General features: G+C 38.8%; 2 protein-coding genes across 2 annotated transcripts; one reads left to right on the top strand and one right to left on the bottom strand.

Moving 5' to 3' along the window:
• Window positions 1-10,949: 10,949 nt before the first annotated feature.
• LOC118224036 (UPF0711 protein C18orf21 homolog) lies at window positions 10,950-14,737 on the bottom strand. The gene is made up of 3 exons (XM_035411193.1): window positions 14,624-14,737; window positions 13,361-13,581; window positions 10,950-13,005 (listed from the first exon to the last, which is right to left on the bottom strand). The coding sequence occupies exons 1-3, from the start codon at window positions 14,639-14,641 to the stop codon at window positions 12,855-12,857; spliced, it is 390 nt and encodes a 129-aa protein (XP_035267084.1). The 5' UTR covers window positions 14,642-14,737; the 3' UTR covers window positions 10,950-12,854.
• Window positions 14,738-25,587: 10,850 nt separating this feature from the next.
• Window positions 25,588-124,863, top strand: LOC118236128 (gamma-aminobutyric acid type B receptor subunit 2-like). The gene is made up of 19 exons (XM_035434258.1): window positions 25,588-25,899; window positions 51,971-52,108; window positions 76,894-77,064; window positions 79,264-79,365; window positions 82,068-82,133; window positions 82,492-82,680; window positions 83,194-83,436; window positions 88,407-88,467; window positions 91,054-91,134; window positions 92,284-92,434; window positions 93,163-93,295; window positions 94,062-94,169; window positions 96,754-96,876; window positions 112,310-112,420; window positions 114,561-114,785; window positions 115,665-115,847; window positions 116,955-117,084; window positions 119,349-119,454; window positions 121,779-124,863. Exons 1-19 carry the CDS (start codon window positions 25,588-25,590, stop codon window positions 121,942-121,944), a joined length of 2,799 nt encoding a protein of 932 aa, XP_035290149.1. The 3' UTR covers window positions 121,945-124,863.
• Window positions 124,864-129,445: the final 4,582 nt, after the last annotated feature.

The following is a 129,445-nucleotide window of genomic DNA, read 5'->3' as shown; positions in this document are numbered from 1 at the left end:
AATGTGGATAATGTTGACGTTACCATCCATTTATATTCACGTAAATTGTTAAATGTTATTTATGCACTTTATAAAGCCATTATTTCAAATACCTCTGTGCTTACCTACACCTTGTAAATGCCTGTTGATCAGATTATTTGCTTGTGCTGCTGTGAGCTCTTTGATAGTTGTGTCTATAAAAAATAACCGTTCACTTTATCACAAGATAAATAATACACTCTACCAGTGTTAAAGGTGTTATGCACATTTTTCAGTGTAGCCAGCAACTGTTTATTTTCACCAACTTAGCTACGCAGTCATTGGGCCAGATAACTCCAGATGCATAGCTGGTGATCTGCAGACATCCAGTTGACCAGAAGCATTATTCTTGTGTGATGAGGTGGGGAATGTGTTTTTTCTTTGTCAAAATCTCTTCTTCCCTGGATCAAACTGGTCAGTTATGCATTTCTCTATAGGACACCCTTAAACAGTTGGCAGTGGCATAGTCAAAGGTCAGTTCTTGATAATGAGGCACATAACTGCATTGAGAACCAGTCTAACACAGAAAGACCTAAGTTTCGACTTTGCCGTAAAGAGAGAGAGAGAGAGAGAGAGAGAGAGAGGAGGAGAGAGAGGGAGAGGGCGGGGAAGAAGCAAGGAGGGAGAGAGATGGAGACAGAGACGAAGTAAGAGAGAAGAGATGAGCAAAGTCACCTTCAAGCCAAAACAGCATGATGAATGCATGCTGAAATGTGTCATGCTAATCATAATTAATGTACAGCCAGCCCTGGATTTATTGCTTGAGTGCAGAAATAAATTGCAGAATGTCAGTGACGCACAGTGCATTGAGCTGGAGTGCTGAGGGGTTTTTCTGTTCTTGTCTGCTCCAATGCTAAGTGTCCTGATCGGATGACTAGAATGAGCTGATTCCCTGTAATGGTAAACACAGAGCGTGCATATCCAACCATTCAACTCGTCTCTGTCTACAGGATCCACCTAGGAGACACATTAAAGTATAATAGAAAGCTCTCATCCCCAGCACAGATCTAGCTTTTCTGCCACCTTAGGGGAGATTGCGGACCGGGGGGTGTTCTAATGGACATACAGTACAGCAGGTGATTGCCAAGTGAAGTCAGGGTTCAATCAATATGTGCTTATTAAACAGCTTAATTTCTGCTTATTAATTAAAGCATTTGGAACCTGAACATACAACCCAGAGGTCTATGGCAGAGAAATAATAATGTAAAACAATTCAAACAGAGATTCATCAGGATACAGGAACTGACAAATAACACTGATGATTGATGACTAACAATCATTCTGTGTCATATTATAAATAAGGGTTAATTACACAAATTCTTGGATGTTTTGGTTTAGATTAAGTGTGAGATATTAAAATAGGTTAAATGATCACTATAGGGGTGAATGCATTAAACTCCAAATGCAGATGCCAAAGTATTAATGTTCTGCCTCTTTAAAAATCAGTCATTCGTAAATATTCCCTGGTGTCACCACTGATGGAAGGAAGACTAGCACTGATTTTAATAAAGCATGTAATCAACATTGCTGGCAAAGCAGGATGGCTCAGTACTCGGTGAGGAAGCAGTTCTTCACGCTTCATTATCGGCTACAGCAACAATAACAGCTATTCTCTTGAGAGAGGAAAACCCCTAGGCTGGCTAGAGAATGTTTTGATATTAAATGCACTCATATGCACCAGGAAGTAATGGTATCCATGTTTTCTTCAGAATAAATCCCACAGTGAACTAGCTTTTCTATATCTTGTTTATGACAATGCAATCAACCTGGTTGGTGGCCTTGCCATCTGTTTGCTGTCTGGGTGGCCCAAAACTTCAAATGACAAGGTCATTTCTGCAGAGAAACTAATGAAATAGTAACAATTCACTTCTCAATACCAAGAACAATACCTCTTCTCTAATACAAAACCCATTTTTCTGACTTGTTGCATTTTGAAATCACGGTTAGGACATCTCTGAGCCTTGTCATACTACTGAGATTTCCTTATGTGTGATTCTTTTAACTTATAATAACCCTTTCTCAGTGGGCCTGCCGATGCTCACCATCAGTCTCATCAGGAGTTTGAAAATAAAGGGTAATATTAACTGAATTTGTCGTTTGAGTTGTCAAGTTTTCAAATCCCATAGTGTGGTATGCTCTTGAATAATGTTCTTGTCTCCTCTGGGTTAAGTGTGTATCTGCAGATTTACACTGAAGAGCACAGCATGGGGAGTGACAGAGTAAAAAGAGAGGAAGCTGGCGGAGCGATATTGTTCCTTTGTAGTGCACTACATTACATGGGCTAATGAAGCTACAAGGAAACAGTATCACTTGTGAAAACGTCCTAAGAAATCAGCAGATAATTCTTTCCATCACACTAGTGGATTTATATGTCAAAGTATACATTAAAAACTTTAATGAAGTATTCAACAACTAATTTTGAATGCCTTTGACATAAAAAGTATAAATGATTTTGTTTCAAAGACATGGTTATAGATATATTTAGAATGTGTGCCCAAATGCACACATTCTAAAAATGAACACACATGCACGCATGCATTCATGCACACACACTCACACTTCCATGACACAATTATGTTCTCAGCCCTGTGCTTAAAAGCACAACATTATTTTTTTATGTAAAAGTATAGTGTGGTGTCCATTTAAAGTTCTCTTGATTCATTTTTGGTGCCTGCTCACTAAAGTGCAAAGATTTAGTTCATTTAAGTGCTCTTGCCTCTCCCATAATTAAGACATGACACGGCATTGTATTATCGACCCTTAAAAGTCATTCCACTTTCATTCTGATAAGTACAGAATACCACTGAATTCTGTTTCAATTGTGGCTTTATGTGGTGTTAATATTTTAGTATTGATTGCAATGGTTGAAATTAAAATTAAGATAATGCGCAATTTATTTAGTTCTTGTCATCACCTCAAGTGAACTCAAAGCACTTTGCAGTTGAAAGTGGTGGTGGGGAGGGGGGGGGGGGTTCTTCCTCCCGCAGTTTTCATGACTGCATTCTGAGTTTTACACAAAGATTCAAAACTGGAAGTGAAAGCCCACTCTCAAACATGTCTGGTTAATTCAGAATATTCATAGTGCTTTCCCAGTCAGTGGAAGAAAAACCACCAAAAGAGGACTTTATTCTAAAGCGATGCTGTCCTAAAGAGAGCAGGTGTGTGTACAGCAGGGTTTGCGTGTCAGAATGTGTCAGTAAGTCAGAATGCAGGTGAGTGTTGAGTGTGTGTGTGTGCTTTCATCAACTCCACATGCACTACAAAGCCTGGGGCATCTATTGCTTTTGCCTGTATAATCAGTAGCACAAATACTCTATTTGCATTTTTATATTGGTTCTTAATATGGCCCTTCACAGGAGGCAACAGGGTTTACATCTCAGGAAGAGACAAACAATTAATTTGCTTGTCAATTCAGGCACATGGTTCTGTATGGTAAATGATCTGAACAAGAGTAAAATGTGTAATGTGGTTATTTGATTTATTTAAGATTCAAATGTTACATTATTTAGTAGGTGGGTAGATGATGTTATACAAAGGGTCATAAACCTTAACATGTGATATATGATTCACTGTATATGTTGCAAAATTGATTCAGATGGTATAAAATTCACACCCAGGAATGATTCTGCAACTTTGGACAAGGACACAATTTTTCTTGTTTAGACTGTGTACTCCAGCACATTGGAATTAAAATGATACATGAGGTTAAAATGTAGACCGTCAGCTTTAATTTGAAGGCATTTATATCCATCTTATAGGACTTGCAGCCCTTTTATGTACATAGTCCCCCCATGCATTTTCATAAAGAGAAAATGTTTAGACCATGCCTTAAACCAAGCTTTTAGCTTGGGGTCTTGATAAATGAATTGTAAGTGCTTCACATTCGAAGTGATTCCTTGTTTTATAAAAGGAAAGGAAATTCTGAAGCAATGACTAATGTGTGGCAAATTGATTTTTTTAAAGTTCAGATCATAACCCCAGCTGAAAAACACTTGAATATGCTCCAGTACAACTGAACACTTCACTTGAACAAAGCCTGTTCAGCCAACAGATCTGAATCATAATCTCAAAAGTCACCTTCAATGGTTGGACCCTCCTGTTACATGGGAGTAAATGTACAGTATATTCCTGAATTGTTTTCTGTTGTCTCACAATGACAGAATAAAATAGAAATGAACATATACTGTAGTGAATCTGATGTGTGTGATTATGGTAGAGCACCCCTGCGTTAACTCTAATGAAGGAGTATAATAAAATAAAATGCTATTTTCATGGAATTGTTTCCCCATAAGTATACCATGTCACTGATAATTCATGATTGACAGGCATATATGTGTATACTAGAATCAGAAAAATAAATCATTTACATTACTTCATTTATATAGGTTTAGTAACATTTTGAAAAGCTGTGTGAGTTAAAACACACTGTAATGACTAAAGTCTAGTAAAAGTGATTATAAATGCAAATGTTAGGTGAGTGAGGTTTCATGAATCCGTATGGAGTGGCGCTATGACCTGCTGGTTTTCATGATTTTGTTCTACATAAGAAGTCACTGTGATTGGTTCAAATGTGGATTACTGACAACACATGCTGCCTACCCATTTTGATATTCAAGAAACCTCAATTTCCCTTTATTAATGAATGCAGCTCATAATCCATAATCCATGTAATTTTAGTTAAAGCCAATGCCTGTGTTATATTAGATTACATTATGGGAATTTAACAGATGTTCTTATTCAGAGCGACTCACACAGCTTTTGTACCTATCTTTTTACATTGTATCCATTTATACAGCTGAATATATGCTGAAGGGTACAATGTGCTCAAGGGTACAATGGTAGTTATGCTACACTGATATTTCTTTCAGTCAGTGTCAATGGCAACAATTATTCAATATGACTGTACTGCTTTAAGAATATCCCCATTGTGCCTTGTTGTACATGTTGCAGTGGAAGCCTATCTTTTAAAATCCAACCAATAATTTGAAGTAGTAAAACTAGAAGTAATCAATCACATAATCATGCAGCTTGCCTATTAAATGCTACACCCCTAACCTACACAGTGTTATGGTCATGTTATGTTATGGAAATTGATTTCACTACATGGTTTATATCATATTAGCTCACTTTGTGGAATATATGAAATTGCCACTACCGTGGTACACCAGCTGTGTGTCAGCATCATCTTTTAAAAAATTTACATGCTCTGTGCATAAGTATAGCTCATGTTTAAATTTTGCATGACCATGGCTGTATGACTACAAACCATGCATGTGACCAGCCTATGCTTAAAATCACTATGCTACTATTCACAGCCACATCTAAAGGTTGAACAAGACATGTTTGACTAGGTATGCTTTAAAAATCAATGAGTACTTTCCAAATGTACACCCCTTTGAAAAGAAAATGGGCCAAGCCCAGAATGGCAAAATATTAAGCTTTTAATATTTTATAATATTTTAATAAGCTTAACAACAAATCATTGGTCAGAAAATGAGCAAGCATTAAACAAATACCTCCTGTGCCACCATTTGCTTGTTTACTTTTGTTGCAGTGAACTGTTTGGGGAAAAGCTAGAAACAGGGAAATTCACTTACAGTAGACAAATTAACATAATGTCAAATGAAAGAGTCATGTTTTGTATTTGGTTGCATATCATTTGCATGCCATGACTTCCTGATGTCTGTGGCCTATCAACATCATCAGAGTCTGGATATCTTATTTTCAGGTTGTCCTACAAGCAATACACAAACTCTTTGCATTTGAATGGATCTCTATGGGAATTGGGGGGTGGGACTAGTTTCAGCAAATGAGCCTCAAACCACTGTGCTGCTGCCAGATATGCAGTAGATAGTACACGCATTGTTTCTCCTGAATATTTTTTCCATTGAGTTCAACAGGAAAATTAATCAGGAGAATCAATGCTTGTAATATCTACTGCATATCTGGCAGCAACACGGTGGTTTGAGGCTCATTGGATACCTTGGACCCTTGATGACTTAAAGCCATTTAGCCAACAAATGTGTTCCATACTGTATCAGCATAATTTACAGCTGAATCAAGTTCCTCTGCAAAGACTTCTGTGAAGTAAGACCTCTGAACTAGCAATAAATATAGAGATGAAAACAAGAGTTGCGGCTGGTGGAAGTGTGTCACTATTTTTTACTACTCAATTTCATGTGAAATAGTGTAATTAAACAGAATCATTAATTCCATTACATAAAATCACATTAAATTCTGAGCAGTGTCAGCAATGCTTTGAACATTTCTATTAATTTATACACCTAATAAATGCAGACAAGGAAATATCTGCTTCCCTGGGGAATAAATATGGTAGTGACAGTCTGTTCAGTTTTTTTTTTTTTTTTTTTTTGTCAGTTTTTAATTTGGGTTATATTTGGTTTCTGTTGGAAAGTACAGCTGGTTTCCTACTTCATTTCCAGGACTCAGCTGATTCTGGGTGAAAGAAAAAATAAAATGAAATGGACAGAACAGCATGTGAACACACACACACACACGAATACCTGGGCCCATGCACAAACACATTGGCACAGATACACATACACATAAATTGTCAAAAATAAATTAACAAAATAAATTAATCTAGCAAGCCAAAATAGGACTTCAATTAAGACTACAGACACACCCAGGAGAAAAGCCAGGAGAAACTCGGTCTTCTGTGTGGACAAGCCTGTTCTCCTGCCCTGGTGTTTAGAGCCTTCTTCCTGACAGCTGAACACAAAAAAATAGATGTTGACAGACTGAATTCATTGCACCACCGTACGTGGTGTTCGGGGTATCGGATCCTCCCGTCATCCACGCATGATTCACTGCAGAACCCCAGGCTGTGCCTTTCACCTGTGATTTGCGTCATAGAGACAGCAACAATAGGAGAGGAGAGTGCCACTAAGTTAACAAAAACACAGGACAAGGACAATGGAGACAAAACACAAAATGCATTAACTATAGAGTTTTACTGATATGATATACTGATAATTTAAGAATCAATGGTGAATACATTAAGCACTGCATCCAGCCAGTAATAAGTAATGTTTTAGAAGAAATTAGCCCAGAAGTAATTTCAGAAAAAGCTTAAAGTATTTCAATTTTTCTGATTAAAAGTAATAAAATGATGATAAAAGAAGACATGTATATATAAAAAAAAAACAATATATCAGGCTTATGTATTGATATAAGCCTGCTAATATATATTAAGCTAAGATTAAAATATTAAAATACACAAACTAAGCAAATAATGTATGGCACTCTTTTCCTCTTCTAGCTTTATCTTAACATCTTTAGTCTGAGGAGGATTGTTGAAGGTGCTACATATGTGCATATGTTGTCTGCATGTCATAGACAAGCATATCATACATGGCGAAATTACCGGTTCCTAATGGCGTACACGCACTTTATTATAATGGACTGAAACCCCCACCACACCCACAGGTAATTTAATCTTAAGCCAATGCCTTTTCTAACACGAAAATCTGAAATTAAATCTTTACTGTGATAATAGTGTCCATGGCAGATTTAATAGCATACACATTTTCATATCGAATAAATGTGGTGTTACATTATTTTCTATCCAAAGAGGGAAAAAAGATCCAAAGAAATCAAACTTTTTTAAAATGAATGCTATGCTGTTACTTGATTAACATGATTTCATGTGAGGTGCACAAAACAGACCTGGTGCATTACTTTTAAGCAATTCAATCAAACGAATCAGCTGCGAATTGGTGGTCCTAATGTCAATCAGAATGCATGTCAATATGTCAAAACAGCTGAAAACAGATACCAGAGAATCATTTTAAAAAGTTCTGTCTTTCCTATGTAGCTTAATGACCTCCACTACCAAGAGCCTAAAGTGTACAGAAGAAAAGTTTTTCAGTATGTTCCCTGCTCCTTCAGCCTTCGGTTCTTTCAGTTCTTTTTCATTCCCCAGAGTTGGCTTTGTGAGTAACAGACCTCAGCTCAGTTGAGAGGTTTTGATGAGCAAGCTCAACCCACTTGTACATGGGCCCACTTGATTCAGCTGCTACCTCCATAATGTTACAGCAAAATAAAAAAATAAAATAAAATAAAAATATTTAAATACCACACAACCAAACACACAGGCATGCGCACACACACACACACACACACACACACACACACACACACACACACGCACACAAACACACACATACGCTAACACATTTAAAATGACACCTGGGAGATTTGGAAACCCTAGGGGATAAACACTTTCTTTTCTACAGTCATGTATTTTTCCAGTTGCTACCGGTTCCATCACTGAAACATTCTTGGTCAGTCACGGGCAGCTCTTGCATCCTCCCAAGCATATAAGTCAGCTGAAAATTCTTTTCCACTCTGTACTCTGCCAGTCAGACTGCTGCAGTTTCTGCACCAGAGGTCCACACAGCTAATACAACACTTGCAAGCACATCTTGCCTATATATATATCCCTTTCTGTCAGAATCCAGATTCATTTTTGGCCATGAGCATCAACATGCACTCAAAATTATGATACAAGTGAAAATTTTTGTATTTTGCCTGTGCTGTAGAAACAACATGCAGCAAAAACTGCTGTCAGGTCAGAGAGCAGTTTAGGCACAACTTCACAGTAAAGTGTCCAGTGTTAATTTAACTCTCAACCAATACTGTAACATTTGGTTCTACTCTGGAATGTGGGAGGAAATGCTATCCGTAAAGAATTGAATTAAAACTGTTAAAGCTTTATTAACACTGGCCATTTTACTGTGCACAATTTTGGCACCCAATAGTGTAATTATTTCAAGATGCCATGATTTTACTATGAAGAGGATTTAATTATTTCATCAGGATACTGTTGTAAAGACTACACAGATGGCTTGAACATAAAGCACAGCACATTAATAATACATCACCAGGATTCACAATAGATTCTGCCGTGCAAAAACAAAAATGGCAAGGACTGCACACAGATGCTCAGTAAAGTTAACTCAAGCGTAAAATGAGCAATGAACAAGACTGTGTGAGCAGCTATCGCACACGATATGCACACATTCTCAAAAGAAGCACAGAATCCCAGAGTGGTGCATTTCTTACTGACGGCAACACCAAATCTGTGTTATACTGCCTCTTAGTGAAATCTATGAGGAATACAGAAATGAAAACGGCATTTTTCCAGATTACATGTTCCTAAATGTGCTCTGTGCCATAGACCTTTTGGTTTACAAATGACAAAAACTTGAATCAGAAATTGAATTGTTTCTTTTATTAGGGAGGGGGACATCCCCTCTGCTCTGATGGGCCTATAAATATATATTTTAAACAGATGACCATCTAACATAACTCAACCTGCCATATTAATTTACACTGATGGCAAGATAACATGCAGCAAGATATATCTTAAATGGTACACATGCAATCCCCAGCTTTTGAGTATCATTTTATGGAACAATCCAAACTAATTACACAATCTGGAAATTTATGACATTATGAGTACAGGTCAGTGTTGCTTTGCACTAGGAGTTTAACATCTTTTAACCACAGTGAGTTCAGCTCATACACATTTGTCTTTAGTGAATCACAGCCCTCTGGTGGCTAATATGTTGCTACTGTATAATGTTTTTTTTTTTTTTTTTAAAGATAAAGCTGGATTCATAGCTCATTATCTTATCATTGGTGAAGGAATGTTAATGACTAATTGATTTGAACCAGTGCATGGAAATTTTGTTGAGTCTATACAAATTGATAATTGAGCGTATTGTAATTTCACTAACAATGAGATTCAATACTCTTTGTACTCAGTCTGTCACACTGTCTTGCTGTTGCTCAAAATCAAACTCCCAACGTTTGTGCTCACCTAGATACAGATCTAAAAAAAAAAAAGCTTCAAGACATCATGTGAGGAATACCTATTTTTATATGTCCTGGTTCCAATTAATGGTGGAAAGACTTGATTAAGAGCAACTGGTATTTTCAGCTTGGACTGTTGTGTTCAACTTTTGCTAGTTGCTGAACAAAGAACGAGATGGTGCATTTGAATTGAATGGCATTACACTGCACTTAAAGCATAACCATGACAAACTGGTTATAAAGACCGCATCAGCATCAGATCATGACTAACGGTGTGTAATAAGGCTTCAAGAACCCGTAATGGCTAGCTATAATTCCACTGAAAAATACTATGATTGCTTCATGTTAGTGAGTCACTAATGATACATGGTTACTCCATGGTACACTAATGATACATGGTTACTCCATGGTACACGGTTCATGAAACCTGCATCCCTGCAGAGTTTCTTCACCACAGCAGGTAGAAAAGTCCAGGATCTTTCCTACCAGAGAAGCTATACATTGCATCAGCCAGGCCTTGCAGTGAGTGCTTTGAATCATTATCATTCTTTTGAGGTGCACTTTGAGCTTATTGGCTTGATAGATTGTGGAAAAGCAGAAAACAATGGCAAACCCTGAGAGTCCAAGTACTTCAATAGTGTAAAGCCAATCACCCTGCATTTTCCTCTACAAATACCTCATTGGTACTGCACATTATTTAATATCCAGAGCAAACTGAATAATGGTAAAGGCATTCACAAGACTTTTAATGTGCAAGGACACCATAAGGTGTCATCAGAGTATTAGATACTGGGCCTGAGAGTCACGGGTTTGAGTCACAGACACTGTACCTTCGAGCAACGCTCATCGTTTATTTTACTAAACCAGCTGTATAACTGCATTGCTAAGCTATCCAAGTTAACCTGGGTGCCTGATAAGTAAATGAATAATATTCAGTTACTAAAGTTAGTAAACTGAAACATGACTGAGCATATACAGAAACAGGATAAAAACCTTTGTCTCCTTTATGCAAGAACTTCTGTATAGTACATAAATACAACAGAAACGGTAATGTTTTAAAGCAGAAAACATTCTAAAAATAAAAACAAAAATTCTCATAAGACACAATAAAGACTCTTTAATTTCAGTATCCAAATGTTAAAACATTCAATTGATATGCTAAGTGATACATTCACTACTTTGCTATACAAATTGCATGTATCAAATAACGAAACAATAAAACTGCAGTTCATTTAAAGCATACTTACTTATTGAAAACTAATAAAACTGATTAAGCAGTCTCATTTCTGTGAAACTGGCTAAATAATATTCACATTCTTGCTCAAATTCTATCTGAACAATGGTCCCTTAATTCATACAGTTTGATTAACAGATTGAAACAATTTGCAAAATCATTATGTTCAAATCATTCAGTGATTAATAGATTTTAAGTGAAAAATAAAATTCTCTGTAATTAAAATGTAATTCTGCATTAGATGATTAATACAGCTTGTTCTCTTTAAATTAAACAATTTCCAAACCATCAAGTTTTGATGGTATGAAATGCAATAAAACTAGAGTAATCACAATTTCCACATTACTTTTGGTACCATAATGAATACATTATGCTCCTTATGAAGCTTATCTTATAAATACTTTAACATTACCATTACTGTGTTATTCAAGTGCCCAAGAGATTCCCTTCTTCAGTGTAACAGAACGAAACCAATTGTTATCTGTTACTGCAGCTGCATATTTACCTGTGAAGTACTTACAAGGACACAAAAGCAGCATACTGCACAAGACTAGAACAACATGCAGCTTTATCTTTACAAGTTCTACAGGTTCTTAATAACTTTAATTTGTCACCGAGGACTATGCTTACATTCATACTTGCAATGGTAGGTTTACTTAGAATTGCAAAAGGTTTACTTATAATTGCTCTGAATAAGTGGCTCTACTAAATAGATAAATAATTATGATAAGTCTGTCAGTTAAGTATAAACCTTATTGTAAACCTTATTAATTCTGTCAGTTAAGAACAATAAGAAACCTTATTGTACGTCGCTTTGGGTGAAAGCGTCTGCCTAATAAACATAATGTAAATGCAATGTAATGTAACTTTTGAAGAATATTTAACAATTTCATTTCGTCAATGTATAATGTATAATTAGAAGGGATATAAATAAATTTGAATTCACATATTTATAACAATGTACTGTGTAGCCTATAATACAAATGACACCACAGTGCATGCACACCTTTATAAACATCATAAACCTTTGAAGCAAAAAGTAATGTTTATAGTATATTTGGATATATAGTATAAATGTATATAGTCTTTTGCACAAAACAGACCTCTAAAGTTAATATACTGTAGTCTGTTAAAATTTGACTCCATTGAGTTTTCTACCCCCAAACCGTTCCAAACGTACATGGTTTTTCTAAAATGACAATGCCTGAATTTCCACCATCAGTACTAAGGTGGTATAAATGGACACAGATCTGGTCCCTGTATAAGGTTACATTACTCTTGTTTCAGTCAGACTAAGATAAAGCAATGACAATGCATTGCTTATTGCTGAAAATGATCTTGTAAAAATCTGAAAGAACACTGAATTTTGGCCTGATAACTTGTGCCACTTTTATTTAAAACTCACAAAAAATGTATGGTAAAATACTTAAATAACCACACAACTGTCTTGTGGTGAGTAGAAACTGCTTGTCACAGTACAACAGGATACTCTCACAATCTTCGCCACTCCCTTATCGCTCAGTGTAGTAACAGGCTGAGGCTTCTTTCTGGAATCTCTCATACAACTGAAGGATCATGACTACACAGCCAGAAAGCGCTATCCTTCCAACACCTTCCCATTAAAGATTAGACCAGCGGCAGTGCACTGGCTTTCAGGCTCACTCGCACTCTTCACAGGCACTGCTCACTTTTCTGAGCATTTGGGAGGGGGCCAAAACATAGGCCAGGCCTGTCGACGCGGTCACCAGTGCCTCTGGGACTCTCAGAGAGCAGGGAGGAAGAACTTCAGCCCGTCTCTTACTCTCTTCTGCTCGTGCCCCAGAAGCAGAAACTTTCTCAGGCGTTCGAGTGCAAGCTTCTTCACACTGCCTGTGCTGGAGGAAGAGGAGCTACTGGACTCAGATGAAGATGACCTGTGAACACAGCCCTCAGTGTGACCCTCAGCCAACAGGAGAGATGGGTATTTTACATAATGGGACAAATCAAGCTTTCTGTTTGGATCTGTATAAGAAAGGACAATGCTATCAGAAGCAAGCTGTTCAGATGGAGTACAGAGATAGAAAGGTGTCATGGTATTTTACTCACACCCCCTTCCTCGATAATTTAGACATTCAGTACATTCAGATGGGTATTATTTAACCAAAACAATTCAAGATTCATATAACTTCACAAATTTTACAAAACCTCTTTTTTGTTACAGTCACATTCCCATCACCACCAAATCACATGTACACCTGAATTCACACATGCAAAATAATTTCTATTTACCTTTTTAGAGTGGAGGGAGATTTCTCAGTGGTTGCAGTCTTGGGGAGGGGGGAGCGCCCTCTATAGGCTGGATGTAGATTTCTGCCAGCTACCCAATGTTTCTTGGCAGCGCTGGGAACACGGTAGTTCCTGGAGAAGCCCATCATATAGTCTCTGCTCATCGCATTGTGTCTTAAGGTGTTGTTGCAGTTTTGGCAAGTGATGTTTTGGCAAGTGACCAGCTGCCGAAGCAAAGAGAAAATTATGTGAATGGTCTTAAGGAGAATCAACAGGCTGCACTTTGAAATAATATCAGTAGTTTACAGTTGTAATTTAATTATTAACTGTTTCTAGTCCAAACCTAACAGTACATTTTATGTTCAGTTAAAGATCTTATAAACGAGTATTGTAAAGCAAAACAGAGGAACAAAATTTTGTTGGATTTAATTACCCCATGCACACTTCAGTGGGTCTTACTAGTCACACAGGACATTATTTAAACAAAATAATACAAACATGTCTTTTTTAAAAATTAATGTTCTTGCTAACATTATTTTTGCCCTGGTTAAAGTCAGACTGCTGCAGGTAGAATGTGAAATAATCAAATGCATCAAAGAGGAGTCTGAGGCACCTGGCCAAGGTTATGGAGCTTCATCCATGCGATCATCACCCTGGCTCAGATACAGAGCTATTATCAGACATGCTCATGTGTCTGTCTAGTACAAACTGCACCTCTCCTGTCAGTCTTGCTAATTGGATGTAAGATTTCAGGACATGTCTCAAGAGAGCCTCACAAACCTAATTTCTCACCACGCTGGAGAAGCTTAGGGATTCAAGCTTCCAACTGAACTAAATTTCAACATTTCAAGACATCACACATGGAATAAGGTTATATGGCATTGTGTGCAAACACTTCTGTGAAAGGAGGAATACAGCTCTGCATGAGCTATAAAATGATGTACAGCCTTAACCTTGATGCAGTAAAGCATTATTTACATTGTGTAGAGATTTTCCTTCACTGCAGCCTTCACAAATGAATAGACCATACGCTTATTAATCTTGAGAGAACAATGATTGTTTTCTAACAATATTGTATAATTGAAAAATATGCAATTATCACACATTACAACCACATGGAATTCATTGCAGACATGACGCAGGCTGTGATATACGGCCACGACATTAATAACCCCAGGCAAAAACATTATGATTTTCCTCCTAAATGCAGCTCCATCCGTGTAGAATATAAATACATAGTAAAAAAAATTTTTTTTTTAAACTCACCGAGACAAAGGTAGCCATTCTGGGTCTGTGAACGGAGGCAAGGAGACAAATTCAGTGGAACCTGGGCAGGCAGTCTTAGTGATCTATTTACTACAGCTGTGAACGTGCTCGCCCCTTTTAAAGCACAGCCACACAGCAGCTCAGCCAATCAATCAGAGAGGGGGGAGGAGCTATGTAAAATTAATTCAGCCCTCTCATACTGACCTTCCCTATGCCAAGCGACACCCCAATCCCCTCCAGCAATGTCATTATCACCACTTCCCCGCCAACAGCTAAAATCTAAATCTCGATTAGCACATGGAAAAAACAATATTACATATACAGTACTGTACCCAATAAGCTTTCTGACAAGATTGCCCTATTTCTTGTGGGAATACCACAGTAAAATGTATGGGCTACAGGACTTGGTAGATGTATGACTAGGGTTTATATTTTGGAAAGAGAGGGGCTGTCACAGAACACTGCTGCAATTATCGACTGCTGGTACTTATGTATATGTATACTGTATTCATATGTATACACACTGGATGGCCCAAACTCTTGATGAATGCTGTGCCTATCTCTCAGTACGTCTCTCATTACTGTGCCCATCATATAAAGCATTTATAATACTGCACCCATCTCCCAAATTTGGACACACCATCTATCAAACCCATCTCAGAGCACCATATCTCTGCCCCCCACAGTATTATCCCCGGCCTCCCCAGAGAGATATCTTTCTCAAAACACAGAACAGAAGGTATTACTGCTTTTGACAAAAGAAACAATAACAATGACACATAAGAATGCATTTAAATGAATAACTGTGTGAATAACTAGTGCATTACTGTGCAATCATGGTCATTCAAGGTTTGGTGTGGAGGAGATTCTATTTCAAGGCTAATGTCTAATGTCTCTGATGTTTCATCAGTAGCACAAATGGAAAGCATTCCTGATTTAGATATTCTTGCCATAGTGATAACAAGTCTATAAAAGTGCAATACACCATATGGCTGGAAAGATTACAATCACGATCAGTAGCCCAGAATAGTTTAGCTTACTATAAACAGTAATACATGTAGCGGCAAAAGAAATAAATAGGCTAACGAAACTTGAGTTGAGTTTAGGGGGATCCCATTTGGAAATAAAGCTGGGGTGACAAGTTGTGTCTAGCTACCAGGGCTATTTATACCATAGCAAACATTATGACTCCAAATAAGAAACAGAATAGAATAGTTTTCTTTATAATACAGCATACATTTTTTGTGATGCAGAGCTAGAGGGCAACATAACCTTTTCCAAAGGAAAATCCAATTAATCCAGAAAATTAAGAGGCAAAAAATTCAGTGTGTAGGGCTGCATCTTATAACCTGTCTGCATGTCAGCAAAATAAACCTTGTGAATGTAATACACTGAAAATGAATTGACTTAGTGGGTGTATAACCTACTGCTTTGGATCGTTTGCATCATCCTTTATCTTGGTTGAGATCATCATTGTTTACTTCGTTGTCTACTACATGAATAGGAACCCAACTACTAATTGACTTCATTCATCTTGTTTAATCCATAAACCCAAATGTAGAAATGACAGCCAATATCAATCTAAGAACCAATATCATTGTCAGTAATTAGCTTTCTTAAAAGCCCCATGTAAGAATTATGATCCTTAAAATGTAACCTCATGCAAGATGTATGAAATCAGTTACCAAGACCTTTCCATTGTCACAAAGGAATATTTTTTGTATATTCTTGCAGACAGTGAGTTTCTCCGGATAATAGCACATCTATATTGAGTCATGTAAAGCTGTAAGACAGGAATGCACATACTTTGAGTTATTTCAAATAATTTCACCCCACTAATATAAGGCCTGGAATCAATCAACATTTGCCATTATCTTTAATCTACAATCAAATGCAAGTTTTATTTTTAAGAATATATAACCGAATTTCACCTCGCCAACCAAACAAATAAATATGCCGTAAAATGCCCAGTGCTACTTCGACTTTAACGGTGTTAATTCAACAATAACAGATAACATTTTGGTCCAATGTTTTCTGATAGTGTTGAATTAACACTGCACTACTGTGTATGACTTCCGTTTATTTGTAAGTCAAAGTTACAAATTTTGTCTGAATCTAGATAGATCTCTGCAGGGAATAAAAATGCAAGAAAAAGTCATCTTCATTACAGATTACATTCTTGCTGTGAATTCATGGAATAATGGCAAAGATATTATAATACTGTTTTTGAAGGTAAATTTTGCCTAAGAAAGGAAGAAAGGGCTCATTTTGAAATAGACAAAGGCTGGATCCAATACAGATGTTTACTTAACTTTGATTTGCAACTAAATTCAACTGTAATAAATATGCGCTTACACACCATTGTCTTAGACTTCCAAACCAAGAGACATGCAGATAACATGAGTCAGTGGTCAGCCCTGTACCAGCAAATAGACAATGCAAACGGCATTTGCTGCTGCACAGCTGTGAGAAGGGGTAGATTAGCCTTTCTTGGCCATCAAGTCTGTATGAAACATAACCCTCCATCAAGACTGAGCTCACAGTCAGATGGTACCAGAGTGACTTTGAGTGTCATTGGAAAGTGGTGGGCACAGATCCTGCCTCGGGTATCCAGGTCTATCCTGGTGGACACTGACTCCATGCAGGCAGACCCAGGAAATTCCAATCTATCGATTCCACTGATGTGGTCTCCATTCTACTATTTATATGTCATGGCCCCCCTCCACCAAACCCATCACCAGTTGTTGAGAGCCAGGGGGGAGAGTGACCTTGCTATTTGCCCTCTGCAGGGTATTCTCTGTCCTTGAATGCAGTGGTGTGGGGAGAGACCCAGTGCTGGAGCTCTGGTTATAGTAGAAATCTGCTCCTGATCTATACATTCCCTTGGGACTGTGTATAATTAGCACAGTGGGAGCCTGTGGAAGAGACAAACTGTCAACCTACAATATTATTTTATTAAGAGCTCCATTAGGGATCTGGGCTCTCATCTACGCTGAAATTAAATAGAATAACTTATCATGCTTTAAATACATATCGGCCTATAAGCATTGGACCTGTTATCTGAATTTCAAATGACATTTTTTTTACAAACATAATTTAGCAAGGTAATTTTAGTGACTGCAGAGTTCGACCTACTGTTTGAAGGAAAGAAGGAGAAAACTTGTATTTCACTGACTGTATGAGTAAACTTTTAGGACCAATGTCCAAATACAAATCATGTGCAAATTACCTGAAATTGTGATCCATCATTCTGCGTGCACATGCCTGACCACCATTGCATTTCTAAATTTCCGTAAATACAACAGGAAGCTTAATTAGGAGAATTCCTGACTTTCCCATGTAGTTTAATATTCACAGATTCAGTAATTCGGTCTCTAATGTCAAAAGCCTTTGGCATTTTGGATGTTCTTAAGTCTAGATACTAGGTTGGGATTATCCAAGTGAAGCCACAAAAAATAAATTGAATGGGAAAGAAACCATATTTTGATCATGTACCTTTCCAAATTGGCAAGACTTGGACATCGTGGAAGTATGACACAGCATCTGAGGTGTGTTCAGAAACCTGATTTTACTTCTTCAGATCGTGGTGCCTATTTTTACAATAGCCCTTTACTCTGCAGAGATTACTATAGTTCTAGAGACAACAACACACCCTGATAAATCCAGACACATGCCGAAATGTCTTCTCCTTGACCTCATCTCAGTTCCAGCCATACAGGACATAAGGAAGACATTGTTTGGTGTTATTGCAACAGATGCCTTAATTGCAATATATAAATGACAATAGGAACACGACCAGGTAATAACCTGTTAAGGATACTTCATCATGTTATTGCATTTTTTTCATTAGATTTTTTTGTTTTGGTGTTATTATCATGGACAAATTGGCACTAGGGTTGGGCCAATATTCAGTAATACCATACACGGGAGACTGGCAATGCAGGGGGGTTGTATCAGCTCAACACACAAAAGGAACTTTACTGCTCCGGTTTTGCAACTGCTCCAAACACATGGAGAAGTATCATGTGTTGCAGCAGGTGGAAACACTAGCCTATTATGGTCTGACAAACTAATTTTAAACATGTATAGTTCTGCCATCTAGTGGTAAAATTAGGTAATTATAGCAAAGGTTCAGACAAAATCCACTTGCTGAGCCCAGAAATTTTGTCTCCAATCTACATATCACTCCACTTAACAGTGCAGGGGCCTCACTTCTGCCTTGTAAGGTTTTATGATGCTGTGTCTATGGTACATATCTTCTGAAACCTGGCAGAAAAAAGTTTAAGCATTCTATTTTTTTTATATGGATGACAAAAAAAACGTTGCAGTGAAAATATGTTCAAAAATTTTTATATTTTTAATTTTTATGTCCTCCACACAGAATGAATGGTTTCAGCTTAGTACAATATATGTTTTCTGAGATACCTTCACTAACAGGATATAGGTATGAATTTAAATATGGATTATTATGTTACTGTTTCAGTCTGCCAGTTTATTCCAAATGTCTTGGTTGTTACACATTTGGCTTCAATGGACTACATTATAGCTACCTTCATGTAACCAGCGCCTCTGGACCACTTGCAGAAAAACAGCCTCAAAGAATCAATGATCCACCACCAAATTTGACAGGAGATATGGGGTGCTTTTCCACGTACAAATCCATCTTTTGATTCAAAACATGCCTACAGTGTACATAGCCAAAATGTTTGTTTGTTGCTCTAACAGTGCTTAAATGTTTTATACCCATTACCTGATTTGTGTAGGTCAACAACAATCTGTCTATTTTTATTTGCCACTTTTTTGGCTTTCCCCGTGGTGAAGACTGACAAAGAGATTTTACATGCAAATTACCTTATTATTTCATACCCTAGTGAAACATGAAGAGATGGAATGCTACAATACAGTTCCTTACGCCGGAGATTAACTGAAATAAGTAGAATTTTATTACATGTTTAACTTTGACTTATTTTATTTATACCATTCTTTAAGGAGTGCCAATATTTCTAACAACAGTGTTTCTGAGTAAAATAATGTGTCATTTAATAACAGGAAAAAAGGAAGTTTTTAAAAAGAATAATAGTATTAGAATAAAGGTAGATTTTCACCATATATGCGTATTTTACATTATATCGCATTTCGCTCTCCTTTTCATCAAGGGTGCAAAGAATTCCGCACCTGACTTTGAGTATATATATATATGACGTCACTGTAGGCAATTTTATATCCAGCGATATAGAACATTGTTTCCATGGGGATACTCTTAAAACAGCTATTAGTTGTGGATGACCATTTTGATGTAGGCCAACCAAGGAGACTTTTTTCTTCAACAAATTCTGAAGTCTTCCTAAATCTTTTCCCTCCCCACATAGCTAACAATAACAAAGGTAAACTACACGACCGATCAAGAATTTTTTTTACAATTTGAAAATGTACGATATGATGTGTAGCCTACATGTTTATGTTTAAAGGTGTTTTTTGTTTGTAGTCCTTTCTGAAAGATGTTTCGTTTTTACGCAGCTATAACCCATGAACGGAAAAATAAGACATATGCCTCAACCAACCTGTAATATGATGTAGCTGGCTGGTATAAACTACAGAACAATAGGTAAATTCTGAGCAAGTGAGAGAAACTCTTTCACTCTCTTCTCCAAGTATAGACAGATGCCATGTGGAAGCCGTCACCACCTCCAATCCTGAGAACAGCAGTGCACCACACTGGCCCTGGCGGGAATGGCACTCCACGTATCCGACTTCTCCCAGCCACTTCAGTGGACGCCAGTTGCGTGGACACCAAAATAGCATCCGACTTCGACTTTCTCTTTCTGAGAGCAACCTCCTCGATGGAGAAGATTGACGGAAAATTGGTATACAAATGCGCCAGCTGCTTGAGGCATTACGCCAGCCTCGGACCACTACAGCGCCACATCGCTCTAGGTTGGAAGGAAGGCTACAGTTGTAGGGTCTTCTACAAGAAATTGAAAGAAATGCGGGTCAGGGCAGAAGAAGAGGGTCTCCAGGACACTTGGCCAGCCTTTCCCAGGGGTAGCCCTGATTTCGCAGAGGCAGACAGGAGGAACTGTGTAATCGTAAAGTGGCTGTCTGGGATTGAAATTCCCGTGGACTGTAAACCGGAATTCACAGAAACAGTCACCTAACTCGCTGGTGCTAGTGTTTCTTTTCGGCGGTGTATCTTTGCGCTTGAAACTATTAAAATGAATCATCTGTTAGATGGTTGCTCTGTTTTTTTTTCGTGGATTGTTGTGCCTAGGCAAAGTTTCGTGCAAGCGTTACGGAAATTCTTTTTTAATGGAACATGTGAACACAGCAGAAGCACAATTACGAAAAGCCAATGTGCTCACCTGCCTTCCCTGTCATTTTAATTTGTAGTTGAATTTATTTAAGTTAAAATGATAACGGAGAGCATGTTTGTAAAACAATGAATCTTACACAAGTCAAATTAAGTCATGCATGGCAGCTAAAGGAACTTTGGGTTAATAACACCACACAGTGTTGTGTTTGATACATTTTGATTTATTTATTTATTTATTTATCTGTTTTTTTCTACTACATACTACTTTTTAAATAGAAAATATTATAAATTAACCGTCCTAAGACATAGGCTATCTAAAGTATGATACACTGGCAAATTACCTCACGTTTGCCAAATTCATGCACCTTTACCTGTATTTGTTATTCTAAAATGTGTTGGGGACACTCTTTTCTGTGTGGTGGGTGTGGCTACAGAGCCTGTGGTTTGGAATCAGGCTTAGCGATGAACCCAGACACAGGGAAGAGAAACGACAAGCCAACAGTGTCTTGCTTTTCCTCAGTAGCATCAGCTGCAGCTGCCAAGGGGATGAAAAGTGATACAGAGTTGGCTTGTTTTCTGTTGGACCTGTAAGTTACGTTACCTGCAGTATGAAGCTAGCAACAATAAGGACTTTCCTGAGGGTCTTACATTTTCTAACAAACGATAAAACCACGATTACATTCAACATAATAGAATTCATTCAGCTATGATCAAATCTGCCTTCTTACTGTCACTCATGGTCATTCATTTCATGGTTCTAATGTACGTTACCTCCAGCTATCCAGCTAGCTATGCTAGGTGGGGTACTCAGGGCAAGTGGTCGGGGTTGTAGATGGAGGAGGAGACTTCTTTGATTGTAAACACAGGGCCACAGCAAGGCTAAACAATCATGCATAGTATGCCTTAAACTCCTGACAACTTGGACTTTCCATATACAGATTTGAGTCATTGTATGATCGTTAAGAAAGCAAGGCATAACTGTTTACTTATTTAACCTTTATTTTACACATTCAGAAGAAATGGTTCCTAAAGGCTCCTCTGTCTCCATACAGGAAGCTGATTTAGTTCAAGGCTTCTTTGTCGGGCAAAATAATTAAATCTGGGATATTTTACTTTTCACAGCTATCTTGAAAGGTTCAGTAACTAAAATGGGTTCCCTGTATGGAGACAAGCTAAAGAACCTTTTCTTTAGCCCTTTTTCCGATAGTGTACCAGTAAACCAAGTTGAAGTAGTAACTGTTGTATAATGGCAAATAATCCATCTCACAACTCAAATAATGCATATGGGGTGGGCTGTTTAGAGGTATGTGCTCATTTTCATTCAATGTGTCATTACAGAAAATATTTGAGAGAGAGCGAGAGAGAGAGATCACATGTAATACCGTATAATTTATGTGCCTCTCTGAACACTGGTGACTTTACAGATGTTTCTTTTTTTTTTTAGAACTGCTAATTGAATTCCTTTTTTCATTATTTTAGTAAATGTTTTAAAACCCAGAATAGTTTGCAACAATGTGGAGAAATATTAGGAATGTCCCTTGAAATAAATAACCACATGTGGATCAGCATTATCAATTGTGCCACTAGGTGGACACAAAGTATTAGAAATCTGTAAAAATATTAAGCATGTAATGATGCAACCAGATATTTTGAAAGATTATTTACAGTTTCACTTATAATTAGGAGAAGCACTTGAATATCAAGATATCACAATACATTTAAAATGTTCTTTTTTTTTAGTGGAATTTATTGTGCCATTGATCTTAACATAAGCCCCTGTGTCTTCTAGTGATGGTTTCAATGATATTTAGAAAAGATCAGATGACTGAATTTATTAGTTGCTGTCAGTACTTTGTCTAACTCTTTGCACAAAGAAAGCCCCTATTGGATTTTATTGGAATTTGCCATTTAATATAACAAGCAGCAGCAATACATCATGAAGCAGCTGTAGTTGAAAACTTTATTTCTCAGTGACTAATCACTGGACATGTAAAATCAGAGAAAACGAACAATATGACATGCTGATATTTTGATGCATTATTATTATATACTGATTATGATGCTATTGCTTAACACATTTTTTTAGCACAGTTTATATTGTTTTTGTTGACTTCAACAAACACGCTCCACTGAGAATGCAAGCCAAATCTTCTGCTTGCATACTTGACTGTCCAACCACTTGGCCACATTGCTTAGTATAAGGTAACCAGGGTCTATTTGTTTTCAGAGAAATATTTAATTTTTTAGACTGTGACCAGTTTTTGTTTTAAATATTATGCACATTTACTAGGCAAAATATTAAGTACTAAATTAGCACTTACCAAATCCTGGGATTGAGAAAATGTCTGTCAGCCTTGCTCATATTTAAACCACATATTTAAATGAGGAAAATGTTCTACTTCAGTAATGGCTTAATAGAAATAACCAAAATAAATCTTTTATAAGACAATACATTTCCAAAATATAAGCGTCACAAATATTCACACACATGTTTTCAGTACTTTCTGCCCACTTGCACACTACTGAGTTGTCTTCTGCAATGTTTTATTAGATTAGAGGACATGCTCCCACGTTTACCATTGTTTCAGTGGTTTTAAACTTCTGAATTATTGACCTAATAATGGAAAGCCTATGGGGATCATTTTTGGTGATGCATGCACTGCCATCATAAATTGTAGGGCTTTTCACCACTACCTAACTAGTGCCTTCCAATGTCTGCCTCTTCCCCAAGGTAATAAAATACAGTATACCAACCTTTCAAAATGCAATCAAACAAAAATATATATGTTTGTGGGATGTGTTTATTGTATGTAGCCAGCAAATAGATGTTTCAATTTCATTTTATTCTTTATACAAGCTTGAAATCAAATCATATATAGTGTGGCATACAAATTGTGAGTTGAAACAAACTGCATCATTCTTGATTATGTTTGACTGCTACTTTACAAATTAATTTTCCGTATTTCCACATTTTACCTATTTTTCACATGAGCTTAGATACCTATGAACGTTTCTTAAAAATTAGTTGGGGGACAAGTTTTGTGTTAGTCAGAGCTGGCTGCTGGCATTGTATGTAGTCATTTAGGGGTTCAACCATGCCAGGGCCAAACAATTAAATTTTTATTTATTTTTATTGTAACACTTAGGGGCCACGACACCATTCATATTTAGGGCCACCAAAACTATAGGGCTGGCTCTGGTGCTAGTGCATACTTGTGTAGACTTGTGTAGCAAATAACATGGGCTTTCATTCAAAATCCTATAGTAGGTAATGTTGAAGTAGCGTTTACTTTACTAGGATAATTGTCACAAATTGGTCTAAATGGTAGGCCTATCAGACCGTTATAGAACTGTTCATGTAAATCTACTGTATGTCAGCAGTCGACTGGGCACTCATTAAAGCATTTTAAATGCATTTAGTAACACACATTTGGCCAGTATAGTTTTTTTATGGTGAGTAGCCTATGCTTCATGCTTTCTGTGTATCACTGAGTGACTGTTTGTTTCTGTCCCCTCAAATACCTTGAACAACACTAGAATATTTTTGTTATGTAATTTATAATGATTTGATACGAACATCCAAATTCAAACGGTTATAGCCATTGATGTCGTTTAAAATTAATGTAAACATTATTCCTTCAATGGCATATGTTTATACGGCCATCATGTGCAACTGATTATCACGATCTGCAATTGTGTTGCCCTCACTGGAGTTTTACATGCCTTGGATATCCATGAAATTAAGTCGACATCAAAAATTCCACAGCCAATGGTATTTATAAGAGGATCGTGGGTATATAAATTATGGAATTATTGTATCAGAAAAAAATGTACATGTAGTGGAATTCCATTTCGTGTTCTTGCTTGTGTTGAAGCAAGGTAGGATTTAATTCCCCGGAGTTTTATCTCGCACACTGTTCCCACTACATGCGCGCGCCCTAGTCGTCAACAGCATTGAAACCTGTTATGCAGCAGCGTCGTCTTGCTGAAGACAGACACGGTCTGATCTGGATGCAGGAACTGCAGCTGCTTTGATTGCTTTCCCCCCGTTATTTCATTAGTTGCTGTTCAGTGCCCCCTTCAAAGGCGTTTAAATAGAGGACACAAGCAGGAACGCACCATAACCCCTGTGATTTGTTCGATGAGAACATTGTGGGATGGCGACACTGTGGTAGTATCCAAGTAACTGCTAACTCAGGTAGCGGAATTTTGATCTATATTTTTTTCTGTCCATTTTTGGTTTCGTGATGATTTTGGATTGTTATGAATTACGGGGTTTGGAGGAATTGAGTTGGAGAAGACTTACATATTAGCACTCGCTTCTGTGCATCACGGACGGCCAGGAACGAGGATGTCCTTTGCCTGATCTCATCAGAAAACCCCTTTTTTGATTAAATCGGCGCTGGTGCATCTTCCCTGCATCTGGAGGGCGCATAGGGGAACCATGGGGAAGCGTCATTCCTGAAGCTACTCCTCACTCTGAAACCCTTACCGAAAAAAACAGGCGACACTGCAGTTCACCTCTGCTTGTAATTTACGCGTAATCCTAATATCATTTTGACAATTTACCTGGGTCAACGGTCCACTACCAAACCAATTCGCCATGCCAACCTACTGAAGGGGTGGATATATTTCGCCGCCTGGTGCAGATAGCATGGCTTCATCCCGGAGTAGATGCAGATCGGAGATGATTGTGGTCTCTGGATGCCTTCTTGTGTTGGTCTTAAGATTTCGACCTGTGTTGGCGCGGGTGTGCAACGATAATGCTGGGCACAACCTGGAGAAAGCCTGGTACACGAAAGACGGCGAAGCATTGCCTATCATGGTCCTGATGCCTATGAATGAATCAGCGCTTAGGAGCAGCATCAGTCAAGGAATCGACCGTGCTGTCCAGCTCGCCATTCAGCACATACGAGAGTCCAAGCTATACTCTTTCTCCCTAATCCCAAAAATCTACGACACTGAGGTAACTCGTGGTGTTGTGTCAATTAACGTGCCGTTTGTCTGGTTTGTGGTTAGGATCAAGTCAACGTGACATGCACAGCAATTGAGTTGCCTATGGCGTAGGCTACATTGCCAGCAGCTCAGGTAGGCTACAGTGCTGCTCATGTGTAAACCATGTATGGATCGGTTCATCAATGCCTTCCTCTGAGACTTCTTTATGCACGAGGCACCTGGAAGCTAACATAATGACAAAAATAATAATAAAGCTTTGTTTAGCCTTAGATGTCAATTAGGTTACCCAGTTCGAAGCAGCATGGCGGAATTGCGTCTGCATAAGTAAATACATATATAAAATAAGAATAACTGAAGAATAGCCGTAGTTGAGATTTTAAGACACCTTATAAAGTTTTTATGTGAACATAAAGACCAAACACTGCTGTAAACCCAAACAAATAAGGAATTCGATCAAAGCTGGCTATGTTGTGCGCACAATCAATTTACTCAAATCCAGAGGCATGTTTTCCTGGTTTCTGAAAGTATCCTTTAACTGTCGTATATTTTTCGACCAAAGGAAGCCTATTTAAAAAATATATTTCGTTTAAAAGCTTATCCTATAAAATAATGAAACACTTCGGTTTAAATTGACTATACATAGCCATTGGAGCCTACACCTAATGCGTGGAAAAAACATTTCTCATCAGTTGAGAAAAAATAATTGACTATTTAACGCGCATATAATTTTATAATAACAATGTCTTGTTCCTATATTTTTCTTAAGGTTTTGCCACAAAATGTCGTATTACGTTCCATACAGGTTATCTTAATTTATGTTAATTCGTTGCTTTTATTTGACAATTACGAAATTAGAAAAATGACACTGGTGTGTCACTGAATTTCTGCGCAAACAATTGTGCGAGATAGAATCTGGTGCTGTGTTTCTGTTTTCCTGAAGATGGCAGTCATTTCTAGCTGTAGGCCTAGCCAACGAAAGTATGGACTGCGTGGCTACAACAGCATGACGTAGCCTATTTATAGTCCAACATGGTTATCAAAATACTACTTTGAAGATTTACTGTTTGTGTCAGATGTTAGTCTTCCAACGAGCTACTCTGTGTCCTAAGTCCAACAATTCAGAGAGATTCTACCCTAACTGTAGGCTTGGTGTCATAAAGTATCTGGAGGTATCCCGCAGTCGCAGAAGTCGATGACACTGTTTTCTGTTGCATTCACGCAGTGGTAGGTGACTATGTAATACTTCTGGTTAGGCCTTTGACATTGTAAATGTAGGCCATGTTGTTATTTGGCTTAGGCCTACTATTACTTATCTTGCAAAACCTCTTGGTGAATTTCCGTGGCCATCGTTTATGTTGCCTTGGTGATCAGAACTTAACAAGAATTGAGTTCCTTCTCCCCTGCTTTACACAACAATGTTTCAGGACGCCTTAATAGTTATCAATGAAGTTTAATACAGTGCCAAATTCAACGTTTAAATATTAAGGTCAATCCAACAATTAAGTAATTGATCACACAATTAGTCCAACTGTAAGACGCGAGTAGTGTTTGTCTCACCCACACATTTTTAGTCAATCCTTCCTGCTGCCAACATTGAATTCTGTACTTGACAGCTGGATAAAAATGATTGAGACACAATGCAATATTTCGCATATATACGACACAATAAATTATCCGGCACAACAACTGCTTGGATATACTCTATTTCCCCAGTATAACTAAAACCTGATTTGTAATAATGTGCCAGTGGCTGGTGGATTAAATTAAATTTGCGCAATGTTTGGCCAGTAAGGTTGGTGTGTATGCTTGTTTACATAGCACTTTCAAGGTCTTGATGGAGACATGTCTTGATACAGATACATTTAACTGAAAACCAGCTATTGTTCTTGCACAATGAAAGGAAACAGAGATTCATTTTTAATGACTAATGTGGGTGTCATATATGCATTTGTATAATATTTTACATATTAAAGTATGTTGTGTTCTTGTTTGTGTGGATTGCCAACTGATAAATATGTACTAGTTAGATACTGTATTGCCCTGAGAATTTTCGCAGATGTTATAAATTCAAATGGGTGGATTATAATGCTCTCATTCTTGGGAGTAAAAAGAAATATTACTTTTAAATTGGAAAGCAGACAAATGTGCAGTATTGCAATTATGGAAATTTTATATGGTATATTATTTAAACATAGAAACACGTTTTTAAATATTTCTTTGGTCAGTTTGAACATATTTGGGGGAATGTATGGAAAGCGTTGGTTGATGTTGAGAATGAAGGACATGCATCTAAATGGAATAAAAATAATCCATTCGATATGCTTTATTTTAACCTAACAATGTTTTATTTAGGTTATTATATCCTTAGAATTTCTTTACCGTGCTATATTAGTTATGTTATGTTATATATCTTGCCATAAGTATGTTGTCTGTTTTAGTCTTGTGCTCCTATTTGAGTACTTCTAGGGTGGGGTATATGTAGTGGGGTCCATGGGATATGGGAGGGGACGGAACCCACACAAAGGGGTGTCTCACTTTTTAAAAAAAAGGGGGTATTGCGTTTTTTTACTACTTAGAAGTATATATATATACATTTTACAGTAGTGTTTAGAATCAAATTGTCATACATCATATTGACAATTTTATTGTAACCACTACTGTAAAAATTAATTATATAAATTCAAAATGTTTTACATGTGAATGACCTAAGAGTTTACTGTAAAGGTTTTTTTTTCTTTTTTAAATTAAAAATTCTGGCACTGCTGCCACCCACTGCTTGAGAGAACAGAATATATATCTGCTAAAATATTTTATTTCCTAAGTGTTATTGAGTGGACTGTTGACCCCACACATTTTTGTAAGCTGTACGATGGCACTTGATGTGAAAACAATATTATTTGTTAAATGGTGGCAATAAAAACGGTAGCACAGCTACGAGGTTGTATAGAAGGTGATCATATTTTGGAGGGTGGGGAAAGGTGAAAGGGTGGCATAACTAAACCTGGTAGAGGTTTGTGAAAATGTGACTTTACACTGGCCAGTCAGGTTATTTTCCAGAGTTTCCTAAACTGGACAGTTGCTTCTTTATCTTCTTGCCTCTGCTGGTGCAGCACATGCTGTCAGACAGTACGGTCACTTATGACTGCCTGTTTTGCGACTCGTTCTACCTAAAGGAACTGGCACGTAAAGTTTTTTTGTTTTTCAAGAAGTAGAGTTTTGTATTTTAGTGTACCTTCCAACGTATGTCTGCTGCAGTTAGGCCTGCCCCTCCTCCTTCGATGCTGTCAACCGTGTCTGTGCCCGCCCACAGTCAGGGAGGCCTACAGAACCATGGACAGCAGCTGCATCTGTTCCCTCCCACAGCCAGGGAGGCCTAGGGCTCATTCCAATCACCTATTTTATCCGTCTTTGTCCCCTCGGTCCTCGCCTGACTCGGAAATAAATCTAACTCTGCCGTCTTTAAGGACATTCTAACCCGTAAAATGCTTCTTGAAGGAGCTAGGAGCTAGGAGACTCCCAAAGAATGCTTGAGCGAGGAAACATGAATGCATCCTTTGCGGAAGTCCCCCCAATATGTTCACCAAAACGTAAAAGACAATAGATGACAATTCTGTTTAGCCTGGTGAGGAATATTCCACTAAAAGTACTTGAAACAGGTTCTTTAAATATATGTTGAATGGGATATAGAAGAGGAGCTGGTCCCAATCTCAACCATCTTTAGTGATTACCTTGTATATCATGCGCATAAGGGTCTGATTAAAATGCCTGACCAGCCCATCCATCTGTGGGCGATAGACCCATGTCCGGAGCTGTTTGATCAGGCAACGCATGTCTGTCATTACCTTCAAAACAAAATGTAGTGCCACAAGCACCACCAGCTGTTCCTGTTTCTCTCTGGTGTGCACCACAGAGTTGTCGATGTGCTCCAGATAGTTGCTTTTATGCACAGAGCAAGCTGTTGCCCATCAAATAATACCCCTGGGGCAGCAGTCCATCAGCCTTCTTGGGGGCCCAAAGTGCCCTTGTGAATGAGCCGGTAGGTCAAAACCAGCAAAGGACAGGGTTAGGATTCTCCGTCAGCCTCCTCAGCCCCATTGGCCACTAGAACTCATTCACTCAGCCAGGCAGCATAAGGCTCTTCAGTTTTCTCCAGCAGTGTCACTTGGCACTGCCTTCTTCCCACACATTCGCAGAGTGATTCGGGAATTGGCAATGGTCCCTGGGTCACCTGATGCAGTTAGGGCAATTGCGACCCAACAAAAGGGGCACGGGAAGATAATGTACCATTCCAGCGGACACTACCCAATGCACCCGCTTGTAGTCTACTTTAAGGGACATCGCTGGAATGGGATGTGGTGCACATAGCCATGCATATATGCGAGGAGTAACTGATGGTGGTGGCAGGTTTCACACTGCGGGACCAGATAGGGCTTGACCAGATTGATAGCACTTCCAGAGTCCAGCAGAGCCTCGCCCACCTGCCCCCACACTGGAACTGGGTAATAATGGGCTGGAGACGAGGTCTCGAGATTGCCAAGGTCAGCGGAGAGGCAGATGGTCCGGCTGTGACTAGGGTGAGCTGATGCTATATTGGGGTTGCTAGACTTCCTACATTGGTCAGGTGGGGAGGGCCTGGTCTGTGTGGTCAGGGGTTATTTAAAAGCGTTGGGGGTGCATGGTCACTTCTTTTTTGCTCAGGGGGTGCTGATTTCTCAAGGAAACTTGATCTGATTCTCTTCAATTCATAATTGTCTGACCTAGCCTTAAATGGCCCTTCTTACAGCAGCTATGGGCTTTAAATGCTGAACCCCACACAATGTTCTTTTTTTGTCATTCAGTAGCCATCCTCCTCTTTCTTCATAAACACCCTCTTACTCCTCTGCTGCTCATAAAAGGCCCATTTTTGAGTATCCTTAGGCAGAAGTGCCAGAAAGTTGACAAAATTCCTGGGCATTTTCACTTAAATGTTTAACTTTCAAGCTAGCTAATAGTAAGTCATTATTGGCTACTACTCTGTGACAGGGTTTTGTATCTTTACTGTGGTGCTCAGACTTGACAGTTATTAAAAAAACTCACCATAACTTTCCAGCCCTACATAGACTATATAAATACTGTATACTGGGTGGTCATATTTTGCTTGCTCAGGGGTGTGGTGTTTGTGGGGTGTGGAAATGCATATATCTTATATCATATATAGTTTATATCAAATATACAGTACTTCCCATGTTGGGGACTGGAGGCCATGTGTTTTGTGTGTGACTCAATAATCGTTGCCAACGTTTTAGTTTTTAAAAATATTGCCGGTACTGAGAATACAACATATGTAAAAAGAGGGATACATTTTATCTGTCAGTGCTCCCATTAAAAGTTAGTGACATGGACTAACATTAACATCAAAAAGATGATTTTGCTAGTAAGATCTTCATCAGTTGAAAATCTCTTCTTCAGAGAGTATTGTTTGTCAGTGTTGAAGTACAATAGAGCTGAAATTGTTTTCATAAAAATCACATATAAAATTTATTTTGTTGTTATCATCTATTGCTTCAATTGATTGAACAGTACTAGGTGAGAGTACACTAAGCCCTTTTGGGCTTTTTTTCTCACCTGCACAATCAGCATGTAGCTGCTGTTGCCTCTGTCTGTTTGTATGTTTTTCATGTGCAAATAAATAAAACTAAATAAAACAATAAAGCAAAACTCTATTCCAGCGCAACCAATAAGACACTCCCTTGTAATTTTTGTTTGAACTATGGACTTTGATTTAGCACAGCATCAAATAGACCATAGTAGTAGAAGTTACATGATTATTTTGACAGTTATTTCACTTCCTGTTCAGTCAACAGAAACGTAACTGCAGACCTGAGTGCAGAAGGTTTACTGATGTGGGTAATCAGCACAACTCTTTATCCCTTTATCCCTCTCAGTCGATTCCCCTGCAGACTGCAGCTCTCATTGGGGCAAGTGGCCCAGCTGGAGCAGATCAGGATTAAGGGGAGGGTCTTAAGGACCAGTACTCCGTAGTCCCAAGCACAAACTAAGAAAGAGAGGGGGGGACTGAGAGGGAAACAGCAGGGCTTCGAGCAGTACGATGGTATGGTGGATGAACACTGGCCAGGTCCTGATTCTGTGGGCACTTCTGAGGCTTCTCCAGCCCTGCTTCTCCCGCCAAAGCTTACACATCTTGTGGCTTATGCCAAGTCATGGGGCTCTGACGGCCGAGGTCCTCCCTGCTGTTCAGGTCGCTCTGAAACACCTGAGCGAGCAACAGGCCCCTTACAAGGGCTATGAGCTCCAGCTGCAACTGGAAGACACACAGGTAATCATTTATAATTCAATTTCATCTGAAAGACATGCACATGTCTATGCATATCATCCTCTTTTACCTTGCACACACACACAGACACACACACGAACACAGATACACACACTGTTCTGTTTCTCTTGGAAGATACACAATTAACCATATTTTCAAAAATAATTTTCCCCATTTGCAGCATCCTGTTTTATCTGGATGTTATTCAGCTGACTGTTCAGTATTGCGTTTTCTTTCTTTAATGGCCAGTTATTGGCTGGCTTAATTGTTTCGGTCCTATGAAGAAATGGTCAGTCTTGTTGATTGTGTATCAAACCCTCTGCGCTTACCCTGATAACCAGATCACAAATTTCTTAAAGCTGTCAGAATTTTTTATTTTTATTTTTTAAATATTTTTTGGGACCTTTTCAGCTTTATTAGACAGGATAGTGTAGAGAGACAGGAAGAGCTAGGAGGAGAGAAAGGGAGAGACATGCGACAAAGGTCGGTGATCGGACTCTAACCGCCGACATCGCGGCTCGCAATGAGCATGTGGAAAGCGCTCTATGGGCTATGCCACTGGAGGCCCCCGAGAAGTTTTGATCCCAAGCAAATGTGCAGACTCAACGTATCAACCCTCCCACTACACTCAATTCTAGGTTTTGACTACTTTAGTTCTGAGCTTCTCAAATACAACTTATTCGCACAAGAAAGCAGCGCCGCAGTGTCATTGGGTGAATTCTGGGATACAGCTGTACAAAAATATTCACAAACCTTAATCAAAAAGCAAAATGAAATCTGGCTGTGTAACAACAGACTCTGTCAATGCAGAAAGATGTGTGTCTTCCTATGAACAGATTCTCACCAAGCATCATGGATCAATGACAGAAGAGACTGTTAACCAACTGGCCATGATATTAAAAAAAAAAAAACAAAAAAAAAACATTTTTTTTTTTGCATTTGAATTTCGTTCAAGACATTTACACTTTTATTTAGTTTACCTTTTTTCCCACTGTGCGTAAGACTGCCTGCCGCCGTGGGCTATGCGTGGCAAATTGTGGTCACTATTTTTATACAGTCTATGGGTCACTCACTCACTCACTTACTCACTCATGTATGACCTGAGAGGGACGTTTGGTAGAACGTATGTGTAAGTGATGCTTCGTTTAGTAGGACGCATGCGCAGGTGCATCTCCTAAAATCACCACTTCGAACGGCACAAGATTTTTAAGCACAGCTTTATCGCCTAACGTTACTTTAGCTAACCCTAACATGTTAGCGTTTCCCCTATTTTAGTTAACCTAGTTAGCGCGTAGCACCGATACAGATGTATGGACAAACGGAGGACAACAAATAACGTTACAGAGGTGCGGACATGCCATAGCTAGCTAGCTATATAGTTAGCCAAGTTTTATTCATGACACTTTGTACAGGTGTGCCGTGGGTCTGGACAGTTTTGTGCTTGTTATTATCTCAGTTGCAAACTTTTGTCTTATTACCAACATAATTTTTAATATCTCCTTTTTTGTTAAGTTAAGTTAAATGTTATATAACTGTTCTCAGTTTTAATGTGGGCTTTTTTTTTTCTGCTTCTAACAAAAATGAACATGCCTCTGTATACCATTTAAAAAATACTGCTACTTCAATGACTGTTATAGCTATAGATAGTGAACAGCATAATTAGACACTGAGGCAACATGAACAGAGACAACGATCCCAGACATATATTAGTGAAAATAAAAGGCTGCAAGTCTGTATTGCCAATATGGGCTTTGGGCTCTGGTTGTTTGCCTTGCAAAGAATCCTCTGAATCCTCTGACTCCGATCCGGGCACCTCTGGCTCAAACCTAAATGGCTGTATTGAGGTATCCGTCTCAGTTATGTATTCTTCAGACTCATCAGAGCATCACCTGTGTCATTGATACTGTCCTACAGATTCAAATTTGTTAATCCTGTCCTGTCATATTTGCAACCAAATGTATAATAGCAGAGCCGTTGGTGTTAGACTTGTGTTGTGATACGTCAAAGAGGTAATTCTCTGGAGTGACTTTGGGCGTTTCTGTTTGCAGTGATCAATTTGTCCAATTTTAAGCCATACTAACAATAATTTCAGCATAAAAAAGTAGGGGGGTCCAATCCTATCTGAAAGGGGCCAGTGTGGGTACAGATTTTTGTTTTAGCCCAGCACTAAGACACCTGTGGCATTGTATGCAGGATATTTACCTTGAATATATTATATAATAACCATGCTAAGGCATATTTATGATGTCCTAGAAATCTCTGTGTTTACGCACTTTTGCCGAATTTGTGTACCTTTGGCTATATTTGTGGCACTCTTTTATGATTTCATCAGAGTGTTTTTTGCTAGCTAGCTAGCTGCTGCAGTAGTGGAGGCGAACTTTAAAAAGTGTTTAATAAAAAAGTGACAAAACATTCTTACTTAATAGTTAAGGCCAACGCACAGTGGTCATCCGAAACATAAAAAAATATTGTATTTCATAACATAAACATATCATGTTCACCATAGTAAATGTCTATAGGACATTTATACATTTAGATTAAATCCTGTGTACCATAATAAAGAAAATACATTTTTAATGTAGTATATTAGTGCAAAATCCATTTTTCACATCGCTAGACATGATTTGCTCCAAAGCTTATCTTTCTCTATTACAGCACCAGGCAGATTACAATGTGAAACATAGAGGAGACATCCAAATTAAGCAACCTTGAATTCAGATTCATTTATTAGCCGGGAGAAATGAAAAGATGTGATTTTTTCCCTCTTGTCTCTTGCTCTACAAGAATTCCCTGCATGCATTCATTCATACAGAAATTTGTCATTTGAAATGAATATTTCTTCCATAATCACACATGCTTCGTGCAATGCATGAATAGTTTTAAGTGACATTCCTTGTTAGACTATGTTTTATGTTATTTCCATTAAAGCAGACAAATCGTTGAAATTATGGCTATTTATAGTGTATTGTCGTGAATAGTTATATTTGCTATATCCTTTAATCTTCCAAAGCAGTTCAATTCTTAGTATAGTAAGAGGGTCAATGTGAATGTAACCAATATGGCAGTTTGTCAGTCTATCCATTCATCCATCCATTATCTAACCCGCTTATTCCTGATTGCGAATAAGTGAATTGCTGAAGCCTGTCCCAGCATGCATTGGGCAAGAGGCAGGAATACAGGTTGCCAATCCATGACAGGGCACTTATACCATTCACTCACATACTCATACCTACAGGCAAATCAAAATCTGCAATTAGCACACTGCATGTATTTGGAGCTAATTTGCAAGCATATTCTGTTTTGTTTACTGTTATATGGTTAATAATTATGAGCTTGGTGGTCATTTAAATTATTGAATCAAAAAGTACTTCATTCCTGATTGATTGAATGGAGAGCTCAATTCAGTTTAGCACGCAATGTGATGATGCCTACAAAGTGCTGTAATATTTAACTAAATCCCCTCTAAGTATGGGAGGAAGTGACGCATTACTCAGTGGCGTGATACTGAATCATATCAAAAGCCTGAAGTTAGGAATACAAACTGTCCACATGTTGGCTGCTTCTGCAGGGTGTTACCTAATGAACAGTGTGATCTTGCTCAGGGTTATTACACACAGACTGTGTCTACTGTGTCTGCATCTCCCCTGGCACACAAATCCATACATCATAAGTCAGTTAAAGGAGGCTTTTTGTTCTGTTATTGAATGAAATCTGTTTTCAGTTTAAATGGTTCCTGCAGAGGTTCACATACAGTTTGCCACGGTAATAGCTCTCTCTGCTCCTGGCCTAGTACTGCCCTGCCTGAGGTCTTATCGATCCAAGAAGGGACAGATTTTGAGCTTCAGTTTTAGTTCAGATGTTAACCTACAGTATGTCTGCAAAAACAAGAAACACTAAGTAATACCACTTGTAAATGTGTTTTTCTAATATGAGACATAGGGTAGTTAAGTTATGCCTGATATGAGCTAGAAACCGGTGCCTTATGAACAGGGCATGAATGAATGCACAGTTCATAGATGACTCTTTCTGTTCATCAGAGGGGGGCACTAGGATGCATGTCATGCTGACCTCAGTCTGCCATACAGTACCGCGGTTATATTTGGAGATGCGGAGGTGGTATCCAGAGAGCTGTGGTTTTGTTCTGGCTGATGGATCACAAGTACAAAAAGAAGCGAGTGATGAAAAAGCCTTACTGTAGAAATATTCAGTTAAGGGCTCTGTATGGTATGAGCATGGATCTGGATGTTAAAAAGGTGTGTGTGTGTGTGTGTGTGTGTGTGTGCGTGTGCATGTGCATGTGCGTGTGTGTGCGTGCGTGTGTGTGTGTTGTTTCTGATAATATGAATTCACTGCAATTAAAAGACTAGAGAACTAGGGCAAATTTGCAAATTTGTTGGAAAGGTCATGGTACATAATTAAAGGAGAACATATGTCATCTTATAAATGTACAACTGTAAGGATGTGTTTAACATACAACATATGATTCAACAATACTTATTCAACATTCTTATCCAAGCAGAGATTGGCCAACTTAATATAATTATATAATTATGGTAAGTATAATATTTACACTGTATCATACATGCATATTTATAAATGTATCTGTTCTAACGTATACATGCATTATAGTATTTTTAAAATTGCATATAGAGAAGCAGCATGTAGATGCTCCTTTTTCTAGATAAGACTTTCGTCATCATAGACTGTGCTTTGTTCAGGCAGACCCCAAGGCAGGCTTCCCAATACAGTTTGATGGAGTCAAAGAAATCATTTTGAATGCTGAAAGGTTCTCATCCTGTCGTGTGCAATTTCATGAGTTTACTGTGTAAACTGGCCAGCATATATCCTCTATTTCTTCAGTGTCTCTCTTGAGCAATTAAGTGAGACTTCTTTTCCCTGCTGTTTGCATTATCGAACTGGATAGTAATTTCACAGTCTTGACTTGCACACGTCTCGTATGTACATTGGAGTTTCCCTCTAATAAAAACAACACTTTTCATTGGCAGCAAGAGATTTGATATTGAGCTTTCAGGGCATTTGTAGGGGTATGGGGAGCATTTATTACTGTATCACATATACTAGCATTATATCGGTAATATAACACATTTATGGTAATGCACTTCAGGTGCGGTGTAACAAAAATGTTCTATTGCAAAGTGGCTACCCAAACTGCACCTGGCACTGTTAAAGCAGTTGGCCATTTATTTATTTTTTTATTTTTTATTTTTTTGATCAACTTTTAATTTATTTTATTTTCAACAAGGTTTGCAGGTGTACATCAACAAGTACCTGTCTATCAATGCCCTGGTATGCCTATATGTTATGTTATTGACAGAGGCCATTTATTTTCATATATGAATTCATTTTATGTCGTCATTGTATTCCTTATACATACGTCATGTTATTTCCCCTAAGTTAGCGTACTGAATGGGCAATAACATAGCTCAGTGACTGGTTGGATCGATGCGTCAGAAACGTCAAGTAACGCGTGCTATATAAAAATGAAGAAGAATAAATCTAAGAAAAGTACCGCATTAGGGACCTTTCTATTCGCTCCTTTACTACTATCCATTTGGCAGCTGTTTCATAAGCCAATGGAGTGTCTGTTTTACTGCAGCTGTTCTCAGGGAATACAGAGGATTGGGTCACTTGATTCACTCCATCATCTTCTCTCAAACCTTGATTCTGAGCAATCACACTTGGGCCTATGTGATATGAGCAAAGGACAACAGTTCAGAGAGCTGTTCTATTTTTTATTAATTGTACCTAAATTCATAACTTAACAATTCAATCACAATTAAATCAATTTCAACTTGTAATTTCAGTTTTCTGGAAAGAAAATAGCAAAATGTTTATAAAGTGTTTCTGAGCATACCTTGTCAGCAACTTTGCTTTGATGAGCTACCTGCAAAATAAAATGTGTCTTGATCCCATCTATTGAAGTACCTCCTGTCACTAATTTTACATTAAAGGCCTGTTGCTTCCTCTGGCTTGCCCTATGATTCATAGGGCACCTTCTTGTAAATTTCACCCACGCTGAGGATATTTCACTGATTTATTTTAATGTCCCCAGAGAACCCCTCTTCAGTCAGAATTAAGTCTGATTGGCAGAAGGAGCTTGGCATTGTATCACTGACAGCTGGGGGAGAGCTGCCCAGTCCTGTTTTAATTTAGCATCTTCCTTTGCTTTTCTTGGGTTTACCAAATTCACAGTTCTCTAAAGGTTCTTTCTAAAGAAGCCTGTGCTCTCTTCAGTTATATGAAGGGGAGGAGTTATCCCAGGGAGTAAATGGTCGTGGCTATCTGAATGTACCCAGGCCAGATTATCTGACAGGTTATAAAATATGTGAACTGGGGCTTGTAGGATTTTAGTGGCTAAAAGAGAACTTGGTGTGAAGTGAAGCTGTGGTAGCCATGGATAGATGATTCATTGCATTGATATAAGCTAAATCACTGGAGTTTTCTGTCCAGTGGTGTGTCTATAGTACACCTTTGAAAGTGTACAATATACCATAGCTGTAATGTGTTGTACTAGTACTTTAACTCAACTGGAAGTTTTAGACTCCATTCATGGGAGAGCTACCTCTATTGTACCCTTGAGCAATGCACTCGGCTTGACTTGCCTAGGTGTGTGAAAGCATATGCATCCTGTGAAAGTTGCCCTAGGTTAGGCTGTCTACTAAGCACATGCTCAGTAAGGACAACAGTATTATAAATGACATCCTCAATGCAATCTTATTTGTAAGGAAAATATAGAAGTTTATTGTATACAAGTATATTGAAGGTACCAGATGCTTAACCGATCATGTTAAATTAAATCTGCATTTTTAAAGTATTCATAGTGTTTCTCAAATAGCTCAAGGTTAAACAAATTTTTTGCATACATTTTCTTCAGAAATAAATGCTCACAGGAACAGGAGTCGAGCCTGTGACTGAATATATTGGTGTTACAGAGAGAGATGAATTGCGCAGCTTCTGCATGTTGTTACATAAGGTTATTAATGGCAAAACATGTCTACCTTACACAATGAAGCAAATTATATGAATTTAGCATAATCAGGAAATATGATTCTGCTAAGAACTGTAAAGAGAAAGATGCTAAAGTTCAGGCTGAAATTGTACTGTCGATAAGCAGGAGTTTTACTGTATTGTCTGTTTATGCTTTATGCCCCTGACATCGACATCCTCAACCCTCATTACCTAAAATACAGGGGGTCCACACTGAAAAGATCTGACATACAGTATATATATAGTGTTTCTTGCCTGATCTGAAGAGAACATGAGCAGAAGGACAGAGAAAGCGAGAGGTGGATTCTTATATATCCAAACCCCTCTGCAGAGAGAGAGAGAGATAGAGGGGGAGAGAGTCTCACTTTCTCCCTGTTTTCTACAGATCTGGGTAAAGGCCCACACACTCCTGCCCACGCTGTTACTGGCTCAGCACTACAGTACTCCTGTCTCCTCACAGTCTCATGTGCCTCGCTTGATAGTGGACTGCTGAAAATGATTTTACCTCATCATCCCCAATGATGTATGCGTTTCCTCTATTAATTACATTGTTTATTCACTTTAGTTGATGTCCCCACCAGGGGTGGCTTATTAATTGACTGATGCACCTGGTATTTTATCCATTTATGAAGCTGGATACTTACTGAAGCACATCAGGTTAAGCATCTCACTCAGTGGTGAAACAGCAGTGCTCCAACTGGGATTCAAATCCCTGTCTTAATCAGCCCATATTGCTGCAGTTTCAACTTCAACTGCTAATGTACATTTTAAAAGGCAGAAAAACGCTCGCTCTCTCTCTCTCTCTCAGTGATTTAAAGAGGAAAAAACAGGGGAGTTAAGTGACTGTAAATAAATTCAATACTGGTATTGACCTGCTGTAGGAATGAGGTATCATTCTCTTGGGTGCCCTCCTGTTTTGAGTTACTTGTGTTACGGCCATTTCTCTTAGCTTCATCTATTTTAGATGCAATAAACCATAGGGATTCAGTGTAGCACAGTGCTTAAGTGTGAGTGTGTATTGCATCGCTGAACAACTGTGATACCGAGTTGTTTATAGAAATGATGGACTGCACAAAATCTTCCAAGCTGGAGGAAAAAAATGAAAGTAATACACTGACATTTCTCTATGAGCCAGAATCAATGCCTATTTTAGGAAGGTATTTTTTCTGTTTTAGTAAAACTGTTAAATATAATAACATTTTATCATTTACAAACAATTAATTGCAAACTTACTGAAGCTGCCATTTTGTAGGGCATTGGAATTGCGAATGTTGTGTGAGTTTGATTATATTTTTGAGCCTTGGAAGTACATCTGAGAATAAGTCAGTACATCTGTATCCCAAACAAGACAAAACCCAAAACCCCCAGGCCAAATTGACATATATATATATATATCAGTACATAAAAAACAACTACACTTAGTATCTGAGAACAGATCTAACACTTAACATGCTTGTGATTCTGTAGTGGGCTGTGTCATTGATCTTTTCGATCTTCAGTTACAAATGTTGGGTCCATCTGGTCATCACTCCTGGGGTTATTTTATTCTGTTTGATAATGTGGAGTTGTGAACGCATACCGAAGGGTATGGCAGTAGCATAAAAACCAGAATCTGAATGTGAGTCCTGCAGGCTACCCAGCTGGCTGCTTAACCACTCTGTCTGCTCCACTGTGCCTCAGTGTACCAGGCTGCCTGCGCAGAGCCTGGGCTGGTACAGAGAGGTTACATAAGGACACTCAGCAGCAGTGTTCTCAAGAGGAGCTCATCCACACTCTAATGGACCTAAAATGCCATTCCCAATTTACATCAAAAGAGCTCACACCTTTCCCATGCATATAAATGTTGAATACGGCAAGCATGTTTCCAGATTTCCCCATGCTCCGTGTGAATCCATTCTGAAACGGTTTTGAATGCAGCTGCCTGCTCAGTCATGTGTGGTGGTGTATGGGCTGTTGAGAGCGGTCCGCCTGCATGCTTCCTCCCTTCTGTTTTATTAAATATCGATGGACATACAGTGCAGAACCTTCTCCAGTCAAGCTTTTTTTTTTTCTTTTCTTTTTAGTTTCGCTGCCTCCTGCTCCCATTCTGTATAGTGGTACTCAGCATTCCCTTATGTATTCTTTCTAGCACTTTTAACTCTCGATTAATGTAACCAACCTCATGATTGTGACATAAATGTAATGCATCATGTCACAATATTTTAAATACCTGACACTTCTTAGGCAAGAGGGTGAAAATGACTGGAGAAAAAATGTGTGTTACATCAGCTTGTGTTTTCTCACAGTCATTTGTAACGCTGTACTACACTGTATAAACAGCACTTGTAAATGGATTATTTACCTGTCTAATTAGGACTGGAGTTTGTGTGAGTCTAGTCTCGCATAGCCAGACCTACCTCCACACTTCGTGTCAGTGCTGTGCCAGCACTGGAGAATGGTCTGGCTCAACCCATTATCATTCCGGTATAGGGGAAACAACGCTCTGGCTTCTTTGTATTTCTTTAAACCAATCACAATCGTCTTAGGCGGCACTAAGCCCAAGATGCAGCGATGGTGCCCTTGCAAAAATGGTAACACGCAGATAGCGGAAGGGGAGGAGAATTCCGACTGAAATAGTCGGCCAATGGCAGGCTTATACCCACAGTCTATATTCTGTGAGTCAGACTAGTGTGAGTCTAACAAAATACAGTCTACATTATATGATTGGCAGGACAGGCTTGTCCCTTATTGCTTGTTTCAAACATTTTATTCTTTTAGCCCGGCACCTCTTCCTTTGTGGTGAGTGACAGCCTGACTGAGAGGGGCAACAGTTTTGCTTCAGCAGCAGAGCCAGGGCACCCGTTTTACATTGTTTTCTCTCACACATTGGCATTCGCCTTCTGAAGTTCTGTTGGAATGGCCCACCCACCTCCCTTTCTCCCAAATTTTTTTATCAGCACTCCCTGCTGCAACCTCCACAGTCAATTTGGGAGAGTGCAGACAAGCATGTGCTGTGATGTCAGCAGCTACGTCTTATTATGCTGCAGCTCACAAGCTGGGCTCACACAGACATGGGTCAGAGGAGGATGTGCAGCTTAACAGATGGACTTTAGGGAAACTGGTCGACCAGCTGGGGTCGGTGGTGCATGATAATACGCTATAACATAACATAACTTGCCATGTTATTATACACTCCATCAGTGAAGCAATATTGAAAAGAGAACAGCAGCCTGACTACCCAAATTAATGTGCTTGTAGGACTATTAATGAGTAAATGCATCATCGATGTGTCTAACAATTCATGAAAACACATCTTGTGAAGGGGCAGATACTATTATTTTTTGTTTAATTTATGCCACTCCTCTCAAATATGTACTGCTTTTAGATGGACTTCAGTACGCAGCTATAGGCATGGGCGATGTATTTCCTTGTTATCAGTGGAAAGTGTGACTTGTATCCACTCACCATTTTAAGTCACTAATATAACAAAGAAAATCTATGATAAGCTACAGTACAGTAATTTATTAATGAAAAGGGATGCCTTGTGTAAACTAATGGAAGGCTTCCTTGTATTTGCATTTCTTTAGCTGCCTGTTGCTAGTTATATTACAACGGTAATGAAGCTGGACTTGACAGTGTGTAGGACCCAATGTTTGTACTGTAAGGATGTTGCTGCATTGTGTGCATAGTTCTACAGTACCTGCAGCTTTATTGCACAACCCACATCCTCATAAATATGTTAAAGCACTGTCTCCCTTCTGGACAACAGGACATGACAACTGCAGTTTTTTGAAAATAACTACATTCACTTCAGTTGGATTGAAAGCTTTGGAGTCGATAGTTTGAATGAAGTCTGAGAAGGCATAAGTCAGGTGAAGGGGCAGGGGGCATGTTGCAGTGGGGCTGTTGGGCTGCCACTCGGCTCTCACCAAGATTCATTTCATAATTTTACTGGAGGAGTTTGGTCTAGAACTGTGAATTTAAGCTCTTGACTTAGAGGATGTGTCTTTAAGCCTTCAAAGGAAAGAAAAATCAATGGTTTGTGTTTGGCGTGTATTACTGATGAAAAAATGAAATAGAACTGGGGAGTGAGAACATCATCAAAACGAATTTTTTAGAGTTTGGGCATATATGCCAAAGGCTGGGTGAGGGTAAAGAAATACCCCAAGATTCAATCTGAGCATATGATGGAATTTTGACATTTTGTTGAGAATAATCACACCGCTACCCACGACCCATTGCCTTCCCAAAATAGCCATTTTTCAGAGTGGCCCAGACTGCCACTGGTGTGACAGGCTCATTTGTACCCGGAGTGCTCCTAATGGTTCCTGTCAACCAATCAATGCTGAAAACATATAGAGCACAGCTTTGCTTGGGTAGACAGGTTTGTTTATAGAGCACAATCTCTTCCATGACTCCGTTGGCAGGGATTGGAGATTTGGCATCCTGGTTGGATTATGTTTGTTTTTCTTTTTTTAATCGGGGGCAGCCGTGGGGGGGGGGGGGGGGGGGTACTGTTGATGATGCTATGCTTTGTCCTCTGTCCTGATTATGAATACATTTCTCATTAATCTTTTATTTAATTTCACATTATGTTCATTCAGAACTACATGCTGTACAATTATATTCTCTGTATGTTCATTTTTCACTGGAGTTTACAAGGAAAGTATTATTTGTTTGGAAGCCTACATATCTTACATTCTTTCATGGAGCTAATATATCTATTTCTGAAATAAATAGTCACTGGGGCTCCTTTATCCATTTGAGAAATAATGGCACATATTACTGCCTCCTCATTTTGATCCCTTTTTCTTATCATAATTTGTTTCACATTAAATATCATTACCACTGTTTCACACATAATTGTATGTATAGACACAGCATATGGGATGATAATGTCTTAAAATAATGTATTGTTAGGTACATATAGCCCTAACCTAACAATTCAGTTTTCCCCCAATTTGATGTCTCTGAGACAGGTTGACAGGTCCTATAAATTCCAAACCTCCAGTGTAGGCCCCACCACTTCCTCCTTCTTTTGAGAAAATGTGTTTTCTTTGTGCCCTGGCCTTGCATCAAAATTAATTTCCTTTCCCAGACATTCGTTCTCTGTAGCCATGGCAACACCATTTCTGGCTTTGGCTCTTGACAGTATGTGACAGAAGTGTCCGATCACGGCTTTTTGTGAAACATTCCTTTAATCGCTCATGCTGGAAAAAGGCGAGTTGAACATTTTTCAGGCTTGTGTCTAGAAATTAATCGTACAAAAGTAAAATAAAATAAAATTTAGAATTTCCTTTGTGATCTGCTGTGGATTGAGTCAGCTGAAACCTCTAAGTACCTTGGTCAGTGAGCCAAGACTTTTATTTGCATGCAGTTGTAGCATTGTGTGACTGCCCTCTGATCGATTTCACTCTCTGAATTTACGGATGGTTCATACATGTGCAAGGTACCCTTCCATGTCCCTGTCTTTGGCGGTCTGTTGTTCATAATTACCTGTATGCGCTGGCCCTTTAAATTCCCTCATGGTTCCCGGAGTCCTGAGCAGCCTCACCAGCATTGCAGTGTAAATGATGGCACTTTTGCATAATTGTGCGCCCGCCGCACCAGTTAACGGCAGCTGTGTTTTGCCAGAAGGTACCACTTCATTAACACTTCATGCGGGACGCCTCGTTAATTGACATTATCACCGTTTGTGCTAAGGAGGAAGCTCTCTTACTGCTGAAAAGAAAAATAAAACGGGCAGGCCTCTTATGTTACAGGATACATGTGTAGAGCGGAATGACAGCGTATAAAGAATGAGGTGGACTGTAATTTAGAGCTGGATGGGCAGAATCACATCTCAATCACTGCACTTCTAGTGGGTTCGTTTGGTAGTACAAGCAAGCAGTCTCCCCTGAAGAGCGAAGGTGAAGAGTGAATGGAAGCAGGAGAAAATACCTTTGCAGAAATGTTTCCGTTTCATTTTTTTTGGCAAATACACTTGGCCTGGTGACTCTGAATTATAAGTAATTTGTTCCTCATACTTGTGAAGGTTACTGGGCACAAAATTATCAACAAAAAAAAAACAAAGACAAAAAATATATAATAATATAAAAATAAAACATGAAACATTACTTAACTGCTATAGCTTATGTATCCGTGATTACTGTGTATTAAAAGCAGAGAAAATTGTAGTCTATGTTATGGTGTGTTGTTAAAAATCATAAAAAACCAACCAACAATCAAGTGAACTACTAGCCACAAGCTGCTCTTAACTGAGGGAGGTCAAAAACAGATTGCTCAAACTTATCTAACATTACATTATTTCTTGCCCAGAAAATTTTACATGCATCATTAATGAGCACGCTAGCAGGCTTAAGGTTCATTCATATTCAGATTTATTATCCCCCTGGGGAAATTCTTGATACAGGCAAGTGTGTACATAAAACCGTAAAACCAGAAAAAAACATATAAACACAAAACACAGGAAAGACATAACACAATAAAATCACAACACAGCCAATGATCAGGCCATAAGAAAGCATCATACTTGCATTCAAAACATCAAGAGCAGCAATAATAGTAATTGAGTAAATTTTAATGATAAAATACTAGTACTGAGATAACTACATCTGTGTAGGTTTGTGCACCAGTAGTAAGTTTAGGCATGTCTCCCAAGGAAAACCTCAGAGAATAGATGAGGAGAAGTGGGTCTCAATTCTACTGTCCCACTCCACCCTCACTCTCTCCCAGTCTCTAAACGCCAAGTGTATACTCCTGTTTTATTGGTATGTCACATCTTCTCAAGTGAACTTTGCTAATGAAGTGTGTGATAGTGAAACTTAAACTGGCCTGGGACGCATGGGTTTCAGAGTAAGCGACCTGGGGATGTTCTAATCTCTACACATCAAAATTTTTATTGGTTAATGCATTGTCACTCGTTTTCTGAATCCAGTATGAAATTATAGAGAGGAGTCTAGCAGTCCGACTGGTGCCAGCCCTCAAGGGGAATAGCAGGAATTGCTACCTTGTACTCAAAGTGGAAATTCCTTTCCATGCACCTTTTTGACCACAGTTTTGAACTAACAATGGTCCATGAAAAGGAACCCATTGGAATTTACCTATTGGCTAAAATGGACTATTTATGAACTTAAAAGAAAATAATTATTTTATTAATAAACACAATCAGATTTAATCAGTACAATTACATTTGTTCAATTTGTTTTGGGCTAGCAGAGAATACATCGATGGCCCTGATGACCAAACAGTGTACATAGCTACTCCAGGAGACCCCCCATACATACAATCACACATATGGATTTGAAACAATGAAGGTCATCTTGTCCCTATATCACACAGAGAAGATTCATAAGTGATTGAATTGAGGGGGTATGATGTGAAAACACATCAGATCTACCCCCCCCCCCCCCCCCCCCGCCCCACCCCCAACATTCTCCCCAATACTCAACTACTTCACTTACTCCATTTCTCTTTTCAGCCAATCTATAAAGCCAGTTAGCAGTGCCTCCAGGGATTGGCTGGAATCATAAGGAGTGCTATTGAAAATGAGCTGAGGGGAGTAAGTGATGGAGGTTCCAACCACTCTAGTTTGCCTGTAGCAGCTACAGTTTTGAGTGTCTGCTCTGCAGCTCTGTGCAAACTTAATAAAACAGTTTTTTCGTTTCCCCAAATAAAAACAACATAAGCTTTAAAAACATTTTCTCCTCACTGAACGGTGAGTCAACCGTGGGGATTCTTAACCATGATTCACAAGAAACAATCACTGACAGCAACATTTCAGAGTAGGAGCAGCAGCAGCTGTGTGTTTTTTAGTCTGTAAAGTGCATATTGAGCTAGCAAGATTAGCTAGATAGCTGTACCTAACATTATCTATAACAGTCATTCCAATTCATTGTTAGTTTGACAGTAAAATACTTGCATTTTCTCTGGATGAAAAAAAACAGCTGTATCTCTGAATCCAGCAATCTATAACAAGATGGCTCTTTGGATCGATAGTTAATCATGGAATGATTAGATACAGAATAACACGCTGACTTGTGTTGATGGCTGATGAGCAGAACAAAGTGGCAAATGAGAGAGCCTAGATAAGCAGTAAGAATAAATAATGACGACTTTTCGGTTGCAAAATTTTCATCATTTCAGTTGCACGCAGAATCAAGAGAGAATGGTTACATTTTTTACTTGTTTAAATGTTTCAAAAAATGTAGTACTACACCTTTAACTTTCAGCGATGGTCCTTTCAGAAATGGTATGATGGACTCATTTGGTATGATGTGCCAACATGACATTAGGGAATACAGATCTATTTACATTTATTTGTGGTTTACCATCGCTAATGTCCCAGGAGGGCTTTAAGAGGTATACAGACGTGACTATTGGTGACATATTCAAATGGGGGAAAAATATCTTATTCCTAACGGTAAAGCTTTACACAAATGAGGAATTATTGCCGGAAGAAGATCATCAGCCTAGAGGACAGGACATTTGCACATAAATTATAATATCACAGCAATGGTATTCCTAAATGTTCTTCAAAATAAATGGGGGGGGGGGGGGGGGGGGGGGGGGGGTTGGCTGGAGCCGATCTTAGCGTGCATAGGGCAAGAGGCAGGAATGCACCCTGGACAGGCTGCCAATCCATCGTGGGGCATTAAAATGAAATTCCGATTACGAAAAGAAAATAGAACAAGAAACAAAAACATGCATTTGTCTTTTTCTATATTTATGATAGAAACATGAAGGTGACTGTGCACTTATGGTACTCTGGAAAAGCCTGGAAGATATACAGGATTACAGTAGTTCATGAATATGTTTGTCTGCCCCTGGACTAAATACTCCAGCCTCTACAGCTTTACATCTTCCATGGAAATCAAAACCATTTACTAACCTATACATTGGGAAGTCCAACTTATGCTTTATGAACTGTTGAAATTTTGTCTGCCTCAGGCAATCATTGTTATTGTGGACACACACAAAAGTAATTTTTACCTTCTATGGTGGGATGTTTGGTCAACCCGCGCCCAAGGTTATTTACCTGACTGCATAAATTACATTTGATTGCCTATGAAATGCAAGCAATAAACCCCACACTTGAGAATAAAATTGTCCATTGCATCTTCTGAATCATTACAAAGCTTAGCAAACACATTTACACTACCAACATAGCCAGCAGGCTGAGAACTAACTCCAGCCGCTACAGACAGCACTAAAAACTGTTAAAGTTGAGTATATACCAAAATCTGTCTTTTAAATGTTTAATTTCCCACAGAACAGTATCTACAGCCATGAATTCTGGAAACAATATCAACGCAGAATCTTGCTCAGTTCCTGTGTTCCCTAATTATAAACAAATGAGGCACTCAGCAATGATAGTTTATGACTGAAGGCTCCATCTTAATGATTCAAATTTGCTTGTGCAAAAAGCACTAATGATGTGAGGGTAGAGCTGTGTGGGTAATGCTTTGCAAGCTCAGAGACTGTGGCCTGCCTTTGGCTGGAGTAATGGACCGTGCTGTTAAGCCAGCACGGACGTTCGGTATAGAGGGAGAGAGGGAGTAGACACAGAAGCAGCAGCAGCACATCCATTTGAATGGAAAAGGTGATATCATATCACCCCTCCTAAGGGAGTATGACTGGCTTTCCAAGAGGAGGATTTGTGGTTTTAGCTAAGCTATCCGTCCATCAGTGTGCTGTTTTGCCAGTGAATGCAGCGAACCGATGTTCCCAACCTGCAGCAGACCTCCTTATACTGCAACCATTATGGGTGGCTTTGTGCCTGCAGTGTACACAATGACCTGGGATCTGTCTGAGCTGCTTTGCCAGAGTCCCTGAGTTTGACTCCTTGGAGCATGGCAGCTGGCTTGCCCGGATCGTGGGCTGTCAGCAAGATGGATGGGACCTGAATGAACTACAGCTGGACCAAGTGCAAGTTGGCTAAAGCCCGTTACTACCTCCCACTGGGAGGGAAATCACGCTGATATATCTTTTCTCTATTTGGAAAAGGTGAAGGGGCATACATTGTCTCCAATTCTGCAGAGATGCTGTACAGATTCACTGATTTTCAAACCATTTGCCTTTTACCTGGGACTACAGTGTTACAGATGTGTATAACTGGGCATTAGTTGTCATAAAAACATACTATAAGAAAGTAATTTTTCTGGTCAAAGGACACAACAGATTTCCTTCTAGGGGAGGTACAGTAATTATAGACTGTCACACATATAGAGCTAGACATAAAAATACCTCATACACAGGCAACATTTTTGTGTTTAACACTTTTTTCCGTTTAGCGCTTCCAGTAATATGGTTGCAATGTCCATAAGTGACTCTCAACACTTATATAACGTGAAACTTCATAAAGGGTATATGTGAGACAACAGCATTTTCATCTGTAAACATCTTAGCCTACAGATATTCTGGCCACAATGAAAAATACAGCTATTGACACTGCAGAGAAACGCATGGCTTTTTTTTCCAGACGGCTCTCTCTCCCAATCAGACTCTAATTTGTGCCCCCAATTCACTCCTACACTCTGTGCTTTTGAATAGATTTTGATTAATAGCCCCACAAATGCAATACCCAGTGACCGCTAAATATAAGTGCCAATGCTAGACCTCTTCTTTCAGTTATCACCAAATTGTCGCTGGTTGCCATAGTGATGTGGTCAAAGCCTACAAGATGGGAGTGAATGCCCTCTTCATAAAGGAAAATGTCAGAATGCTGCCAGAGCTTCAGGTGGTTGATTGGCATTACTTGATGTTGAATACAAAGCTGAAAGCAATAATGAGAAAACTATACCTTAACATGACAATAAGTATTTCTTCTCAAGTTATTATTTAACTTGGTAAACATAAATATAGTTATTTATATTTAGTAGTGTATTCTCTCAATTCATAATGCCAAATTGGTGAGTGTTTGTACTAATTGTTGCAATCCCATGCGTCAATTCAGGAGAATATTGACAATCAAGCATTTTCCAGCAAAACATGTGATGTCATGCTACTGGTTCTTTTGACTGCCCACTAGTTCAATAGCTCACATCAAAATTGAGCCAGATTTCTCTTTGTGTGTAGCTTGTGCTGTGAGACTGCAGGACCCCAAGCAACCAGAGAGGTTCACTGGTGTGCAATGAGACGTGGGCTATGGTCCAATTAAAAAATATGGCCTCGCACACATACACTCAGCACTTTCACTTGGGAGAACCCCTTATAAATCCTGATCTTGGATTTACATTGAGTCTAGTCCAACCTGTTAACAATGCAAAGGAAGTATGTGAAATGTGTCCCTCTGTCCTCCATTTTTCCCAAAGGATCTGGGTCACAGAACTGCAGACGTCAGGCAGTAAAATTGCTCAAAATCATCTGTACCTCCAGATTTCCTATTGGCAGTAAATCTATTATCTTACAACAAAACATGCATAAATGGACAAACTATTTACAAGAGAAACACTGTTTGAATTTATTTATTTATTAATTATTTGTAACAGGTTGATTCTTGTCAGATGGGAACCACAGTATAATTCAGAATTGCTAGAATTCATTTTAAAATAGAACAATGGACAGTGCATAATATGCAGACCTTATTTTTATTTATATCTGACCATAATTACAATCATCGATGTTTAATACCAAAGATCTTGGTATTAATTACCATGTTCAGGGGTATGATGGCAGTGCCCCTTCTTGGAACTGTTCTGAGATGTTGATGTGGACTCTGTGCATGACTGCATGTGTAGTGGTGCTGAATGGTGTATGAGCATGTGACAGTTTGCTACAGTAGATGACATCATCCCTTAAAGCCAGGACAAGTATGATTAGTTCCCATAGTTACAGACTTGGAGCTTTTTCCCAGTAAACTGATCTTCTAGCGCATCATGCAGATGGAGTGTACCATGGCTCTACATGCAGAAAATCATTCTCTGTTCAATAACACTGTTAAACACTGTTAAATTTCATTGGTAAACCTAAAATATTCATTTCAGTTTGGTGCACCTATGTTTTTTTGTTTTTTTTCTTCAACTGAAAATTTTTAGGTTCATTCAAGTCATTCAAGAATATACAAGAAACAAATTGAAGTAAAACATTTAGGTTTACCACTGAAGCATTTTTTCAGTGTATAAACCAGCAAGTACATGGGAATGTAAGGCACGAAACAGAACCTTGTGGGCAGAATAATTGATATTGTTGTATTACATTTTTTGAAGCAATGGTTTCATAGCCTTATGTAAGTAGAGGATAACGTCTCTGCCCTAAATGCTACTGTTGAAGTTCCCTGGAGTGTTGACATGCCACAGTGAATGATTAATTAGCCCCACAGCAGCTTACTGGAGTGTGCTTGTGTGTTGGAACAATGTTGTCTCAACGCATTCAAAAATAACTATATTGCTGACTCCCTTATTTGCTTCTTTGGACACCAAAAGCAAATGAAAATTAAAGCCTTAATGTGATCAAGAAGCGATCAAATTAAAATAAAGCTAGTCAGTATTTCAGATACTTCAAATTAGGTTGACATTTAGCTAAAGTTTGCATGTGTGGAGATGTTGTTTTATTACAATTGCAAGTGCACAGTCTGTAACTAGTTTTTTCTTGTTTTCAATATTATTATTATTATTATTATTATTATTATTACTAGTACTACTACTACTACTACTTCAAATACTACTGCTACTATCATACAGTATCTTTTTTATTTTTCGAAATGTTTTGTTGAGATATATTTCAATACTTAATGCAATTCGAAATCAGGATGTTAAGTTTTTCTCCATATCTCTCCCCACAGTGTGACAATGCCAAAGGGCTGAGAGCCTTCTTTGATGCTATCTGCTTTGGTCCGAAACACCTGATGATCTTTGGAGGGGTGTGTCCTTCTGTGACTTCCATAATTGCAGAGTCTTTAGAGGGCTGGAACCTTGTGCAGGTAAGAGTCTCTTGGGATCACAAACAAAATGACCAGCTCAGATGTGCTCATTGATTTTTTCTCATAATAACAATTCTCTTAAATATATTTTTGATTGTTTGTATATTTAGCAATCTTGTGAAGCCATCTTACACAACATGGCCAAAAGTATGTGTACACCTGACATCCAACATCTCATCCAAAATTATGGACATTAATATGGAGTTGGTCCAACTTTGGCTGCTATAACAACCCCCACTCTTTTGGGAAGGATTTATACTAGATGTTTGAGCATTGCTGCAGGGATTTGCTTCCATTCATCCACAATAACAGTAGGCCTGGCTCGCAGTTAGCTTTCCAATTCATCCCAAAGGTGATTGCATGGGGTTGAGGTCAGGGCTCTGTGCAGTCCAGTAATGTTCTTTCACACCCTATCTCGATAAAACCATTTCAATATGGACCTCACTGTGGGCTCAGAGGGATTGTCATGCTGAAACAGGAAAGGGCCTTCCCCAAACTGTTGGGGAAGCACATATTCATCTAGAATGTGATTGTATGCTGTATCACTAAGATTGGCCCTCAATGGAACTAAGGGGCCTAGGCAAAACCATGAAAAACAGCCATCCATTAGGGTAGATGTTGACAAAAATATGTTTTCTGTACAATCATGTTGTGTTTGAGGTCCTTTGCTGGGATGAAATGCACCTAATTCAGTATTTTGAAAGGGGAGGGGTCTTCTCCTAGTTTTGCAAACCCTGAAAATACCACACATTGGATCATGGCAGTGAGAGTTTGTTTATACACTCTGTTGCCATAGCCACTGTACGCATCACTAGAGGGTATAATGAGGTCATAATGATTTGACCTGAGGAGTTCCCTTTCATATGGTGAGAGCACTGCCATGATAAAATTCCTTCTACAGCAATGCTTTGTGTCAGTGATTGCTCTATGGTTGGATTTAGACAGTGAGTTCACTTACCGTAGATTGAATTCCACGCCAGTTACAAAAATCTCATGGAGGATGTCACATGACCCATGAAAAAGGGAAATGAATTCTCATTCTTATCCCTCACTATTTTTAATTGAAAGTGGTGCAACCTTGAAATGGCCGAGCAGAAGAAAGTCACTAATTCGTCAACAAGAAATCCCTCTGGCAGAAGAGCAAGGCCAACAGTGCTGAACAAAAATAACACAATTGTGGATTACATAGACTCTGGCAAAGTAAAAAGAACAGCTAGAAGCAACCATTAAAGCATACTAAATGGAACTGCAAAATTTAAATGGCTTTGAATCAGTATTTCATGGTGCCATTTTACATATTTTTAAGGAGCATTACTCTGAATATCATTAAGGATGTGAATGATCAGAATTACTCTACACTATTATTATTATTATTATTATTATTATTATTATTATTTGGGAAACAGAAATACCAGTTAATTCTATGTATTTCCCATGAAACAGCTGGATGCTTACTGACACAGTTGAGTACCTCTGTGAGTGGTATAGCAGCAGCGCCCTGCCTGTCAATATCAGGAATATTTGTTATATATAGTTCCTTAGCGGGTGCTCTACTGCTCACGTACAGTACAGAAGTGGGAGAGCCCAGGTGGCTCAACGAGCCACAGTGACACTCTGCACAGTATGAGGAAAGAGCCTTTCTTTTGAAAATAGTGCATTATTTTTCATTCTATGGGCCTAATTTACCAAGACAGTCAGCATATGCAAAACCTTCTCGCACACGCAAATGCAATAACACAATCTATTATTGGTACAAAACAAATACTATAACCAATCATCTGTCATGTTACTTCAGGTTTCGCATGTGTTAAAGGTTTAACTAAATCTGGTCCTATACTGTATTTGCTGTTTCCTCTTTCCTTAGATGACTGTAATGGGATCAATATCATAACAACAGTGCATAATAGGAGACAGTTAAAAATGTAATAATTTTTGGCATGTTTTAATTGTATCTATAATGCCAATATTACATGTATTTCTCTGAATAAAGATATGCAAAAAGGACTTAATTTTACCAGGCAATTTAACACCTGGATATTTCTTGTTTTTAGCAGGTGGTGATAATTGGTCATTTGAAGACACTACATGAGAAGCATTTTAAGTAAAGCTTTATTACTGGGCACATTGAGATAACATCTGTGCTTTGATGACACATGATACATGAAACATTGAAATTTTACTGGTCACTGTGCACTCTGGCATTATTGTCTGGCAGTTTTTTGACTGCTATTGGATTGTTACAATTTGCTTTGTGGACCTGATTTTTATAGAGCATAAATGAACTGGATATCATCCAATAAAGCAGAGCAATTATAGAAAGAATTGTGGATCTTTGCAGTACCTGCCAAAATATTGGCCCATGGACAGACAGGGTACTCATAACATTGAATTTGAGCATGGAAATTGCATATTTACTATTATCGTACAAAACAGCTATCTGTCTGTCGGCCAATTTTGTTAAGAACAGGAAATATTTTTATGCATGGCTAATTTTTTTAACTGACAGAAAATGTGCAGAAGCGTACTGATGTTTCTTGGGAAAAAAAGAAAAAATGTGATGCTTGAATTTTACTAATCAAAGCCAGTGGCTATAACATAACTATAATGTTCATATATTATGATGACAACATTCAATGTGAATCAGTGTAAATATGCTGGCTATACTGACTGGAGAAACATAGTCATAATAAAATGGGTTTGATTTAAACTCCTGGGAGGAAACAGGATAGGAATGAAAATTAATCATATTGGAAAAAATCTGAAACTGTCTCTGCATGACCTAAATTGGGGAAACCCAGTCCTGTTCCTGGTAGACAGCTGTCAAGTAGGTTTCAGTTCCACTTCAATGCCTAACAATTTGATTGAATGGAATGCTTACCAAAACTGAATCTATCTCTGTACACCTCTCAGTTTGGAAAGTGGTGCTGTTTTTGAGTCCTGATAAAACCTGTGGGCCTGCAGCTGTACATGACCAAGGCTGCCCATTGCTGTCCAAATACACTGCTATCCCTGTCCGAATACATTGTCCCCTACTGTTTATCTGGAGGGGACCTGCAATACTGAAAGAGTTAAAACGGAATTATGGTGAACATTACACAGAGGGAATATTAAAACATAAGACACATTGCTGTTATAGTTGTTGGTTGATTCTTATTAAGCCTGACAATTTGGAGCTAAAATAAGCTTCCGTTCTTGCCTCTGATAGAATTATTCCACATTCACTGCACAAACGGATTGCTTTCTTTGCTTAATGGCAATGTCTGGGAACTTCTTTGCTAAATATGGTCCCACTTTATCTTTAAGTTGACCTAAAATTAAAAATGATTATTTGGCAATTAGTAGTAGTAATAGTAATAATATTAGTAGCAGCAGCAGCAGCAGCAATAATAATATCTTTGCCTTATAGGTTCTGTTCATTTAATGAAAATTAAGTATCTAGTCTTCCGGTATTAAAGGTTGTTTGGGCTTACTTGACAGATACCACCCTCATCTTAGCCCAATATTGAAAATCACCACCACTTTATCCATTGTCATCATATGCACAAAAACCTCCCCTTGTTTTATTTGCCAGAAGACAACCAAGCACATCACCTCCCTGGAGGCTGTGCAAAATGGTGACGATGAAATATACCTTGCCTTAGAACCCTACTTTTTCAGTACTCTTGTAGGTCTGCAAAGGATCAGGAACATAAGTGGATTGAGGAAGTTCTTCACAGATTTAGCTCTGATTGCCTGCTGCTGATGGTGGAACTGCAGCTTTTTAATCCACAATTGTCCCCTCTTTTTAATGTAAATCGCTCCTACATTTTTCTCTCTGTATATCTATTCTCAACTCTCCCTTTATCTGTCCCTCTCCATTTCTCTAAGAATAGAAAAATATGCACATAAAAGGCACACGTCAGATTTCAAAGACTGAAATGTCTTCAACCTCAGTCAGTCAACCTCAATTTCAGATTAAGCATGGATGCATACAGTAAACACAATCTGTGTATATACTGTATGTGTAGTGGGTTTGTTATGGCATTTCTCAGTTAGATTGTATACTCTAGATTACTTCTCAAACATGAACTAGTTGACTCAAAAATTGTAATAATAATTCCAATATAAATGTAATTTGGTGCAGTTAATCCTTGTATTTCTTCCTCCAGTTTCATTCACAGGCCTTTTCACAAAAATCAATTGTTTCTGAGTACATGGTGACAGCTAGATATATTGCAAAGTGCTGTTCAATTAGCATTTCAAATTGAAATGACTCCCTTAAAGGCTATTATTCACTGCTTCTACACAGGTACTTGTAGGCTAGGGCCAGCATTACTGAGGCAGGAAATCAGTGAAATAACTTTTAAAAGGTTATCATTAACTATTTATAACTGCTTTGAAAACATCTGAATGTCTTCTAAATGAAGTGCTTTCATAACTTAATGGTGGTCTTAAATCATCAGTGTTGACCATTATTTCTTTAACAATTAAAAACTAAGCACTTGTCCAGTGAGGATCACTTTAGAAGACTAGTTTGATCTGGGATAGGGCAGAATAGTAAAGATGATGTAGTCAAGTGCAGAATCCTGAGGATAGCACAGGAATGGATTTCCTATTACAGCAAAGCTGAATTGCCAATGTGCTTGCTGATGATGTTTATTACTTAAGTTGTGCTTATTGTGGCCTATATAGGCTACTGTAATTTTCCAAAGCTTTGTTTAAATTACCCCATAATAAAACCAGCCACAATCAGATATGAACATTTTTTTTCTTATTTTCAGTGGCCCATGCTTTTTGGCTTCTTTTACAAGAAGATTTTGTTCTGACCCTTTTTAAAATTATCAAACACATTTTCTGACTTTGTGACATTATTTCTTTAACAAACAAAAACAACTCTTGTTACAGTAATTCATGTCAGAGAACACCATTGTGGTTTGTTGAAGTAAAGTCTTTACTCTGCTTTTATTACACAGCCAGTTATGGTTAGGGTGAATCTGAAATAATCTGGAATTTAGCTAGGAACAAGCTCTGAAAAACAATTCATGTCGCAACACAGAACCCCAGGTTTTGCCAATCCATATCTCCACATAAAGTCACTCCCACAGAAACAAAGCTCCAGCACAAAAAAAGCCATATCCCTACAGAAACACTTGCATACAAACAGACAAATCTCTACAGAACCACATTAACATAGAAACTGACACATCTCCACAGAAACACACTCCCACAGAAATAGACATCTCCACAGAAACAAACTTGCACAGGAATATACTCCCACAGAAACAGACCAGTCTCCATAGAAACACACGTTTGAATAAAGGCAGTCCCACAAACATTCACATGCCCATAAACAAACATGCAAATGCACGCGTGCACACACAGACACACACACACACAAATGCACGCACACACACACACACACACAAACACACACACATACACAAATCAAATGAAATAGTTGAGCAATGCTGTTTTCATCCTCCCACAGTCAAAAGCAGCTTGTGGCCAGCACTTGGTTGTTGGTTCGTTTGAACAAAGCAACGTGAATATAGATTACGTTCTGCTGCTTTTTAAAGTCGAGTCACTGATACGTTGGTAAAAGCTATTGCATTTTACCAATGTTTTGTGATTTCTTTTAAAGTCCTAAATGGCATTTGCTTTGCTCATAAGATAATAAAGCTTGATTTTACATTATCACACAAATAAACCATTTTAAGAAAATTATATGACGTAACTGTGAAGACATAAGCTGAAAAAGCAAACCACACTACTAAATTTCGGAAATCGGCTTAATGTTATATCCACATGCCTTTTATCACAGTAGAGTCCCTGCAGAATTGTAAACCACAGGGCTAATATTTTTGCAGCCATAACTCTTGCAGGGTTTGCCCATTCCTGGTCTTTTATGGCATGGGTAGCTTGGCGTGCTCACTTATCTCATGCCTCCACCTGAAAGCACAGTACCTTTGTGTCCAGATCTGGCACTGGTCTCCTCCCTCTCCTGAATTAATGGAGGCAGTTGCAGTGATGAAATGGCCTTCCATGAGTTCAGACTGCTGATTAATTTAACAGGAAGCCCAGCATTGCTGAGCTGAGGTCATCCGGCACAAAGGACCACCTGTGTGAAGAGCCGGGGGCCTCAGAGGGTCTGCCTTGTGACCAGGGGCAACAGCATGTGTGATGGACAGCCTTTCAGAGACAGATACAGGCCTTTCAGCAATGTGCACACAACCTGGAGGAATCTCTAAAGTGGGAGCGCCCTCAAATACCTGCAGCACAGTGCAAAGAGAATAAAAGTACATAGCATTGAGTACTCCGTTTCCCAGTTTTGTGCAGGCTTGAAATTGATTATTACTGAACTGCAGTATTCGTATCAGTGCATTCATTAAAATATTTAGTATTTTAATTATATTTAATATATTATGGACATGCTACTACTACTACTACTACTACTACTACTACTAATAATAATAATAGATGACTAGTTTCACATCATTAGAAATTGAAATGAAGAAAGATTAATCAAGAGAATATGTGGTGCTGTAATGCATATTCACACTCATTACTCAAGAAGCTGTGGTCCTGAGGATCAAGGGTCAACATCCATTTGTTTCAGCCAGTTGGCCAGCTGGCCCAGCTTATTTGTATTAGTCACACAAGCTGCCATTAAAGAGTCTTCATCTCCTTCTCCCTCTCCCAGTTCCCCACCCCCTTTGTCTCGGATGGTGCACAGCCACTCTAATTGATTATCTGACTGCACATCCACAGAGACAGAGCACATTCTCATTCCATTCACTCAGAGCATGCCCCCAGCACCCCAGAGAACTGCCTGAGAGGGTGCAATGATAAAGCGAGCAATTATCGCCCATCCTGAGCATTTCGGTCCAGTGCTTTGGTCTGCAATATGAATGTTTCTGGTGTTATTTTTGTCATTTTCTTTTTCTCTCTCATGTTATCAATTTTGCCAAAGATGTTGTAACGGGACTCGTTCCTTGTAAAGTGGCTTTATCACACTGCATTTCCCAACTAGCTTGCCCAAGACCGAATACAGGCATGCTGCTACATGTTGCATTAAGCACTTTAAATTCCATACAATGGTGTTTGCTTTTATTTGTTTTCTCCTTTCCCCATGAAAAGAGAGCTAATGAAGAAACACACCATCAAAACCTGACAGCTGTTTCCCACTTGGATTCAGAGAGTAAATATCTCCACTCTGAATGGAAATGAAATAAGAGATAGACTTGGCAGACAACCACAAAATCTCTCTGCACTCAATGCAGTGCATTCTAAAAATAAACAGCTGAAGACAGAGGGTTGCTTGCTCTGTTAAATGTTCATCACAACCGTTCAGTAGTCAGAGGAGATTAAGAATGGGAACAAATGCCTTTGGGGAGAAAGACGAGCCCCTTGATTGGAGAGTTTGTTCTGGTTCATGTCCAGCAGCACCACAGCAGAATGGCTTCTTTAACAAGGCAGAGTCTGCATCTAAAAGATAAGCCTGGTTCTGATCTTATTACACATGTCACTGTCATACTGTAGATATGCCAGTGATTTTCTTGAAAGAACAGGATGGGAAAAATAGTGGTGAGACTTGCATTCACTCCTGCCACAATGGCTACTAGTAGAACTGAGGCTGTTTAGAATTTTTCACACTCACACACAAACACTTTTCATTTGGTACTACTGCACCACCATTGTTGTCACGCTGCTTTCTCACTACCATGCATTCGCCCAGCTTTGTCAGATTTCTGATGCATTGCTTGCCAGTAGAAATCCATCAGTGCTCCTGGATTACTAACACATGGACTCCCCCTAAAAGAGCTTGTGTGCCATTGGTCTGGTGTGGACATATGATTTAGATTTAGATGATTTAGAAATCACTGCAATCAATTCTCTAATTTTTAAGTCGCAGATAAACTTTAGGAGCTGTGCAAGGCCTGACTAACTGTCGCAGTTTGAAAGCACAAAGTGCACTGCTCCGCAGCATTGAAATGCACTAATCTGGTCTAGTGCTGTGCTACCTCCCTAGGTGGTCTAAAGGATCAGGAAACCAGCTTGGTGCAGTGGAAGGAAGCAGTAGCTCTTAGCTCCTCATTTTTCATCTCTGCTGGAGTCCATCCCCACTCCCCAGTCTAGAGACATAAATATTACAATGGAGTGTGTGTATCAGTTGCCGTTTATGAGTCCAGGGGCTGGTAGCATCTGGATGTAGTTGGTCTTAACTGTTAAGTTGATCGTACCTACATACAAAGTTATGTTCAGTATTTACACCTGTTGCCCATCTAAAAGCAGAAGCTGCTCTAAACATAATTAAACAGACTATTTTTAGCTGAAGCTTGTAGACTAATAAAATTCATTTATATCAATATTTTGTGTGAAGTTTCTTTCGTAATGTATTTAGGCGTGTAATAAGCGGGATAATCCACTATGAGGATTTGTACAGCCTCTTAATTTCTTTAATTTCTTTAACTGTGTTAACACAGGTATCGGATATGGGTCACCTTAAAAAATAATATAAAATAATAAGCATGGCTCAGTACTTTTGTTCTAGTAGGGGATGCTGCTTAATCATGCCACTGAAGTCTGTTGCACCTACATGCACTACAGACTCTTCTGAAGTGCCCAAAATGAAACTGCTGAGTATTGGGATGTGATGTAACATAAGCACATCCTGCCTAACCATGCTATTAATGGCTACTGATGTTGAGCCCCCACTGCAGAGAACAGAGACTATGCTGGATGTATGAGTCAGGAGACCAAAATCCTCACAAATGATACAGAACTGGTCCAGGAATAAAGTGCTTGTCTGGTTATGTGCTATACTGTGCTTGCAGTGTATGTACTACTTGTACACTGAATTCTCATAATGCTCTGTAAGTTGTCTACGATAAGAATTTCAGACAAATAAGGGTTACTCTTGATAAAAGCAATGCATTTAATTTTCTGAACTGAGTAAGCAATCTCAAACTGGTCTACGACTTGATCTTGGTGTTTCCATTTCTGGATCTAGGCACCCTCCCATGCCTCAATCCAGACATGGTGTTATTTTACTGAAGCCCCTTTCACACTTGCATCTCAACCCATAAATGTTCTGGCAATTTTCTGTGTCTGCGTCATATGTGAACAGGTGCCGTAGTCGATTTTACTCCAATTTGTTGGGTTGGGACTGTAAGATTTACAGAAAGTGTGAACAAACGCAGCAACATTCCTGGATAAAGCACACAAAAGGTAAATCCACCTAGCAATGTTCTGGGTTCCATGTGTGAAAGCAGCTTCAGTGTCAAAAGAGACACCCTTATCTGGAGTCATTCACAGAGCTAGCCTCAGGTCTTCCTTCAGAATTTGGCAGGAACTGAACATTTAGACTCCTGGTGCATCTTGCAGGTGTACTTCAGCTATAGTTTGTTGGTTGTTCTGCTCCAGGATCTGTAGCTTGGTGAAGGTATTTCTGGAAATACAGAAAAAGAGAAGGGACCCTTAAGCACACACAATCCGGCCCCATTGGTTTTGCTGTGATGTGATAACATCTGAACCAGCAGTTTCACTTTGGTCCTTTTCAGTGTGGTCCTGGTCACTCTGTGGTTCATTGTGAGCTATGGCTTCCGACTGTAAGAGCTGACTGTTTATTGCCTCCAAGACATTTCCCCTGAGTCTATCAGTAAAATTATGTCAAGCACAATGTTCATGACGAGTGGGTCCATTTATGGCTGATGAATTTCTCTCATTGAAAACATAATCCTCTCATTTTCTTCATGACATACACTCTGAACAAGAAAATGTATGTGAATATCTATTTGTCTCCAAATATTGCATTGCATAGTACTTGACCATTTGACCTTCTATTTAGACCAAAGACCACTAATGCCGCCCTGGGATTTTCAGAGCAAATTCTTTCCATCATTTTTAATTCAGTCCTTCAGCAACTGGGTCTGTTTGTCCTTTGGTTTGACCTGACATTGAAGATCATCGAGCTTTTGTTGTAGAGGTTCTAATGGGTTTAAATTGAATTGCCAATATGGAGTGTAATGTGTGTTCAGAGTGGCTTTAAGCTTCACGAGACGTTATAGATGTAGTGGATTAAACTACAAGTGGAAATGGAAATGGGTCTGCAAGTAATACTGGTTCTATGCAATTTTTTACAGGGATGGATATTCAACCGATTAAATTCTGAGCTCTGAGAATTTCATTGGTCATTTTAACATGTATCATATTCCACAGTCTTATAGTAATGGAATGTCTTGTTTCAATGACTAAACCTTGGGAGATTTTCATATACATATTTTCTGTATCATGTACCTTTAAGCTCTTTTCCAAAATCTGAAAGAGTTAGAAGATCAGCTTGCTCTTTCATCGTTTCAACTCGTTCTTAGAGTTAGGTTACATTAGTTTTTCCAAAGTAAAGGCTTTAAAAAAGGCTTTAAATAAACCATTAAAAATTAGTTGAATGGTATAACATAGCTATGTATCAGTGATTACTGTTTATTTAAAAAGCAAGGAATAATTGTAGTCTTTGTTGAAGTATGCTGTTCAAAACCATCAAAACCAACCAACAGTTAACTGAACAATAACTAGTGGCCATAAGCTGCTTTTGACTGTGGGTGGTCAAAAAACAGAATTGCTGAACTTCTTATTTTGTTAATGTGTAGGGAGTTGAGCAATGTGCGTGTGTGTGTATGTGTGAGTGCATTGTGTGTTTGAGAGTATAAGTGTGTGTGTGTGTGTGCGTGAGCATGTGTGCCTGGAGGCTTTGTTACATTGTCAAAGGTGTTCTTTGCAACTTTATAAACCACCACCTTGGCAAAGAGTACTGCACTGCAGGGCTTTGGCTGGATATTCACTGTGCTGCGGCTCACGACTGATTTTCTCACAGATTTAGGACTGCAGGGCGATTGAGGTCAGGTTCAATGTAAGGGCCAATAGAAGCATCCAATATAGTCTCTTCCAAACAGCACCTCCACCATCCAAAAGCAAATGGTCATTCTACTGCAAATATTTGGCCAGCTATTGCATTATAGCTGCTTACCCTGTTATTGATGTAGTTGCTTTCCAGTGAGCCGTTTCAATTGAAATCTACATAAAGCTCTCATGGGCTTTGATCTTTTGATGACATGCATCTGGATTCAATTGACATGTCTCCATTGAACTCACAAATGGAGATATTCATCTTCAAATAGTTTCACCGATCACCAAAATTAATAATAGTGAAAGCTATTATTTGTCAGGGTCTGGGGTAGGACTCAGAAGCAGACCAGGGTTACAAAGAAGTGGCGATTTATTTTCAAAGTACAAAATCAGAGGCAGTCTCGTAGTCAAGGTACAGGCAAGGGTCACAATCCAGGAAATCAACAAGATCAGGCAGAGGTACAAAAACGGGAACCGGGAGCAGGTCGGAATAAACAGGCGAGGGTCGAAAAATCCAAGGCTAAGGGCAGAGCAGGCAGGCTAATCTCGAAGTCAAAAGTAGAACAGGCAAAAAGTCGAAAACCGGGAAAGACAATACACAAGAAAAGGCTCGAAAGGCTACTCGGAAAAACAGAGGCACGATCTGGCAAAACTAAAGGTGCACACAGAAACTAAATAGCAACACTAATGAGTGGAAGATGGGACGCAGGTGAGGATGGTTTGTGGAGGCTTGATTGCAGATGAGGTAACAGGCGGAACTGGGGCGGGGCGTGGGCAGGAACCAGGAACCTAAGGGGGAAAAATTAACCAAAGCACACGAACACAGAAAACACAACCGCAAAACGAAACCGTGAACCGAAAATAAAAAATAAATAAAAATTAAAAAAATAAGAAATAAACAAAAAGAAACAGGAACACAAAGAGAATCAGGCTGGATTCCTGACATTATTGGCATTCATTTTTTTCCCTGAATGTTCAAATATTGATTGAATCTCTAAAATCATTTGAAATATATATGACATATCTTCTTCTTCACATGCAAGCCATTGCTTTGTATCTGCATTTTTGGGAACCCAAATTTGAATGGTTGCTTCAAGCCCAAATCTGAATGGTTGCTACTGGGATAATGACGATAAAATGCCTAGTATAGTGATAGATATAGTTATGTGCACATAAGATTTTTTAAAACCAGTTTTGGAAATGCAACAATTGGCAAACATATGACTGACAGGTGCTTTCTCTGGGTAACTGATGATAGGTAGATGGGGTAGGAGCTCTAGGGGGCTCTGTTGTGTCCGTCCAGCCAGCCCTTCATAACTAGCTGTCACATTGCTACTGAGAGTCCACACATCATTTTAGAACATTGTCAGGGATGACAGCAGAATGCTGTAATTCATCTAGATCTAAGTCATAATCTGGATGGCAGTGCATGTGATGGACAGGTGGCTGGGAGACTCCAGGTTTTTTGTATCGTGTGCCAATTTGGGAGTTCCACAACAAGCTGAGAATTTGCCAATTATATGCATGCCAACAATACGGGAAATGAAAATTCAAAAATGACAGTAGCTGTACCTGCAGTGTGTCTCTCTATTAACCTATTAGACTAACTGTAATCTTCAGAATCACAATGTAACTGCGGGTTGCAGGATCATGCATGCAATTATGGAAAAAAAAAAATAATTTCTCCTTCTTTTAGAAGTCTGGAGGCACTGGCTATGTCCTGTCCTCAGATGATGCCCTTCCAGTCTGTCATGCTTCCATGGGATATTGTCATTAAACACAATACTTTAGCTCATGCTCCTCTAGGCATTTTTCCATCTTGTCCTATTAACTGTAACTGAAATCCCCTCTTGATTTCTTTCTCTCAGGCGAGGTGTCATCGACTAATGCACTCGCCTATCTCCATTTCAAACATTTGCACTTCTCTTTGCGCCAAATATCTGTTTTCTCTTTTGTGCGGCTTTTTCTTGTTGTGTTCCCTCAGCCAAGTCCCTTTAATTTGGCGTATGGAGATTGTGGGTTGCTGTCTTTTGATATGATAGACAATTCCCCAGTTGTGACTGCTACTGATTATTATGGCTGACCACATTATGAGCTGTTAACACATAATTTACAACACTTGGAATTTTATTCAGTTATTATGCATGCATTTTAATGGGAAACATCAGGAAGTATGTGTTTGTGTTTCATTATTGGTGTTTTTACCCCATGAGCCCTTTGGGAGCCCAATTAATGTTGTTTTAATGAACACAAATGAATACTTAAAACAACTGTTAAAAAAACAACAACAAAAAAAAACAGGCATTGCCATCAGGGAGGGATGGACCTTGTAAACAGGAAAACTATGAGAAGCACAAATAAGAAAATGCTTCTGCCTTGGACTTTGAACTCATCTGAGTTAAAAACATTTTGAAAGAACATTAAACAACTCAACAAAACGGCATCATTTATTTTCTTCCCATGGAATTCAACTGAAATTGTATATTTAAAATCAAGTGGAGATCTGTTTCATTCCAGTCTGACATCAGTCTTTATTTAAAGTAACCTATAGTGATGTTTCCAGCTATATTTTGTCTATGAAAGACAATACTGAACTAATAAAGCACAAATTTGGTGTGTGTGTGTGAGAGAGAGAGAGAGAGAGAGGGTGGGGGAAGACAGAGAAAGGGGATAACAGAAGGAGAGTGAGTAATTAAAGAAGCTCTTCAATCAACAGGTGGTTGGCATCTGTGACAACAAGTCATCCAATGTCTTAGCCAATCAATGACACCAATCAATAATGCAAATCAAGGCTGGGTTGTAATGAAACAATAGTGAAAGCCTGGGTAAGTTTTAGTGCATCTATAAACTAAACACCCGACTACAAGCATGTGCTATGTTTTGAATTAATAACCATGCTTACTCACAGAAAATGACTTAATGTGCATTTAAGTCATTTTCTGTCTATTGTGTATTGTAATAACTACACCCAATTTTAACGCATTCCCTTTTGATAACAAAGGCTAAAAAGGTAACTTTATCTAGAGGTGTGCTGAACTTATTAACCTGATGCCTGAAATTTTCAAAATGTAAGAAAATGTGACCTATACTGAATAAAATAAGCATTCAGAAACTGCGAACTCATCACTTAATGGCTGTGAACACTAGGCTTGTGCAGGATGTACTCCTGTGTCCATCCTTGTAATAATGTGTTTACACAGAGAATTGATGTGCTGAAGCATTTGTCACATTCTGGGTACCATTTCAAATACATTAACATGCATTCAGAGCAGAGAAGCAAAAGTAGATGAAAGGACAAACCTACCTATGGATGAGAAAGAAACAGTTTTCTACTCACACCAAGGTGGTGAGGGTGGGGCAGTGACATTAAATATACATTTTTGCATCAATAGATCAAGAGACTGCACTCCCTGGCAGGTTGAGGGGAGCAGAGTTGGAGGCTGCTGATTGGGGACATGGATACCAATAAGTAGGCTAAACGTCATGTCCTGCTTAAAGACGTGCCCTAATGAACCAAGGATTCACACATTCATCCTCAACTCTTAGCCGCTGTGCGTTTTTTTTTTTCTGTTAAATGATGGTGTCATTTCATTGTCATGTGTTGTGACTGAGCACGTGGCATTTTAGAAGCTGCATTTGAGTCATGAACTTCGCAACGTGTTCAGTGATGGGGACATTCAGTACGGTCGCTTTTTGCAACCGGCCATCTGTTAAACAGTGGAAACGCGGTCACATCATGTGGTCCATGTGTGCCTTCAGATCATCATCCAATGAAGTCACTGCTCAATGTAAATGTATGAAGACCCAGGCAATTACAATGACCTGTTTGGCATGCTGACTAAGACGAAGGGATGAATCACAAAAATTGGAGTTAACATGCTCTTAATTAAAGGCTCATACCAGAGATGATTTGGAACTGTAATTAATCCCTGCAGCTGCAGATCTGAGATTTAAAAATTGCAATGAAAAAAAATTATTTCCATGATTTTTCTTCCATTGCGACCGAATAGGTGGCTGTGTTTTTCTCAAGATATAAAAAAAGTCTTATATGAATAAAAAAAGGCTTCAAACATTGTGCTGTTTTATATGGTTCTTTACGTATAATATTACATTTAAAATGTGTTTGATTACACAGGGTCTATATGGGCAAATGTTGATGAAAGGCAGGTATTTGTTTAAAGGCTAAGAAACAAGTTGACATTTTGTTTGTCACCAGAGATTAAACGAGAGGACTGGAATTCAATTGCTTAATATAGCGACTTGTCACACCTCTGAAAGCAGGACGCATTTCACACATACCCATCATTTCTGATGATGAGCCCAGAAATGGCTGGAGTGTTCCAGCCTTTTTGTACTGGGAAAATATCCAAGAGCTGGGTTGAGTACGTTTCCTTTAAGAATGTCACTGTATATTGTTTATGGCCATAAACATAATGGGTTGATTGCAGCGTGCTTTTAAGTTGGAGACTAACATAACATGATGATGAGAACAGGCAATTCAGCCCAACAATGCTTACCATTTCCCTACCCTTAAAGTGTACCTAGTGCTCGGTTTACCTGTAAAATAGATAGTATCTAGCACCGTATCATGCCTGGTCTTGAAAACCCCCAGTTTCTGCCTCTGCTTCATGACCAAGCTAAATCACACAGGGATTACTCTCTGTGTGAAAAAATACTTCCTAACGTCTGTGCGGAATGTACCTTTTGCTGATTTCCATTTATGCTCGTTCTATGTACAGAAATCAACCTGAATAAGTTCACTTTGTTAATCCCTTTTATGAATTTAAAAGCCCCTCATGTTTCAAAGCGTTACTTGGTGGGATGGCATACCTGCCAGACCAATTATATTACCTTGCTTCCATTCATCCGGTATTTCTCCAATTTCTAAAGACTGTCTACAAATACCTGCCAGTGGTTTAATAGTAATCTCACCTAACTCTTTGAGTACCCTTGGGTATATTCCATCAGGGCCTTATTTTGGTATTTTGGTAATTTATCAGCTTCTTTATCTTATCTTATCTCCTATCTCAATCTCTCAGAAAGACATTCTGAGTATTGAATATGCCTTCTGGCCTATTAGTAACCTCATCTCTGGTAAAACTCTCAAACTATTTAAGGTATCAGCAATATCATTATTCTTATAAAGCAATGCTTCTTTATTCTTCATGCACTTCATGCACCTCCTCCTTAGCTTTCCTTCTGCAGTACTGAAATGCATGTTTAGGATTACGTTTCTGCATCTTGGGCAATTTGCCATTGCAAGAGCATTTTACCTTCCACTAGTTTATTTATTTATTTATTTTTAACCTTAGCACACGTTACAATATTCAGCCTTATTACTCTCAGTACTGTTGCTTTTGTATATATTAGAAAACCTATTCTTCTTTCTCAAACTCTCCTGTACAACTTTGTCCATCCAGCAGGGATACTGCTTATATATTGTCAGATCAAGATATGATTAAGTTAATTAGCAATTAGCAATTTACAGCAGAAATTGGCACAAAATCCTGCACCCCTCCCTTGTAACACCTGATCAACAGCAGGTTTACAAAGTACAGAACTTTAGTATCCTGTAGGTGGCATTTAAAGCGGGATTGGGATGAGCATGGCATTATTCTAACGTGTTTGAGAGCATGCTGCAATTGGGATAAAGGCAATTTGGTTTTGATCTTGATCTACATCCAGGTTATACGGAAAGTCGCAAGAAAATCCTGCACTAGTCTCCAACTTGAAGACATGCTGCAATCGACCCAATATATTATCATATGGTCATAACAGTGGGTCATCAATGGAACCAGAGGGTACTTGTCTAAGAATCTGAGAAAAGCATACATCCACCTACAGATAGCGCACTGTAGTGAAATTGTATGTTAAGGTTTTGCGAATAGCTTGTTTCAAGTGACTGCTTCACTCTAAAGTGTCAGTCAGCATTATTAGCCATCCTGTTCATTTAAAAAAGATCGAGCACCATGTGCAATGCAGTGACATTCAAGCTGTACAATGAAAAATGACGTGGTGGCCCCCTGTAAAATTTTATTTAAATGTACTTGTCAATAATGGAATGTAGATCCTGCAAAAAAAAAACATTGTAGAACCTGAGATTGAATCTAGTGTAAAATTGACAAGGTGTAACTATGAAGAAAACCATTTGTTCTGACTATTCATACAGTAGATGGTTTATGCTCCGCAGGAGTGATATAAAAGCCATCCCTTTTTCTTCACTGCTATCTTTGCTCCATAATTATGCTGAGCATCAGGGGTTTCCATGACGATTTTCCGGCCTTTCCAGCAGAGCAAGCTGAGATATCACACAGAGAGCCAAATGCCTCCGCTGAATATTGAATGAACTTGTCACCTGTTTAATCACGTACTGCTGTGAGGGACTGTGAACAATAGCAGCTGATGAAGGAGGCTTGAGAGAAACTGCTCAGCGACTCCATGGCGAAATGTCCCAGACTCGCCATTTAGACCTAGATTTAATCTAACCACAATTCACAGTGCAATTTGCGTCTCGTGTTCAGTTACTGCAGTTATATTTTTTTCTGGTCAATATCTCTTACAGAATTTCCGCACCTGTCAATCTCGTGAAGTTGTGTAATACATAATTGGGGCATGAAGAGGAAGTCAGATATGGTGGTAACAAGCAGTAGGCTGTAAAGGGCACCTTCTTTATAGTAGGCTGACCCATGAGTCATAGTGGTTTTAAACTGCTTTTTACTCACCTTACCTGACCTTTTATGTGTTTGCTCTTTATACTCTTCTCTTTCTATAAGAGTCTGAACTATTATATCCGTTACAATTACAAACATTTTAGGTGTCCATTACCAGCAGATTCTGTTCTATGTTGCAGAATCAAAAAGTAGAAGTGCAGCTAATATTTTCAATTCAGCAGATGCATTATGTCATGTCAGTAACTATTAACATACTGGACACTGAAAAGCTTTTACGTTTTCAACAATTATCACACAGTATTTATTACATGAATTGCCGTATTTAACAATTATACTTATTGACACTGCATACAAATTAGATTTTAACAAGGAGAACACAAAACCCAACATACAGAGGTATTAAATTATATCTTCTAAATGCATTGTTCAATTCTTGTAAACAAGAATGGTCATGGGAACTAGGCCTACAGATATCATAGGCCAGTGATATATTTGGGTCAGTGGGTCATTTAGTTTGTCTTATTTTTTGCCTTCATTGGTTTTTCAGCCCAGCTTGCAGTACCAATTCTCATGTCTGTTCATGTTCTCCCTTTTCCCAAACCTGACCCCCCTGCTCACTATTCTCCACCCATCCTCCCCTCATGGAGTTAAAAGCATTAGACTGTTGTATGGAACATGAGGGAAATTCTCTTCCATTAGGTATGTACCAGTCCAGTACTTCTGAATGGGGGTGTGAAATTCAGAATAAAGAATGGGAATGCAGAGACACCTCAGTAGGACTGTTGATATGACACACCTGCGGGGTGGATAAGGAAGTGTGCCGACCTAAATGTTGCTCTTAGATTGTTAGTGTGGCAGTTAGCATGCTTTCCCCCAGATCTGTATACTTCTCTCTGTGGTGGGAGTCTTGACTTTGAATCCCACATTGGCCTTTCTGACCTCTTCTCTGTCTCCCTGTTCTGTTTCTCTCTCTCTCTATCTCACATGAAAGAAAAGTGTGTTCTGCATGTATATCATGAGTAGAACTGAATGAGGAAGTTCTGATACAAAATGTGAAGCCTATGATACAGACACAGAATGAATATTTAATATTTTTTCCATCAAGATGGAATGTCAGGAAAATGCTAGGATCAAATGCTGGATGATCGAGTGATCACAAGATTCTTTTTCCGTGATTATGAATGAAACTTCACTTGATCAATATACTATCAAATTGTTAATTTTTTAAATCATTATGGTTCATATAATAAACCTTTTTATCTTATTAGACCACACAGATCTTAATATGTACTGTAAGCTGTGTGCTACTAGGAGGTGTTGACTGATTTGTTAAAAATATGATTATAGAGGCTGCTGAGTTGTGCACCTGGCCCGTACAGTATGTCCTGTTGCTGAGGTCATATGTTTGATTCCCCAGCTTGTGCCCTGGTAGTGGTGTGTGGCCAGCAGCTCAGAGGAATGTAACTGGCCACATTCTCATGGAGGGTGACAACGCTGATTACTCTGCTTCTCATTGATCTGTAGTGACATCTACTGTCAATGCCTATTATAGTTGTTATTGAAAATTGCACTCTCCTCCAAGTGTGTTATGTTGCTTAGTTACAGTCCCAGTTCATGTGAAAACTGGCAGCCAGTTTCACTGGGGAGGCTAGTGCTAGCCTCTGCCCTCGTAGATATCATGCAATAAGGAGGAAACCTACAAGGCTGGATAAGTTGCAATCTGAAATTCTCCAATGAGATTTTAAAAATGAGCCTTTTAGGGACTGCTGGGTGTCTCATTTGGTTAAGACATTATGCTGTGGTTGAAGGATGAGGCCCATAGTCTCGGATCAATTCTAGACCATGCCAGTGCTGACTGTGGCTGAAAGCCCCACCAGGCGATGCACAATTTGAGATTGCATCACCCAGGGAACAGGACAGTTCAGTTGGTTATGGGTCTGCATTTCATCACTCTCTAGTCACCTCCATTGGTGGGAATTGGACATGTTCAGCATCATGTTGTGTGCCAAGATAATCTTCTTTTATTTATTTATTTTTTAAATTGAGCTTTAATTTTGGCCAGGCACACCAGTGTTGGGTTTGGCATCAGAAGGAGGACACTTACTGTATGTTGACAAGGACGTCATGTCTGAAGTGATTCTGAAGTGATATATTGTGGTGGATCTTTAATACTGTTTTTTTTTTGCATGTACTGGTCCTGCGGCTCTTGTTAAGATCACAAGTGTGCTACTGACACCCTGCTTGCTACATACACTGCTGTTCAGACCTACTGTAATTTTAAGATACATTTTTTTTTAAACTTCTAAAAAAGCTGGGTAACAAAAAGCAAAATGTGCATGACCTGATTATGCATCTCATTATCATTAATGTGCAATAACTAGCAGTAGTTGATTTAATATAATTATAGAAAGATGTGGATTGTTAATCAGTTTTCTAAATTATTTTATGCCCTTGCAATATGTTGCAAAATGTCAAAAAAAAATTTTTTTTTACATACAATAGATGAGGTCCCTATGAGGTCCCTGATAAAGAACCTGTTCACTTGCACCAGTCTTGTCATTTGAAATCAAATTGGGTCATTGATACGCAGATACTAGAAATATAAATGAACCTTAGACTGAGCTGTGTATAATGAGATGTACGTATGCCTTCACCAGGCTACAGATGGTGGAGAATGACTCAAGACCTGAAAGACCCAAAAATAAACTGGCATGTCTGGGTTAAGGGTCAGTGTGGAGCCAGATAACCAGCATTACAGGAGCTTAGTTTAGCCTTCACAGCAGACACTTTAGAGCAAAAGGTGGAAGTTATTTTGCTAGAAGATCCGTTGGGTGCAGTTGTAGAGGTTCTGGCCCCTGACCCGTGCTGGTGTCAGTGCAGTGTAGCCTGCCTCCTACCCACAACTTCAAAATGAGAATTGTCAGCTGCTTACTGTCATAAATAGTAAAACCATGACATATTATTTTATACTCAGTTGCTTTAATGCCTGGTTTTAGCATAATGACACTATTATAAAATAGCAAACATTTAGATAAGGAAGCTAATAGGCTAAATGAATGAGTACTTGGAGATACATTTTATGTGTAATTAATTGACACATTTTAAATTAGTGGATAAATGCTAACATGGTCATAGATTCAAGCTTGCAGAAATATGCAATGAATTGTATATCTCAGCCAAAAAAGCTGATCAAGATGGTGCAAGGAGTAAGTGTGATGTGAACCTTGCTAGTCTGACACACCAATAAACAATGTTGTGAAAATGTGTTGGAAGAGTCAAATTGAGACAATGCGAATAAAGAAGGAAGGCAGATGCATTTGGTTTGCAACCTTCTAGGAACACTCCAGCAAATTAAGCTAATTGCCCGAGCAGAGATCTCTGTGCAGGGTAAACCGATGCGCCATATCACATCCCTGTGGGCTGCTCACGCAGCGTCTCTGCCTTCTGTAATCTCAAAAAGTAATCTTTTAAGTTGCCTGCATTATTCATGCGAGTCTGTGTAAAGCTGTGGGAACGCCACACAGTAAGCCTTAATGAGCTTATTCAAAATCTGTGTGAAGAGTTAAGTAAGATAAAGGCTGACTGGCTGTTGTGTTGGGGAAAGCTTTTATGATTACCCCTTGCATCCAGTACAGTTGATCTCTCTCTCTCTCTCTCTCTCTCTCTCTCTCTCTAGGTGTGCGTGTGTGCATGTGTGTGCTTGTGTGATGTGTGTGTGTGTGTGTGTATTTGTATGCATTTGTACTATGTTTATGTGAGTGGTGTGTGTGACCATCATCACCTTAAAACAAAGCAAATTCTTAACAAGATGTTTTTTCAGGTCTGTCAGGCTATTGTTTAATCATAGATACTTCAGAATTAGATATATTATATGGCGATAATTTCAAACAATATTTTAATAGCTATGTTATTTTGCAATTTTTTACCAACATATGATGTGATCATCTCATCGGGTCACTCACCTTAAACGAAAAGTTTAAATGTGATCAATGAAGAATGCTGGGGTGGTCCCATATCTGTCAAATCAAAAAGCAGCTCTTTGGTGTTTTAATGAACACTGAAACCAGGAGACTGATTGAAAGGGAAAGTACATCCCCCGTCTGAGCCTTTCTTAGCAGGGGGGCAATTAAGGCCTCCATTAACTGGCAAAAGTCTCTAAAAAAGCGCTGCGTCTCTGGATATTTTTTCACCACTTTTGGGAGCGTTTTTATAATTAGCCTTTAATCACCTTCAGGATCTTCACTGGCAATTCACTAGTGTATTAACTCATTCTGGGGCCCATTTAAACCTCTCACTTCAGGACCCCCTACCTCCTTCTGGAATTTTTTTCAGTTACATTGCTGAACATGGTCTGCAATGGAAGGTGAGAAAGAGTATATGAAATGGAGAGATTTTCAGAACGCTTTTCTAACAATTAAATGATTAGACAATGATGATTTACTGCATCATTCCAATAATGCTATCTATAATCAATTTTAACAAGCCATTTAGCCTATTGAAGAGGACAGTGGGACTTGGATTCAGGCTCTTTCTTTAGACTTTTTAAACTGTCCTCAATATTTAACAGCATACATCGGTAGATTATTGTGAGTCGTCATGAGTACTCACTCATCCCTGCCTCCATACTTCCATTTTTACATTTTAGGCCTTAAGCAAATACCCTTATCCAACTGGAATGACTTACTCTTACTTCCGCTGGGTCTACACATTTCCTTGAATTTTTCTCAGTCTGACTCAGAGAATGTGCTGTGTAGCTTGTGTGAATCATATTCCCTCATTTATGAAATGCTTGGAAGGTCTGCCTTCCCTTACACACCACTATTTTTAGCTTGCAGGTTTGACGTCTCGTGAAGATTGTTTGTTCAGCGAGGGAAAATGGTTCATGGTGTTCCTTTAAACTAAGAATTATCGGCTGGTGGAATCCGAAAAATTGTTAGATCATGAAAGGAGTCCATTGTGTGTGATATTTTGAGTACTTTGCTTTGTGAAAAGATACACTCATGCTGTGTCTATTCTGGTGCCGATGGATGCAAATGCTTTGAGATGAAGTGTACTGTACACTCAGAGCAGGATTTCTTGATGTTTCCCCCTGAGCAAAATGTCCTCCATTCGACATACTTAGAACGTTGCCGTGTCATCTGTTTGATGTCTCCTTAGCAGTCCCATTCGAAGGTTGCCTGTCTGAACACCTCACTCTTTATTGTGATTTAGGGTGAGTTAGAAGACATTGTTTGGCATTTTACAATATTTTAGTGGTCTCAATTAAGATTGGCAGATGCACCATCTAATGTGGATGTCCACTGGATGTTGACTTGAGAGCCAAGAATAACAAACCCAATCTGCTCATCCAGTTGCTCAGTGGGTTTTTCAAACTTGTATACGTGGAAAGCGCCAAAACCACTCACGCCTGTTTCGCAGCCTCTTTGACTCAAAACACAGAGCCTGTTTTACAAAAAGTCTCATTTATTTGTGTTAGAAAAGGGGCTGCCCTGCCCCAGAGGAAAATGGAAGGGTAAAGGGCACACTGAGAGCTAATTTATTATTAAAACTAAAGGAACCTGAGTTTCTTCCGACTACAAAACTTCATATACTTTATGGATATATTTGTATAGCAGACCCCCTAATCCAATGCGATTGTTTTCCTTAATATTATATTGTACTACTAGCCCATTGCTTTGTAGTTAGGTTTTGAGACAGATACGATGTAAATGGTTCAGCCATGTTTGATATTATAGGGTTGAGCACCAAAGGTGTGTAAGCTGCTATTACTGCTGTTCATTTTGGCATATCATACATAGAAAAGTTTTTTTTTTAAATAATATAATATAATGAGTTTCCATGAACAAGGGTGTTTGCAAATAAAGTAAATAATGCAATCTGAATGTAATTGTGTATTCATGAAATCTGAAAAATATTTGTCAGCAGGACATAGATTTTAGTTGATGTTAACTGACAAAGGATTTGTGTTTCTACACAATTATTAATACATGGAATAGATGACCTGTGTTTATAGAGGAATCAGGGACTGATTTCATGATCAGATCTCGATACTGTACTCTAGTCTGTTGGCAAATTGACCAGCCTAGTGGAGCTAAAGACATCATAACACTTAATTTTGTGTCTTGAGAGGCCAATGACTCAGGGGTGCTGAGGGAATTAATAGCACTGAGATGATGACATAATTCTCCAAACAGCTGGTGTAAATCCTTGAGCCCTTTTTCTCTGGTTGATTTGGACAACATGGTGCTGTTGTGCTTTTAATAAAAACAATAGATTGTGTAGTATTTCACACCATGGGGGAAACCACCAAGGGCCATTTAATGTGTGACCAGAGCTTGATTGCTAATTTCCTAATGAAGAACACAGCCAGAGGCTAATAATGACTCTTGTTTAGACGTATAGCAATTTAAGATGTAAGTAGTCATCAACTTATCGTATGCCTGCTATACTAGTGCATCCCCATTTTGGGGAAGTTTTCAATTCCAATGTAGAATAGGTTGGGATGATCACATAATATAAACTATTATGAAAATATCAAATAAAGGACTTTGACTTGTGTAAATCCCTGAGGTTGGGAGGAGTCTTCGCAAGATTAAAAGCAGTGATCAAAATTCTCTCCATTTCATATATCCTCTCCTATTATTTCACACCTGGTTTTAAATGGCTGGATTTTGACTTCAAATAAGACCCTCAGCCAGCAGTTTTAAAAAATAAAAATACATTTGGTTTGGTCTAGCAAATAGTAGGTCTGTTATTTCCTTTTGAAAAGGCTTTTCTGAGGGTTTTGTGTTATAAATCTTATTGGTTTTCGTAATCTCTTGTCAACCAGAAATTAATTCTGTTTTGAGTGGTGTATTTTCAGTGTGAACTGTCTGTGAGTATTACCTTTTGCAAGATTTGATTCAGAATATAGTAGCATTCATTCGTATGCACTGAATAATATGCATCAATGTCTATATGAATCTGCAGCAAGAGTGTCCATTTGTAGTCTTGACATGTTCTTGCGTTATTGCTGAACTTCATGCATGGAGACAGCAATTGTTCAGCAATCATGCTGTATGTATTCACCCTGAGGGTATTGAGGGTGATTCTCTATTTCTGAATTACAGCCTGGCTGTTCACATTAAAGAGCTGCAGAAAGGATCATTTACTGTGAGAGGTTGAGGGCTGAGTGTGTGTAATTGGTGTAATTTTCTGTAATCTGTAATACATAATGCATTTTTTTCCTTTCAGCTATCCTTCGCTGCAACCACACCTGTTCTGGCTGACAAGAAGAAGTACCCCAATTTCTTTCGGACTGTGCCATCAGACAACGCTGTCAATCCAGCTGTGGTGAAGTTCCTCAACCACTACAACTGGACCCGGGTTGGAACTCTGACCCAGGATGTGCAGCGGTTTTCTGAGGTAAATCTTCTCATTTAAAGTAGGAAACTACATTTAATAAGTATACTGTGAACTGTTCAGACATGGTGCTGGCATAGCGTCTGCAGGGCTCCTTAACCCTGGTCCTGATGGGCTGCAGTGTCTGGAGTCCTGCCAATTACCCATCTGTTTCCATCAATTAATATGTTGGTTCAACCAATTTAACTTCTGTCTGAAGTGTTAATAGTGTAAAGGGAGCTTAATCACCCAATGGATTTCAGCCCTTATGAATATTGTAATTTATTTCCATAGATCTACGATAGTATACAGAAATGTATGACCAGCCTACTTATTATAATCTTCCACTTGCTAGCATACTCATGTATTTAGCAAAGGGAAAGCCTCAGTATCCAGTCTGTACAGTGTTTCTAGGCAGTACACCCTTATCAATACTTTAGCATGCTTTAAGAACAGTTTAAGAACATCATTACTTTTTTCCCCCCCCATATATTCAGAGCACACAAAATCTTACTGAAAAAAACTGTAACCACGAACCCTGCTACTTTCACAGCAGAGAACAGTTGAAAAGGTTTCATTGTTTTATACTGCATTGATATGTTATATGTTTGCTAAAACGCAAGGAATGAACTCATAATTTAAGCCTGTGTTAATGGATCTATGGAATATCACATACAGAAAGTACTGCATTAGCCGAAGAATCTCACAACTATCATTTAATTGTGTAATTATGTGCTTATCTTCTTGTTAGCACTTTGTTAGTAATTTATATCCCATTGCTTTATTAATGCAACATTTTAAAGTGTGTGAAAAGCTCTGCTGTTCCCTTCCTCACTACCATTTTTTTTACATTAAAATCTGCCCATTATGAACATGGGCATTTGAATTCAACTGCATCTCATAGAACACATAATTATACAGAGTATTTCTTTATTAGACCACTGGATTGTTGTGTTCTCTATTGTTATCACATCACCTGCTACAATAAAGAATCTTAGAGTGATAACAGAAAAGCTATAGCCTGGATTCAGTCAAAATTTGTTCTTAACTTAACCTTAAAAATAGATGCAATTACGTGGCAGATTAATTTAGGTAATTTACTTTATTTATAAGTCAAAGGTAAAGATAGATGTAGAGTGTATCCAGACCTGTATGGTATTTGGTTTCTGCTCTGAACATGTAGTATCTCTTACACCTGCGTCAAGCATAACACGCCCGGAAGAAATCTTGAAACCCTATTAACTAGATCAAGTGATTCTTACATTAACAATCTCAACGTCAACATCCTACCCACTTCAAAATGGGCAAAATTTCAACATAGTGCCCAGTTTTTTACAGCCCATGGTGGCTAGGTAGCAGAACTGGCATTCTGGGGCACAACACACATTGAGATACTCAGTCTTAAGGCTTCCTCTTAGGAGTCCCTGACAGGTTGTACATAGTGCACTCCAGATAACCATTGACAATCCAGAGGGCTGACCCCACATTGGCTCGCCTCAAATGTGGAGATTGCTCCCGCGGCACCATCCTCATAGCGGGGCACAAGCAATTGCACTGCTCTTCATCTCCAACAATGTGCGCTTCTCAGCCCATGAAACTTTTATGGAGACTTGTGAATAAGTAATGAGGCTACAGATATCTAATGGAGAGCATCTCAGTTCAGAGTGATGCAACTCAGGTAGCAAGAAAGGGAAAATCAATGTGAATTGTAGTAATCGGTGTCTAATAAGTAGTTTAAAGGCTTATTTGTTTTTAAAATAAGCAAAAACAATAAAGATTAATTTTTTTCAGCATGTTCATTTTATGAAACAGCTGTATTTTAATAATTGTGCTTGAATTACTTTAACTGGCATTTAATACTTTAAAACTGTATTTTAAAAAATGTTTTAAAATATTTTTTTAAAATCATTTTTACAATACTTCCTATGCAGTTCTGACAAACAGTGTTTTATGGGGGGGGGGGGGTGTACTCAATCAAATTTCTTGCTATGTCACTGGAGTAATCCCCCCAAGGACGCATGAGTGAGTGCATAAATGTAAAGCTATACAGCACTTGCTTCACTGCAGTAGACCTGCTTCAGCGTGCCTATTCAAAGTAATGGCATTAGTGAAGTGTACTGCAAAGTATTGTTATTACATTCCTCAATCTCTGTATCATAGTTGCATCCCTCATGGTATTGGTTGTGCATTTACTGTGGATCCTCCTCCTCTACTTCCTTATAGGTGAGGAATGATCTGACCAATGAGCTGGAGAAGGCTGATATCCAGATTGCTGACACACAGAGCTTTTCCAATGACCCCTGCGTCAATGTTAAGAACCTGAAGGTAAGTGATATCATCCCCCCAGTCACAGCATTATGTCCGCAAGGTAGACGCCAGAGGTAGTTACTTAGTGTCAATGTATTTGTTCTGTCTCTGAAATTGTACAGAACCATTATTTTAAAGTGTGACTTTGATAATCACACACACGCACGCACGCACGCACACACACACACACACACAAAAGTAACTTGTAATTCAGTGTGTTAAACTAAAGAATGTATTTCTTTATGTATTATATGTATGTCTTAAAATCATTCAATTTTGCCAGTACCATACTTTAGCCATTTCTGTTTGGCGGTATAAATATTTTCTATGAACCAGAAATATTACAGTAGAGGATGCGCATGTATCTGATGTAGCTGGATGCTTCGATATCTCTCAGCCATCCGCAAGACCATCTGAAAGCTTTGGCGTTCCAGCAGAAAAGTAACAGTGAAACAGTGGCCGTTCTGTGGGTAGCACAAAAAATTGGCAGAGTGGGCTTTGAAATTCAACAAAACAACCCAACAAAAGCTCAAATCCAGCACTTGTACGTTTGGCTTCAGTAAGGTGTCGTTACCTTCCTGGGTGGCTCTTGTGTCTGGAGCTGCGTAGGAATGTAAGACTTAAATCCCTGTTATTCAAAGCACGCCTTCGAGGTCAAAGAACTGCTGGTTTTCCATCTTCCCTTTACCTGGGAATCAGGTGTGAAAACAGTCTGACCAATCAATAGCACTAATTGTTCAGTTAATTACCAGGGGGAAAGAAAACCAGGGCCTAATTTGGATTTGAGGTCCAGATTTGAGTATCCGTGACTTAAATGATCAAGGATCACACACAAGGCCAGAATCATAATGCTTTGTTATTACTAAAGGAATCAATCATGGATTTAAAATTTTTTATAAAATTTTTTTGCAATTGATGCCTGCATTCAGGAATTACTTGAGAGCAATATGGAAAAGGAATTCAGTTTTTGGCAATCCCTCTCTAAGTAATGTGTGATGAGTTAAGATGCTACGTAGAAAAATCAGTAGAACTATGCGATTTTAGGTCTTACCTTAAAGCATTTAAATATATTAACCTGATGTTTAGACAGTTGGAAAAATGTTTCCCGTCCTGTGCACAAATGAACTCACACTTACAAGTTAATGCAATTGTGTGTATGACTTAATTTTGTGTATGAATAAAAACATATGTTCTCTCAAGTTCCCATAATCTGCTCAACACTTAATTCAGCTCCCACTCTTTAGTCTTTTTTTCTTTCTTTTGAAATGTGATCTGAGTTGATTAAGATTCTGTATCATTAGGGTACAAATATTTGCAAGGTACTAATCAAATGTGTTCAAAATGGAAGATACAGTATTTATTGTAATGCAAGGTGTCATCTCTTTAGGAATGCAGTTTAGGTCCACCTCCTGGCCGTACAGCATTTCATAGTTAGTGAGATAACATTACCTGTTGTTTAAAATTCCAGAGCTTTCTACCACACACCACAAGTCCAGACATGAGACAGAAGAGCAGCTTTCACACATTAACCCAGGGACTTTATTTAATTTACAGTTTGCTAAAGTTCTAGTCGCTTATTCACTATGGTAACCAGCTGTAGCTCAGAGCTGGCTCGACCCAATAAACGACATAAATGGCCGCTTAGGTCTCTGTGACTGCCGGCGGCCCCTAATTATTCAAAAATATACAGTATATAAAATACTGGTAACAGTTATATGATTGGAATGCTTTAGACAGATTTTGTGTATCTATGGGGAGATGATTGAAATGGGGGAACCAACAGAAGCTAAGCTAACCAACACCAGTTTCTTAGTCCTCTGTCTCACTGTCAGCAATGTTTTCCCTGGCTGCTCTGCCCCACAACCTAAAGAGGAGTTCTCAGTGAACAACACTGAACCTGAAGTTCTGCATGTCTTATGTTCATTGCTCAGAGTACTGGAAGTATTGCTTACAATGACTTGTTGTTACTTCAGACAGTACTTCGGATGACACAACAGTGCAGTATATTATTTTTGACTCAATTATTTGCTGCTCATGTGGTACACCCTGCATTTCTCATCAAAGGTCTTGAACTATGTAAAGTAGTTCACAGTTCTAAAATACATTTCTCTAATGGATAGGCTCTTATATAATGCAACAGTACGTTCTAAAATAATGACATGCTGTGTCACTTTTGACACTTTTCAGCTCTCCCTGAGCATCAGCAAAAGCAGAGGAAAACAGTGATTTTCTTTCAATCTTGAAGCATCTGCAAGGATTTTTCATTTTTGATGACAGTGTGCGGGATTCTGACTCAAGGATCATCAATGTGAACCTCTCAAGGATGTCTGCTTGAGATAGATTCACATGCGTTTTATTCTTGATTGCTGACATTCTGGGAAAGAAAGGACAACCTCTGTGGCCTCTTTATAAACTGAAAACCCACGGAAGTCTATATGGAATACCCTGTTGCAACACTTCAGAATATTTTTTGGATACGCTTCAGCTAAATGATGACTTGAATAGACAAGCTGAGCAAATGTGCAGTGGCAGACAGGTATTCTTTCAGTACAGGATACAGTCACTGCCAGTCAATTTATCTCGGCTTCTTGTTGTTACCTTTCTGTTTCAGTCTTAAGGAAACTATCATCAGTGATTAAAGTTCTGTAAACAAGCCTAAGGATAGTGTTCACTTTGTGTAAACACTGCTAATTATACTGTCATTAATCTGGTCCTTGCAGGACAACGATGTGCGAATAATTATCGGGCAGTTTGATGAGAACTTGGCCTCCAAAGTGTTTTGCTGTGTAAGTATAATGACTCGGACTTTGTGTTGTTGGTACTCACATCTTGTACAATTTACACTTTCAGGTCATCATTGTTGTATCCATAGCACAGGGGGCTGTGTAAGGATATGGTATTGTCCTCATTATTTCCTCCATCCCACTTCACTTTATGAAACGTAACTGTTTTTCTTTTCTTTCATTCTCATCTAAATGATACTCATCAAATCTGTGTGCACATTTATAGTAAATGAACTTTCTTTCATCCTTTCATCCAGTCCAGAAGCCAGGACTGAAGTTATCATGCAGATTGTTGAGATTGTTGAGTGTTAAATACAATAATGGTAATGCAGTCTCCGTTTGACTATGCACCCATACGCAGGCCTACAACCTTAACATGTTTGGCAGTAAGTACCAGTGGATCATCCCTGGCTGGTACCAGGAGAACTGGTGGGATAAGGCCAACGCCACCAACTGCACAGCCAAGAAACTTCTGACAGCCATGGAGGGCTACATCAGTGTGGACTTTGAGCCGCTCAGCACCAGGCAGTTAAAGGGAATCTCTGGAAGGGTATGTGTGCCATAAGAATATGACAGTCTTTTTCTATAAAATCTGAAATAAATTTATTGATGGACCATAAATTAATGACTTTGAAATCATCAGCGACTTTGCGCAGCAGTGAAGTCTAGGCAGTCTGTCAAATGATCGAAAGCATCTGTGACCTGATTTGATACAAATCTGTGAATAGATATGCCATGAGATATCTTGAGGGAACATGGGAGTGTGAGATTAAGGCTGAAAGCGTGAGTATCTCACCAGATACATGAGACTTGTCAACCCTGAATAGGGTAGATGGCATGTTTTTTATTGAGCCTGCATTTGTTGAACTTGCCATCTCTCTTTGGAATATATGTTTCCCGCTTTGGTGAATTGCTGAACTTCGATCCTTGATCTTAGTACTTCTGAATAAGAGTGTCTTTTAAATGCCAGTGAGGTAAAATAGTCCTGCGCACCTTCCTGGAATATCACCAGCCGAAATATTCACATGCAAGAGATCTCTAATCATTTCTTGCCCTGTTTCAGACGCCTCAGGAGTATGAGAGAGAGTACAATAGACAGCGGATGAAGAAAGGGGTGGACTCCAGCAAATTTCATGGATTCGCTTACGATGGGATTTGGGTCATCGCCAGGACTTTGACCCGGGTCAGGGAGATACTGAGGCACAGGGAGAGGCACAGTCTCCACCGAAACTTCACAGCTGATGACAGGGATGTTGGACGACTGGTCCATGATGTCATGAATGAGACAAATTTCTTGGGAGTGACGGTAAGAGCAGGCATATGCTTCCTTTGCCTGGCATGGCCTCATTCCTTTGTGTAGCTAATGTTGGATGTGCCTATCTACTTGAAGGATACCAGGCCAGCTTGATAAAATGGCCCAGTACTAAACTTCAGTGTCTTTACCCTCCAGTCGAGTTTGATATATTTGTGGGGGTCATCTCCCACTTGTAAATATTGTCTGGCAGAAAACCTTATAAACTGCAGACAGCACATTGGTCTCATCACCTTCACTATAAAAGGATTACATCTGACCACAGTTATGCAAAGGGCATGAGAGGCGGGTGGGAATTAAATTGTGGACCAATGAGTGCAAATATGGGAGGACAGGGACTCCCTGTGTGGTGAATTGAGCATTATTGTGTATGAGCTACATTCATAAACAGAAATTTGTCGGTGTGATTCAGGGCTTGGCACTGTTATTGCACTTCAGAACAAGATAACAAGGTACTTAATAGTAATTGTTTGATGAAATATCCAGCTGTAGATGTAGATAATTTCAAAGGCATTTAGTCACTAAAATGCCCCAGGATAGTGGTGCTTAGCATATAGTTAGTGGGGGGGGGGGGGGGGGGGGGGGGGGGGGGTGCACATTGACGCTTTTTGTTAAGCAAAAAAAAAAAAATGTCTCTCCCACTCTATATTGGAGAATAATGCTGTTTAATAATTCTTTTCATGCAGTGTACAAACTCACCATTGTATCAGTGACATACACTTGATAATTCATGTTTTGGCTGATATGACAAAGTTAGAATCACTGGATTGTACAGATGTTAATTAGGCTACATGACTCTAAAATGAAAACATCCACTACACGTTCAGGTTTTGTGAAGTAAAATGGTTTGTTTTGATTAGTTACATCGGAAGGATTACAGCTCCATTGGGACATCTATTGCATAGTCTTACTATGGTATGATTTCTCTCACTTACCAATGAATGAAGAGGAACCCCTTGCAGTGACCATTTTCAAACCAGTTTCTTCTTTCTGTCATGAGTTGCAGCCACAACGTACCAGCCTACATCATAGTGCCAGGTATAGCATGTTTGAAGTGGAGGGTAACACCTCAGCATGAGTGCCATGTTGGATACCATATTGAGGCTGCAGCAGGGTAGCTAATTATGCTACAAGGTGTTCATCTTGCTCAGAATTAATTCAAATATATCACTTGAAATTTAAAATTTTACAATACCAATTTTACAGAATATTAATTTTACAGAATTATTCATTTTAAAAATGTTTAATTTTTATAATTAGTGAAAACAAGCTGATATCACCCATTCTTACTGGTATTATACAGTTCCATGCTGGCTACTTATATCACCCCAACACACAGTGAATGTTTATCTTGAGCATGTTAAACATTTATTTTAAAGTGGGTGTACCTTATTTAAAGAGCATGAATTAAATCTTCTGTATGAAGGGAAAACAGTCCTGCAACTCAGCAATGGAGAACAGTGACTTTGGAAACCAGATAGCGTGAAAGAAACAAACAACACAGTTTGCGCACTGTCAAAAGCATCCCACACAGATATTGAATTCCCATTCATCATAAAGGTAAAAAAGGTTGATGTGTATAATAAAAAACACAAGTCTGTTGCTTCCACTGGCAGTCGGCTTTCAAATGAGGCTGTTGCCTTTTTGTAAATTACCAGGAGACACACTGACCCATGTCTTTTGGAGAGAGAGGAAAAATAGCACATGACCTCCGGCTTAACGGGACTCCCAGCCCCACACCCTGGGGGAGCGGGCTTTGAAAGTGCTGTGTGACAGTCTGTTTGTCCTGCAGGCATCTCTCTGTACCCTGAGTTCTGACCTTTCTGTCTCGGACTCCCTGGTGTGGTCATGCAGGACCCAGACTGTAGCAGTACTAATCGTTCTGCAGTCTGAAGGACAGGGATACGCAGGCCTGCCTCTCTAGTGTGGGGCTAAGCTGCTTACAACTCAGAACCATATGATCGCAACGGGCTGGTTTTGATGTCACTTCTAAGCAATAACCACTTTATATTTTATAGATAAAAGCTTATTCTCTCGGCCAGTGACCCTTCATGGATTTCCTGTTGCCATCTGTCATACACTATGACTATGCATCATCACTTTATAATTAGAGGTACAATAGTTGCAGTGGACATATTTGCATTAAAAAATGTTTCTGTTAAAATGTCCCAATTGAATCCCAATGTTATGCCCTTGCAAATTTCGCTCAAGAAAATGTGATGTAATACATGAACATTAACAACTATTAAGCAGTGTGTAGACAGTGAAGATGGAGCAGAAATGATTTGACTAGAGATGCAATCATCCTTACTGTTTACCACAAGAAGCCATTGAACATTGTGATTGTTCATTATAACCTTAGAGACAGCACTTGCGGTTACCGGCATGTTTCTACAAACCATATGCAACCCTACTACTGAGTATCAGCCCATGATTGAAATTGAGCAGGCAGTAATCATGCTTTAAACCAATGCTCTGTTTCCATTAGGTTCCATTAGGTTTCTTGTATTATGTACAATGAAGCACTGTCTATATGGCCTTTGTGGGTTCTGGTTATTGAAAGGAAACTACAAAAACCTGTAGACAGGATAGCACACCAAAATCTGTAGTATTATTTTACAAATAAAAGGGCCTGTTAATAGTCAGCTCACTCCAGAATTTGTAAAAACTAAGCATGATACAGCCTGCCAGGCCACTTACAAGAAAGGTTTTGTCTTCCCTAACTGAAATGAGAAATACCTGAGGAACCACGCTGTCCTTGATTAATGCCATCCTTTAATGGAATCTACAGATGTACGGTGTTTGTAATGTAGCATTTGGCCTGCCTCATACATACATATCTACATGAGCCCCCCCCCCCCCCCAAATAATGAACAATGATAACAAAGCAGTGAAGCAAATTGTCCCTGATTGGTTTACAAAATACTAGAATATTGTCCAAATGACACAATAATTCAATTAATCAGCACATGGAGAGACAATAGACAAAGAAAGAAAAACACTTACTGTGCATGTTCTTGTGGGAAATACATTATTACCTTTGTTTTCTTCATTGGTACCATTGAAATGGGTGGTTGAAAGACCTATACTGGAGTTAGCCCTGCTGATGCTAGATAGCAACATGTCTCAACAAGACGAGGAAGTGAGCTGCAAAAACAAAGCCTAGTCTTGGCCACTTGATTTATATCCTGGTGCAGTTTAATTAATGGGGAACAGAGGTTTGTGGTTTCTGAAATAGCACAGTGTACATGAATAACCCAAGCCCTCTTTTCCATTGTTCCTTAACTATTACAGAGAAATGGCTTTTGTTGGCCACATTAGCCGCGTTTCCACCGCAGGAACTTTACCCCGGAACTAGGAACCTTTTGAGGAACTCAGTGCGTTTACACCGCAGGAACTAGGGTCTTAAGTTCCGGGGGCTTTATTTTACCCCCTAAAAAGTTCCTGCTCGAGGGGTAGTACTTTCCGAAAGTACAGGAACCTTTTGGGTGGAGCTTGCAGCGCTGAACATTTCTGATTGGTCGAGTACTCGCAGCATTTTTTTGTGTTTATTTTCAACCGCCATGTTTAAAAATATGCAGCCGCAAACCAATTTATTTTCATAATAACTTAAAATCAAACTTGTATGTTATGCGGCGCAGTAGCCTAGTTTTGGTTATAGCCTGCCAACGTCTTGGAATTATAACGTGTGTTCTTCTGTTCTTTTCTTGCTTTAGTATTCGTTTTATGAAATGCTAAGCATTCGTGCTGGAACAGCATATTACGTACCAAAACATTCAAACGGATTAATTCGGTTTCTGAATATTTTCTTCCGGATTTTCTTTGTTAGCCCGTTGTAATTGACTCAAAACGTTTGATACAGTTATGTGAGGTATGCGGTAGTTCTGCGTAATTCACATTGGTGATACAGTAAAAGCAAACTGGAAATCACCTTCCGCACTTTTTGTCAGGGTAAAATAACAGGTTAATTCTAATAATCGTCCCTTTAGCTTTTTCAGATTGCCGTAATTTTACTCTGCCATTCTTCAATTCCACAAAAAGACCAGGAAGACTATGGACTAATTTATGGTGCATGGTTCGCATCTGGAGGGCACACTTCGCTGCTCGGCTAGCAGTAACTTCGAAGGAAAGCAAACGGTGGCTGTACCACTACTAATTTAAATTTTCACGCAAGTTTGAGTTTTCGTTATATTCTTGTCATTTTGCGATTAGCCAATATGGAATTGACGATGAGAAAGTAATCAAATAGCAAATTGTTTACAACGTGTGCATGTTTTCTGCTGTTGTTGCCAGTTATATTGGAAATGTGAATGCATTCTGTCGCTTCGGATGTCAATACATGAAAGCGAATGTTCGCATAAAACATAGCCTAATGAATGTGTTTGAGAGGATATATAAAACAGTTACAATCTGACTATTAGCCTGTTATATCCTATTTGTTGCATAACAACGGTCCAAGTTCAACTACCAACGACAGTTTTACTTGACAACGGTAAAATATGCCCAAACGGCTGCTGAAGAATATTTCAATTCCAGGTGATTAAATCGATAAAAATCAATAAATACAAAAGTAACCATATATAATCATTGTTGGTAACCCATTGTAGGCCTATATAAGTGGAATAAACCCCTCCAGGCTGTCCCGGTTATTAGAAAATAATGTAGGCTACTTCGGTGGTAGTATGGGGTTACAGAAGAAATCATAGGACAGATGGACCGACGACAACGTCGCTTTTTCATACGTCAGTGGGCTAATTTGCCTAATCTTCGCGGGACTTTAGACCGCGGTGGAAACGCAGACAACAGTGGGCTGAAGGAACCTTTTAGTTCCTTGAAAAGTAGTTCCTGGACTAAAAGTTCCGAGTACTTTTGGTGGAAACGCGGCTATTGTGTGCTGTATGTGTATGAATTTATGGTGTACTTTGGGCCAAGATGTAAATCATGAATTTCTTCTCTTTTTTCAGGGTCAAGTTATGTTCCGAAATGGTGAACGGATGGGAACTATCAAGTTTACACAATTTCAAGGTAAGCACAAGACGCCAGACTATTTCCACCTAGTTTGCACTAAGGTATAGTTCTATGTGGCTTACAAGTAGCTGACTACTGTTATTCACTTAAAAGAATAACAGTTGGAAGCTTGGGGTAGGTTAGATGGATAGTGGTAGCCTTCAAAAGGTTTTTTGCAATGTGTTTTGGGTGCAAATGAGGTGCAACACATCCTGTTTCTGCTAAAAATCTTCAACACATTCTGTTGACTCAGGAAAGAAAGCATTCTATAGTTTATTTCATTATTTGTATAATTTTATTATACAGCCTTCATTTTGAAATGTGGGCAGTTTTTCTGAAAGGATTGGATATGTATGGTGCTTGAGATGTAGACATTGCTCTGTAGCACTTTTATTGGACAATTTTGATGTTGTGATTAAATAAAAAAATTTGGTTGATCTCTACAAAAGATCATATTGTGCATCTGCGGTGTACATATCCAAAACTTTTTTTGTCACATAAATTTGAGTTCTGAGAATCAAGACTTCTGTCTTTGTTTTTTGTCTTCTGCTTCACTTCTGTGAAAACAAGCTCATGACCATTTATGACCTGAACATATAGCAGTCACCTTATCTGTCATTACTAGTGTGACCATTCTATACAGCACCAAGGGAAGTATATTTAACAATATATGTCATTTATAACATTTTATTCAGCAATTTCATTATGCAAATCACAACACAGAAACTATGTGTGTTTTCTGATCTTTATTGCTGTTGGCAATTATGTTTCTAGCCAGCATGCTGCCAGTGTGTACATTATGGTAAACAGGAACCCTGTGTGTGCATATAATGTGTGCGCTCATGATGTCTGTGTGTATAATATGATTACCTTCGCTATCGGCAAGTATTTTTCATCAGGGATTCCTGAAACATGTTATGGAAAGAGGGAGCATGCATTGAGTTGCATACCTTATACAGTATGCAACTGTATTGCTTGTGTGCGTGGATGCTTTTACGTTTCTGTATACCAAACATGATTTTAGATGGCACACCTCCTTTTTAACTGAGAGCTGACTTTGGGAGACAGACACATGGGGAATATTGTGTCCAGATGGGACCCATGTCTTGTTTGTTGGGCTAAATCGATTCATGAAAAATGGAGTTTCCATTTATCACCATTCACACTGGATGGTTTTTCTCAGGCATTTAGAGGATCGATACTGCTAAAGATTCAAGTTATTCAATGCAGCATTGAATAAACATTTGTGATATAAAACATGATGTATGAATAACATAATTACTTCTATTTTACGATTATGGACATAGTGAAATTATTATATGCAATTTTATTAATATTTTCAAAAGGTGTTTTATTTAAATGACAGTTTTACCAGTGTCGGCTATATTTGGGATTTTCACACATCAAAGAATAAAACAGGAAACTTATTTAAGGTTAGAAGTAAGAGAAATCTTCAAGAGCTTTGTAGCGAGACTTCAGAAAATGAGTTTCTCAGCTCCTTCCTAACTATTATTTTAATCAAAGTTTGAAGTTAAGCCAACCAGACCAGAAGAAACAATTACACTAAACAAGAACTGGGAAAAATGTCTTGAGTTTCTTTTTGCCACAAATATTCCAAATGTGAAGCTGACTAATGGGAATTTGGCAGCTGGTAAGTTGTGACACAGAGAAACACGCAAGATGTGAACCACTGGAATGAAAACATTTGAGATATTAAACAAGAGCTTCTGAATGCCTTAGACTGTACAGGCAATGTTTCACCTAATTTTCAGTTGTAATTCGGACTTGAGTTCTGAGTTATGTTTGTGCAAAAAATTTATAATTTTTAATGCAAATGTTGACAAACACAAATAAATAAATAAATAAATAAATAAATAAATAAATAAATATTTGATTGTTACATTGGTATTGAGCTTACAGTAAGGACCTTGGCAGGGCTGCACCGGGTATGTGTAAGTCAAAGTGTGCACAGCCACTAAACTCTTAGTCATTACTCTCATTACTAGTTAGTTTATAACCATAACCACAATCGCACTAGCTTCAGTCTGTTAATTCAGTAATGTAATGACTGTTGTTCATGTCATGCCCTTTTTAGTTACCTCACTTTATTTTTCTCTCTTTTTTGCTTAACCAGTGTCTAGTATTGCTGTTAATAAGTACAGTAGACATTCTAGATAACTTGTAATCTGTGAAACAGAAGACGATCTTGTTACAAATGTGCATTGAATTCAGTCGACACATTATAACTAGGCTATATTTAAAATGACCCATAGTTGAGCAAACCAACCCTGAGTGTTACATTAGTAATAAGCTATACCTGCATATTAGTAATTGTGTTTTTCTTAGTAATTCACTCTCAACAATGTCCAGGTGATCTTTTTAGTCATGAATGGGCTTTTAGTAGCAATCATGTATTGGGCTCTCAGTAATGAGCAGGTGTTTTTTCAGGAATGGGCTTTTCGTAAAAACCAGGTGTTTTCATGGGCTTTCCATAATGACCAAGTGTTTTCTTCAGTAATGAGCTTTCTGTAATGATAAAGTGTTTTCTTTAGTAATGGGCTTTCAGTAATGACCTATGCATGTATTCTTTGTGTGTCTCCACAGAGGGTCAGGAGGTGAAAGTGGGAGAATACAATGCTATCGCTGATGTGTTGGAACTCATCAACAACTCAATCAGGTTTCAAGGTAGGAATGGGACGTTGTTTTACAGACATTTATCAACAATATATTTTGTCTAGACTGACAAAACATTTACACAAACCACCTCAGGATTATTACTGGGAGTAGAATGTTTATATCAGTAAATTAGGAGACATGGCTATGAATATATTGTATATATTTATTTTACTATACAAACAGGGCTTAATAATGTTTAATGTTATATCATGGTGTAAATCATTAGATGGCCTACTTTACTGTGCTTGTTGTAAACACTGGTCACACTCTCATCAACTTCAGGAAAAACAAACATTAAAGCAGTTGTAAATTGTAAACTGTGTCTGCGTTATAGCTGGCACTGCATGTAGTTAACTTATGCTTGTCACAATGAACTCTCCCACCCCTCTGTCAGTTACCAACCATGAACTATGTGTCTACATTTCCTTTGTTAATGCATTTGATGGTGGCTTTTCACTTTGTGTTGTTATGCACAATATACCGTACGCTCATGCAAAAAAGGAATTAGCTCATGTTCGTTAATGGACCCGATGAACAAAGATCCTACACATTCCTGTTTAACACAACTATTAATAATGCTTAATAATTTAACCTTATATTTGACCACAAAATATCTGTTATTGCATTGGCTGAGGGTTTTGTTAACATGAACAATTAATTGATTAACAATTCATTGTTGTTAATGATATGGATTATTCATTTGTTGAGGAATTAGTTTAGTTAATGGAATTTTATTGCCGGTACCATTACCACCGAAATGTCTATATTAAACATGTACTGTAAAGTCTGCACTGAATGCTACAGTGCATTGCTAAAGGCATACTTTAACTTAAAGGTGCAGCATGTAAATTTGTTGTAGAACACTTCTGTTAATATTTGGTTAAATTTCCTTCACATCCCAACAAATACTAATAAATTAAAAGGTCTATGCATACAATCCAGTCTCTCTGATTGCTCCATTCTCTGAAATAAGCCACTCCAAATTTCACCGTGCCTGAATCTTAACAGCCAATCAGGACAGCTGTCGGCCGTGCCTCCTGTTGCACAATCACAGCGCTGCCAAGCAAACAGGGCTTCTAAAATACGCAAACACACACTGTCACAGTTTGATTGAGATTAAGGCTTAATAGGATAAATGTTATCAAACTTTCACCATAGGTATGGAACCCCCAAAAGATCGGACAATTGTGCATCTCCAGCGACGGCAGATCAGTGTGCCACTGTACAGCATCCTGTCTGTCATCACAATTCTGGGCATGTTCATGGCTAGCGCCTTCCTGTTCTTCAACATCCAGAACCGTAACCACAGGTAGAACTTACTGTTTACTTCGGACTTTCCACTGTGAGCTGCTATAGAAACATGCTTGTCAACAGCATAGTAACTAATACTTGAAGAAAAAAAACATGCTTTAAAAGAAACATTTTCATTTGTTAAAAACCTGGGAATTAGCCACATTTTTCTTAAACAAATCAGCTGGCCGGTAAAACAGCAAATTGGTTCTCTCTAGCATTTCATAAAGACAGAGCAGGGACACCTTACTCTAAGACTTGCCAGTAGAGTGTTTCCCCTGATATTATGTTGCTCCCCCAAACCAGTCATAATTACATGTGAAATTGGAATCAGATTGTTTTATGTATCCATTTCTTAAACAAAAAAGCATGTCACACTCACACTACAGAGAAACATACTGCATGAATAAGCTTGAGGGTGACAAATGGGTTTGCACTTCATATTGAAGCTGGTAGAGTGGTCCAAGAAGCTTGCCCCACCTTCTCAGAGTGTGATCCAGTCAAGGGTTCCATAGTCTTGGAAAGTACTACTCATCTGAGAACTTCTCAGAACCACGCTTCCATGTGGCCTGGTTCTCTAAAGACAGGAGCTATTAAAGGGGTCCCAGCAGACTGGTGGAAATGGGCCAAGCCAGGCGGTGCATTCATTAATCACACTGGCAGTGCAGCTCTCATTATATCCACGGGTACGTCAGATCGGCGAGGTCTTAAGCTCCCCATCTGTCCGCCTCCTTCCTTCTCCCGCAGGCTGATAAAGATGTCCAGCCCTTACATGAACAACCTCATCATCCTGGGAGGGATGCTCTCTTACGCCTCCATCTTCCTCTTCGGCCTCGACGGGTCCTTCGTCTCTGACAAGGTGTTTGAGACGCTGTGCACGGTGAGTACCCCTTCCATCAAGTCTCTTCCTTCCTGTCTGAGCAGGAGGGAATCTCAAGGAGACTTATTACGCTTGTCACTGAGGACTATATTAAGAATGGATTTGGGCATCTGTTGGGACAGCAGGAAACAGCAGGCATCGATGCCACATATTAACCTCTAGGCATGAGATCCGCAAGGAGAGAGAGGATGGATGCTTGACCTCTGCGTGCCCTGAATCTCCATGTGACCTAGGACAAACCCCTCCATCCAAAGGGCATTCTCTCACTGTGGCCATCCTGCAAGATTACCCCCCAATTTCTCTACCAGTCGTACTAATGCAATAAATGAAGGCATCAGCATGCTATTACTTAAAACGGGAGTCAGCATCTCCTTTTTCTTAAAATAAAAATGATATTTTCCTTTGAAGAAGGAGGTAATTTCCCAGGGTTGTATGTTTTGCAGAGCTCAGTTACATGACTGAACACTGAGCGTCTGCTACAGACAAGTGACATTATCACCCACCTAGAGTCCAAACAGAATCACAGTTAGGTCCATGATGAGAGCCTTTTTGCTTTAGCTCAGTGAGTTAAGGGAATGCTGTGTGGACAGTGAGGGTCATGGTTTGAAACCGAAAGCAAACCCCCAAAAGTGAAAGGGATATTAAACTGATTTGTGACATACTGGCTCTTGTCTTTTCAAGTGCCTAAAACCTGAACAGAATTGTTGGAGCTGTGAGAGGTTGTCATGAATTAATTAGCATTTATTTTTTTCATTTATTTGTACAGGTCCGCACATGGATTCTTATAGTGGGATATACAACAGCTTTTGGGGCAATGTTCGCAAAGACCTGGAGAGTCCATGCCATCTTTAAGAATGTGAAGATGAAGAAAAAGGTAACATCTGAAATGCAGGAAAAATTACTTAAATTGAGGTTATCTTTCCAGGCTGACCACAGTCTTGTTAGAAAGTCATTCCCCTCTCATAGCGATAGTAGGAAGCACATGGTTCAGGCAACATGAAATGTAAGCTTTACAAAAGGTCTGTCCATCTCTGATCCACCTGAGAGGACAGTAAAAATAGTGTTAATTGAAATATGCAAATAAATTAATGAAATATAATGAAACTCCAATAATGTGTTTGTTCTTTCTGGCTGACTGGCCATGTAAAATATTGTATGGTTGTCTGCAGTACTCGTATGTGCTTTTTTGGCCCTTAGAGTACAGTATGTGCTGTTTTATCTTTAGGTTTTTGTGTCTGTGGTATTGCCTGGGCAGGAACTCTAGGACCTGTGGGTGCTGTCAGAGAGAGGTCACAGCTGTTTTTGGCACTGTGCTGTCCAGCCCTGGTCCAGATTGGTGGCCTTAGGGAAACCCTTGTGCTATTTTTTGTTTCAAATCCTGCCATGGTTGTATTTTTTGCCCTGGTCTTCCATCTAAGCAACCTGCAAGTAGATTATATAAAGACTGAACAAAGGCTAGACTGATTCAGAGCCAACCTCTGAATTAACCTTGCCCTGCTATAGTTGAAATGAGCTAGATGATGTGCCCACATATTTTTTTAAAGAAAGAAAAACATATTTTTGTATACATTTTGTTTATTACTATTTCTCTAGTGTTGTGACAATTTATAACAGAAAGTAAAGAACACACGTTTAGTGATGAACAAGTCAGTATTCCATCACCGCAACATGGGCGGAGTATTGATGTCCTGCCAGTTAGTGACCCATATGCGCAAATCAGAGAAACTTCACTTTCCATGGAACTTGAAGCTTCCTTATAATCTGTCACGGATAATACATTGTAGTTACAGGCTATTTACGGTTCAAAAAGCCTTGCACTCCGAATACTAGCATCTAATACCTGAGCTGTCTGATACATTGCTATATTATTGCTACATAACTAGTCTTTCTCTCTCCATACATGGCCCTCTCCGATAGAAATAGAGTATATACTGCAAATATACTTAACTGAACTGTGTTACTTAGATATTGCAATACTTAGCACTATATGGGAAAATATGCAAACACAACTGGTGCTTTAAAATAGGTGCTATGACATATATTTAGCATTACTTTTCACAAATAGCATTTTTTATTATATTTATATTAGGCATTAAAAAATATAATTTAATAATATAGTAAAGATATTCACAGATATTTTTTGTAACCAGCATTTTCATGTGGTGACTCCAAATGGACTTGTTCGGGTAGAATTGTGAATTTAAGCTCTATTGTTTAGTGTGGGCTGAGTGAATATGCAAGAACCCTTACAACACAATGTACTACTGAATGGGACTCAAATATCAAACACCTTTCTTTGTTAGCTCGTCCTCCCAAGCAAATACAATAAGCTGGTCCAGTTAACATAATAATTCACGGGACGCGCTCTCTGCCCCTGGAGGGGGCTGTTGTCAGGTATGAGAGTCGTGTGATATTTGAGTCTCATTCAGTAGTACTGGCAGTGTGAGTAACTCCCATGACAGCCGACCGCTCGGTTTGGACTCTCAGAGTGAGTGCCCCACTTCTGCACTCCTCGAAGGGAACAGCAGATCTCTGAGCAAACAGGCTGTTTGTCAGTCAGAGATGGCACTCCATAGTTTACTCAAGTGTTTTGCGGTTTCTGAGATTATCTAAGTGTGCCACTGCAGAGAATTGAAGTTATGTTGGCCAAGAAAGCGTGTGCTGGCTGCTCCACAGTATATTTATTGATGATATTTTGTGTTGGTTCAGAGAGCTTATAACGACAGAAGAGCACAATAATTAATTAAAATTTTGTTGTGGCTTAGCTACTGGGCAGGCAGGATTTAAAAAGGAATCATCTTTATCAGGCACTGATTGTTATTAAGAAAAGGAGCTATAGCTTGTGCCAGATATAAAATATAACTATTGTCCTCATCCTATGTAATTCACAGTCTCATCAGTATGTACAGCGCCCTCCATTATGTTAGGGACAAAGACATTTTTTATTTTTTTATTTATTTTGGTTGTGCGCTCCACAATTTTACATTTTGAATCCAACAATTCACCCATGGTTGAAGTGCAGATTCTTTGTTTTTATTAAAAGGTATTTTTACACATTTTGGTTTTACCATGTAGATATTACAACACTTCAATTATACAGTGTTTCTATAGTGTTTCATGAGATTGGTGAACAATTTATGGAGATCTTTTACAGTTCCTACATTTTATGCTTTTATGTCCATAATTACATATCCAATCATAAGATTGTGTGTTGTTTCTCCAGTTCTGTGGCCTTCTTCATGCATTGATATTTTGAGCCACAGGCAAAATTCTTTTTCTGCTCTTCTCCATTTCTTGTATGACCTTTTCTGTGATGTTTTGTCTTGCCATCCCCATATCGTTTTTTTTAATAGGAAGCATAAGAAGTAGCCGGTTTTCACCTGCTGTAACACAGGAACATGAATGTTCTTCCCTGGCCTGTTTCTCTCAGACACTCTCTCCGTCCAACCCCTGTCTAGATCATCAAAGACCAGAAGCTGCTGATCATTGTTGGTGGAATGCTGCTGATAGACCTCTGCATTTTAATCTGCTGGCAGATTGTGGACCCACTGAAGAGAACAGTGGAAGAGTACAGTCTAGAGGTACAGTCGGTCTGCATTAATGCCTGTGTTGCGAGTTTATAACCTTATTCTTGCTGGCGATATGATTCATTTGTTATTTTTAGCTTTGATAACTTAAAATTTTAGTCATGACCTGAAGAATAAGAGTTCCTAAAAATGTATTACCTTGATGAGGAATTCACTGCTTGTTTTGTGAAGATATTTAAAAGATGATAATTTTAACGTGGCCAAGAACCTAAGAATGTTGTAGGACATTAAAGAACGATTTTAAAGTTTCAGGTGATATGAGAAAGTTTGCAAACTAAAACGTGTTAAGGCTGGTGAGCTATAAATAGAACTGCTGAAAGTGGGGTGGAGATAGAAATTTTACATTAAGGCAATTAGATATGTCTTTCGCCCATTAAAAAAAAAAACAATTATTAAGACCTTTGGTCATGACAAGTAAAAATCTCTGTGTTGAATGTGCCTATAATCACTAGCCAAGTGAAGCTTCCCCACAACATCACTACATATCCCGTGAAATGCATGGTTTCAATGTTATGAAAAAATCGTGATGATAGATGGGGGCCAGAGGCTCATACTAGCTTTATGAATGTGTAGATATTCTACATTTTTGGCTTGATTAAACAATGCACTTTTTTGTGGTCCATCTGACAATTTCAAATGAATCCTGTTTATATATTTTATATTTTTTATATATAATCCAAAACTGATTAGGATTGTTCAGAACAGAACAGGACAGTGGTAAAGGTGGATACATAATCAAGTCCAAAATCCAATACTTTTGCTCCATTTTGTCAACATTGAGAACATAAGACTGACATTCCAAAATTCCAGACCATGTGACCTCCGCCAACCAAGGTCCAACATTTAGCATTTCTTTACATGATTATTCTCATTTTGATTTTCTGAATATATTTTTAGTTACTTTACTTAATATAGGTTACTCATGCAATATTCTACTGTTTGTTCCTAAAAGGCAATCACTGTAAAGACACATCTTTGTACATCTTTACTCAATGTCTGCAATCCATATTTGTTCAAGCTTTTGAGGTTGTGGACATGGTGTTGCTTCCAGTAGAATCTCTGCGATACGTGTATCTTACTGTGAAGTATGTTATGGTGATCAAAATAGTGGGAACAGACTTTATGGCCTGGCTGAGCACCAGTGCTCTGTGTGTCCTGCCAGCTCACACACTCCCGACCAGCTTTCGGAGCAGATCTGATGGTAGATGAAAGATGTAACGAGTTAAAGCGACTCAGTCATACCACCCCTGGGCTTTAGAGGTCAATACGATGAAAAGAGGTCCCCGAGGGCTGATTTCACAGAACGTTTGATGTATCGATCCATGAGGAGTTGGATGTGCTTTATGTTTCCTCCCTTGTTCCCTCATGGGGCAGGGGCCCCTCTGAGTGATTTTCCCTCTATTGGAAAATAGGAGCAAATATTTATTTTCTAGCTGAGGTAAAGATAAGAGTTGATTGTTGTTTATATTTCTACAGCAGGAGAACACCCACAATTCCAAGCCAGTAGCCTATTGCAGGTTTAAGCTTTTGTCTTCTTCTTCTTTTTCTTCTTCTTCTGTTAGTAGCACAAGTAGAAGCCCATAACCACATCAAAAATAGCCTATTTTCAGGGGAGGAGCATATGAGAAATGTGGAGTAGTTTTGTGCGTATATGTAATGTCTAGCTCTGTTGTCATTATCGCTTTAATGCCCAGCCCTGAGGTCATTATCATGTTCATACCACTGCTTACAGTACCAACAAAAAGTATAATTATGGTCAAAATATGCATTTCAAAATATGTGATTCTATTGCAATTGAAACATTCCTTAAATATTCCACCAACTATCTCAAACCCTATACCTCTTAGAAAGAAATGTGTCTTTCTAGTCCTTCTGTCAACCAGGTTAGATAGCAATCTAGTTTTATCGAAGGTTCACCATCACTCTAGTTTAGTCATACTTCACTTTATACTCTATAGTACACCAGCAGGAGCACCCCTCCTCCGAAAAGCTTACCTCACCATGTCGCACATGGCATTGATTCACATCAAAATATCAGACCTGGGTAAATACAAGTCAGTTTATCTGCTCGCAGTTTCAGCCGCAGTCTAATGCATCTCAATTATTCTTGAGCATGTGATTGTCTTAAACCAATGTGTCAATGTGAATGAGGCTCGAAGTCGAGTTGTTGGATCCAGGTGCTGACTCAGTGCGGTCATTAAAGATTGTACAGCACATATAACAACAAGAAGGAAGATCCCCCTGTCTGCCGCCAAATCCCCCAACAGGATTTTCACTTTGGCCAACTTATCATCCCCCAATTCAATTGACTAAATAAATTCCTCCCTCTCCACTTCAGTTGTACAATGAGCTGCAAAGGACTGCGTATCAATCAAGTGCTGCTGTGGCAGAGGTTGAATTGAGTCACCCCCTCACATTACAGTGCTTTGATATCCATCAAAGACACTGTATAAATGTAATTAATTTCATGTCTGTTAAACAATTTCCAAACTTAGTCCTGCAACTTGCTTAATTGCTCAATAAGGACTAAAAATCATTTCTGATCAATGAAAGCTATCCAAAGGACCAATGTGTCACAGAAACGCGTAGGAACAGTATTGTGACAAAAGGAACTGGGCTTGTACCCAAAAGGTTGTAGGTTTGACTCTCATGGTACTTTCTCAGCTGTGGTCCCTGCTCTGTCTATTACTGTGTCTGCTTTCTACCTGTCTGAATAAAGCAAAAATATGAAAGGATGATGAACTATGCTTTGAAAAAAATTACTTGACCTAGTTTACAAGTAGCAAGGTTGCACAGTAGCTGAAATAAAAATTGCCATCAGTAACTAAATATTTATGGCTATTTTTATTTCATAGACAGCTGCCTTGCTGGTGACTGTACCTGCCCTAAATGTAACCCCTTTTATTTGCTAATAATTCAAGATACCTAAACTGCAATGTCAGTAATTGCTGACACTGCTTCCCTTTTCCAACACCACAACCAGGTGTGATCCTTAATTTCCCTATTAAATACCATATTGTGGTGTAATAGTGTATATTGATTTACCCAGAAATGGTTTCTACTTTGGTTTGTATTATTAACATTATTATTGTTTTTATTTTATCATTATCTGTGCTACTTTTTAAGGTTTTTATAAAAGTATTTGTCAATTATTTTAAAATATAGTCCCACTCATTTCCTCTTCTGTTACCGGAAGACAAACCATCAGGACATTGATTAGTATTCTGGTGACTGTCCTAACCCCCCTCCTTCTCTCCTATTCTGAGCTGCAGCTAATGTAGGCTGAAAGAATATTGCAGTAGCCTATAGCATCACCATGGCAACAACCACATTTCTGACAACAATATACCAGCACAGCAACGGTGATATTTAGGGCACCTAAAAAGAACAGTTTAGGCTGTGAATGATGCCGTGTACAGCATTCTGATGCGAACATGCTCATACACATGCATACTTAAATGTGTACAACATACATGGACATTTTTGCATACTTTTCCAGATATATTCACCTGCAAAATTTGTCTTCGTTGTTCATAAATGTTCAGTATGATGCAGAATGGTATGATCTGAATGAGTCACTGCCTAAGGCTTTAGGAAGAGGGATTAATATTTCATGTAACTGGTCTGAATAAGAGCTCTAGAGATTACAAGGAAGCTATTGCTGGTGGCAGAAGTTTGAAATGTGACTGTTTTCAGCCTCACAATGGCATGGAACACAGTTCCCACAGACACACACTGACACGCTATATATTATTCCCTATAACCTAATGAATTATACCATAACCTGCATGTATGAGAACATCTATCCTGCTTTCAAATGTCGACCATTCACACTGAAGTACATACACAGACTTTATGATAATTCAGAAAATCATTCAATTTGCTGAATTTTTATCAAGAAATTGGCAAAACTAATTTAAGTCACCTTTTGGCTTTTGTACTACACAATTGCAGAGTGATTTGCAGTAAAGTAAAAGTGAAATTGTGGATGAGATTCTGGCAATTTTCACAGTAAATGTAATGCTTACCCAGACTGAACAAGACTGAAAAAAAGTTTTTTTTTTTTTTTTTTTAAAGGACATTTTGCACATTGAGCACAGGGTAACAATTTCCATTTTTTAAAAATTGTGGATAAACGACCACAGCCCAAGAAAATGTTGGGAATTAATCATGAATGCGCAAAGGGCTAAATGTCTTTTTTCATAGCAAGAAAAAAACAAACATACAGAAGCACTGGTTCATAAATCATAAATGCCAATTATAAGTAGGAGACAGCCCCATCATGAAAGTCTGTTGTCTAGACCTGGCTTTGTGTTCTAATTTCTGAATGAGGAATGGATTTGTCAGTTTCTGTTAGCATGTGTGAGTCCAGATTTCCCCCTCCTCCTGCACCTGTCTCCTTCTCCAGGTGTGGACCCAACCCAGCCATTTGTAATGATTTTAGAAATTCATTATTTCTGCTTGATTATCAGACACACACTATTGTGAGACCCATTCCGTGAGTGAATTGGGAATCTATTTTCAGTATTGACTTGAAAAATGGAAAGGGTGGTAACTGTTTTTTTTTGTTGTTGTTACAAATAAGAGTCCATTGTAAATATGCGTATTTTAGCTGATGGTGTTTGGCAAATTGTAGCTGCTTTATGGCATTTATTAAAGCTTTCATGCCTCACATTTAAATCTATAGGACAGTGACTACTGTGAAAAAACATTTTAAGGCTTCAAGTTTTAAAACAAAATACAATATATTTATTATGAATTATAAGTGTTTATTTTCTGTCTCGTGATATAGAAGAAGAGAATATTGGGCACTGAAGAGTTTTGATAAGATTTACCGATTGTGGGGTCTTTGTCTAACTGGTTTGTCATCATATTATAAAGGCATGAGAAGTGGAACTCATTGTGCATTGTTTACCTGGGAACAGTGTTTTCTACTCAAATGTGTGGATATTTTTTAAACGTCAAATTGATAACTTGTTAACCTCAGAATGACAAAAAATTCTGTTTTGATATCCACACCATAATGACCTAACATGATGAATTCTTGTGTCATAAGAATATACATTCTTTGATGATGAAAGATGCACCTTACCCCTTACCTGTGTTGGAGTTATCCATCCTTCCCATACCTCCTGAATTTGACAGACAACAAATTGTATGCCAATAGTATATTGCAGACTTAATGGTGAAACATGTTTATGATGGCACGTAATTTAACCTATAGTTAGCGTTCTTGATAGCAGTCAAGATCATATCAAGATAATTGATGACATCTAGATAACATCATTGATAACATTAAGAAGTCCTATAGCTGAAACATTTCCATTTTTATGTTTGTCCCTAACATCCTCAAAACTGCATGAATCTATCAAGTCAGCTAGCTACCCAGCTAACAATAATGAACAGCACAACCTTACTTGTCAAGCAGAAATACGGCCACCTCTCAACTTTCCCCATCTAAGCTGAACTCCCATATTACTCATGATGTCACTACACACAGCTTTAATCTTTCAGGTTATAGGATTTTATATAAATGCATTTATTACGTTTTTTAAAAATAACACCCATGCCGTTTAAACATGTTACGCATACTCTTTATTTGGCTACAGATGGTGGAAAAGTTCCCCTTTTTCCCCCTCAAAGTCATCCAAACCCTCAGCATGACCGCCAGCTGTCTGCACACCTGTAATAAAACCGGCAGCCATTTTAAGATGCAGGCACACTACAATGTCACTGGGAAAAACACGACATGAATTCTAATAGGGAACCAAAAATAAAAATAACAATAAGGTGATACATGTACTTTTTCACTCCTTTCCTATAGTATTTTTCACCGCTCAGCTGAAGCATGTCTTTTCAGTGTAGTGAGAATAGCTGTGCTGTTGTGAAGTTGTGTTGATTAGTGTAATGGAGCCATTAAAAAGCCTTCCTGTTATGACAGGAAGTCAGTTGTCAGCATTGGAGAGTCGTGACAGCAAGGAGAATTACTCCCTCCTATTCGGCACACTGCTTATTCCAGCCGTATAGTTCTAGATCAAGGCTGGTGAACCGTGCTCATTCTGTTGATGATATTCATTAAGAATTAGCCGATTCACTGATTTAAATTAAAGAATAACAATCTTATAACTTATAGCATATTTCATACACTATTGTCTTTCCACAGCCAGGAAATTAAGAAAACTCATTATTCATAAATAACTACAAAAATGTAAAAAATGAAAATAAAAAACCTTCAAAAGAAAATAAATGTTTTACAATTATGATAGACTGACCTAATGAGAATATTGCAAGCCATTATAGAAAATGTCAAAAATGTGGTCTTTTAATAGTGACTGAAAACTATAAACAGAAGGGGCTGCCTTAATATTTTCTGGCAGATAATTCTTAATATTATTAGCATGTATCTGATGTAGTGGGTGGGATCAACTATCCAGACGATTTAGAGGTCAGTGAATCTGTGCAGAATATGTGCAGCATCAATCCATAAAGAAATAATCATATAAACAAACTGCATCATTGCAAAATAGGAAATGCATGCAGTCAGCTTGTTTAAGCCACTAATGCATCATGCGATGATAAAAATGTCCTTCAGTGTAGTTCAATTGTGCACGACAGCAGTAGAGAAATTACGACCATGCGCCACCAATGATTCAAACTCGCAAACTAGCGGTTACAAATCCAGTTCCCTAACTGCTGTGCCACACACCTGAAGTGTCCACCTCATTGCTGGGAATGGTCGCAGGACATAAAACAATGTCTGGCTGTAGTCAAACAAGTTGTTTTTTTCGAGAGGGAGGAGGAAGGGAGTACGGTGTCAGGGATGGTTAACATCATGGCACCACGGGCGACATCGATCAGCGGTTGGCGTCTGCGGTCCCCGGGCAGGGACCGCGGTGGATAATTAAACCCCGCGCTGGAGGAAAGGGCTGGCGCGCGGCCAGTCCACCTGCTAACCGCAGGGTGTGAAAGCAGCACGAGAAACAGCTGGGGTGAGTGTCTGAGGCTGCTCCGGGATAGGAAGCTCTCCAGCGAGGACGCTAGGCCCCGTCTCCGGAGTTTGAGAAACCCGCTGTGCGCTTATTAAAACCCCCTTGTGCAAACGCGCATGGCCCACAAAGGGACGCTTCAAACTGTCTGTCTTTATTACAGGGCCTCTGAGGGGCCAGAGCCACAATGGCATTATATTAATTTGGCGTCTGATTATAAATGGAATTAGCTGTGTTCTGTGTGCTAATATGGCTGCGCCGTTGAATTTCTGAGCTTTGGGCTTGAAGGGGAGGCGTAGGCTTTGCACTTGCAGTGAATTGATATAGCAATATTCAGATATAACCACATGCTTGATGAGGCCAAATACATAAAATGTGACTGGTTGGACAGGAACACACTCATGCTGAACCTACACTTGCAAGTAAAATCACACCGATCTTACCTCAGTTGGTGCACATGCGTATCACACCACACGATTAGTGTGAGATGAATACAGACTTTTTCTCATCTTTATCATTTCGACAATATCACACATTATTAATATTATCATAAATCTTAAGTTTAGGCTGATTTGTGATGGTGAATGATGCAATTTATAATCCTACACTGTCAACAGCCAGTAGGTGCGCTGTCTTTGTGATGTCAGACACACAAAGACAGCGCACCTACCAGGGGCCTGTTCACATTGTGCTTTTTCTTCTCTTTGTGGTCATTTTAGCACAGACCATTGCACTCGTAAATGCAGCAGTGGCCAAAAGCTGTTGCTGCTGTTGCCATTGCCCTTTTGGTTTACACAGTACTGTTCCTCTTTTACTTCTCTGTGAAATTATCTGACAGGAAGAGGAGGGCCAAAGAAATCCTGTTGGAGTCACATAATGTGTGATGCCGCATGATGCCTAGTTTTTGCAAAATCTTAAGCTGTGTGGACTTCTAGGACTAAAAACCAATGACATGACAGATTGTTGTTAAATGTGAGTGTGTGCCAAACTTTACTTGTCTAGAAGCCTCCTAATGTATGGAAGGCATAAGTAATGCTTAAGAAAATGAGTCTGATTATGAACATGTTGTTCTGTATGTGGAATTATATATACAGACCACAGTCAGACACTGACCTGTCCTACATAACACAAGGGGAAATGTACCAATAGGAATTTGACAGCTTGCATTGGTAAACGTGGTTGAGGACAAGCATGCTGAGATGAGACCTTTCAACCATATGGCTGCTATTAAACTCTGCACCAGTAATTTACTGACGCTTGCTTACTGAATCTTGGGATACTGCACCATATGGTTGTCCTAGAATCGCAGAAATCACCAGGGCATATCTAAAGAGATTAAATTTTATATCCCAGACTGTGTATTTATTTTGTTGTTCTGGAGATGATATCATAATTAATTTGTTTGTTTGTTTTAGATGCATTTTACGTAATTTCAGGTTACATTAAGATTATAATACTTTAAATTATTTAGAAGCAGCATAGCAGATGTACAAAAATACATCAAGGCTGCCCAGCACTGTTCCTGGAGTTCTACAGTGCTGTTGGTTTCCACCCCAACCCTAATACATCCTATCTCAGCACTCATTGAGCTGCTAATGACTAGAATCAGGCCTGCCAAGTTAGGGTTGAAATGAAAACCTACTGGGCTGTATATATCCAGGTACCGGTTTGGATAGCCCTGGTGTACACATATTTTTGTTTGTTTACACATGCTTACTCAATTAGCAGTGATCTTGTAATTACTGTAGAATGGGAGAGGAGTTCGGCTGACAAGATTTCAAAATGAAGGTTAATCTTAATAGCAGTCAAGATATTTGTACTCTCACATATGTCGTGCATATACATAATTATATTATGCTTGCATGTGCCACCTGTTGGTCAGGTGAAACAGCACAGTTATACTGGGCAAAGGAGCACTGAGCAATTCTACAGTCCTAACTGGCAGGTGTTTGTGCTTGTTTATTGGTATACAATGTCACTCCAGTGCCTTGGCGCCCCCTGGTGGAGCTAAAAAGAGCTGGTTTGAGTGTGTTACTGCAGAGAGCTGGACTCTCTTACAGAGATAAGGTCACAGGAGGACTACTGAATTATGCTGAGCGTCCTGGCATCCACTGCCAGCAAGATGGTCAAATGTGGTTTAACCAGCTGCTGGTCATAGGCCAGGTGTTTGTTCAGCAGCATTAGGCCTTGTGTGCCCACCGTCATTCCTGGATGAAGAGGAGACCCATTTCAGCTCTGTTCACATGTAATGACTTCAGAGAAGGGTCTATCTGAACTTCTAGCTTCTCTCTTTAAATCCAGGTAATTTCAACCTGGAGTGGGATACTTAAACTTTGGCAAATGTTTCTGCAAGAATATGAATCTGCTCAAGAGTCAGGCAACATTTAAGCTGTATCAGTAGCCTGGGATAAGGGTGTTGGCTTTGACAAGACTTCAGTTCAGAATTTAATCTGAGGTCACAAAAAGCTGATGACAGAAATGAAACAGCTTACAAACTACTCATTATTGAAATAGTATCTGTTGTGAAGAGTTCATGCCTTTTTTTTTTGTCTGGCAGCTGGTATTCAGCTTGCCATTTACATGAGTGTCAATGATTTTTGAAAGTCATAAAGCTGCAGGCTGATGGAGTAATGATGATCCTGAAGCCGGGAGCTTTTCTTTTAGTCTGTGGCTTGGTCTAATATTGAGCCGGAGGTGTGTGTGTGTGTGTGTGTGTGTGTGTGTGTGTGTTTGTGTGTGTGTGCCTGCGTGTGTGTGTGTGCGTGCGTGCGTGCGTGCGTGTGTGTGCATGCGTGTGTGTGTGTGCGTGCGTGCGTGCGTGTGTGTGTGTGCGTGTGTGCATGTGTGTGTGTGTGTGCGTGTGTGTGTGTGTGTGTGTGTGCGTGTGTGGGTGTGCATGTGTGGGTGTGCGTGCGTGCGCGCTCCGAATTGCAAGACATGATAAAATCAATACAGTGCCTAGAATGATCAAGGTGATGACAGAGCATAGTCACAGTCTGAAACTAGCCAGATTAAATCAGATTAATCTTTATCCTTTTTTGTATGGCACATTTTTTCATAATCCAACTGCAATAAGTGTCTACCCATATAGATAATACTTTTTTTATTTCAGTTTGTTACTGTATTAATTTTCAATTGTCCCTGTAAGATTTTATGAGCAATGAAGGCTTGTTTAGAAGTTTCTGATGACCAGCCTGCTTTACAATAGCAGCTATAACACCTTTTGGGGGTTTGTGGTCTAAAGCAAGAAGAAACACTTTGAAGTAATTCCAAAGCAGCTTGTACAGCAGTGTTATGTTTACAAGAGCCTATATATATGAACACATTAATTTCATAGCATTTATTCACAATTATATATGTAAATTTCAGTTTTTATATTGTTCCATTACTTCCTTCCTTCTCAGTGCAAGTCTTTTACTCCCAAGGTCCCCTGTAGTAATGTTGATATAGAAAGCCGCACCTTTTTTATGAGTGCAGGTTGCATGCGCCATGGGAAATAATTCCAAACAAAAGTAAGATCACAAATATTTATTAACGTGTGCACATACTACCTCTGGGTGCATAATGTCACAGTGCGTGCTGCTGTGGAGATTATGAGTCGGCTTGCTTCTGATTGAGTCAGTGATTGACAGCACACAGTGGCTCCACCTATTGTGAGGTTCATGAAATCTCACTCTGACATCACACATCCTTGTTGAGACTGTGTGTAGTCATAAAGCTCATTTGAATTTGTTTTTATAGTTCCCCATTAGCATTTCATCAGAATTCATCTTGTGAGAGGACAAAGCACAGGCATTTGTTAGCATGTCGGTCTCGCTAAACGGCATGTTGCTCCTACCTCCTGGTCCCCTTTTTGTCAGGTCTTTCATTTAAAGCACTAAAATTGCTCCTTCTCTTTAGCACTATTAGTGGATTGGATCAAAAGGCTGTTGAAAATTCTGTGCCAGTTTTAATGCACTCGCGTGTTAATTGTGATAATCCCTTGGAATGACTGCTTTTTAATCTGCATGTCGCTGTGAATTGGGAAACCTGATTGGGCAGCATATGCTCTGCAGACAGAACTGATGCCTCTTCAGACGACCTCAGGTGCTGGTGAATATTAAGCATTCTCAAGCATCTGCTTTGTCAGCTGTGAAGTAACAAGGCGTGGGCCAGTCAGGAGGGGCAGGGACTGCATGGGTTTCTGTGCAGAGAAGAAAGCAGTGTCGCTCTGCAGCTTCACCACAGCACAGCTTCACAGCAGCCTGAAATGCTACAAACACGCAAAGCGCTCAGGCGCTGTGCTGACAATAACAACAGCACACTGCGTGGGTTTGAGTCTTTCACACCACAACTCCCGGGGGGGTTCCTCCTGAGGAAAAAAACACCACCTTCAAGACTAAGAAACGGTGAATCAGTGCAGGTGTTATAACCATATGTCATTTGGTTCCAACAGCATCAATGGGCCCACCACCCCCAGTGTTATTTATATTTATATTACTTATCTATAAACTGCTTGGAGCAGTGGTTCCCAGCCATGGTCCTGGGCCCCCCTGTGTCTGCTGGTTTTCATTCCAACCACAGTTTTAATCCCAGAATTTTAATTAGCTGTTAATTTTTCTAAATGAGGTACTTTTCATGTTAAGAGGGATTATTTACCCTCTTAAGCCACATTATGTCAGAAATGGCTATGCATGCCATGAATAAATATAAATATAAAGAATAAATGTCCCATGTTCACACTGTGCTTATTGTGCTATATTAAAAGGTAACAAAATGATTTAACTGCTCAAATTAAAGACCATGGTGAGTCAATAGGCCCATAATTGGTGAAAGTGTAGACACATGGCCACGGAAACCAACCCACTGGTAGATAATGAAGACAAAGCAAATGATAATGAGCCAAATCTGCATTGCGTTAATAAGGTTAAGGAAAAGAATTATGAAAGAACACGTATGTTCAACAACCTAATTAGGAGCCTATCAATTCACCTCAGTCTTTACTTTGATCTGTTAAAAAATGTTTGTTACTTCTTGTCATACAATTGTTTGCAATATCGCACAGTAAGCACAATGTGAACATGGGATGTTTATTGTTTATTCTACATGGCATGCATAACAATTTCTGACATAATGTGATTTAAGAGAGTAAGTAATCCCTGTAGCAATGAAAAGCACCTAATTTAGAAAACTTTACATCTTAATGGGTTTTTTTTATTTGCTAGCTAATAGATTGGGTCAGAACTGAATTTGTGATTTCAAATGTGTGCATGAACTGAGAGACCTGCCTAGAAAAGTCCACTAAACACTGTGGCAGGTGTAGGAAGTGATTCAGCCAAAAAAGTAATCTCATCCAAGAGGTTGTTACATCTGTGGAAAAGATGACTTTTAACAAAGCAGTTTATTACTGGTCAGATATGCCTGACAGGATAATTCCAGCTGTATCATTCTCTGAATTCTTTCTAATGGACATCATTCTTGCTTTGCTTTGCTTCCTTTTTAGATGCTTATTTTTTCATTGTTTTTCTTTACCACAACATAAATAATCTTGCCAGAATAATAATTACCTTAGTAAATAATGGGACTATAACATACAATTTTCTATCATATGACCCAATTCAAAGTAATGTATTCAGCAAAGCATGAATTATGCATCAATGCATGAATCTGTTCAAGAGAGGTGCTTAGCTGGTGCTGTAGGATGCATATTTAATGCATTTAGATTACAATGAATCACAGCGGTGATGATATTAGTGTATATAATATAGAATATTAAAGAGCAGTATTTGCATATTTGGACATTGGTTTGACTAGTTTGTTGGAATCCATTCTGAATGGAAGTGACTCTGTGAAAATATGAGTTAACTCATCAGTTGATAAATGCTAGCGCTACCATGAATGTTTCTGTTCCAACAAATGTAAATATCATTGAAAATGGATGATTGTATGGTAAATGAATATATTTGGAAAAAGTTCTTGCTTTTCCTCGCATTTGACATATCTCTGTGATAATAAGAGGTATGATGTACTCAAGTTATTTCTGATTGTATACTTTCCAGGGCACTTGCAAAGATACTGCAAGCAATGCTGTGTCAAACGATCCCTTGGTGAAATCAGGGCAATGACCCCGGTACTGTATCAGTTATTTCTGTTTACACACACAGCCTGGAGGTAGTCCTAAAAAGAAGTAGTAGTGGTAAAAACCCAAGGAAAAATCCAACATGTGGGACTAACTGTAATAATTAAAAAGTACTACTTGTAGGACAGGAACGTTATGTGCCCAATGCACAGAGGTCATGAAAGCAAAAGATACTTCAGCATTAGTGGCAGACTAATTAAGGGTAAATCTATTCCACTGTCTGACTGTGGTATGGAACCCATCTGCCAGATCAGGTAATGAGGGGTGACTGTCACCTTGCCTGTGAGCATGGACGTCACTGTGCAGTTTCCTAGAGTCACCCAGGTCATCTGCATGTCAGTGACCTTAGCAGTCGTGGCACAGGAACAACCTATGAAGTCATATGAACCCCTGCAACACTCACGCTTATACATATACCATCCCCCCCCCTCCCATTTCAGCACAATCTCAACCCCCTCATGACAATGACTGTGTGTGACAATGAATGCTTCATTACCCTTCCTCCCTTATTCTTTCTCTCCTCCTCTCTCTCAGCTCATCTTCACCATTCCCACAGTACCCAGAATCCACCTCTCTATGTTCCTCATTGCATTCTGTGTGTCTGTTCCACTTCATTGGCTCAACTGTCCTGGAGCCACTTAGCAGAATATCACTACTGTACAACCTTCCTGGACTAGAAAGCGCAGTTACATCACAAAGTTAATGTTCTGAAAAGTGAAGATGTCATCTTGAGTTGTAGGAATTTTTAAAAAATGTACACACAGAAACTTACACGCATGCACCAATGCATGCACCTACATGGATCACCCTGTATGGATGTAAGTGCCCTCATATTAAAGCTGACAGTTTATATATATACAACGTATTCATCATACTGCATATAACATAGTGTATACACACAAGCACGCACATACGCACACACATGCACACACACACACACAGTTCAGAATCTGCTCATGTCACAAATATGACATAAGGCATAAGAAGATGCTTATGTTATACATGTTTACCCTACTTTGCATCAATGATCATATGAATATTGTAGGCTGAGGCTTGGAATCCCATTTATTAACATGGTATAATAATTCCTGGTTTTTCTGCATTTTTTTGTCCATTTTTGGTCCGCATTTCTATTGGTTCATTATTATTGTCAGTTTGACAGTTTGGTCATTATTAATCCTGAATGGTGAAACATTGAATCTTTGAACATATGATTACTTGTGTCCATTAATCATTAATCAAGTTGTGGTTCAAATTGAGCCTTTAAAACCCTGCGATTAGCTACCACAAAGCAAAGCATTATGTTGCATAGATGAACATAGCCTAGATGTGCTCATATCAAAAAGTCCTTGGAAAATAGATTTCTGAGAACTGCTTTCCTTATTTGTTCATGACAAATACTGTGTATAATTATAATACTACTTCAATGAACATTTTTCTTCCATTCAGTGGCTTTTTGCCATCCGGAACTAAAATTTAACTGCATCAAGAAGTGTTTGTATCGCTCTGAAAACAGACCTGATGCAAACACAGTCTTTAAATCAGCCATAGTGCAGAGGTTTGGCCCCAGGGCCATTAAAGTGCATTTATAAGACCTCATCATTTGTCACAGTAACAGCATTGTTAGGATACATCTCATTTGCTGCAGTCCAGCGAGTACAAGCTGATGGAGCCAGGGAGTTGAATTATTCCACAGTGGACTAATGGGAAGGGCTGACTGCCTAAACCACTGCCCGTGAAATTGATGGCATGCTCTCTGCCATTACTGGACAGTGAACCCAGGGGAGAACTGATAACCTCCCAGCTCTCCCAGTTACTCTGGGTTCTCCAACGCTGGGTGAATATACTGGGTTCAACGTCTTTTAATGGAATGGCATCCAGTATGATTACGATAGGGGAAGCAGACACTATAACTCGGAACTTGTTAATTACGGATTTAAATGAACAGCTGATTTCTTTATATTACAGTGCGTATAAGAGCTCTTCTTTTGTGCACTTAACCTGAAATTGATTTGAGTATATTGAAAAAGCCAACCGATTTTAGTTAAAAAAACTGATCTCATTGTGTTGTAGTCTAAGTTTTTATATGCAATTTTTTTTTCAGATTATCTGAAAGGTACAATAGAATGGAATTATAGTAGCCTCAATTTGTTCACCATCCTTATTGAGACTGGTCAGCTCTTGACCAGAGTTCTCTGAATCTCCTGTTTGCTCACTAACTTAATGGCCACTACTGGTTAAACAATGCAGCTGCTATGAAAAGGGGGTTTTAATATTAATATTCAAGGTTATAATCATTTTTATCTTATTCGTTCTATTCCAGGCAGATCCACATGGACGTGACATGGCGATTCGTCCCTTTCTGGAGCACTGTGAAAACATGCACATGACCATTTGGCTGGGCATCGTCTACGCGTACAAAGGGCTCCTAATGGTGAGCTTGGGAAAAGGTTATTATTGGGTTATTATCAGCGGCCCAAAAAACCTGGATGAATAGCTGCATGGCTGCTGCACTGGTTATTCACATTTGCAAAGAAATTTCCATGATGATGTGCCCATTAAAAAAAAAAACAACTCAAGACTACAGTGTAAAAGTGATGCAGTGCCAATTATTTTGAGTAAGGTACTGCTGGAATACAAATATGATATGTTAATTTCTGAAAAATTAACATGGTTAAACCTTAAATTTCTGAGAACTAAACTGCTGTTCCTAATCTGCAAGCTCTAAGATTATGATTGTCCATTTGAACTCATGGTGTAAATGCCTGCTAATGTTTCTGTAACTAGCCTCTCATGTTCATCCTTTCTTTTATGACTTAATTATCTTCTGCCAGCCAGTAATGTAGGTGAAGCTTGTTGTTCACAGACATTACAGCGTGGTTGCCACTGGGTTTAAATAATTAATTAAGATGCTGAATATAGAACAACGGCTGGCAAAAGTTGATTGAATGTCTTTAGTAATTTGTCACAAGTGAGCTTCATAGTAAACTGAGGTACCGTAAGTACGGCCTGTGACTCAGTCCCCTTAATTCAGTCCTTGGAAACAGTGTCCCTCTGTGTGTCACAGACACTGTGAGAGAATGATAACTCTGTCAGGTCTGATCTCCCACTATGTCTCCATCCTTTGGGTTCTGTGTCACACTACTCCCCTGCCAAATGCCTTGCCCCTCCCATCTGTTGCTCCTCTTGGAGGACCAGAAAGTGGACATCCTGTTCAACATCCTTTTAAAATCTGTGTCCTTGCTTCCCTTTTCATAACCAAGGCATTCAGAGTGATGACCCCCTCCCTGTGTTTTTGTCCCCATGTGCCTTGTTTTGAGATCAGGTGTGATTTCTCGATTCTCATCTTATTGCTTGAATAAGTAGCTCCAGTGGTTTGATTATCTCAGTAGGGACAGCAAATAATTAGGGATCAATTAATGTAACATTTTGTTGTCTTCACAAACACACCTTGGTGAGTTTAGTGTTTACCAAAATGACCTCAGTCAACTGTTTGTGAAGTAAAGATTTTTCACTCGCCTTTATTTAAGAACAAACTTTGCCTGAGTTCAGGTGTGCTGTAATTATGACTCTTATGCAGTTGCCATATACTATGCCAAAGAAATGCATTTAAGGAACTAAGTTTTTCACAAGCTGGTTATGAGTTCTATTCCTGATGAGCAATATTACTTTTGAGGAATGCATTGGGCTTTGATTCTGTAATAAACAACCATTTCCATAAATAGAGACCATGAACATTATGAAACAGTTTGGCATGGCATCACTAAAACATGTTTGCTTTTGGTTATTTTTAACAGACATTTGTGTTAAGCTATATTTCTTATAGAATGCAATTTTTTTTCCCCTGAAAGTTATTTAAATTTATTTGAGCAATTTAAATAAGTTGGTAACAGGAAGCTTGCCAGCTTTATTGATTCATTTGCTGTGTGTCCTACATTATTTCGCATCAAATCAATCAGTGCTTTTTACAGAAAACTGTCACAAAGACGCTTCACAGAGTAGCATAAAAAAGCAAAAACCAGGCCTGAACCCCCAAATAGCAAGCACATGGGTAAAAAAAAAAACTCCCTAGAGGGGAGAAAAACCTTTAAACGGTGGCAATAAAAAAAGCTCCCCGATGGAAAGGAATCTCAGGAGGAACCCAGCTATAGAGTGGAAGCCAATCCTCCTCTGGCCAGCCTGTTAGGCAAATAAACTTATGTAAAACAGTCACCTCGAATTTGTGAAATGGGAAGTTATTAAACGTTCATATTAGCACAAAACACACAAAACACACACTAACACTAACACACACTAACAACACACTGGATGGAAAAAGAATTCCATACCAGACTAAATGGAAAGATTTCAAGTACAGATCAGAATTTAAGAAATGGCTCAATCAGACCAAATTAACCGAGAGTTAAAAATGAGTGTACTATGAGAGCCCCCTGGAGTATGGCTGGGAAAGAGTTGTATTAGGATATGGGGCCAGTGGGTATTTTACAGGTACATTTTGATTCTGCATGAGAATGTGTCTGTGAAGCAACCTTCAGCCTATGGCCGTGTGTTAATGTTTCCTCTCCTCCCTGCAGTTGTTTGGTTGCTTTTTGGCCTGGGAGACTCGCAATGTAAGTATCCCAGCACTGAACGACAGCAAGTACATCGGCATGAGCGTCTACAACGTGGGGATCATGTGCATCATCGGGGCGGCTGTCTCCTTCCTGACCCGGGACCAGCCCAACGTGCAGTTCTGCATCGTGGCTCTGGTCATCATCTTCTGCAGCACCATCACCCTGTGCTTGGTGTTTGTGCCGAAGGTGGGTGGGGTGACCTTTCCCATGGCATCGGTGTGCCTTTAGGTACAGCTTTAAGGGTTCTGATTAGCACCTACGATTGCTCTGCCAATTATTTACCACTTACAGGATAATTATCAAAAAATATATTTGTCATTCACCATTTTTAGCCAAGCATTTATCTAGGAATAATGTTGATATTGTTTAGATTATTTTTTTCTTTATCCTGTTCCAACAGATTGTAAAACAAATATAAGTCTGAACAGGTTATTAAAATTATTGCACTTTGGCTGCTTTGGAGGACACTTGCTAACTCATTGTTTTAGTCTTAATATATCATATCACCATGAATATGTTCGTCGTATGATACTCCTTAATATGTTTTCAAAAGTTGGTATGTAAATAACATGGTCCCAACAAATCAGTTTATTGCATTAGTCTGATACGTAACTATTTTAAATTCTCAACAAAGTAGCTGCCTTGTAGTTATGTAACAAAACAATCATTGGTTCCTTTAAAGATTACAGTTTTTCTGTTTTGCTCTGACGCTATTTATTTTCATTAAGTATTTTTAATGTTAATGAACTAGTCTTAATGAATATTAATTTGATACTTAATACTTCATTAAATTCTTTGATTCAAATCAGATATATTGGATTGCCAATATACACATATGCACTGCTGTAATAGTGCTGCACATGTCAAAAATGTGATGATCCATTAAATAAATTAGTAAGGGACTTTATAATTTTTTTGTATTTTTTTTTTAGTTTTGCAAATATAATTAAAGGGAGTCGTCCTTAACATAAAATACAATCATTATTTTTCTTAAACAAAAATATTAGCTTTTAGAAAAAATGAACAAAAGCTGGTTACATTTGTGTCCATTTTTGACCTCTGCAGCTGCTAACAATGAGAACGAATCCAGATGCAGCCACTCAGAATAGGAGGTTCCAGTTCACGCAGAACCAGAAGAAGGAGGACTCTAAGACCTCAGCCTCTGTGGCCAGTGTCAACCAGGCCAGCACATCCCGACTGGACAGCCTGCAGGCTAACAACCATCAACTCAGGATGCGAATAACGGAGGTGACTCTCCCATCATTACTGTAGACAACTAATTCAGAGAATTAGCATCATGGGAACTGTGACCCTCATTCTTAATTACACAATAGACACCTCTTAATACATAGGGCTAACATGCTGTATATTAGCATTCAGACAGATTTTACTGTGTGTGAATTTAATGTATTTTCATAATTTAATATTTTACTTTTTTGCCTAAAGGAAACACGTCTATACGCAGATTAGAAATTAATTATTTAGGCTACCATTTTACATTTAACCATTGCTGAATTATGCCTACATTTTGTTTTGGGGTGCTATTTTTTATGAATTGGATGAATTGGGTGTCTCCTAAATTGTAAATAATTAAAATGTACAAACAGAGAACACTGATGTACAACAGAATGTCCAGTGGGGGAAAAAGATTATTTGTGAGAGTTCAATTAACACTGTTAGTGTTCAATTAACACTGGACATTTTACTGTGGGTGTTGTTTGTAATAAGATTTTGAATTCCCCACAATCTACAAGCACCTACGGGAATTAAATTACATTCCTGACTGTTCTTTGCTTAGTTTAGTAATGCTTTTCAAAGTGTGCCATTTAACAAGTTACTATTCCTGTTTTATTCTGCTCTAATAGCTCCATAAAGCATTTATATATTTGTAGTAAGAATTAATATCACATGTTGCTCCTGACCTTGAAATAATGTGTAAAGGATTCTGAATATTGAATTTTGAATAGTTAATTATTAAAAGTTATATTAATAAAACTTTAATTCATTATATTCATGAAGTTTAATAAATTAAATTTTAAAATATTTTAAATAAATTATTAAATTATAATTATTATTATAATTTTTATTATTATTATAATACCCATACAGTTTCATTGGCTTTAGCAGTTATAAGTCATTTAATTAGGTAATCTACAGTTTTTCAAACAGTTTGTCTGCATCATCGATTGGACATGCTCAGAACTGAAAACTCTGTAAATGTAACATGAGGCTGCACAAACCTGTCAGCAGAATATTCAGCAGAGTATTCTGAAAAAAAAATGGATCATGTGTGAAACCTCAGCTGGATAATCGGGCCTGGTAGAACAATCGTTTATCACACTGTTCTATGTCCAGCTTGACAAAGAGCTGGAGGAGGTGACAATGCAGCTTCAGGACACACCTGAGAAGACCCCCTACGTCAGTCAGAGCCCGTACCAGGACACAAACAGCACCCCCAGCATACGCAACGTCAGAGACAGCAAAGGTACAGGAAGCCATCAGTCACTGTTTACACACCCCTAGCCTCACCGCCTGAGCCCCGCCTCTGTCGCCACAGTGACGCAGCACGAGTGGCAGGTCATCAATCCTCTGCTTGGTCCTGCTGACTCCCATCTGGTAACACCATTGGCTGCCTGCGTTCCTGGGCTTCTCCACAGACATTCTCATTGCTGAACAGATATTCAGCTCCATGTGCTTAATGTTGTGAATTCTGTGTCTGCCAGTGATGAAGGTGAAAGTGTTCTATGTGGTAGTACATCTGCTCACGAAGTGGCTTGGCAGCAGACAGGACATTCACAGCTAGCACACGTGGGCAGTCAGCAGTGGAAGCTAGGGTAAATTGAGGGTATTCTAAGGGTACATTTGCACAAAGCAGGCTTTTTATGTGGTCTCACATTTGGTAAATGATTGAATGGAACAAGACAGCATGCTGTACAAGAATATAAGAAAACTTGGAACAGCTCCCATGTGAATCATGCAGGCAGTTGAAAGGCAAAACTCAAAGTTGCAGCATTTTGGTAAATTATGGTAAATGCTGGAGCCCTTCTAGCTACTAAGCTAATTCTGTAGCCTCAGAAATCCTGTATTTCAGAGTGCACCTTTCAATATGCCACAATGTCAGTTACAGGCCTTTTTTCACAAAGGAACAAATTCTGAATATCAAACCGGTATTCATCTTCAAATTCCATTCATGACACAAGCCCTATTTTAAAAGTGGCTTTTTCCTTCTTGGTTTTTTTGGCTGCATTTAGGGAATGCAGAGACATTATTTTTATGAGTAATGACAGTCCCTCGTTCATTAGTCCTGATTGACATGTGAAGACAGCAGTGGTGGGGCACAGAGTGCCTTTGTGTTTGTAGCTGCAAGCTCTTGTCAGATTGCGTCAGTTTCAGTCGCGTTTCTGAAACACAGCCCCGTCACATCAGGCCTCAGTGTTTGCAATGAACCTCAGAGCCCTGGAGCCCCGGGGTGCAAACGATTACCACGGCGATGAAGAGAGAGAGGGGGACGGCCGGGGAAATGCCGTCCCGGATAACCTGCGTGGCGTCTCCAAACCGGCACCGCCGCCGTCCAGGGACCGTTCTCCCGCTTAATCAAACATTCATCGTCTCTCGGCATTGTTTGGGGACCCCTCCATCAGTCTCACACATGAAGACTGCGCGCGGAATGCTCACGGAAGAGGGGAATTAATTGGCAGCGGTGATCTCGGCTGGGGACCGGAGCTCGCTCCGGAGCCGCCTGCTGCGTCCCCCCGCCTGGAGAAGGCCGCCGAGCAAAGTGCTTCCTTTAATTATTTACACACCCAAACACGTGCGCACATACCCACGTGAGTGCGCACACTCGGGTGTGCACGCACGTGAACGCACACCCACATTCGCAGCTCACGTACTGAAGTTCCCCCTGGGAAAAATACATTTATTCTATTCTATTCTTTTCTTAACACACAAACACCTACAGGTATGTGCTCATACATGTTCACACATGTATAAAATAAAATGTATAGTTAGTTAACAAAGAGATATTTCAGTGTTAAATGTGCCAAAGTGGGAAGGTGTTAAACAGACGACACAGTGTATCCACTGTAGCAGAAGTAAAACTGGCTTCACTTCAACAGTCCTAGTCCATGTCAGAAGGCATACAGGCTTTAAACTTTACTGATTGTGTTGACCCTGATAAAATTTTAGTTTCTACCATTATTTTAGCGCAAGAAATAATTTTCTCTGTTGGCTAGCGGGTTGAAGGAGATGGATAAATTAATCAAATTTGGCAGTAATGAGTCAGAAATAACTAACCCGTACAGTACATTACATCAGCAAGAAAAATGGTTAAATAATGTCAAGATCTTGAAGCTTTAGCTTATTTAAATCTAATAGGCATTAAGGGTGAACCATTTTTCCTTCTGGAAATAACATTTTTGACCTACAAGTGAATATTTTAGCATATTTTTATAGGGCCATAATGTAGAGCAAGATATTATAATCTTCAAACCATGTCAATTTGACAGCAGAGGGGATTTCTGGGATCTGGGATCTGTAGCAGCATAATATGAAATTCAGAGCAGAGAAGAAGTGGAGCAGGTGCTTTAATGGAAACAAACACAAACATTCGCTTTCTGTTGGCTTCAATATATGTACAGAGTATTCAAACTTTTTATTCTCAGAGTGCAGTTATAAGAAAGCTTTATATATTGTGCCTGAAGAAAGCGCTTCTGCGATTCACTGTTTTACCTGTGTCTCGTGTCTTTGCAGAAGAAGACAGATCAATGTTGAAAAATCACCATGAACAGAAGTGGGGCTCAGTGGACCCCTCCAGGACAAACAGGGGACCCCTGGAAGACATTAACTCACCTGAGCAGTAAGTGGCATCATATTGTACAGTCACAGTTCACCAGTTACAGCACTCTCATCTGGCCATATCGCTCACGTTTTCTCGCTGAAATACACATATGAATCCCTTGATTATTGTGTATCAACTCTCTAGAACATTCCTCCCAAATGGTTATGGTCTCCTGTGCTATACACAGGACACAATGGTTTCTTTTTCAACACCGCCTTTACCACATTTGCCAAATTTATGTGAAATTCGGCATTGTGGAGTGATTGAATTTAGCCCTCAACCATTCATTTTCTCTCTCTGAATCCAAAAAATGATGATGATGATCACATCAATTACTTGATACTGGCTTGTTAGTGCAGTGTCATAAAACACTTTTGTACGGACAGGCCAGCTTCCCAAGAGTAATTTTCATTTAGTTGGTCCCTGGTTCTGATTGGTCATGTCAGAGAAACATAATACAATTCCCAAATTCATGTAAATGAAGACGACAGAATATACAGGATCATCCAGAGGTATTCATGCAGCATGAATATTTGATCAGAATGGAGATCCACAGTATGAAATTTGTTGGCAGGCTAGGAGAACAAGCTGGAGGTCCCTGCAGCGCATATTCGCTCATTAATATTCACTCATAAAGAATACACGGGGAATGAGTGAGGGAACTCTCATCAGCCCAGTGCATTTAGCATAAAATAAAATAAAAAAAATAAAGAATCGAACATTATGGTGGTTTTGGTTTATGTATATTACTTTCATTCATGCTCTGGAGAAAGTGCTTTGTATTTGCACATTTACTGCACATATTTCATTTCTGTCTTTTTAAAAAGCTGTACTTTTCTAATGCACCTGTACTTAATTGCATGCATTTTACAGTAAATGGTGAACTCTCAGAGGTGTTGGTGTTTGTTTTCCTCAACCTAAGATACGAGGTATAAACAATGCTAACGAGCACAGTTTTAATTTCCAAACAGCTCCGAGGAGAATAAAGTCAAATGAGGCGAAAGCAAGACACACACTTTAATAGCTCCCCAAAGCGGCCCGCATGGACTACCGGAAGAGCGGAAAATGAGAGCGTGTAGTTGCCAGGGAAGAGTGTGCAATTCATCAGCGGAATAATGGTGGGACTTTCGATGCAGAGGGTGTGCAGGTCATGAATCACTGTGTTTTTCTGAAGGAAATGTGGCCGCAAGTGTCTCCGGTCCTTTAAAATACAGTCGCAAGATAGCACGCATGCACATTTGTTAGTAATTGCCCAATTAAGTCTTATAATATAATATAATATAATAGGCCTGACGTATTATTATTATCATTATTATATTTGAATTTTAGCGTGAGCTTTGACACAAGAAGATTGTCACAATAAAATGTAAGGACATCTGGCAAGCAAAAGCACAAAAGCAATAGAGTGCATAATAATAATAAAAATAATAATAATAATACTTCCTGCTTCATACTATCACATTGAAGATTTAGGACCCAGGTGCAGAGACAAATATGGAAGGCAGAGCTAAGTAAAATAAAGAAGCGGTTCACTTGGGAACACCGAACTCGGCAAACAAAAACAATAAAAAGGAGGACTTAAGATAACACTCGGGATAAAACTAGACACTGAGGGTCAACTGCAGTGTGCTTACCTCAGGTTTAAACTCTTAGACCACAGAACTACATTACAACTGGAACAGCTCGTCCTTATTTCACATATTTGGATAGCTGTTCCTGTTGTAATGCGGCTGTGTGGTCTAGACAAAGCACACTGCAGTTGAACCAGAGTGGCTATCATCTGGTGGTAACGTGCAACAAAAACAACAAGACCAAATGAAGACAGGGGGAAAACAAGGAACTTAAATACAAAGGGAAACAGGTGCAAACAATAACCAATACAACTCAGCTGAGACAGATCAAATGAAAGTGAGATACTAAGACTGGGGAAAAGGAATCTGCTATCCCTGCCGTCTCTTGCCCATGAAGGAGAACTCTGCCTGGGCAAGAGAGGTGAATTGTCAGATCTGCATAGCAGATATAACAAAACTTCAACACTCCAAAATTTCAGCACACAACCAAATGCATAATAAAGAGACTAATTTAACTCCATACATGTGCACCTTGCACCAACAAAACAGGGCTCAGAATGCTAATTTCTCATATTTCAACTACACATTCATTCATCTGATGCTTATGACATTTATTACCTGATTAACTTACAGTTCTTGAAAAAAACATGAGCTGTGATATATTTTCTGCTGGTTATTCACAATGCAAACAGAGCGTGGCCGCTGAGAAACAGGTAATAATGCAGGGCATGATGTGGTCATTACCAATACCATTTCCTTTGTCATCCACAGCATACAGCGGAGACTGTCCTTGCAGCTGCCAATTTTACACCATGCTTACCTCCCGTCGATAGGGGGGGTGGATGCCAGCTGTTCCAGCCCCACTGTCAGCCCTCTTGGTAGCCCCCGCCATAGACGGGCACCCTTGTCCTATGGAGTGATGGTCTCAGGCCTGTGAGGACAACAAAACAGAACCTGCCTGAATTTCGTTTTTTGTGGTATTTGCTTTGTTTTTTAAAGTCAGACTGATGTAGTCAGCGATGGGGGTGGGGCACAGAAAAAGGAATGACCCCTACTCCGCTCTCACCATGTACAGAGAGGCTCTCAGCCCCAGAACACATCCATTAGGAGGGGCTGGCAAACCCTGCCCTCCCCAACCTCCTAAACTACTGGAGAGGGGGCCTGTGGGGTGCCTTTCTTGGCCTGCAGCCTTATCGACTTCAAAGAGTTTTCCCCTTCTTTTTTTGAATACTTCACCATGTGCGAACCTGTCAAAATACAAGATTATTTTACTGACAATGCCTGGATTATGTTATGGATGGGAGGGACAATTTCAGACCTGCTAGACTGTATTATTAATAAAGGCACCCGTGTAAAGGAAATAACCGTGGCAGATATTTAAATAACATACTTTTGGTCTTCAGAGTAAACTCTGAGTACAAAGTGACAGTTTGGGGGACAAGGGGCTGAATACGTCATGTTTGCAAGCATGAATGTGAGCGTGTGATGTAACAACGAGAGCTTGTGTGACGTTGGTCTGAATTTCAGTTGCTCCATTAGTGTTATGTGCAGGCTCATGGCATGGGTGATGGCACACCAACAAAAAACAGTTCTTTAAACAATATGCACAACTGTTTTTCGTACATTTACAAAAATTATTCTCATAAAACAGGTGACAAATTATTACCATAGAGGTTTCATGACAGCTAAATCAGTACAAGTTTACAGCTTCAACAACACATCGGCTTCAGTGGAGGTCAGGAGACATCTCTGGACACATCACTTGAAATTGAATTCCTTCATGAAAATGAGGTTACATCAGTGAATATTAGTGAGTTCACTGCCACTTATTGATTTACGTTTATCACACCCAGACCCAAAAGACTCTAGATGTTTGTAGAGTGATATGGTTTGTGGTTGTCATGTGACCCAGGGGCACAAGCTAAGCTAATCAATGAATCTCAATCCCTTTCATGAGAATACTACTGTACTATGCATGCAAATAAAAACCCTGTACACAAAGGCCGGATTTAGCACACTTCAAATGCTTGTTTTTTTATCTGAGCGACTCACAAACTGTATTAGATAAAAGTTCAAAACAGAAATGGAATACGGTGTGGAAATATGCCTCTGTTGAACCTTTTAACCAACATGAATTATTTTCTAATATTTGTTATAGTGTGTGATGGTGTTTACACTTCACAGATCATTTAAATATTGCCAAGTCATCTGCAAGAGAGGGAAGCAAGGTTTTGCACCCATTACCTTGAGTGGCAAGTAAGATTGCTGACTGTACCTTTCTTAATTACAGTATAATAAAATAAGCTGCACTGGCTGCATGCACCACATACAGCTATCCTCTGATAAAGCTCACAAACCAGACTATTATCCTTCACTTTTCAATGCACAATCATTATTTCTGCATATCTTTCACCATTAGTGTTTTGGTGCTTGTTTAAGGAAGGATTCATCATATCAATATAGGGTTTATTCAGTGTGCTGAAAGTCTGGCCAGTTACCTTATCAAGCTACAGTGATTCTCATTGGTGCCTATTGTCCGACCAAATATCATCTTGTCCATTTAAAGTAGCAGGATTTTTTTTTTTTAAATATCAGGTGATAAAAACAATGTTCCTGAAGCAAAGAGTTATGTGTTTCCACATTGAGTAGCCTGTTAAAGTGTAGATAGTGCTAGACACCAGAGGAGTGAATCAGATATCAGACCCCCCAGCCTCAGTGAAGGTTATGGGTTCTCTCACATTTTTATAGGTGACAGGTTCTTTTGCTGTCACACTTTCCTACATTTTCAGCCATCAAACACAAAAGTCACAGAAACTTTTTACCGTTAATCTGCCTCTTCTGTTCAAGAGGTCATCAAGCAATGTGAATTCTCTCTGTACTTTAATATCAGTCACAGTATTTTGTGCTGTGTCTCTGTGTATGAGTGTGTTTGTGTGTGTGCGTGTGCATGTGTGTGTGCGTGTGTGTGTTAGAATGTTAGGAGAAATGTAGATTGCAGTTCCTTGCATGTCTGAGTTTTCCTTTGGGGTGTCTCTAATTCTGTTGTTTATAAAATTAAACATGAGCATTATTTGCCCTTCAGTATTTTTATTTTTTATTTTTTACTTCAGTCACAACATTAATTCATGGGCAACACAATATCAAACTAGCCAAGACAGAGTTTTGAACACACAGCCCTGTGTGTTCACAGTCCAGTGTCCCAATCACAGATATATCAGTATTGATGCATGCATTTCCCAAGCATTTGAGAACATAATTAAACCCTCCTATTTTGGTAAATGTGACATGCCGATGCTTTAATGTATTTTTATGAAGGTTTTTATTATTTTATTTTTTTTATTTGTTTCTTTGTTGGGGGGGGCAGAGGTGTTTATTGTTTATGAATAAAATGTCCTCTCTGAAATGTCTTCTCTAAAACAAAACAGTGTTAGTTCAAGGGCTTGTGAGTACTCAGATATGTCATTTTCTGATTTGCTACATCTAGCCAGGGATTTTTATCTTTTTAACAAAATGTTTAGTGAATTAAAAGAAAAGCATTGTTTCAATAAACCTGGAGCACATGTCTAGATATCACCATCTAGGTGGCATTGTGGGGAACTAGGTTTAATATAATGGCTCCTGCACCCTGACTGGTACTTGCAACTCATTCTTATATACAGTATCTGTATCTATGTATTGTATAGTAGCGCTAGCAATGAAGAGTTGTATAACTATAAATATTAAGAAGAATCACAAAACATTTGTAAACTCCATTAAAGTCCAGTTTACCACTGTGTCCTAATTTTGAGTCACAATGTAATGGACTGCCTTTAATTTTCACATTATTGTTAAATAAAATTTTAAAAATGTAAAAACACACCTTTCACAGTTATCATCTTTGGAATTTAAGTACAACCCCTTGCCATCATGTTTCTCAATGTTTATTTGGATTTACCAAATGTTATAACAATATTAGTTTTGAAAACTAGCCACAGCATTTCATATTTCTGGAAAAAATCTATATATTAAGTTACTTTGGCACTTTTTGCTCATAGCAGCATCCATTCATCATTCAGATCTCATATTCATGTGACCAAAAAATAAATGAGCTCAAGTGTATGATAAGTGTAAAAATATTTGACCTCATGCGATAACCTATAGATTCATTTTTGTTTTTAGGTGACCTGTTATCAAAACATGGGCACACAAATAATGTGAAGACCAATATGTCTGTATGTTTTCTTTTGAAATGTCTATGTGAGACACAATGTTACAGCCTTTAGGCCTGTGCTCAGTCAAACCAGTATTTGAATACTCTACTTATGATCTTCGAACTATTTCACACAATTCTCATCATTGTATGTCAAGTATAATTTAGAGAGTTGTTTCCACAACTGACTCCTTTTACCCCCACATCTCTGAAAAAAATATATTAAAAAATATATACATTAATATATACATTTTAATATTCTGTAATCTGCCCAGATATTTCTACAGGCTATTTGTTTTAACTTTAAAAAAAAAGTATTTTAAAGTGGTCTGTGGCTGTTACAGTTTTCAAACATCTCTTTAGAAATGGACTCCACCCTGGCTCCTAAGTTGGAACACATGATCACAAACGAGCTAATAGCAGCTAAGCTATTTAACCTACTCAGCAGAATAATGTTATATTAAACCATGTGATGCACACACAAATTTACACAAAAAGCATTCCACATCATAATTCTTTTAAAATAATTTGCTTGTTATTATTACTAGCATGTCTTGTATGTAGTGCTATTATTACTAGCATTTCTTATATGTACTGCTATTATTTGTAGCATTCTTCATATGTACTGCTATTTTAACTTATATGTCTTATGAAGAAATATACTAGTATGAGGTTTGGTGTCCCACACAACTTATTTGAATATCCAATGCACAAAAGAGCTCTTTCAGTAATAAAACTGCATTGTTTAGATTCCATTAATGTAGCATATCATTGCATCACATTACATTACTTTGAACAAACCGAGATGAAACCGTTGTACGCTCTGAAGACAGTCTCTGTGACAGATGACTGTGTGACTAGAGCCTGTAAGTGGGAGGTGTTTATTTATTCAAAGGATATTTTCTGTGATGCACCTGCCAAAAGCGTCTCAGCTGTGCAAATTTTATCATCATTAGCCAAATACTTAAAATGTGTATTTTCCATTATTTTTCTTACAACATTCTCCAGATAATAGTCCATTCTCCTCAGTCAATCTGTGAAGATTTTGGGTGTGCACTACAGAATATTAACTGCTCAGGGACCCACGGAACAGCACAATTAGGAAGAATTTAAAATATGTTTCCCTCCATGTTTAGTTTGCCATTTAATCCATACTGCAGCTCCTTCACTCACTGAAACTGCAGAGGGAATCATTTAGGCATTGTAGAGACAGCTTATATCACTCTGTTCCTTCCATAGCTTTATTTCTTTTGCAATTTATTTAGCTTTTGTGTTGGCAGACCCTCATATCCAGAAAAATCCATCAGGATAGAACATATTAGACGCTTTCCCACAGTCTGAAGTCATCAGAGCTCATTACAAGCCTGAATTATAGCCCACTTAACATTTCTTAACATGGCGTTGTGGGTTTGCTCGTAAGGCTAGACAGGGCTGTAAGACTCTATCCTGGTTGTTGTTCTCTTGCCAAAATGGAGAGCAAAGGAATTATGTGTCATATATACCCTCAAAAATAAAAACTTAACATGCAGTTCAATGCTGATTTTTTAAATCAGAAAGCAACAAGTACATTACGTATATTTAATCGGGTGGCGAGTGCACTGTATATGTTATAAGGTTGAATATATACCTAGCTACAGTAGGTAAGTAGCAAACTAAACTTGATTTCTCATCTGCATAGCTTCCCAATAATTTTTTGATCTGAGTATTTGTCTGAATGTCTGTCACAAAGTTTTCTTCTAAATGCCAGTAGGGGTCAGGATACTTAACTGTTGTCACTCTTTTTACTGAAGGAGAGGTCAGCAAAATAACACCTCAACACCTCTTTCAGCTTTCATTGCACCTGCTTTCAGTTTAACAATGGGTAGAACATTACCAAGGTCATGACATTTCGGTGAACTTCACTGGCTAAACTGCTATTTATATTTATTTTAACATTCTGACGCACACACAAACACATACGCACACATACACACTATCAACATCAAAGTCTGAGGTCTGGGCTTAATTGCACCTAAAACCGATGTTTCTGACCTTCTTGTTTGTACCTCCTGGAGTTCAGTGAACTTATTTAATGGTGTGCATTAATCAGGACAGAGGCCCTATGTGAGGAAGGTCAACCACATTCTCTGATTAACTATGGAAAAATCTCACTCAGCCTTTTTGAAATGTGTTCCAGTCTTAATGAGATTAAGATGATGTGCTCCCAGTGCTTTAAGTCATTCAAAACATGATTCTAAAAGGGAAAGAGAGAGATACAGTTGACTTGAAGCACTGAATTGTTTTTATTAACAAGGGATTAACAACAAGGATTATGGGATTTTTTAATAATGTATTGTGGGTCCATCAAAGCTCATTTAAAAGAACTCAAAGTGAAATTACCTATTAAATGGAGCAATAAAGTATTTGCATTTCACAAAAACAAGTGAAATCTAAGGCCCATGAAGAATTTAATTGATTGCATAGGGCAATGTTACACCACAAAAATCACCACTCACTGTTTATACCACTCACTGACTACACAGTGCAGTGCCACATCTTCAAAATAGCATCGCTGATTTCTTTAGATCAGCGTTACACCACACAATTACTATAAAATAAAATAAGTACTGCAACCAATTATATTAAGGAATGGTGTACCACCAAACTACAAAGAAAGGTGTTGAATCACCAAAGGTATGCAATTACAAAAAGTAATTTACATTAAAAACATACTGTTAGCCCAAATTGCTGCAAGTCAAGCAGTAAATGTCAATAATTACCTTAATTAATTAAGAGAGTTTTTCCTTATTTAAACCAAGAAAGCTAATGGTCAGTTCAGCTGAAACTAACAAATCCAAAGCACAGTGGAGGGTTGACATTTCAAACACTGCTATGGAACTGCTTTGTGCCCTGTATATATTACAGTTCCCTTGTGAATATTTTTAAGCTGTTCAGTCAGTAGAAATAAAGTGTAAAATTGCAGGTAATTCACGTGGCTTGTTCATTAGTTTTATTTTATTTTTTATTTGTTTTGTTTGTTTGTTTTTTCATGAAGAATACACTAAGGGATTGGTTTACTACGACCATTAGCACGTGCAAGCACAGCCAAAGCCAATAACACAATAAATGAATGGTGCAAAACAAATACCATGACTAATCGTGGTAGCCCTACACATAAAAGCAACGTTTGTCGTGGGAGAAATACGGGTTTGCCCAACGTCATTTAAACAGAGGAATGCCTAAACGAAGCAAGGCCTAGAGGTTGTCTGGGGACACTGCATTGATTTTCCTACAGTAGGCGACATATGCAGGCCCTCGGAGTAAGACTATTTCCTTTATAGAGTCGGGCAGCTGGGAACCATGCTTTTCTCAGGTTCCACCGTTCAGTTAAATTTAGCTAGGCGTTAGCAAATGTTCCGCGATCCGCTTCAGAGATCCCAATTGTCGGAGGAGCAGGGTCTCTTGCTCCGCTTGTCCCCCAAAAACACAACACAGGCCTAAGAGATCAACAAACGCGCCACCACTGGAGGAACGTCCAGGGGACATTTGATCAGGGTACTGTGAAATGTTGCCACAACAGGATTTTTCCCGCATTACATTTTTTAAATCCTTCATTTATAGCCCACAAACGATCGTCAATCTTCCCCCGCTCCCGAATTATTATTTTAAATATGTAACACAGTTAATCATGTTGACATCCAGGTGTTCACCAGTGTGATTCAAGGGAAAAAAGGAAAAACCTGACGTCTATTATAAAACCTATTGTGTGGTAAACTTCATAAAACGATCAGCCTTACGAAATTCGAGTGAATCCAACACAGTCGATGCTCTTCGTGAACCTCAGCGAACGTGAAATTCTAAGCAGCAATTATGTTTTCATCCTTACATGCAGGATAAGTTGGCACATTGTTCCGGACGGCATTCTTACTGGTACACAGTACCACCTGCAGGAATAAAACATTATTGCAACTATTATTAAGATCGATTAATTCAATTTTAGGCAGAACAGTTATATATACACCTATGTTTTGAATCTAGTTTTTTATAACAATGGGCAACGCAAGGGCCTTTAAGGTTAGATGATTCGGACAGAAATGCATATACCTATATGCAGAACACATACTAAAGATGTTTGATCATTTGTAGATTCCTGGAACTTGTTTGTCAGTAGAAAAGTTAGGTAACGGTTATAAAGTCAGACTGTTGCAATTTTTTTTGTCTCTGAAGCCATGTTATTTGACTATGATCAGTTAGCTTTCAACTTTAGTAA

The sequence above is a fragment of the Anguilla anguilla genome, chromosome 1, assembly GCF_013347855.1.
Source record: "Anguilla anguilla isolate fAngAng1 chromosome 1, fAngAng1.pri, whole genome shotgun sequence".
In the NCBI taxonomy this organism is placed as follows: Eukaryota; Metazoa; Chordata; class Actinopteri; order Anguilliformes; family Anguillidae; genus Anguilla; species Anguilla anguilla.
This window is presented reverse-complemented; position numbering and strand designations above follow the sequence as displayed.

Excerpts from the sequence above, each read along its gene's own strand:
- LOC118224036 (XM_035411193.1), bottom strand. Across the intron at positions 13,006-13,360 it reads TCTCCCTCCACTCTAAAAAG|GTCATCTTCATCTGAGTCCA; the intron begins GTAAATAGAAAT and ends CTGTGTTCACAG.
- LOC118236128 (XM_035434258.1), top strand. The coding sequence starts at position 25,588 with ATGGCTTCATCCCGGAGTAGATGCAGATCGGAGATGATTGTGGTCTCT. Across the intron at positions 93,296-94,061 it reads TGTTTGAGACGCTGTGCACG|GTCCGCACATGGATTCTTAT; the intron begins GTGAGTACCCCT and ends TTATTTGTACAG. Across the intron at positions 115,848-116,954 it reads TCAGGATGCGAATAACGGAG|CTTGACAAAGAGCTGGAGGA; the intron begins GTGACTCTCCCA and ends TTCTATGTCCAG.